General features: G+C 42.9%; 1 protein-coding gene across 1 annotated transcript; it reads left to right on the top strand.

Annotated features, from left to right (window-relative positions):
* Positions 1 to 37,308: 37,308 nt before the first annotated feature.
* Positions 37,309 to 121,862, top strand: LOC126293465 (uncharacterized). Its single transcript, XM_049986707.1, has 5 exons — positions 37,309 to 37,431; positions 78,362 to 78,497; positions 81,095 to 81,250; positions 94,702 to 94,862; positions 121,446 to 121,862. Exons 1-5 carry the CDS (start codon positions 37,364 to 37,366, stop codon positions 121,654 to 121,656), a joined length of 732 nt encoding a protein of 243 aa, XP_049842664.1. The 5' UTR covers positions 37,309 to 37,363; the 3' UTR covers positions 121,657 to 121,862.
* Positions 121,863 to 144,179: the final 22,317 nt, after the last annotated feature.

Genomic DNA, 144,179 nt, shown 5'->3' with positions numbered 1-144,179 from the left:
ACCAGGTATTATTCTCTTAAGGACAATCTCGTTCTCATTTACGTGATCCAAAAGCTCTTCACAGACTGTGAGCCGAAGGTCTTTCTGATCCTGACACATGAGCCGTGGCACTAACGTGGCGGCAACACGATGAATTCCAAGACGCTGTCTCAGGATTTCATGACATGACCCAACAGAAATGTCACATTTTCTGCAGTCTCTCGGAGAGTCAGTCAACAATTTTGTTGATGTTCCTGACACGAGCATCGTAGGTAGACATCGAAGGGGGTCCGGCCATTTTTAAACCCTTTGAACCATTCGTAACACAGAATACAGCTTAACACGTTCGCGGCAAGTGTAATTGGTCTCGCGTTGCCACGTAACCAACTATTTTTTTTATTAGAGTTTCATACAGTATTGCTAAAGGTAATATAAGATGTATTGATTTTATAACTAAAAGATAAAATTTACTGTGGTGAGTGAAATTTTTTTGGGGGGCTCACTAAGACGTCAGTGGCATATCAGGCCGCATTCTGTAGCGATTGGCCATGAACACGCTAGCCCCTCTCGTTTATTTTTCCTGAAAATTGTGACAGTTTAGAGTAATACATTTTTGTTTTATATTCAAAAATAAAACATAACGTCCTACTGACAAACGACATATTTATTGAACAAAAAATATAGTAGAGGCAGCATTAAAAAACAAACACGAGATCTTGAAGGAACGTCTGAAATTCATAGTACGTCAAATCTCAGAAATGATACAATCAAGAACTTTACAGACTACACTCGAACAAATGAAATAAATACAAAGTTCAAGAATAGACTTACACATAACTGTCGAAAAATGAGAGAACAACGGAAAGTGCTATCTGCCTTTAGAGGTGGTGAATAACACAACCATTGAGACAATTCCCTGCGTTATTTGGGCAATGTGTGGACTCGTAAATCGTGTCTGTTCGTTGTCCTCGGCTGGCGCATGATCTCCATTTTTTTCCCGGTGTTTTTGATTTTCCAGTTGATTCTCGTTTTACCACAACATGTTGGGGATTTTTGATTGGTCGTCCTGCCTGCTTTTGTAGCTATAGTGCTGTTATAATACTGAGTCTGAATGCTTGGAGGGGCATTTTTGTGGCAGAATATTTATTTTGTGGGCCATGAGCGTTTGTTTGCATCATTTCCATAACGTGGATTAAAGGTTTCTTGTACCAGGGTATGGTTTTTCGTTCTGAGAGGTAATATGATAACATCTGATAGTGCCGATCAACTCTCGACAAAAATTTATTCTAGTTTACAGTGGCCAAGGGCTTTGATTTCTTCTCCTTTCTTTTGTTTTCAACCTCAACCATTTGCTTTGTAGATGCATTAGAAATGTAGCAAACCTCCCTCTTGTCACGCCACTTATCTATCAAAATCTGGCAACGGCTTCACCTTTTCGTAATTTTGCCTCCTGTATTTCCTTGGGTGTATCCTTCCGATTCGCCCTCAGAGTTCCCGTGCAGTGAGTCTTCTTGTCCGGGAGCAACACAGCCAATGCGAAGGTATTACAGTAATTGTCCATTTACACGTAATGACCAGAATTCAACTTTTCATAAAGTAAATGAAGAACTTTTTTTTTTTTTTTTTTTTTTTTTTGTGCGCTGTCTCTTCCTCCTAAATCGTCCAGCATGCCAGTGTATATCGAGAATTGTACGACCATTCCAGTGCGAGTTGTCAAAGTACACTCCTGGAAACTGAAATAAGAACACCGTGAGTTCATTGTCCCAGGAAGGGGAAACTTTATTGACACATTCCTGGGGTCAGATACATCACATGATCACACTGACAGAACCACAGGCACAAAGACACAGGCAACAGAGCATGCACAATGTCGGCACTAGTACAGTGTATACCCACCTTTCGCAGCTATGCAGGCTGCTATTCTCCCATGGAGACGATCGTTGAGATGCTGGATGTAGTCCTGTGGAAAGGCTTGCCATGCCATTTCCACCTGGCGCCTCAGTTGGACCAGCGTTCGTGCTGGACGTGCAGACCGCGTGAGACGACGCTTCATCCAGTCCCAAACATGCTCAATGGGGGACAGATCCGGAGATCTTGGTGGCCAGGGTAGTTGACTTACACCTTCTAGAGCACATTGGGTGGCATGGGATACATGCTGACGTGCATTGTCCTGTTGGAACAGCAAGTTCCCTTGCCGGTCTAGGAATGGTAGAACGATGGGTTCGATGACGGTTTGGATGTACCGTGCACTATTCAGTGTCCCCTCGACGATCACCAGAGGTGTACGGCCAGTGTAGGAGATCGCTCCCCACACCATGATGCCGGGTGTTGGCCCTGTGTGCCTAGGTCGTATGCAGTCCTGATTGCGGCGCTCACCTGCACGGCGCCAAACACGCATACGACCATCATTGGCACCAAAGCAGAAGCGACTCTCATCGCTGAAGACGACACGTCTCCATTCGTCCCTCCATTCACGCCTGTCGCGACACCACTGGAGGCGGGCTGCACGATGTTGGGGCGTGAGCGGAAGACGGCCTAACGGTGTGCGGGACCGTAGCCCAGCTTCATGGAGACGGTTGCGAATGGTCCTCGCCGATACCCCAGGAGCAACAGTGTCCCTAATTTACTGGGAAGTGGCGGTGCGGTCCCCTACGGCACTGCGCCGGATCCTACGATCTTGGCGTGCATCCGTGCGTCGCTGCGGTCCGGTCCCAGGTCGACGGGCACGTGCACCTTCCGCCGACCACTGGCGACAACATCGATGTACTGTGGAGACCTCACGCCCCACGTGTTGAGCAATTCGGCGGTACGTCCACCCGGCCTCGCGCATGCCCACTATACGCCCTCGCTCAAAGTCCGTCAACTGCACTTACGGTTTACGTCCACGCTGTCGCGGCATGCTACCAGTGTTACAGACTGCGATGGAGCTCCGTATGCCACGGCAAACTGGCTGACACTGACGGCGGCGGTGCACAAATGCTGCGCAGCTAGCGCCATTCGACGGCCAACACCGCGGTTCCTGGTGTGTCCGCTGTGCCGTGAGTGTGATCATTGCTTGTACAGCCCTCTCGCAGTGTCCGGAGCAAGTATGGTGGGTCTGACACACCGGTGTCAATGTGTTCTTTTTTCCATTTCCAGGAGTGTATATAGCCTTAGCTATATTTGTGCTTTTTATTTTTGATGTATTGGCTGAAAAGTAATCTTCCACGCCAAACTATTATTGATTCGTCTAGTGCCAGTTCGCGTCCCGGGTAGTACACTTGGCACATCCTTTCACTGAAAAAATTGATAAGTGGACGTATTTTATACAACCTGTCGAATGGTTTTGTTTCGCACTGTTTCGGATTTTCAGAAAAATCAATGCACGTAATATTACAAGACGACGATTTCGTGAAATACTATCGGCAGTTCCTTTCGCGTGATATAAAGGGTCTTCTTTCCAATAATCCTGCAACTTCGGCATCTTCACATTTTCTATGTGCTGGAAAACTCCCAAGAACACTAACAATTCGCCAACCGCCACATCCTTCCACAATTTATCCGTGATTGTTCTTTGGTTCCCACAGAAGGGAAAAATTCAATTGCGTTTCGATTTGTTCCTTCAACAACTTTCAATAGAAATTCGCCCGTCAGCAAAAGACGAAAATAATCTAAGGGTGTCTTTCTCGTTGGTTGAATTAGCACTCCCTCATTTTTTTTATAAACGGGCAATTTACCACTGCAACTGGCTCGCTTTCCCATGCAACACTTGTATCAGCTACGTTACCACTTGTTACCACTCCTTCTGCCCTTCCCCTATCACTTGGCTCCACAGCCATTTCTACAGTCTCATCTAAAGCAAACTCGGCTCCGTCGGACTCTTTACTGGATTCCCACCCGTCCTCCCCACTGGCCAATTCCATTTCCGTATCGCTTTCTTCTAATACTCGTAATAATTCCGCGTCCGTTAGTTTTTGTACGTTTATTGTGTCCCGCATTTCACGCTTCTTGGGTTCTGAAGGGCCCGGCGTGTCACGATTGTTTTCCATCTTCTGTCCCACAACAGAGAAAAACTGTAGGGAACAAACGCGAACCGCACCCGTAAAAATTGGAAACAATACGTTCTTTGAGCGCCTGCGCGATAAACCACAACGAATGTCTGTGCCCGACTAAACCGCGGTGCCTCGCAACAGCTGAGTCTCTCGCCGCCGCGGCGAACGTGTTAAGCAGCCATGACCTAGGCTTCCTGCATCATATAGTGTCTCTGTAAAGGTTTTCTTGAGTTTCACCGAACATTTAATACAGACGCGTTGCCCCTCTGTCTCTGCCATCTCGAAATTGGCATAACGTTCTACTCAATACAGCACTGAACAATAACTGGCAGAATGGCTCTGAGCACTATGGGACTTAACATCTGAGGTCAAGAGTCCCCTAGGCTTAGAACTACTTAAACCTAGCTAACCTAAGGATACCACACACAGCCATGCCCGAGGCAGGATTCGAACCTGCGACTGTAGCAGCAGTGCGGTTCCGGACTGAAGCGCCTTCAAGCGCTCTGCCACAGCGGCCGGTAGAACAATAAAACCTCCAGCATTACACACTAAACGCAGGTGTGTGCAGTGATGCCAACCAAATTTCTCTCCAACATACCATTGGCGCGAAATTACGACTGTTCCGCAATTTTTTCAACGGACCTCGTAATTGTGATTGTACGGACCAGAAGAGTGCGAGATGTACTCATACATGTCAGTGTTTTTTACCTGACTGAATCGAATGCCATACATTTGCCACGCCGGGTAATTTGCCACACTTGCCCATTCGCCAGGTAGCGATCCCTCACGTAAGGGACGCCCTTCCTCGTACTTCTTCTGTCCGCTTTCAAACCGCCGTCTCCACATCTTACTCGATACAACCAGTAGGTAAGGGACCTTCTTCTTCGACATCTTGGCCAAATACAGAGCTTCTTTTCCAAAATCTAAATATTTATAACTTCTGGGAAACGAAAGAAATACCGACGATTATGTAAGTATGTAAATAGTTCTGCCAAGTATAAATATAGATCCTTCTGTCTGTACAGTAGCTTCCTTTCACGGTTACTGATTGCTATACAAACAGTCCATCGTCATGGGAACAACAAGAATGGAACGATGTAAAGAGAATGCGGATGTACGCTAATCATTTGTTTTTGATCACCGGATTTGTTCCTACCTCAATTATTACAACCGCATGCCCAAAAGACAATAAGGAATGAAGAAATGAGTATGTTAATGTTTGAAAAGAAGAACGACATGCTCCATATTAATTTAATCACTAAAATGCGATATCCCTTGCGATGAAACATTAGTTAATAAAGTGTAGCGGGACAATATTCAAAACATGACTGAAAAAACGTCCACTAAATAGAGATAAGAACATCTACGATTGACATGTCATCTAACGTCGACGTACAATTTTAAAATGTTAGAAATAAGGAAATGAAGTAATACAAAATGCTATGCTTGTGATGTACGTTGTTGTTCTACATTGCTTAGCTCTGCAATTTACAGGGTCACAGTGAAAGCATCCTAGGTTTTAGAGGGAAAAGCCGTAATTGTGATGATCTGCACTACAACAGAAACAAGAAGCACAACTTAAGGAAAAATAATGTAAGCTCATAAGCGACATTGAAGAAGGTAATTCCTGTGACTTAGTTTGGGCAGAGGTTATATTCGACAACCAGTATAAATTAATAACTGGCTCCATTTACCGACCCCCGGTCTCATATGAGAAGTTGCTGGACAGTTCAAAGAAAACCTGAGTCTCATCACAAGTAGGTACCCTACTCATTCAAGTACAGGTGGCAGTGACTACAACATACTTTCCGTATTTTGACAAAAATTGATTTTCAGAACCTATTGTAGATATAAAACAACTTCTGTAATTGTTCTAATTGCTTCTTTAAAAATATTCTGAAGAATTAGTTCATGAGGCCATTCAAGTTGTAAACAGTTACGAAAACCTTTGTCTACATAGTTCCGCGTAGTCAGAGCGTACACAACTTTCCCACTAGAGCGCGCCCCGCTAAGCACAACAGCGCAGGCGCAGCGCTCGTCCAGCCCTGCACTACGAGATGGCGCTGCCTTAGAGACAGACCAAATTCTGCTTCCGCCGATCCGCATATTAATATGTAACGCAGCCAATGAGATTGCTGCTAACATAGAACCTTTTCTCCTCGCGGATCACACTCGCGCAGTGATACCTGAACACTCAAGGTATTATAACGAGTATACAGACCTCCGATTAGCCAGTCTGCATTAGTCTGTACCAGTCTATAGTCAAGTTTCAGTCTGCGCTAATAAGATTACCATATTTTTGTACATAGCAATGATGATAAATGAATAGACACTTTTTTAAGTGTCAGAGATATGTGAGAATAAGATTAACATACCAAGACCAATGGAACTTCACATTGTCAATTGTAAATAGCATCCAGAACCAAGTTACATAATGTTCATGCTTGTTATCATTTTAATAAATGTGTGTGAAAATTAATCAAGTTCGGTTTAAACTTGGTCACCGACAATCTGCTACTCTAAGCATGCACGAGGCATTTCTATCGTCTGCCTAACGGCAGAAGATAAACACGCCGCGATAAGACCACGAGACATTTGCTGCCACTCGCCTACTTCGTTAGAGGGACAAGTCAAATAATCTGGTGGTGTGTGTACCGAAGATCTTACAGTACACTCACCATAAAAGCGCACTTGACCTCTTAGCCACAAATAATCCTGAGCATCACGATGGACACAGGGATTAGTGAACACACATTCGTGGCGAGGCTAAATTCTGTAACAAAGAACTTCACCAAAACTAAACACGAGATATATCTATTTATAAAAGCAACTTAAAATTCTGTTGAGGTCTTTCTCCAATGCTTACAAACTATGTAAGTGAAGACCATATGTGGCTTAAGTTCAAAGAAATAGTATCGACAGGACTCGAGAGATACCATATAAATTAATAAGAGACGGAACTGATCACCCATGGTACACAAAAAACGACAGAAAGTTGCTGCAGGAGTACCGAAAAAGGCAAGTATAATTTAGACGAACGTAAAATCTCCAAGATTGGCGATATTTTACTGAGGCTCGAAATCTGGTGCGGATTTCAATGTGAGGTGCATTTAATAGTTTCCGCAATGAAACTCTCTCTAGAAATGTGGCGGAAAATCCAAAGAGATTCAGGTTCTGTGTTAAGTAAAGCAGCGGAAAGGCTCAGTAAGCGATGAGGAGGAGTGGGAGGAGGAGAAGGTGGGGGGGGGGGGAGGGGGTAGACAAGTGACCCAACCCTTCGGAGCAGGCAAAATCGTGGCAAATGTCCGGCGTGGCAAATGTCCGCACACCACTGAAGTCAGCAGTCACGTGGCAGTTATCGGGAATCCTTCTTCGTGGGAAATTTGCATCGAAATTAACAGAACGACATTCAGGAGAAACCAAGGTCGCTAACATTCCCGCAAACAACTAACTTGAACGTGTTGTTGTCGAGCTAGGAAGCGATAAACGCACCGACACGGAGATAAGCGCCCCTGATTGTGATCTTATAATACAACATTCGTGTTGATAACAAGAGTTTCCCAAGTGGGCACTATCTGTCGTTCCAAGGGAAACAACTTGATTATAAGCTACAGAAATTTCATTTGCTTGGATGCCAGCTGAAAATGTGGTCCTGGATTCTCCGTAGCTACGGTCGCAGGTTCGAATCCTGCCTCGAGCATGGATGTGTGTGATGTCTTTAGGTTAGTTAGGTTTAAGTAGTTCTAACGTCTAGGGGATTGATGATCTCAGAAGTTAAGTCCCATAGTGCTCAGAGCCATTTGAGCCATTTTCCGCAGCTCCTGTGTTTACGTAGTAGCTTTACCAGCTTTCTGGACAATGGAGCGATGCAATGCCTTAAAAACTAGCTTTAAGAATCAGTCCTTTGTTAACGTGCTTACTCTTTAGAAACTGTTAATAGGAACGACAGGTCTATTAGGCCTTAATGGAGCAGAGACACAAGGGTGAAGCCTAACGAAACACAATGCGTGAACAGTTATCATTTAAAGACGACGCGAGCTCCCGTTTGCTTAGTGTAGAGATAATAGCAGCCAGTTTCGTAATTACAGTATTAGTCCGTCAACTCGCAAACGAAGTATAGAGTTGTGCTTCAACTAAGACTCTGCGCATTATTAAGTAACAGCCAAAATCGAAAAGAAAACAAAAAAGAATAATGGCAATTTTGATGAACGTTTATGTTTACTTTCACATGGCTATTGTATAGATACATAAGGAAAAGCCCCAACGAGCTACGACAAAAATTTAAAACCAATGATAATAACCATTAGCGCTGCCACCGTAAGCGCCGATAAAGATATGTTTTGCAACGCCGGAAGGCAGATTACAAATGATAAAATATTCCAGTCAAATTTTTTTTTTGTTAATAGTCTTTAGTGCTGGGAAGGAGAGGACGTATTTTTGTAAGATGTGTGTGGTAACTATTTGTGTTGTTTGAATAGTTATTATTATTTGTGCAAAACAACGGAAATTTTCTTTTCTTCCGTGCATCATCTCAATGTCAACTGACCAAGCGGCCTGCATTCGGAAGAAGAAGTCCGATTAAGAACGGTCACCACATATATGGCGGAAGAAGATTAATATAACTATGGACATCAGATGTAAGTTCACGTTAAACGGTCTCATAGGAAAGAACGATACAAATTCAAAATTTGGGCTTTAACTGGAATTAATTGATTTCTATTAATCACTTTATTTATGTACCCTTTCTTATTATTGTTATATATTAATATGTACACACATACTATGCCTAAGGAAAGAATACATATACACTCCTGGAAATTGAAATAAGAACACCGTGAATTCATTGTCCCAGGAAGGGGAAACTTAATTGACACATTCCTGGGGTCAGATACATCACATGATCACACTGACAGAACCACAAGCACATAGACACAGGCAAAAGAACATGCACAATGTCGGCACTAGTACAGTGTATATCCACCTTTCGCAGCAATGCAGGCTGCTGTTCTCCCATGGAGACGATCGTAGAGATGCTGGATGTAGTCCTGTGGAACGGCTTGCCATGCCATTTCCACCTGGCGCCTCAGTTGGACCAGCGTTCGTGTTGGACGTGCAGACCACGCGAGACTACGCTTCATCCAGTCCCAAACATGCTCAATGGGGGACAGATCCGGAGATCTTGCTGGCCAGGATAGTTGACTTACACCTTCTAGAGCACGTTGGGTGGCATGGGATACATGCGGACGTGCATTGTCCTGTTGGAACAGCAAGTTCCCTTGCCGGTCTAGGAATGGTAGAACGATGGGTTCTATGACGGTTTGGATGTACCGTGCACTATTCAGTGTCCCCTCGACGATCACCAGAGGTGTACGGCCAGTGTAGGAGATCGTCCCCCACACCATGATGCCGGGTGTTGGCCCTGTGTGCCTCGGTCGTATGCAGTCCTGATTGTGGCGCTCACCTGCACGGCGCCAAACACGCATACGACCATCATTGGCACCAAGGCAGAAGCGACTCTCATCGCTGAAGACGACACGTCTCCATTCGTCCCTCCATTCACGCCTGTCGCGACACCACTGGAGGCGGGCTGCACAATGTTGGGGCGTGAGCGGAAGACGGCGTAACGGTGTGCGGGACCGTAGCCCAGCTTCATGGAGACGGTTGCGAATGGTCCTCGCCGATACCCCAGGAGCAACAGTGTCCATAATTTGCTGGGAAGTGGCGGTGCGGTCCCCTACGGCACTACGTAGGATCCTACGGTCTTGGCGTGTATCCGTGGGTCGCTGCGGTCCTGTCCCAGGTCGACGGGCACGTGCACCTTCCGCCGACCACTGGCGACAACATCGATGTACTGTGGAGACCTCACGCCCCACGTGTTGAGCAATTCGGCGGTACGTCCACCCGGCCTCCCTCATGCCCACTATACGCCCTCGCTCAAAGTCCGTCAACTGCACATACGGTTCACGTCCACCTTGTCGCGGCATGCTACCAGTGTTACAGACTGCGATGGAGCTCCGTATGCCACGGCAAACTGGCTGACACTGACGGCGGCGGTGCACAAAAGCTGCGCAGCTAGCGCCATTCGACGGCCAACACCACGGTTCCTGGTGTGTCCGCTGTGCCGTGCGTGTGATCATTGCTTGTAGAGCCCTCTCGCAGTGTCCGGAGCAACTATGGTGGGTCTGACACACCGGTGTCAATGTGTTCTTTTTTCCATTTCCAGGAGTGTATATGTGTGTGTGTTTGTGTGTGAATTCCTAAGGGACCAAACTGCAGAGGTAATCGGTCCCTATACTTACACACTACTTAAACTAACTTATGCTAAGAACAACACACACACACACACGCCCGAGGTAGGAATCGAACCTCCGGCGGGAGGGACAGCGTGTTCCGTGACATGGCGGCTCAAACCACGCTGTTAAGTAAAGGCAATTCTACGTTTGTAATCCCGGCGGAAGCTTTTGACGGTGTTAGCTGGAATATTCTCCTTCAAATTCTGGAGATGACAGGAGTCAAATACATGGAGTGTAAGGCTATTTACAACAGAAACCAGATGGCAGTTATAACACTCGAGGGGCATGAAAGGGAAGCTGAGGTTGGGAATGGAGTGAGACAGGGTTGTAGCAAACCCCTGATGTTATTTGGTCTGTATACTGAGTAAGCAGTAAAGGAAACAAAAGAAAAATTTGGAGTAGGAATTAAAATCCATGGAGAAGAAATGAAAACCTTGAGGTTCGCCGATGACACTGTAATTCTGTCAGAGACAACAAAGGACTTGGAAGAGCAGTTTGGCATAAAGGACAGCGTCTTGAAAGGAGGATATAAGAGGAATATCAACAAAAGCAAAACGAGGATAATGGAATGTATTCGAACTACACTACTGGTCATTAAAATTGCTACATCAATAAGAAGTGCAGACAATAAATGGGTATTCATTGGACAAATATATTCTACTAGAACTGACATGTGATTACAATTTCGCTCAGTTTGAGTGCATAGATCCTGAGAAATCAGTACCCAGAACAACCACCGTAAAAACACCCTCGATACGCCTGGGCATTGAGTCAACCAGATCTTGGATGCAGTGTGCAGGTACAGCTGCCGAAGCAGCTTCAACACGATACCACATTTCATCAAGAGTAGTGACTGGCGTATTGTGACGAGCCAGTTGCTTGGCCACCATTGACTAGGGGGTTCCAATTGGTGAGAGATCTGGAGAGTGTGCTGGTCAGGGCAGCAGTCGAACGTTTGCTTTATCCAGAAGGGCCCATACAGGACCTGCAACATGTGGTCGTGCATTATCCTGCTGAAATGTAGGATTACGCAGGGATCGAATGAAGGCTAGAGCCACGGGTCGAAACATATTTGAAATGTAACGAGCTCTGTTCAAAGTGCCAGTATGGAGATGACGAATACACACTTCTAATATACGTTCACAGCGATGTCCACCATCATGATTCATCGGAAGAAAAGACGTTTTCCCATTCGTGCACCCAGGTTCGTCGTCGGGTACACCTTCGCAGGCGCTCCCGTCTGTGAAGCAGCGTCAAGGGTAACCGCAGCCACGGTCTCCGAGCTAATAGTCCGTGCTGCTGCATACGTCGTCGAACAGCGCATTCTCCAGATCCCTCACCAATTGAAAACGTCTGGTCAATGGTGGCCAAGCAACTGGCTCGTCACAATACGCCAGTCACTACTCTTGATGAACTGTGGTATCGTGTTGAAGCTGCTTCGGCAGCTGTACCTGCACACTTCCGCAAGTTGCTGTACATTCAGTGCTGGCCCGAAAACAAGTAAGGTGCGAACCGTTCAACGGAACATCAAAGATATGGGCTTTCGAAACCAAAGGCCCTGATGACTGCATGACAGAAAAGCCTTAGACCTCGCCTTGGCCTGTCAATACCGACATTGGGCCGGCCGGGTTGGCCGAGTGGTTCTAGGCGCTACAGTCTGGAACCGCACGACCGCTACGGTCGCAGGTTCGAATCCTGCCTCGTGATGGCTGGGTGTTGTGTGTTGTTGTTAGGTTAGTTAGGTTTAAGTAGTTCTAAGTTCTAGGGGACTGATGACCTCAGAACTTGAGTCCCATAGTGCTCAGAGCCATTTGAACCATTTTGAACCGACAGTGGACTGTTGATGACTGGAACTATGTTGCCTGGTCGGACGAATCTCGGTTCAAATTTGTATCCAACGGATGGACGTGTGCGGGGATGGAGACAGCCTCATGAATCTGTGGAGCCTGCTTGTGAGCAGGGGACTTCAAGCTGATGGAGGCTCTGTCACGGCGTTGGGCGTGTGTGGTTGGAGTTATATAGGTCCCCAGACACGCCTAGATACGAGTCTGACAGGTGACACGTACGTTAGCATCGTGTCTGATCACCCGCATCCATTCACGCCCATTGTGCATTCCGACGGACTTGGGAAATTCCAATAGGACAATGCGACACCCCACACGTCCAGAATTGCTACATAGTGGGTCCAGGAACACCGTTCTGAATTTAAGCACTTCCGCTGGCCACCAAACTCCTCAGACGTCAACATTATTGAGCATATCTGGGATGGCTTGCAACGTGCTGTTCAGAAGAGATCTCCACCCCTTCTTACTCTTATGGATTTGTGGACAGCCCTGCAGGATTCACGGTGTCGTGTTGCGGCACCTCTGCTTCGTTGCGGGAACCATACAAGATATTAGGCAGGTGCACCAGTTTCTTTAGCTCTTCAGTGTATATGATTTATACCCTGTACAGTGAACTTTAATCGCCCCAAACATCTACTCTGGAAGTAGTTCCGAAATTACTTTATCATTTGCCGGCTTCACTCGGCCAAGAACGACTTCTTGTTATCTATCCCATAGGAAGCCCTGAATCCAGTCAGACAGGTGTTTCGTTACCAGAGAGTGCTTATACAGTCCACAAAAACTACAGTTCTGTAACCGTAGCAGAATAGGCGTGGCAGAACACGAATAAAATTTCATCACAGAGAAAGAACTCGAGTAAGAAGCGAGGAAAGTTAAAATTATTCCACAATATTTGAAATAGTTTACGTGTGTTATTGAAAAAAATAACTGATGGGAGATATCGTCAACTACTGATGTAGCATTGCGTCAGCTCAGTGTCAGATTATTGCTACTAGGCTAACATTTATTTACCTTGAAACGTATTTACTGACAGATATATGGCAGGTAGTGGGGATATTTTATCTGAAAAACGACAACGATCACAGGCATGATAACATTAAAAAAAAGCAGTACTATCTCGGTATCTGTTAACTAAGAGTAATAATCAAGACAATCAAAGAGTGGCATTGAAATATGAATCTGGGTAAAAACTGTGGCGTGGAAATTTAAAGTACTCTTGAATTAACAAGGAAGAAGGTTCATTTGTTGTTGTTGTCTTCAGTCCTGAGACTAGTTTGATGCAGCTCTCCATGCTACTCTATCCTGTGCAAGCTGCTTCATCTCCCAGTACCTACTGCAACCTACATCCTTCTGAATCTGCTTAGTGTACTCATCTCTCGGTCTCCCTCTACGATTTTTACCCTCCACGCTGCCCTCCAATGCTAAATTTGTGATCCCTTGATGCCTCAGAACATGTCCTACCAACCGATCCCTTCTTCTAGTCAAGTTGTGCCACAAACTTCTCTTCTCCCTAATCCTATTCAATACCTCCTCATTAGTTACGTGATCTATCCACCTTATCTTCAGTATTCTTCTGTAACACCACATTTCGAAAGGTTCTATTCTCTTCTTGTCCAAACTAGTTATCGTCCATGTTTCACTTCCATACATGGCTACACTCCAAACAAATACTTTCAGAAACGACTTCCTGATACATAAATCTATATTCGATGTTAACAAATTTCTCTTCTTCAGAAACGCTTTCCTTGCCATTGCCAGTCTACATTTTATATCCTCTCTACTTCGACCATCATCAGTTATTTTACTTCCTAAATAGCAAAACTCCTTTACTACTTTAAGCGTCTCATTTCCTAATCTAATTCCCTCAGCATCACCCGATTTAATTTGACTACATTCCATTATCCTCGTTTTGCTTTTGTTAATGTTCATCTTATATCCTCCTTTCAAGACACTGTCCATTCCGTTCAACTGCTCTTCCAAGTCCTTTGCCGTCTCTGACAGAATTACAATGTCATCGGCGAACCTCAAAGTTTTTACTTCGTCTCCATGAATTTTAATACCTACTCCAAATTTTTCTTTTCTTTCCTTTACTGCTTGCTCAATATACAGATTGAATAACATCGGGGAGAGGCTACAACCCTGTCTCACTCCTTTCCCAACCACTGCTTCCCTTTCATGCCCCTCGACTCTTATTACTGCCATCTGGTTTCTGTACAAATTATAAATAGCCTTTCGCTCCCTGTATTTTATCCCTGCCACCTTTAGAATTTGAAAAAGAGTATTCCAGTCAACATTGTCAAAAGCTTTCTCTAAGTCTACAAATGCTAGAAACGTAGGTTTGCCTTTTCTTAATCTTCCTTCTAAGATAAGTCGTAGGGTCAGTATTGCCTCACGTGTTCCAACATTTCGACGGAATACAAACTGATCCTCCCCGAGGTCTGCATCTACCAGTTTTTCCATTCGTCTGTAAAGAATTCGCGTTAGTATTTTGCAGCCGTGGCTTATTAAACTGATAGTTCGGTAATTTTCACATCTGTCAGCACCTGGTTTCTTTGGGATTGGAATTATTATATTCTTCTTGAAGTCTGAGGGTATTTCGCCTGTCTCATACATCTTGCTCACCAGCTGGTAGAGTTTTGTCATGACTGGCTCTCCCAAGGCCGTCAGTAGTTCTAATGGAATGTTGTCTACTCCGGGGGCCTTGTTTCGACTCAGGTCTTTCAGTGCTCTGTCAAACTCTTCACGCAGTATCGTATCTCCCATTTCGTCTTCATCTACACCCTCTTCTATTTCCATAATATTGTCCTCAAGTACATAGAAGGTTCATAGCCACATTCATTTAATTCACTGAAACCACAAATTGGAATCGTAATATATCTCTTAGAGTAATCTGTTCCTTCATAGTAACCAGAAACCCACAGAAGGGCAAGAGACTGTTACACAAGCATTTCTGAGAACATCTGATCCAGCACATTGAAAGAAAAAAACATAAAAAGTCTCCATACATAAATTCTGAAGTAACACTATTACCAGAGGTGACCCTGTCGTGAAATAATCAACAATAATCTTATTTACTCAACATAATTTTCATTACAAGCGTAAAACTTTTTTTTGCGGTACCCTTCGCTTCCTCTGTTTTTCTTGAATTCCTCTCCCAACTGCCTTGTTACATGGTGAGATCATCTTTCTTCACTCATTCTCTCCAGATGTTCATTCCATTTCTTCTATTTTCTTGCATTTTTGAGGATGTTCTATAAGTTCAGCTCTTCCCTAATTTCCGGATTTATAAACCAGTCTGTTCTTGTGCAACCCTTTACTGCTCTTAGATATCCCAGCCCTATTGCTACGCCACGCCTTTCTTGACGTCCACTTATATGACGGTAATCCCAAAAGCAAGATCTCTTATTTTTTTTATAAATACATAGACCTGTTTACATCTGCAATGGTTAACATCAGATTACAGCTTGAACATTTAGCTATTTTTCGACATAATCGCCATTTCTGTCGATGCATTTTTGTAGTCGCTCTGTCAGTTTTTATATGCCCATGTCATACCAGCTCGCCACCATACTGTTCCATAAAGTTATGAACCTCTTCTTTCACCTCGTCGTCGGAGCTGAATCGCTTTCCGGCCAAATGTTCTTTTAATCAACAACAGGTGATAGTCAGTAGGCGCCAAGTCAGGACTATTGGATGGGTGGGTGATTATGTTACAGTGAAACTGTTGCAGGAGAGCAACGGTTTGCCGAGCGCTGTGTGGGCAAGCTCTGTCATGGAGAATGTGTACACCCTTGCTCAACATTCCTTTTGTCCGTTTTCTGAATTGTCCGTTTGAGATTTTTCAGTCTCACAGTATCTGTCAGTGTTAATTGTGGTCCCAGCGAGGTGAAAGAAGAGGTTCATAACTTTCTGAACATCATGGAAGCTAGCTGCTACGACGTGAGCATACAAAAACTGCCACAGCGTCTGCAAGAATGCATCGACATAAATGCTGATTATGTCGAAAAATAGCTAAATGTTAAAGCTGTAAACTGATGTAAACAATTTTAGAAATAAACAGGTCTATGTTCTTATGAAATTGTAATCCACGACCCACTTTCACGAACAAAGACTGGAACTGCCATCGACTTAGTTGATTTCAGTCTCATTTCTCTCCCCATTTTATTTTTTGGACATCTCTTTATTGTTCCGCATATACCTCAAAGTTTGCTAACCTCTTTTCAATGTCTTCGTCCTATTCGTATGTGACGTCACGATCTAAATAATTAAAATGTTTAATCTGTTCTACTGTTGCTCATAAATTTTGTCCTCACAGAATATATTGCTCTTGATAGCCTGTGATTATGTCTTGCTTTGTGACATTGTCAAATAATACTCTTCACAAACCTTACCCGGTGAATGTATTCCTCTTTGCAGCTCATTATCATTATCCTCCAACAATGCTGCGCCGTCTGAATATAAAAGACATTTCAACCGGGGATTACTGTTAATCTCAGTTCCCCCGTTAAAAATCTCTTTCCACTTCCGAACTGCATCATCTAAATAAATGTTAAAAACTATGGGTGAAATGTTACACCCTTGTATCACTTCTTTGTATGTGGCTATAGTCTGTGTTAGAAAGCCATTTAGCCGGGCTCTGTGACCGAGCGATTCTAGGCGCTTCAGTCCGGAACTGCGCTGCTGCTACGGTCGCCGGTTCGAATCCCGGCTCAGGTATGGATGTGCGTGATGTCGTCAGGTTAGTTAGGTTTAAGTAGTTCTAAGTCTAGGGGACTGACGACCTCGGATGTTAAGTCCCATAGTGCTCAGAGCCATTTGAACTGAAACTATTATCGGAATAAATAAATAAAACACGAAAGTGTTTCCCATCAAGATGGAACAACTGTTGTTTTTATGCAAACTCGGACACACGTAAGAGTTTCAAAATAAAATGACGTTACTCGAAATGCTGGGCTACTGAAGATGAAAATACACCTACTATACTGCGCAAAGTCTCGCCACTTCAACCATTTGAGAGAGCCATTTATATATAAGGTTACAGAGTGTGTTGGTGCAGATCTTTCTAAAACGATTATTAGGTGTGTTGAATACCCTCTGTTCCTCATAATTCTACACAGTTTCCCTCTATGAATATTATCGATTGCCTTACTTCTTATTACTGAAACATAGACGGTGTCAGGAAGTCGATTCTGAAAGTATTTGCATGGTGTGTAAACATGTATGGAAGTGAAACGTGGACTATAAAGATTTTGGACAAGAAGCGAATTGCAGATTTCGAAATGTGGTGCTACAGAAGAATGCTGAAGATTAGATGGGTAGATCACATAACTAATGAGGAGGTTTTTTTTTTCCATGAGTCTACTGACTGGTTTGAGGAGGCCCGCCACGAATTCCTTTCCGCAACCTACGTCCTCAATTATTTGCTTGACGTATTCCAATGTCTGTCTTCCTCTACAGTTTTTGCCCTCTACAGCTACCTCTAGTACCTTGGAAGTCATTCCCTCATGTCTTAGCAGATGTCCTCTCATCCTGTCCCTTCTCCTTATCAGTGTTTTCCACACATTCCTTTCCTCTCCGATTCTGCGTAGAATCTCCTCATTCCTTACCTTATCAGTCCACCTAATTTTCAACATTCGTCTATAGCACCACATCTCAAATGCTTCGATTCTCTTCTGTTCCGGTTTTCCCACAGTCCATGTTTCACTACCATACAATGCTGTACTCCAGACGTACATCCTCAGAAATTTCTTCCTCAAATTAAGGCCGGTATTTGATATCAGTAGACTTCTCTTGGCCAGAAATGCCTTTTTTGCCATAGCGAGTCTGCTTTTTATGTCCTCCTTGCTCTGTCCGTCATTGGTTATTTTACTGCCTAGGTAGCAGAATTCCTTAACTTCATTGACTTCGTGACCATCAATCCTGATGTTGTTTCTCGCTGTTCTCATTTCTACTACTTCTCATTACCTTCGTATTTCTCCGATTTACTCTCAAACCATACTGTGTTCTCATTAGACTGTTCATTCCGTTCAGCAGATCATTTAATTCTTCTTCACTTTCACTCAGGATAGCAATGTCATCAGCGAATCGTATCATTGATATCCTATCACCTTGTATTTTAATTCCACTCCTGGACCTTTCTTTTATTTCCATCATTGCTTCCTCGATGTACAGATTGGAGAGTAGGGGTGAAAGCCTACAGCCTTGTCTTACACCCTTCTTAATACGAGCACTTCGTTCTTGATCGCCCACTCTTATTATTCCGTCTTGGTTGTTGTACATATTGTATATGACCCGTCTCTCCCTATAGCTTACCCCTACTTTTTTCAGAATCTCGAACAGCTTGCACCGTTTTATATTGACGAGCGCTTTTTCCAGGTCTACAAATCCTATGAACGTGTCTTGATTTTTCTTTAGCCTTGCTTCCATTATTAGCCGTAATGTCAGAATTGCCTCTCTCGTGCCTTTACTTTTCCTAAAGCCAAACTGATCATTACTTAGCGCATTCTCAATTTTCTTTTCCATTCTTCTGTATATTATTCTTGTAAGCAGCTTCGATGCATGAGCTCTTAAGTTGATTGTGCGATAATTCTCGCACTTGTCAGCTCTTGCCGTCTTCGGAATAATGTGGATGATGCTTTTCCGATAGTCAGATGGTATGTCGCCAGACTCATATGTTCTACACACCAACGTGAATACTCGTTTTGTTGCCACTTCCCCTAATGATTTTAGAAATTCTGATGGAATGTTATCTATCCCTTCTGCCTTATTTGACCGTAAGCCCTCCAAAGCTCTTTTAAATTCAGATTCTAATACTGGAGCCCCTATCTCTTCTAAATCGACTCCTGTTTCTTCTTCTATCACATCAGACAAATATTCACCCTCATAGATGCTTTCAATGTATTCTTTCCACCTATCTGCTCTCTCCTCTGCATTTAACAGTGGAATTCCCGTTGCACTCCTAATGTTACCACCGTTGCTTTTAATGTCACCAAATGTTGTTTTGACTTTCCTGTATGCTGAGTCTGTCCTTCCGACAGTCATATCTTTTTCGATGCCTTCAAATTTTTCCTGCAGCCATTTCGTCTTAGCTTCCGTGCACTTCCTATTTATTTCATTCCTCAGCGACTTGTATTTCTGTATTCGTGATTTTCCCGGAACATGTTTGTACTTCCTCCTTTCATCAATCAACTGGAGTGTTTCTTCTGTTACCCATCGTTTCTTTGCAGCTAACTTCTTTGTACCTATGTTTTCCTTCCCAAATTCTGTGATGGCGCTTTTTAGAGATGTCCATTCCTCTTCAACTGTGCTGCCTACTGCGCTATTCCTTATTGCTGTATCTATAGCGGTAGAGATCTTCAAACGTATCTCTTCATTCCTTAGAACTTCCGTATCCCACTTCTTAGCGTATTGATTCTTCCTGACTAATGTCTTGAACTTCAGCCTACTCTTCATCACTACTATATTGTGGTCTGGGTCTATATCTGCTCCTGGGTACGCCTTACAATCTAGTATCTGATTTCGGAATCTCTGTCTGATGTAATCTAATTCAAATCTTCCCTTATCTCCCGGCTTTTTCCAGGTATACCACCTCCTCTTGTGATTCTTGAACAGGTTATTCGCTATTACTATCTGAAACTCGTTACAGAACTCAATTAGCCTTTCTCCTCTTTCATTCCTTGTTCCAAGTCCATATTCTCCAGTAACCTTTTCTTCTACTCCTTCCCCTACAACTGCATTCCAGTCGGCAATGACTATTAGATTTTCGTCCCCCTTTACATACTGCATTACCCTTTCAATATCCTCATACACTTTCTCTATCTGTTCATCTTCAGCTTGCGACGTCGGCATGTATACCTGAACTATCGTTGTCGGTGTTGGTCTGCTGTCGATTCTGATTAGAACAACCCGGTCACTGAACTGTCCACAGTAACACATCCTCTGCCCTACCTTCCTATTCATAACGAATCCTACACCTGTTATACCATTTTCTGCTACTGCTGATATTACCCGATACTCATCTGACCAGAAATCCTTGTTTTCCTTCCCCCTCACTTCACTGACCCCTACTATATCTAGATTGAGCCTTTGCATTTCCCTTTTCAGATTTTCTAGTTTCCCTACCACGTTCAAGCTTCTGACATTCCACGCCCCGACTCGTAGAACATTATCCTTTCGTTGATTATTCAATCTTTTTCTCATGGTAACCTCCCCCTTGGCAGTCGCCTCCCGGAGATCCGAATGGGGGACTATTCCGGAAAGTTTTGCCAATGGAGAGATCATCACGACACTTTCTTCAACTAAAGGCCACATGTCCTGTGGATACACTTTACGTGTCTTTAATGCAGTGGTTTCCATTGGCATCTGCATCCTCATGTCGTTGATCATTGCTGATTCTTCCGCCTTTAGGGGCTATTTCTCACCCCTAGGACAAGAGAGTGCCCTGAACCTCTATTGAATAGTATTAGCGAGAAGCGAAATTTGTGGCACAACTTGACTAGAAGAAGGGATCGGTTTGTAGGACATGTTCTGAGGCATCAAGGGATCACCAATTTAGTATTGGAGGGCAGCGTGGAGGGTAAAAATCGTAGAGGGAAACCTAGAGATGAATACTCTAAACAGAATCAGAAGGATGTAGGTTGTAGGAGGTACTGGGAGATGGAGAAGCTTGCACGGGATAGAGTAGCATGGAGAGCTGCATCAAACAAGTCTCTGGACTGAAGACCACAACAACAACAGAGGGTTTCAGTAAGAGCGTGGAAAAATTTTACAGGAGATGCTCAAATGAACAATTTGAAGTAGAGAACCTGTGGTCGGAAAAGCCAGTTTAAGTAGATATTAGGAATAGAAACACATTACTGTATACTTTTTTGTTTACGTTAGTTACAATTAACTGCAAATACCATAGGTGACGCAATGAACGCACCATTTGTACTGTGTCTTTCAAATTGTACTGAAGCTGACGACCAATAACCTCAATAGAAGTAAGACATCAATGAACACAAGTCTGTCACGCCCTTACAAATATCCCTCGTGTGTTTCGAATCATTCACAGACCGCTAGAATTCTGCCAACTAATTCCATCTGTGTATCTCTCATACACAAATGACTTTAACAGATGGTAGTTATAAGAGTCGAGCGACATGAAAGGGAAGCAGTGGTTGGGAAGGGAGTAAGACAGGGTTTTAGACACTCCCCGATGCTAATCAATCTGTATATTGAGCAAACAGTAAAGGAAACAAAAGAAAAGTTCGGTGTAGGTATTAAAATCCATGGAGAAGAAGCAAAAACTTTGAGGTTCGCCGATGACATTGTAATTCTGTCAGAGACAGCAAAGGACTTGGAGAGAGCACTTGAACGGAATGGTCAGTGTCTTGAAAGGAGGATATAAGATGAACATCAACAAAAGTAAAACGATGATAATGGAATGTAGTAGAATTAAGTCGGGTGGTGCTGAGGGAATTAGATTAGGAAATGAGACACTTAAAGTTGTAAAGGAGTTTTGCTATTTCGGAAGCAATATAACTGATGATGGTCGAAGTAGAGTGGATATAAAATGTAGACTGGCAATGGCAAGGAAGGCGTTTCTGAAGAAGAGAAATTTGTTAACATCGAGTATAGATTTAAGTGTCAGTAAGTCGTTTCTGAAAGTATTTGTATGGAGTGTAGCCATGTATGGAAGTGAAACATGGACGATAAGTAGTTTAGACAAGAGGAGAATAGAAGCTTTCGAAATGTGGTGCTGCAGAAGAATGCTGAAGATTAGATGGGCAGATCACATAACTAATGAGGAAGTATTGGATAGACTGTTGAGACTCGGCGATTCCTTTCCGAACGACCACACCGTCTCGCCGCTTCGTCGCTGAGGAAAATGACGTTAGACGTCAGTCTATAGCAACACCCCAGTCCATCCGTATAATCTTTCCAACCGGCACAGAACTTAGTATTGAACAAAAAATTCTTGCATGGATGAAGTAGTTAACATCTTGAATGAGATTTTCACTCTGCAGCGGAGTGTGCGCTGATATGAAACCTCCTGGGCGGATTAAAACTGTGCGCTTGACCGAGACTCTAACTCGGGACATTTGCCAGGTATGCAGGAGAGCTTTTCCAAGAAGTCGTTGTTTCCGCCTTGCCAATCATACCCACAGCAAACTGTTGGCGGTAACGATTCTCCATAGGCTTTACTTTCGGAAGCAACTGCACCTTGTAGGTATATAGCCGCAACCTCTCACGCCAGACCCTATGCACTGTTGATCGCCTCGTTTCCAACTGTCTGGCCCCTTAATCAGTGATTTTGTCGTGCCTGCCTTACCTTGTCGACTTTGGCGTCTGGAAGAGTTGGGTGACCCGCCCCCCTTTTAGGGAAAATACTAAATGTTTCCATAAGAGGCGTAAGCCAAACTCTAGTACACTACTGGCATTTAATATTGCTACACCAAGAATAAATTCAGATGATAAACTGGTATTCATTGGACTAATATATTATACTAGAACTGACATGTGATTAAATTTTCTCGCTATTTGGGTTCATAGATCGTGAGAAATCAGTACACACAACAAACACACCTGGCCGTAATAACGGACATGATACCTGTACGCCTGGGCATTGAGCCAAACAGAGCTTGGATGGCGTGTACAGGTACAGCTGCCCATGCAGCTTCAACACGATACCACAGCTCATCAAGAGTAGTGACTGGCGAATTGTGACGAGCCAGTTGCTCGGCCACCATTGACCAGACAATTTCAGTTGGTGAGAGACCTGGAGAATGTGTTGGCCAGGGCAGCAGTCGAACGTTCTTTGTATCCAGAAAGGCCCGTACAGGACCTGCAACATGTGGTCGTGCATTATCCTGCTGAAATTTAGGGTTTTGAGAGGATCGAATGAAGCGTAGAGAGACTGGTCCTAACACATCTGCAATATATTGTCCACAGTTCAAAGAGCCGTCAATGCGAACAAGAGGTGACCAAGACGTGTAACCAATGGGACCCCATACCATCACGTCGGGTGATGTGGCACTATGTCGATGACGAATACACGCTTCCAATGTGCGTTCACCGCGAAGTCGCCAAACATGGATGCGACTATTGTGTTGCTGTAAACAGAACCTGGATTCATCCGAAAAAAAATGACGTTTTCCCATTCGTGCACCCAGTTTCGTCGTTGAGTAACCATCACAGACGCTCCTGTCTGTGATGTAGCGTCAAGGGTAACCGCAGCCATAGCCTCCGAGCGGACAGTCCATGCTGCTACAAACGTCGTAGAACTGTTCGTGCAAATGGTTGTTTCCTTGCAAACTTCCCCATCTGTTGACTCAGGGATCGAAACGTGGCTGCACGGTCCGTTAAAGCCATGCGGATAAGATGCCTGTCATCTCGACTGCTAGTGATACGAGATCGTTGGGATCCAACACGGCGTTCCGTATTACCCTCCTCATCCCACCGATTCTATATTCTGCTAAACAGTCATCGGATCTCGACCGACGCGAGCAGCATTGTCGCGATACGATAAACCGCAATCGCGATAGGCTACAAGCCGACCTTTATCAAAGTGGGAAACGTGGTGGTACGCATTTCTCCTCCTCACATGAGGCATCACAACAACGTTTCACCAGTCAACGCCGGTCAACTGGTGTTTGAGAAATCGGTTGGAAACTTTCCTCCTGTCAGGACGTTGGAGGTGTCTCCACCGGCGCCAACCTTGAGTGAATGCTCTGAAAAGCTAATCATTTGCGTATCACAGCATACTATTCCTGTGGGTTAAATTTCGCGTCTGTAGCACGTCATCTTCGTGGTGCAGCAATTTCAATGGCCACTTGTGTAGTTGATTGTGACTGTGGTTGCATTCCACACGGTGTTCCAAAATTTCGTTTCACTTGGGTTTTGGACGTCGTCTGTGTGAAAAGGACAGCACACTGAACTATCTCCTGCGGCGTCGATATTTTATGAGGGTTTTCAAGTTCAACTAGCAGCTCAGGGGCCGCGCGGTTTTAGGCGCCATGTCACAGATTGCGCAGCCCCTCCTGCCGGGGATTCGGATCCTCCCTCGGCCATGTGTGTGTGTGTGTGTGTGTGTGTGTGTGGGGGGGGGGGGGGGGAGGGGAGGTGGGTGGGTGTTTGTGTGTATGTGTGTATGTGTGTGTGTGTGTGTGTGTGTGAGAGTGTCTGTGTGTGTGTGTTCTTCTTAGCTTAAGTTCGTTTACGTAGTGTGTAAATGTAGGGACTGATGACCTCAACAGTTTTGTCGCTCAGATCCACATCTGAGAATCTGAACAAGTTTAATCATGCGTCAAAACTGCATCTCCTGGAAGGTAAAAGAAACCTTATGAGCTACCGTATCACACGTTGAAAACTATTTATTAATACCTAGCGTAGTTTTAAACTTAGTGTTTAACGTGTAAATATAATTTGTGGACAGTCTGTACAAACGGGGAAGACGAAAAATGGGTGTCATTATTGTGATATGAGTGATGGGGAAATTCACTGACATTAAAGATCCTACTAAGATGCACCTCTCGTTTCATCTTTGGCAAGTGGTTGTCAGGCGATGAAACCGCAAGTAGGCAAGCAATTGGCTGGAGATAGACACCTCTTCACACGACGTAGAGATGAGACGCCTGCTTTGTAAAGCGGGATAGGTGGCGGTCTGTGGCAGATCTGTTGACGCAGTTCAGTGCTGGTGCAGCGACAGGTGTTTCGGAGCCAACCTTGTTGAACATAGGGCCCTGCAGCAGACCACCCCCACGAGCTCCAGTGATGTAGACAGTAGCACAGAATAATTGAGAGTGGACTACAGATCAGGGTTAAGCTGTGCACCGATCAGATGAATTACATTCGCTTGTTACAGCAGGTCGACGGTCGTATTGTAAGGTGTCAGGCAAATCCAACACCTTCCATAAAAACCCTGACAGATAAGCAAATCCAGTAGTATGTCACATAGTTCCAAATGAATCCTGACACTAAATTAACCAAAGTAATACCATCAACGAGTGAGCAAATGGAATACCACAGACTAACACAAGAATGCCGAAATGCATGTCATGTCATGAGACAGACGCAGTTCCGAGGGGAGAAACGAGATCAGAAGCCGAGAGCAGAACCGTGCTAAGCTAGAAGGCCCTACGATAAGGGACGGATTGGACACCCACGTCGCCAGCCTACCGCTAAGACCACACCACCCGCACGTTTTAGCTTGAGACTTTATCGCGTCTCTGTTACGTTGCAAACGTTAAAAACATTGCCCCACCACGAAAAGTATAACGTTTCTCATTGGATAGACAGAATTTTGGTAGGCGGAGCTTAAGGTTAACATTGAGACTATGTTTGGTCAGTTGAAAACACAGCCAGAAAGCTTTTCTAAAACCAACTTCGGTAAATTGTAGTTAGGAGAAGTTAGGAGAGAGTTGCTTCCGAGACGGCGAGATGAGAGAAGCTGTGCTGCCCGCCGCCCCCTGACGAACACCGACAAGGTAATGAACGCACATTTTGAGCGCATAAGGCTTCACTCAGAACTGCAGAAGTCTCATTTGTTACACCCCCTTTTTGCGTAATACTAGTGTCGATCGTCAATTTAAGCTCATGGTGTTCACATTTGCTACTTGAAGTAAAAATCTGAAACGCGATGATTTTTCTGTTATATAATTATTGAGAAGCCACATCATCCACTGTAATTTACGACAAGTTAGATAAGTAATTAAAGATAATTGAGGGTCACTGCAGACCATTTTGATAGTTTTCTCTTTTATGAAACTTAACTTAAATCTAGATTGTAGATGTAATATGGCATAGGTCATCCTTCGATCCATTGTAGAACTTGGAAACCCATTCATGGAATATTCGTTCACATTTTTGTTGAACGCAGTTGGCTTTTATCATCCTGTATTAAAACATTTCCTTTATCAATAGTGCAATTTATATACAATGTTTTGTGAGTAGAATAAAATTTCCAATGGTAAACTTAACTGCTTTTTCGACGTTATTTTACCAGCTAATTAAAAATAGGAAAGCCTTGAACCCCTTCCACTAAATTTAGTTAGTATGAAGATTCTTTTACAGGGAGTGCAGTGGAGCTGACGCTGAAATCATCAAGTATTTGGGTATATCATCGCTAGTCTCACTGAACTCTTCTGAACACTACATGTCATGTGTGGTCTGGCGTCTCCTTACCAGCAACAGGTCCCAGTTTCAAACTAGTCAGTTCCCTAAAAACACGCTCAGAGCGTCGTTGCGCGAAAGTGGTAGGGAGACACGACTTAGAACAAACAGACACCACGCAGAGTGCCCAGATATGTTGAAATTCAGGTGAGTGACTGCTTGAAACACGCAGTGCAATACTGGCACAGGATGGCGGGGCAGTCTCATCGTATGGGGAACATTCACCTGCACATCGATGGGACCTTTGGTAGTTATGGAGAAAACCACGACAGCAATAGATTACGTGAACATTATTGCAGACTAACGGCATTCCTTCATACTTGATGTCTTCACTTGAGTGACAGCATCTTCTAATAGTTAAACTGCCGGTGACATAAGGCCAAAATCGCTTCACCGTAGTTTCATAACTATGGTGTTCAGGTCAAGTTTACGTTCTGATTATGTACTGGATCTCCTTTGACCCCAATGGAACATACCGTAAACATTATCCATTGCCAACCCCGCAGTAAAACCTAACATTACACAATGGTTCATCTATTGATTTCAGCATATTGCTGAACTTACGCTATGGATCAAAAGTATCCGCACACCTGGTTGAAAATGACTTGCAAGTTCGTCGCGCGCTCCATCGGCAGCACTGGAATTGAATATGGTGGGCCCAACCTTAGACCTCATAACAACTTCCACTCTCGCAGGCATACGTTCAACCAGGTACTAGATGGTTTCTTGGGGAGTACCAGCCCATTCTTCATGGAGTGCTGAGGAGAATTATTGATAATGGTCGGTGAGGTCTGGCACGACGTCGGCGTTCCGGACCATACCAAAGGTGTTCTGTAGGATTCAGGTCAGGCCTTTGTGCAGGCCAGTCCATTACAGGGATGTTACTGTCGTGTTAGCTGTCCGCCACATGCCGTGAATTGTGAACAGGTGCTCGATCATGCTGAAAGATGCAAACGGCGTCCCCGAATTGCTCTTGAAATGTGGGAACCAAGAAGGTCCGTAAAGGATGCTGTGCTGTGAGAGTACCACGCAAAACAACAAGGGGTGCACCCCCTTCATGAAATGATACCATAACACCACCGCCTCCGAATTTTACTGTTGGCATTACACACGCTGGCAGATGACGTTCAGCAGGCATTTGCCATACCCATACCCTGTCATCGGATCGCCAGATTGTCTACCGTGACTCTACACACAACGATTTTACACTGTTCAATCATCCATTGTATAGGCTCCTTACACCAAGCGAGACGTCGCTTGGCATTTACTGGCGTGGTGTGTGGCCTATGAGCAGCCGCTCCACCATGAAACCCAAGTTTCCTCACCTCCCGCCCAACTGTCATAGTACTTGCAGTTGATCCTGATGTAGTTTGGAATTGCTGTGTGATGGTCTGATTACGTGTCTGCGTATTACGCATTACGACCCTCTTCAATTGTCGGTGGTGTCTGTCAGTCAACAGACGAGGTCGGCCTGTGCGCTTTTGTGCTGTACGTGTTCCTTCAAGTTTCCACTTCACTATCACGTCAGAAACAGTGGACCAAGGGATGTATGGGAGTGTGGAAATGTCGCATACAGACGTATGACACCAGTGACACCCAATCACCTGACCACGTTCCAAGTCCGTGAATTCCGCGGAGCGCCCCATCTGCTCCCTCACCATGACGTAGTCCCAGACTCCAAGAGGAGTCGTCGAGCAGATGCGCAAAACTATAGACCTATATCTCTGACGTTGATCTGTTGTAGAAATTTAGAACATGTTTTTGGCTCGCGTATCATGTCGTTTTTGGAAACTCAGAATCTATTCTGTAGGAATCAACATGGATTCCGGAAACAGCGATCGTGTGAGACCCAACTCGCTTTATTTGTTCATGAGACCCAGAAAAATTAGATACAGGCTCCCAGGTAGATGCCATTCTCCTTGACTTCCGGAAGGCATTCGGTACAGTTCCGCAATGTCGCCTGATATACAAAGCAAGAGCCTACGGAATATCAGACCAGCTGTGTGGCTGGATTGCAGAGTTTTTAGCAAACAGAACAAAGCATGTTGTTCTCAACGGAGAGGCGTCTACAGACGTTGAAGTAACCTCTAGTGTGCCACAGGGGAGTGTTTTGGGACCATTGCTTTTCACAATATATATAAATGACCTAGTAGATAGTGTCCAAAGTTCCATGCGGCTTTTCGTGGATGATGCTGTAGTATACAGAGAAGTTGCAGCATTAGAAAATTGCAGCGGAATGAAGGAAGATCTGCAGCGGATAGGCACTTGGTGCAGGGAGTGCCAACTGACCTTGAACATATAAAAATGTAATGTATTGCGAATACATAGAAAGAAGGATCCTTTATTGTATGATTATATGATAGCGGAACAAACACTGGTAGCAGTTACTTCTGTAAAATATCTGGGAGTATGCGTGCGGAACGATTTGAAGTGGAATGATCATATAAAATTAATTGTTGGTAAGGCGGGTACCAGGTTGTGATTTATTGGGAGAGTCCTTAGAAAATGTAGTCCATCAACAGAGGAGGTGGCTTACGAAACACTCATTCGACCTTTACTTGAGTATTGCTCATCAGTGTGGGATCTGTACCAGATCGGGTTGATGGAGGAGATAGAGAAGATCCAAAGAAGAGCATCGCGTTTCGTCACAGGGTCATTTGGTAACCGTGATTGCGTTACGGAGATGTTTAGAAAACTCAAGTGGCAGATTCTGCAAGAGAGGCGCTCTGCATCGCGGTGTAGCTTGCTCGCTAGGTTTCGAGAGGGTGCGTTTCTGGATGAGGTATGAAATATATTGGTTCCCCCTACTTATATCTCCCGAATGTAAAATTAGAGAGATTCGAGCGCGCGCGGAGGCTTTCAGACAGTCGTTCTTCACGCGAACCATACGCGACTGGTACAGAAAAGGGAGGTACTGATTGTGGCACATAAAGTGCCCTCCGCCACACACCGTTGGGTGGCTTGCGGAGTATAAATGTAGACGTAGATGTAGATGACAAATGACTATTGAAGTCGCTGGTATGGAGTACACGGCAGTTGATGGCAGCACAAATCACCTAATATGAGAAACATATGTTTTTCGGTGTGCCCGGATACTTCTGCTCAAAAAAATGTCTCTGAGCACTATGGGACTTAACATCTGAGGTCATCAGTCCCCTAGAACTTAGAATTACTTAAACCTAACTAACCTAAGGACATCACACTGCCGGCCGCGGTGGTCTCGCGGTTCTAGGTGCGCAGTCCGGAACCGTGCGACTGCTACGGTCGCAGGTTCGAATCCTGCCTCGGGCATGGATGTGTGTGATGTCCTTAGGTTAGTGAGGTTTAAGTAGTTCTAAGTTCTAGGGGACTGATGACCACAGCAGTTTAGTCCCATAGTGCTCAGAGCCATTTTTGACATCACACACATCCATGCCCAGGGCAGCATTCAAACCTGCTACCGTAGCGGTCTCGCGGTTCCAGACTGAAGCGCCTAGAACCGGCATACTTTTGGTCACATAATGTATGTTGGTCACTATAGAGGCCCCACTTCGCCAATCTGATTTTTTTTCTATCTGGGTAGTAATGTTTAACTAGGTGCAGACAGAGCAAAGGCACCTTACATTTTAGCAGGACCTTGAAAGGACGACATGCGCTCTTGCATTCAGCAGTCATCTGTAGTTCAGGCGCCATAATAATAGGGGTATATATGAGACCCAGATTCCCCTAAGTGTCGCAGTTGGCTGGCACCAGTGTTGCATGAGTGGAGGACTGCATAAAAGGTCTACACGTCCACAGTTAGAGTTGAGTCGAGAATGCTTATTCAACAACATCAATGTTTAATATGCAACGACTACGTACAGGAGATCAATGACTGTGGCTCAGGGTTCGTCTCTTTTGGATGGTAGCAATGGGTGAGTACACTGATGTAACTATATACCACTGCAGCTTAAGAGTGGGCGTCATCGATGGCATCCTTTCTGTAATGGTCAGGAGTCAGCTCCACAGCAAGATCTTGCTACTGGGTTGGAGTATAATGCACACAGCCCAAAGAGGTTGGCATGGCGTGCAGGTGCCTCTAATCGAATTCTGGGACGTTGGACACTGGCTGGGCAGCATTTTCTCGGCAGGCCCAACCCAAAAGCTGCTAACCATCAGGGCTAGCTGATGGCTGCTTAACCAGTTGCTTCATCTAGCTGATGGCGCTGTTCGACGAGGCTGTACCAGCTTGGACACACAGTGAAATGTCGACTGGTGCAGAGACTCCGCTGGTTGAATGCACACCATGCTATGGCTGAGATGGAAGCATATTTACTCACTGCTGTTGAGGGTGTTATGACAGGACAATCTGCTGAGGAAATGGTGCTCGGTGCCATGGGATGTAGCAATTATGTGCACCACTAATGGTAGAATGCTCCATTGCTGAATGTTACATCAGTACTGTTGCTGCAGAACTATATCAGTGGCTCTCCCACATACCCCTCGGCTAGATCTGATAGTCTACGTAATGCTGACGCCACAACATAAAAATAGGGAATGGATGTAATTCGTTGAGCAACTATGTCATATAAGTTATTATCCATGACTCGTGGCACTACATGTACTATCTTAACACTGTCAGTACAGAGAGATGATCATCACTGACCATCAAGAATGACTCACAACCACTCAAGTAACCACAACAAAATGTTTGATTGCCACTTGAGCACGGCTACTCAATCTCTATCTGTCTCTCACTCTCACTTGCTCCTTCTGTTTCTTGTTTCTTGTAGCCAGTGAATTCGTTTTTTTTCGGTCATAAGTCTTCTGACTGGTTTGATTCGTCCCGCCACAAATTCCTCTCCTGTGCCAACCTCTTCATCCCAGAGTATCACTTGAAACCTACGTCCTCTATTATTTGCTGGATGTATTTCAATCTCTACCTTCCTCTACAGTTTTTGTCTTCTAAGCTCACTCTAGTACCATGGAAGTCATTCCCTCATGTCTTAACACATGTCCTATCGTCCCTTCTTCTTTTCAGTGTGTTCCACACATTCCTTTACTCTCCAATTCTGCATAGAACCTAGTCATTTCTTACCTTATCAGACCACGTAAGTTTCAACGTCCGTCTAAAATGCTTCGATTCTCTTCTGTTCTGGTTTTCCCACAGTCCATGTTTCACTACCATACAATGCTGTATTCTGGTTTTCCCACAGTCCATGTTTCACTACCATACAATGCTGTATTCCAGACGTCCATTCTCAGAAATTAAGTCTGATATTAGACTTCTCTTGACCAGGAATACACATTTTGCCACTGCTAGTTTACTTTTGGTGTCCTCCTTGCTCCATCCGTCATTCGTTATTTTACTGCCTAGGTTGTAGAATTACTTAACTTCATCTACTTCGTGACTATCGATCCTGGTATAAGTTTCTCGCTCTTCTCAATTCTACTACTTCTCATTACCTTCGTCTTTCTTCGATTTTCTCTCACTCCATACTCGGTACTCATTAGACTGTTCATTCCATTCAGCAGATCATGTAATTTTTCTTCACTTTCACTCATAATACTAATTTCATCAGCAAATCGTATCATCGATATCCTTTCACCTTGAATTTTAATTGGTCTCGTGAAATCTTCTTTTATTTCCATCATTGCTTCCTCGATGGAAAGATTGAACAGAAGAGTTAAAAGGCTACATCCTTGTCTGACACCCTTGTTAATACGAGCACTTCGTTCTTGATCGTCCACTCTTATTATCCCCTCTTGGTTGTTGTACATATTGTATATGACCCGTCTCTCCCTGTAGCTTACCCCTACTTTTTTCAGAATCTCGAACAGCTTGCACCATTTTATATTGTCGAACGCTTTTTCCAGGTCGACAAATCCTATGAACGTGTCTTGATTTTTCTTTAGCCTTGCTTCCATTATTAGCCGTAACGTCAGAATTGCCTCTCTCGTGCCTTTACTTTTCATAAAGCCAAACTGATCGTCACCTAGCGTATCCTCAATTTTCTCTACCATTCTTCTGTATATTATTCTCGTCAGCAACTTAGATGCTTGAGCTGTTAAGCTGATTGTGAGATAATTATCGCACTTTCAGTTCTTGGGGTCTTCGGAACTGTGTGGATGATGTTTTTCCGAAAGTAAGATGGTATGTCGCCAGACTCATACATTCTACACACCAACGTGAATACTCGTTTTGTTGCCCCTTTCTCCAACGATTGTAGAGATTCTGATGGAATGTCATCTATCCCTTGTGCCTGATTTGATCTTAAGTCCTCCGAAGATCTTTTAAATTATGACACTGGGTCTCCTATCTCTTCTAAATAGCCTCTTCTTTCTTCTTTTATCACATCAAACAAATTTACCTAATCATAGAGGCTGTCAATATATTATTTCCACCTATCTACTCTCGTTTGCATTTCACAGTGGATTTCCCGTTGCGCTCTTAATGTTATCTCCCTTGCTTTTAATGTCACCGAAGGTATTCCTGAGCCTCCCGGAACATTTTTGTACTTACTCCTTTCATCGATCAATTGAAGTATTTCTTCTGTTACCTGTGTTTTCTTCACATTTACGCCCTTTGTACCTATGTTTTCCTTCGCAACTTCTGTTATCGCCCTTTTTAAGGATGTCCGTCCCTCTTCAACTGTACTGCCTACTGAGGTATTCCTTATTTCTGTATCTAAAGCCTTAGAGAACTTCAAGAGTATCCCATCATTCCTTACTACTTCCGTATCCCAATTCTTTGTGTATTCATTATCCTTGACTAATCTTTTAAACTTCAGCCTACTCTTCATCACTACAATGTTGTGATCTGAGTGTATACCTGCTCCTGGGTACACCTTACAATCCAGTATCTGATATGGGAATCTCTATCTGACGATGATGTAATCTAACTCAAATCGTCCCATATCACCCGGCCTTTTCCAAACTCATCCACTTGTGACTCCTGAATAGAGTATTCACCGTTGCTAGCTGAAATTTATTACAGAACTCAATTAATCTTTCTCCTCTGTTAGTCCTTGTCTCAAGCCCATATTCTCCTGTAACCTTTTCTTCTAATCCTTCCCATACAACTGCATTCCAGTCCCCCATGACTATCACATTTTCATCTCCCTCTACTTACTGTATTACCTTTTCAGTATCGTCACACACTTTCTCTGTCTCTTCATCTTCAGCTTGCGACATCGGCATGTATACCTGAACTATCGTTGTCGAATTCGTACTCTCGATTTATTACTGGAGTGGTGTCTGCTGAAATTATTCCAGAGTTCTTGCTGGTCAATTTACACACGTGGGGAGAGTGTTGGACTGGTGGGCACAGAAAAAACACTGTTCACAGATATAAATGACTTTTTAACTCCAGTACATGATGTAGCGAGTCAAACAAGCCACTCATGTCCCTGGCCAGTGCCCATGTATGGGCAGCGGCTGTTGAGCCAATACCCCGAAAAAAAAAAAAAAAATGTTCAAATGGATCTGAGCATTGTGGGACTTAACTTCTGACGTTATCAGTCCCCTAGAACGTAGAACTACTTAAACTTAAATAGCCTAAGGACATCAGACACATCCATGCCCGAGGCAGGATTCGAACGTGCGACCGTAGCGGCCACGCGGTTCCAGACTGAAGCGCCTAGAACCGCACGACCACACTGACCAGTCAACGCCCCACATTGAGGGAAAGTCTGAGGTAGACTTTGAGGTTTTGAAGGCCACAGTCACTGATAGAAGTGGTGGGGTGCTGTCCTTGGCATTGTGGAGCCCTCGCATCACTGTGGCAGCACATGCAGACCACTGTGTGTGGGGTGCAGCTAACTGCCCCCTGGCAGCAATCAGTTGGCAGCTCGCGCTGCAGCGTCAACAACTCAACAACTAACAGGACACCAGCATCAGCCACATAGGGCACCTGATGCCACATGGGCGGGGGGGGGGGGGGGGAGGTGGCACCGACATTCGTAAAGGACTTTATTCTGTCGGAAGGGACAGTCTGGAACCCACAGCTGCTGCAGACGGTGTCCAGTCGAGAAACGTGCACTTGTGTGGCGACATTTCCCCGCTCGCTACAATGTTACCACCAGTGCAGTGCAGTAATCTGCAATCCTTGCCTCACAATCCTATTTTGACCCACATGTCACCACACTGACAGCTACCGACTCGTGGTAACTAGCACAGTGCTCTACGATGGCCTTGTAGCTACTTCTCGTTGTGTCGAAGCGGACGTAATTAGTTTGATACTTAACTTTAATCCATTAATGATGAACGACGCTCTTGATGGTACATGATTCACAATATTATCTGTGCAGGACACATAGTAACTGGATATGGTGCCTTGCTAGGTCGTAGCAAATGACGTAACTGAAGGCTATGCTAAACTGTCGTCTCTGCAAATGAGAACGTACGTAGACAGTGAACCATCGCTAGCAAAGTCGGCTGTACAACTGGGGCGAGTGCTAGGGAGTCTCTCTAGACTAGACCTGCCATGTGGCCCGCGCTCGGTCTGCAATCACTGATAGTGGCGACACGAGGGTCCGACGTTTACTACCGGATCGCGGCCGATTTAAAGGCTACCACCTAGCAAGTATGGTGTCTGGCGATGACACCACACTTCTTATTACTTTAGCTAAAGACAGAGCTTTTGCTCCAAGAGTGGGTAGAAGAACTACACACTGTTTGCCATCTTATCAGAATAACATCCTCTTTCGATTTTTTTTTATGTTTACAGAAAGTATTGGTAAGTACCTGTACATCAGTTTTCTAAATTGGAAAATAAGTTATAAAAAGCCTATATAGCTTTGTATTGCCAGTAGCTGAGGGCATTTTGTAAAATGCACTAAAATTGCTAGAGGTGTCTTTTTCCTTACTTCTACTTGAATTCTGTGTTTATTATTTTAATTAAAGTAACGTTTTGTTATTTTTGTTAATGTTCAGGTGAAAACGCAAGTAATCACAAAACACTCTGGTACAGGAATGCGAAACATGAAACGAAGATTAACTTTTTTAATTCTGTTAATTGAACAGTACTGTTGTTGCAAACAATTTATTTCAATTTGCACACATCTATAAAATTTGATTTATTGTTCTACAACCTGTAATTAAGAATAAAATAATTTTGCATTCATTAATCGTTATAATTGATTTTCAAAACAGGTGAAAGTGTTGAAACATTAAAGAAGATCATTTAATTTGCAAGTATCACCAGTTCTCAGATGAAAGACATCCTTCTGTTTCAAGGTATAAGATGGTGCGTCACTGATGAAGTACGACTTAACAGTTGACACATATTAATAGTTACAAAATATAATCAATTTTACTCACCATAAAATTCTGTACCTTGACAATTGACACTATATTACAAATAGGTTTAATATATTATACCATTTATATGCATAGAGTGTGAAATATTTACCAATGCTGCCCACAACACAGCATTGTGTCTAACAACAATGAACACAGTAGAAAATGGCCCAATGTACTTTTTGCAACCTCCAGTGTGCACCCTTTGTGTGATTCTAAAATCAGTAATTGGACTGAAATACTGATCATCACCATCGTGTGTTCCTAGGTACAATATGCTCCAGGCACAACATGCTCCTGTACACTACATACTACAATCATAAAATTCAATGTCATAACAGTACACATGTAAAATTTTCTAATATTTTTCCATCGTTTGTATTTTGGTTGCTCTAATTTATGAAGGGCTGTACTGGAGACGAATTTTAAACGTGTTAAACAGCAAATTAAGTACAAGTTACACATATATGTACTAAATATCCATGTTGGGACAACATTGACACAAATGAGCAAAACTTCACAGTAAAGCCATTAAATTAATGTTTTGAACAGAATGTACCTAAATAAAATGTTGCTTTAACTTAAGTGAAACTAAAATGACACGCTGTGTATAACAAAGATTGGTCATCTGTATAATGGCAAAATTCCCATCTGCCCAACCCATACAAGTGTAGCATTGAATCCTGTTTTTTATGGGGGGGGGGGTTTATGGGGATTTCTTGATGAGCACTGAAAGTTATCGAAAAAAAATTGTTATTTCCGAAAACCAATTTCATGATCATTTTTGTTTCCTTGTGGGGTTTTATACTTATCACCTAATGTACTTCTTGCGACTTAGTATTTCTCACTTCTTTCCCTGATGGTCATTTCAAGGAATATGATTCAATCTATGGCTTCCTTCGTGTTATTTAAGTCGCATTTATTTCGATAGTTCTCCATATTAGCCTGTGAATGAAATGAAACAGCAAACATTTCAGCTTTTATGGTATCTCTTTTGTACAGTGCAACCCCAAATTTGCATTGTCCGATAAGGTCCAAAAATACTGCTGAGATAGTTTAACAATTAATTTGTTATTAGTTGAGCTAGACATTGTCACAACTTACAGTACAGAGAGTAGCATCAATTGTATATAAAGGTACAACAAAAATACTATATTACTTACTCCCAAATAAAACATAACACGCCACAGTTATGTTCACGCACTAAAAAACAGACTAGGAGAATATAACTTGTTGCTACTCTGGAAAGTACTGTTGTTTTGATTCACAATACAGTGAGCGACCTTATTTGTCTATAGCTGACACAGCTGTGGAGTGACAGGCGTTGCCAACGGCGCTTGATTTCCACTGTCGAATACTGCCCGACCTATATTTATTTGTGTGGCCTAAGTGGTGTTATGAACGAGCTTTTCCTGTACCCTGCATCGTTTCACTCTTTCGAAACCTGTGCTGTAATTGATAAATGTAATAGAAGATATGTTAATGCTGTTAACAGGCAGCTGTTGTACCAGAATGTCTGTGAGTGCATCATGGACACCAGATAACATGATTGACAACCCCCACACAATACCCTGGACAGATATAGGCTTCACGTGGTGAAATTAGCTGAGATCGAACACAGAGATATGTCACTAACATTTCAAACAGGTGGTCTACGGCAGCACTTAGAGATAATGCATTTCCAAGCTGGGCACTCCACGTGTCCTTAGATAAACCAGCGTCCCTGTATATAACACTCTGCCAGGTGTCTGGGGAGCTGGCCTTTCCTCAGTACAGTTATCTCCACTCCGGTCAACGCAGTAGCAAGATGCGAGCCCTGCTGTTGGTAACACTGCTAGTCGCAGGGGCCCTTGCCACTGCTCCACAAAAGCCCAGGTGAGTCCCGTCACTGACTCTGGACCGACAACTGAGGTCTCGATGAGCAGCAAACGTTGATTCCCCACTGGAAACACTTGTTTGTAGACAACCGATAATTGCTATTCTGACAAGTTCTGTACTTAAACAAAAATCGTCCAAGAAAAGATAGATGAGAAGAATTTTTTTTTGAATCAAAATTACAGTGAAATTTCGAATAATGTCAAATATTGTATATTGCTCTCTACTTCAATTTAACTTACTTTGCCTTCTTCATTTATTTCCACATTTTGTCAAGGAATTCTTCCCAGTTCTACACTTCCTCTGCATCTCCCTGTTTTCTTTTCTACCTACAGTTCTCGCAGATCTGTTCTACTTCTCCTGTCCTCGTTTCATTTCTCCTATACCAGTATTAACTTCAAGACCTCTAGTCTTTCTCTCTTCCTCGTTTTCGACATTACTTCTAGCTCTCCATCTACTTCTAATTCTGCTTACTCTTCTTCTAATTCCCATTTATGCTGCTTCGGTTTCTAGTAATCCAGTTTTCATCCCTCTCTTCCCACACCCCAATACTTTTCAATTTTCATTCTACTTCTATCTTTCCATGTTTCATTCTACTCTAATTATTTTATATCATCACATCTTGAATGATCCAGAAAAGGTATAAAAAGTACAGTCAGAAAACCATATTACCATTTCATGTTGGTTATATCTGTCGACTCGAAAATGATCTTAGGTAAAAATTAAGACTAAATGAGAAAACTTCAGAATTTAACATTTTTAGTTGGTTTTAATATGTCTTTTCCGATACTTAAATTTTTTTTCAACCCCCTTCATTCATCTTCTATTCTCTCCCCTTATTTCGTCCTCTGTGCTCCTCTCATTTTCCTTCCAGTTCTACACCCATATCTACTGCTCATTCACATTTTCAGCTTCCCTAGTTTTTGTAGTTGACGACAGGAATTTTGGACTTTTGCTGCAATGTGGCCCTGAAATAACTCCATGATGACAGATAAAATTTGTGTTGGACTGGGATTCGTATTTTTCTTCTACTTTCTCTACTGCTTCTCCTTCTGCTTCTACTGCTCATTCTTTCCTTCCCTTTCATACTTCGTCTTTACTTTTGTCTCTCTCTATTTTCCCCACCTTCTCATATTCTGAATTAACATTCTCTACAATTTTCCTCTTTCTGCACTTGCTGTCTCTAATGACTCTTCTGAACAATAAAAACACAGCTATCCTGAAAATTTGCTTGAATGGTCAACATTATACTTAAAGTTATGAGCAGACTTCTTAAGTAATAGAAGCAAGTACGTTGTCCTCGATGGTGAGTGTTCATCGGAGGTGAGGGTATCATCTGGAGTGCCACAGGGAAGTGTGGTAGGTTCGCTGTTGTCTTCATCCATGTAAATAATCTTTTGGATAGGGTGGATAGCAATGTGCGGCTGTTAGCTGATGATAGGATTTGTGATTGGTGAAAAGAATGGCAGCTAACTCTAAATATTTATAAATGTAAATTAATGCAGATGAATAGGAAAAAGAATACCCTAATCTTTGACTACTCCATTACTAGCGCAGCGCTTGACACAGTCACTTCGATTAAATATTTGGGCGTAACACTGCAGGGCGATATGAAGTGGGACAAGCATGTAATGGCAGTTGTGGGGAAGGCGGATAGTCGTCTTCGGTTCATTGGTAGAATTTTGGTTTATCTGTAAAGGAGACCAGTTACAAAACACTAATACAACCTATTCTTGAGTACTGCTCGGTCGTTTGGAATCCCTATCAGGTGGGATTGAGGGACGACATACAAGCATTTCAGAGGCGGTCTGCTAGATTTGTTACTGGTAGGTTTGATCATCACACAAGTGTTACGGAAATGCTTCAGGAACTCGGGTGGGAGTCTCTGGAGAAAAGGAGACGTTCTTTTCGTGAGTCGCTACTGAGGAAATTTATAGCACCAGCATTTGAGGCTGACTGCAGTACAATTTTACCGCCACCAACTTATATTTCGCGGAAAGACCACAAAAATAAGAGAGATTAGGGCCCGTACAGAGGCATATAGCCAGTCATTTTTCCCTCGTTCTGTTTGGGAGTGGAACAGGGAGAGAAGATGCTAGTTGTGGTACGAGGTACCCTCCGCCACGCACCGTATGGTGGATTTCGGAGTATGTATGTGGATGTATATTTATATAAATACTTTATTGTAATGATGATATTTGCTATGTTGCCTGAGACTCATAGCATGATTTTCCTGTTTTGTGAAAGGCTGGAACATCACAGCACTGGTACTCTATGACAAATCAACGCTAACAAAGCACACCAGTCTCTGAAGAACAACATTAAGTAAATTGTGAACATTTTAATAACATCAGGGTGATGCTCTGGAATATGATGCAGAAATTTTATTCTCTCATAATTCTGCTTACAGTAATAGTCTGTCAAATACTGCTTCTTCCTTATTTCATACTTTTTGTATCTGCATCACCTAAACATTTTGACAAATACTGCTTCATAACAGTGCCACATTTAAAGCAAGTATTGGTTCCTTAGCTTTCGAAATTTGCGTCATTACTCTTGATCAATTTTGGATGCTTCCTCATCAAATTTTGGGTAATTACATTGTTCTATACTATACAGTGTACTGAATAATCAAGCTGCTGAGTACCGTGATCATGTTGAAACTTTTTTCATCAACATACTTGTGGAGGTGTATTTATAATACATAACATGCACACTTTATTTGCCTGTCATTTAGGTAAGACAACTGTAAAACTGAAAGCTTTAATTTTTTTTCCCTTCAACCACATGCATCATACATTGTATTGGATAGCATTCATACTTATAATACCTCTGCCATTCACTGAAGCAATGCATGTCACACACACACACACACACACACACACACACACACACACACACACACACACATATATATATATATATATATATATATATATATATATATATATATATATATATATATTATCGAGCGAGATTCGCAGTGGTTAGCACACTGGATTCACATTTGGGAGGACGAAGGTCCGATCTCGCGTTCTATGATTCTGATTTAGATTTTCTGTGATTTCGTGAAATCGCTTAAGGCAAATGCTGGGATGGACCCTTTGAAAGGGCTTAGCTGAATACCTTCCACAGCCTTCCCTAATCCGTTGCTATCGATGGCCTCACTGTTTGGTTCCCTCCCACGAATCAACCAAACATATATCTCTTCTTGTAAAGCACACTGTTGATTTTAAAAGATACACAATGTAAACGCTGTTGCTGGTGTTTTGTGAGAAGCAGCACACATGGGCAGGTCTCACTCACCACATAATGCTATGGGCCGTTCCCAAGACTGTGGTAGGTGGTGTGTTGGTTTATACAGGGTAAGCAAAATGAAACTGGCACGGAAAAATATTTAAAGTACCATAAGATAGACATCCCAATCTGCATCGTCTAACCTGCGAGGGGTGATGTAAGATGGGTTGCCTACCTTATGCTGTTTGAAATCTTATCTGTGCTGGTTTTCTTTTGCTCTCCTTGTACAATCTATTCGATGTACAACTGGCCTTGCAAGGAAGTTTGAGAAAGAGACAGGTGTAGCCATAATGTATGCTCATGAACTCAAACGTTCCATGACAATGCGAAGACTTACCAGTGCAGATGTCGATACTCAACACTAGTACCGTAATTGACTATTGTAGTCTATACACTACAGAGAGGTGGATCTTAAACACTCTTTCTCTCTACCGATTATGCACAGCTTCATTAATTTGGCTATGAGGACCCACAGAACCACTGATGTAAGATGCACAATACGAAGAGTGCGGTTTCCAATTAGTACAGTGTGAAGATACATCATTTTACATCAAACTGTTTGTTCTGCTGTGCCTGGGAGCAATATAGTGCAACCTATTTTGATGCAACTGACAAGTAACTAAATGAATCAGAAGTTGATCTGCTGGTAGCAACTGTACCCTTCACGTAACTGATAATTTTCGGAACAATAAGATCGATTCTTCCGAAAGTTTATATACCACAATATATATAGTCATGCTTCAGCAGAGAAGAGAACATTTCAGGATCATCCTTTACTGAATGTAATAGGCAGCTGCAGTATTGACACGACGTTGTTCTTTTATTTGGGTGGTTTTGGTTTGATTATGCTACTAACACACAAAGTTGGAAGCGGTAAACAGCGTAATTTCTTTCTTGACCTACTTCCAACACCACAAATCACAAGAAACTGCTGCACTTTGGCAGATAATTTATGCGAAATCAAAGAGCTATGTTGGGACATTTCTCACCATATATTTTTTTCTAATCCTTTACAAATATTATCCAACAACGAGAGATATTAATTTCTTGTAAAAATAATAATTATATCTCATATGTGTGTAGTTCTCAGGGTATCTTAAAAATGAATGAGTTGATTCAATTTAGAGCTGCTGGCTGTATGAATATGCAAGTAAATTCCAGTTTCTTAAATCTGATTAATCTTTTATGATGGAAATTTGTAGTACATTCCACTGCTTGCCTACATATGTAACTATGTGTTTTACCTGGACTAAGCTGTTAGCCAGGGATAACCAGTGTTAATTCTGTAGTCGTAATGTAATAGCTTTCACCTTTCTTCTTGTGCCTATTTCATTTTGCTACATTAAGAGCAGAACTGTAATTGCAAGTTTAAAAAAAAAGATGCCTGTCTCTGAGTTCGAAGGTCAGCCTTGGGTCATTCCAGTGACTGGCAGAGACGATTGATGAGACCAGCCTTGCATGTGGAGTTCCAACGAAACTCACAATTTTCTATCTGAACACCTAGAAATTTGAACCGTTCTGTTTCACTAATCATATGCCTGTTCCGTGAAATTAAAACGTCAGGTTTTGTTGAATTGTGTGTTAGAAACTGTGAAAACTGAGTCTTACTGTGATTTAACATTAGTTTATTTTCTACAAGCCATGAACTGTGGTCATGTACTGTACTATTTGTAACTGAGCCAATATTGCACACAACATCCTTTACTACGAAGCTAGCGTCATCAGCAAACAGAACTGTTTTAGAGTTACCTGTAATTCTAGAGGGCATATCATTTATATATATAAGGAACAGGAGTGGCCCCAAAACTCATCCCTGGGGCACCCCCCCAGCCTCCCAATTGATAGAACCCCACTCAGACTCCACATCACAGCCGTTATCAACACTGTGAATAATGACCTTTTGCTGCCTGTTGCTAAAGTAAGAGGTGAACCAATTTTGAGCCACTCCCCTTATTCTATAATGGCCCAACTTCCGGAGCAATATTTGTGATCAACACAATCAATTGCCTTAGTTAAATTTAAAAAATACGCCAAGTGTTCGAAACTTTTTGTTTAGCCCATCCAATCCCTCACAGATAAAAGAGAATGATATAGCGTTTTCAGTTGTTAAACGACTTCTAAAGCCAAACTGTATATCTGATAGCAAATGCCTTCAATGATTGCATAATAGGTGTAAAACTAAGCATGGGACTATAGATAGAGAGATGCTGAATGAAAAGCATTTAATTGTCAAGAGTACTGTGTCTTCAGTGACCTTTCTCAGAACACAAAGAAATTCTGGTCATATGTAAAAGCTGTTAGTGGCACCAAAGTTAGTGTCCAGTCCCTGGCGAAGGAGATAGGAACTGAAATAGAGGATATCAAAACAAAAGCTGAAGTGCTTAACTCTGTTTTGAAATGTGCCTTTACAAAGGTAAACCCAGGAGAACTGCCCCAATTTAATCCTGATACCACTGAAAAGGTGAATGAAATAAGTATTAGTGTCAATGGTGTTGAGAAACAGCTGAAATTGTTAAAATTGTACAAAGCTCCAGGCCGCAATGGAATCCGTGTGAGATTATATACTGAATTAGTGGCTGAGTTAGCCCCTTCGGTCTATCGTAGGTCCCTTCAACAAAAAACTTTGCCTAGTCCTTGGGAAACAGTGCAGGCCACACCCGTCTATGACAGGGGTAGTAGAAGTGGTCCAAAAAACTGCAGCCCAGTACCCTTCGCATAGATTTGTTGTAGAATCTTAGAACATATTCTGAGCTCAAACGCAATGAGATGTCTTGAATAGAATGACCACCTCAACGCCAACCAGCTTGGATTTCAAAAACATCGATCATGTGAAACCTAGCTCACATTTTTCTCATATGACATACTGAAAGCTCTGGTTCAAGGCAGCCAGGCAGATGCAGTCTTTCTTTATTTCCGAAAAGCATTTGACTCTGTACTGCACCTACACTTATTCTCAAAAGTACGATCGTATGCGGTATCAAGTGAAATTTGTGATTCGATTGAGGTCCTTTTGGTGGGGAGAACACAGCATGCTATCTTGGATGGAGAGAATCATCGTCAGATGTAGAAGTAACTTCTAGTGTTCCCCGGGGATGTGGATTGGGACCACTGCTGTTCGTGTTGTGTATTAATGACTTTGTAGACAATATTAATAGTAAAGCCAGTCTTATTGCAGATGATGTAGTTATCTGTAATGAGGTACTATCTAAGGAAAGCTGCATGAATATTCAGTCGGATCTTGACAAGATTTGAAAGTGGAGGACAGATTGGCAACTTGTTCTAAATGTTCAGAAATGTAAAATTTTCACTTCGCAAAACAAAGAGACATAGTATCCTATGACTATAAAATCAATGAGACACTGCAGGAATCGGCCAACTCATACAAGTACCTGAGTGTAACGTTTTGTAGGGATATGAAAGGCAATGATGACACAGGTTTAGTTGGGGATAAAGCTCATAGTAACCTTCGATTTATCGGGCGAATACTGGGGAAGTGCAAACAGTCTATGAAACAGATTGCTTAGAATTCAGTCGTGAGAGCACTTCTAGTGTGTGTGACCTGTATCAAACAGGACTAAGAGGGAACACGTTATACAGAGAAGAGCAGCACGAATGGTCACAGGTTTCTTTAATCCGTGGAAAAGTGTTACAGATATACTGAAGGAACTGAACTGGGAGACTCTTGAAGACAGAAGTCTATTAACGAAGTTTCAAGAACCGGCCTTGAATAACTACTTTAGGGACACACTGCGGCCCATTACGTATCACTCACATAGGTATCGTGAGGATAAGATTTGAATAATTTCTGCATGAGCAGAGGCATTCAAACAATAATTCTTCCCACATATCGTATGCGAATGAAACAAGAAGAACCCCCAGTAACTGGTACAATGGGATGTACCCTCTGCCATGAAGCCCCCTGTGATTTTCAGAGTGTAGATGTAGATGTACATGTACAGTTAACACAAAGCAACATTTTTGTGTTAAGCAGATATTCAGTATCATAGTTTGTAAACAGATAAATCAATTTTATAAAATGAAATGAATATTTCCAACATTTTATTTATATATTATGATAAAAATATTGATGGCCAGTTGTTGATTTATCATTATTTGCACCACCTTTACTTCAAGTGTAAATTTATAAAGATTTTTCTGAATTTTATATATCTACATGACAAATTGAATCTACCTATTCATGCCACAGCATAAAATGAGGAGACCAACATTTGAGGTAACAAACTCCCACAAATGTATTACACTCATCATCTATGTCTGTTATCTAATGCACTCTTCCCAAGTTTCAATATTCGCCTCATATTTCAATGTCCCGTTTTAGTTCTACTTTGCTTGTCGCATAGAGTTTCTTCCTGCACAGTTTAATCTTAATTAAGTGCTTTTAGACCTGATCCCTGTTACAGAATATTGTGAGATCTGGATGAAACTGTCATTTATCTGGTAGTAAAAACTGCAAAAGATTTTAAAACTGTTAAAATTTTCATACTGTCAAGTGGCCATATAGGTGTACAAAGATATAGTTTCTACTTTAGGACTATAGAGAGAATCACTTCTGTGTCATCTAATGAAAGATCGCCAACCATTCAGAAGAGAGAGTTATGTTTGCTTTTGTCTGTAGATCACGTGTGTAACGTGTGTGACCTCATGCAAAGAAGGCTGCTGCTCAGATTGAAATCTGTTTAGTATTCAGCGCATGTCTGGAGAGAACATAATTGTGAAAGCGAGTTAGAGGTCGTTGGCGACCACGGAAAGTGGGGGCGGAATGTGATGTGGTGTGCATACAGCGCGAGCTACTGAGGGAGCAGAGAGAAAGAGAGAGATGTGGAGAGAGAGAAAGGAGGGAAATTCAATTTCAGTTGGCTGCACTGCCCCGGGTCGCTGCGCCTCATCTGCGACACAGACTGCGTGACTTGAACAGCCAATGAGGGCCGAGTGGGGGCCGTGGTGGGGGGTTAGCCGGTGGGAGGATGGAGCGGGGTGGCGGGGGGAGAAAGCAAAGCCCGGCCAGCGACGGCCGCTTGCCGGCCACACTCATTTGTTCGGAGGTCAAGCGCCGGCAGCGAGTTGCAGTAGGGCCAACTGCTGCTTGGAGCCAGCAGTGCCTCTGCGGCAAGTTTCTCCAGGTCTCGTTCGCCTTCAGCGGCGTGTCTCAGCTGGATGAAACCGTTCACCTACTCCGGCTGGCAGCCTTCAGGAGAGGGAAGTTATTGCGAAAGCCGAGGCAGAGAGTTGGGGTTTCGGAGGAGAGAGAGAGCCGGTGTTTGGGCAGAACTGGAGGTCTGTAGAGTGGCCGCTTGCTGATGCAGGTCACGTCGCAGCTAATATGAAGCCGGACTGCTGCAGCACGTATCACACGGCCTGAGGGGCGAATAAAACGCTACGTACTGCTGCTTTCCAGCCTGGCCCAAAAGTTGTGGCTTCGAGTTCTTTGCGTATCTGCAGTTCCGTCTCGGACTACTGTGGAACTGGACACTTTACAGCTGAATAAACTTCGAATCAATGTGACAGAAACAATTCGCCATCCCATTTAGGCATGTGTGAGACAGGTGATATTTTTACTATTCGTTTTTCCTTTTGCGATTGTACAGCCACCTCCATTCCATGAACAGTTCTGATGTTTACTCGGCCATTAATCCTGTTGTATATTCAACCTCTCTTATACATTATTATCTTCAATAATTCACATGGTATGTTCACCATGAAGAACCCATACAACATTGACTTCATTTATAATACATATTTTACAAAACTTTTAGCATGTAGAAAGCAAGGCAACATTCTCTGGAGAGGGAAAGCTTTATCACTAGCTGCTTCATCCTCACGAGGAGTATTTTGTGCCCACCTTTTGAGAAAATTGTCATCTAGACAGTTGGTTTATATTTGTAAATATTGAAAAAATGTAAATTTTTTTTATGAATTCTTCAAACAGATTTCATCTATGTTTTAAATTTTTCATTAAACATAATGCAAAAGTTAATATTTCGAGAATGAGGGACGCACCAGTACCACTTTATGTTGAAAGTAAAAGTCAACAAAAGTGAAGGAAATGTAATTTTCCTAAAAGTTTTTTTGGGTCTTATGAGGTCATAAGAACACTTTGCTTGATATGCGCTGATATTGTAAAGAGAATGAAAAACGTATTTTCGGATCGTATATCCTTCTTACACAATAGCACCTGTTTCAATAGTGTGTTGTTAATATGATTCAACAACAATTAACGATTTTTTATTTGGGTGGACACAAAGTAACACTCAACCCCTTTGATGCCACAGAAAGTACATTGGTATTGCTATGGTTAATAGTATCTTGGTCTGCATTGGGAGGCAATAAAGCAGCGAGTGTACATGGCAGGGGTTCTATATAGCTTTGACACGGGTTCTGAGCACATGTGACACTAGACCTTTAAACACAGTTCACGTAACTACCATACATTATGATGCTGGCGCCAGACAGCTTTCCAACTGAATGCTACTGGGTTCAGATTAGGCGAATTTGGTGAATTTGAGCTCCGTGTAATCCCCCCAAACCAATGGAGCACGAGTCCGGTCTTGTGACACGAACAGTTATCCTGTTGGAATACGCCATCACCGACAGGGAAGACATCAAAAATGAAGGGATGCAGGTGATCATTAATATTGCCCGTGCAGTCCATTACTGCCATGATGCTTTCAGTTACTACTACTACTATAGGCCTGAAGGAAGTGCAGGTGAATGTCTAACATGGGATGATTCTTTCTACATTAGCTTGCATCCAGTACACGTTTCGAACCGTCTGAATGGTGGTGTATCCAGACACAACTATTGACGTGGTGTAGCACCGAGCACATGGCACTGTGATAACCACACTGGACTCGGGAAGACGACAGTGATTCAGGTTTTCAGTGATTGCACTAAATTGCTTCGGGAAAATGCTGGGTGATTCCTTTAAAAAGGGTATGTCCGAACCGCTTTTCAATGCTTCCCTTATCCAATGGGACTAATAACCTTGCTGTTTGGTACCCTCCGCCCAAACCAATTAACTTACTGATCTGGTGTAACAAAAAAATCTCGATCCGTCTGATGAGACGACACTGTTCCTATTGATCCACAGTTCACCCTCGATGATAACTTGCTCAGCGCAATGGTAACTGACTGTGACGTTGGGTCAGCACGGGAATGCGTAAGTGTCACATGACACAGAGCCCCATGTTCAAAAGTGCACGCTTAATGGCGTGCTCTGAAGTACTTGTGCCTGCAGAGAATGGCACCTATCTTGCTATACAGAGTGGACCAGCTTCTAACCTCTGATTCTGTACTAAAGTGTCTATGTCCAACATCTGGACGCCTATTTTTGGTTCCCAAGTCCTTGAATCACTTTCTATCACAGCTCACATCAATAGGACAGTAGCAGTAGATCAGGTTTGACTCTTCCAAGGTTGTCTTCTCCAGTTGTCGGCCGATAACAATCTGCCCTTTGTCAATGTCTCTAGCGTCAGTAGATTTCCCAATATGCGGCTCTCATCGCTGACAGGCCCACTTCATAACCGAGTGACATTCAGTGTCCTGCGGGTGGAGTCCATATTGTATTGGCTTGTTAAGGTGCATAGCCATATTTACAGGATCCTACACTGTCCAGTCACCACCTATCAGAAGCCCAAATAACCACCACTAGCAGTGCATACTACTGCCTGACGTGGAGGAAGAGAGCCGTCGAGCTTCTGCAAGGTACCGGCAGGAATGTGAAGCCGTTCTGACTCCAGAGCTGTGGCCAGCTGCGCCAGGTCCCTCGGCTGAGAATCCATGATGGGTATAGCCCAATTAAGGTGATCCTACAAATTCTAGATTGCGTTTAATCACAGAGTCTGGTGGATAGGACAGTACTGTAAACTTGTCCTGTTGCTCTTTCAGCCTCGCACTTACAATGCGAGCTACTTGAGAAACTGCATTGTCCTGCTGGAAGATGACATCGTGGAGAGATGTACCATGTAGCATTTTCCTGCGGGTAGATGACATCGTGCCGAAAGGATACAAACTGCATACAGGGAGGGATATGGTAGATGACATCGTGCCGAAAGGATACAAACTGCATACAGGGAGGGATATGGTCCCCAAGGATAGATATGCATCTACTACACTTGTGTTGATCCATTGTGCCATCCAGAACGACGAGATCTGCATCTACATCTACACTTACATCCATACTCCGCAAGCCAGCTCACGGCGTGTGGCGGATGGTACCTTGAGTACCTCTATCGGTTCTCCCTTCTATTGCAGTCTCGTATTGTTCTTGGAAAGAAGCATTGTCGGTATGCCTCTGTGTGGGCTCTAATCTCTCATAGTCTCTTCGCAAGATATACGTAGGAAGGAGCATTATACTGCTTGAGTCTTCGGTGAAGGTATGTTCTCGAAACTTCAACAAAAGCCCGTACTGAGCTTCTGAACGTCTCTCCTGCAGAGTCTTCCACTGGAGATTATCTATCATCTCCGTAACGCTTTCGCGATTACTAAATGAACCCGTAACGAAGAGCGCTGCTCTCCGTTGGATCTTCTCTATCTCTTCTATCAACCCTATCTGGTACGGATCCCACACTGGTGAGCAGTATTCAAGCAGCTGGCGAACAAGTGTACAGTAACTTACTTCCTTTGTTTTCGGACTCCGTTTCCTTAGGGTTCTTCCAATGAATCTGTCCGTGATCTGCTTTACCTACGATCGACTTTATATGATCATTCCATTTTAAATCACTCCTAATGCCTACTCCCAGATAATTTATGGAATTAACTGTTTCCATTTGCTGACCTGCTATATCGTAGCTAAATGATAAACGATCTTTCTTTCTATGTATTCGCAGCACATTACACTTGTCTACATTGAGGTTCAATTGCCATTCCGTGCACCATGCGTCAATTCGTAGCAGATCCTCCTGCATTTCAGTACAATTTTCCATTGTTACAATCTCTCGATATACTACAGCATGATCCGCAAAAAGCCTCAGTGAACTTCCGATGTTATCCACAAGGTCATTTATGTATATTGTGAATACCAACGGTCCTACGACACTCCCCTGCGGCACACCTGAAATCACTCCTTCTTCGGAAGACTTCTCTCCATTGAGAATGACATGCTGCTTTCTGTTAACTAATAACTCTTCAATCCAATCACACAATTAGTCGGATAGTCCACATGCTCTTACTTTGTTCATTAAACGACTGTGGGGAACTGTATCGAACGCATTGCGGAAGTCAAGAAACACGGCATCTACCTGGGAACCCGTGTCCATGGCCCTCTGAGTCTCGTGGACGAATAGAGCGAGCTGGGTTCCACGCGGTCGTCTTTTTCGAAACCCATGCTGATTCGTACAGAGTAGATTTCTAGTTTCCACAGAAGTCATTATATTCGAACATAATACGCGTTCCCAAATTCTACAACTGATCGACGTTATAAATATAGGTCTGTAGTTCTGCACATCTGTTCGACGTCCCTTCTTGAAAACGGAGATGACCTGTGCCCTTTTCCAATCTTTTGGAACGCTACACTCTTCTAGAGACCTACGGTACACAGCTGCAAGAAGGGGGGCAAGTTCCTTCGCGTACTCTGTGTAAAATCGAACTGGTATCCCATCAGGTCCAGCGGCCTTTCCTCTTTCGAGCGATTTTGTTTTCCAATCCCTCTGTCATCTATTTCGATATCTACCATTCTGTAATCTATGCGACAATCTGGAGAAGGAATTACAGTGCAATCTTCCTCTGTGAAACAGCTTTGGAAAAAAAATTAGTGTTTCGGCCTTTAGTCTGTCATCCTCTGTTTCAGTACCAATTTGGTCCCAGAGTGTCTGGACATTTTGTTTTGATCCACCTACCACTTTGACATAAGACCAAAATTTCTTAGGATTCCCGAGACCATACTGCTCCCCACTATGATCTGGTTCCTTCCAGTGACGGTTGCAGGCTATTCGCTTTCAGGTGTTCAACGACATACACACCTACAGTCATTGTTCCGATGGAGCACGAAACGTGATTCATCTTAAGACCTCACGTATGTCAACTCAGTGCGGTATTGGAGAGCAAAATCCAGTCTTCATCGCCGATGAACAATACTTAACATTCGTATATGAACCAGACGCTGTGGAGGCCCATACGCAGCAACGTTTGCTGAGCGATCGTTGAAGGAACAGAGTTTGTTCTTCCCCTGTGTACTCTGATTTGTGTTTGTACACTATTTCCATCGCTGTCAGCAAGATGTTCCTTCTCTAAAGCAATCATCCTATGTACCATGTTGAAACCTTTCTTCATTCCCGAATTTAGAAATACTTTGCACCTTACAATACTGCCACAATTAAAAGAAGCAACAGCATCAACCACACCAGTGTGAAGTGTTTCTATTGCAACCAACACAGTGTTGGAGATTATTGGCCATGTAACACCATTTTCACTTTCATTGGGGGTTTTGAGTTTTTCCATGAACACACTTTATAAACATTTCAGATGCTCCTAAGTCTCTGGATATACATTTTATCACTTCCATTACCGCATCAGGCAGATTATGTTCAAGAGTGTACACTTCACCAGTTAGCAATCCCTTGTTGTACTTATAGCAACTATTTACCCCTTTGGGACAGAAGTAGTGATGGGGACTTTCATCGGTTGAAACAGTATGAAACAATCTGAGCAGCCGTCTTCGGTTGTCTGCAGATGACGCTGTCGTTTATCGACTAATAAAGTCATGAGAAGATCAAAACAAACTGCAAAACGATTTAGAAAAGAAATCCGAATGGTGCGAAAAGTGGCAGTTGACCCTAAATAACGAAAAGTGTGAGGTCATCCACATGAGTGCTAAAAGGAACTCGTTAAGGGCGGTAGGACGTCAAACGGGCCGATTTGGAGCAGGAGAAGCACCACAGGACATTTTAATTTCCGCTGTCTATACTTTTAAAAATAAATTCATAAAACCACAACAGCATGACCAGGAAGAATTCAGGATTCATACTCATAGCAGTGGAAGCTCAAAAACGTAACAAAACACCTTTTTTTTACATGTGAAATTTCATCATTTTTTCACTTACTACTGGCTGCATTTGTTGCTATATGTATACTTTTCTTCCTAAGAGAGATTCTTCAATAACTTTTGCACAGCATACAAACCATAGTTACAGGTGTATGAAACTCTAGAAGTTATTTCATTTATGAAGAAATGAATACTGTTACATTTTAAACTTCATGTTTAGAACAAAATCAAGTTTTATCGTTAATGATCTAAATTTTTTCCACAGTTTTTTAATAGATTTGGAAAATTCTAGAGCAAGTCAAAAAATGATGAAATTTCACGCGTAAAAAAGAGGTATTTTGCTACGTTTTTGAACTTCCAGTGAGATGAGTGTGAGTCCTCTATCCTTCCTGGTGATGGTGACAAAGTTTTATGAATTTATTTGTAAAAGTATAGACAGTAGAAATTAAAATTGACTCTTCTGCTCGAAGTCGGTCCGTTTGACGTCCTACCCCCCCTTAATCTTCGGTTGCACGATAAATCAGTCTAATCGTAAATTCAACTAAATACCTAAGTATTGCAATTACGAAGAACTTAAATCGGAAAGAACACATAGAAAATGTTGTGGGGAAGGCTAACCAAAGACTGCGGAATATTGGCAGGAGACAGATAATGTAACAGACCTGTTAAGGAGACTGCCTACACTACGCTTTTCCGTTCTCTATTAGAGTACTGCTGCGTGGTGTGGGATCCACACCAGATAGGACTGTCGGAGTACATCGAAAAAGTTCAAAGAAAGGCAGCACGTTTTGTATTATTGCGAAATGTGGGAGAGAGTGTCACAGAAATGATACAGGATTTGTTATGGACATCATTAAAGAAAAAGGCGTGTTTCGTTGCGTCGGAATCTTCTCACGAAATTCAAGTACCCAACCTTCTCCTCCGAATGTGAAAATATTTTGTTGACACCGACTTACATAGGGAGGAACTATCACCAAGATAAAATAAAGGAAATCAGAGCTCTTACGGGAAGAAATATGTGTTCATTCTTTCCGCGCGCTAGACGAGATTGGAATAATACAGAATTGTGAAGGTGGGTCAATGAACCCTCTGCCAGGCACTTAAATGTGATTAGCAGAGTATTGATGTAGATGTAGAAAAAAAAGAGCTGAGCAGCTTTCTTCATTTCATCAACACATTTTTGTGTTTTGGCTTATAACCATTCCGTAATAGTTCTGTATTTTTTCAGTTATACGCTCATTTAACCATCTCTTCTCATCCAGCCCTTTACCGTCACTGAGTTTTTGATTTTTGTATGAAGCTTTTAGTAGCCGAAGTCTTGAACCCTTTCATTTCTGTGAATCTCCAATACACTCAAATTTCTGCACTATAACATCAATTCCATATGCCTTCAGTTCTTGAATATGTTTGAAAGTTTTAGAACCACCGTCACCAAAGTAATTAACACAACGTACTTTATCAGACGCAACAGAACGTTGAAACGTATTAACAACGCCAGGCACTTCCATTCCACCACTATTGCCACTATAGTTAGTTGTTCAATTATTTTAATACGCACCTTTATCTTTTTCCGGACACCTACAATGTTTAAATATTACGGATACATCTAAAACTTTATTCATATTGGTGGCAGATACTACACCATGAAGAGATGTGTGTGTGTGTCTGTTTATGCCAGGCACCATCGAATGCTGCAGTCGGGTCTTCTTTTACCACTGTTTTCTATTACTGCCTCTTCCACAGCTTTCTTCATAGATTCTGTATAGATATCTTCTACTTTATACCCCGTAAATCTAGTATAGTTCGTAAACTTCGTTGAGGGATTTGGAAGATCCATCATGCCACAGAAATCTGCACCTGCAGTAGAACCCTTATCAGTTGTACCCAAGGCATAAAAAAATCTGATGTTGTGTTCTTAGATTTTGTTACCACTTTCTTCATTCCGAAAGATGGTCATGTTTGAAGTCTTATCACACTTCACTTCCATTTTAATGGCAAGTCCTACGTGATTTTTTATTAAGTGTTCCAGACCGACTTCACTACACTGAATACATCATACGCGTTTTGCTTAAAAAATCCATTGATTACTGACATATCAAATATTTCATTTACATCCAACTCGTCCATAAAACATTCAAACTTTTCGCTTAATGAGCCAAGATCCTCTGCGAAGTTCTGCACGTTTACCAGCAAGGTTAGGTTCCCACACTTGGTTATCGTCTTTATTGTTTACGGTAATAACACCTACCTTTGGCTTTCCAACATTTCGCCTTTTGACGAAAGCCTTCAGAGGATTTCTAGTCTCTTTGCGCTTACCCATAATGATCCTTCAATGAAACGGAGACTTTAATGGACAAAATTCGCTACGAATATTTTCAATATTACAAAAGATTAAATAAAAATGGAACAAATGACAATCTAGCGAGCCATATATTATTCGACCTATTACAAGTTACCCACAACACTTATTTCTTAACACTTATTTTCTCTCACGTCACTAAAATGTACATGATGAACATGTAGATTCATGAGCACAACATTTGACAGCTCATTAACAGTGCCACAGTTCGTCACATCCATGCAGAACATATTTCAAAAATATTTTCAAAATATTTGTAGTCTTTTGAAATGAATAAATTATATCTGCAGAGTTTTAAAATGCAAAAAAGTAAAATTGGACATTTCATGATTTTGAATATTTCCAGAGGCCCTCAAAGTAATGTATTAAAGGATCAGCTTACCCTACGTTCGCCAGATGTATTCTGGAGTAGTAAATAGAACTGACGGAGAACAAAATGGTTCAAATGATTCTGAGCACTATGGGACTTAACATCTGAGGTCATCAGTCCCTTAGAACTTACAACTACTTAAACCTAACCAACCTAAGGACATCACACACATCCATGCCCGAGGCAGGATTCGTACCTGCGACCGTAGCGGTATCGCGGTTCCGGACTGAAGCGCCTAGAACCGCTCGGCCACAAGGACCGGCGATGGAGAACACCGAAGGAGTTTAAGGAAGGGCAGGTCATTTTGCATTATCACGAAATGACGAAAATAGCCTAACGAGCAAGTCACATATTTGAAACTTCGTGGCAGATAAAAACTGTGTGTCGGAACGAGAATCGAACTCGGGACTTTGCCTTTCGCGGGCAAGTTCTCTACCAACTTTTTTTTCTCCTTTTTTTCTCTTTTGTTCGTTGAATCTGCAGGGGCGGACGTCGTAAGACATGCGTTTGTTGTTGCTAGATTAACTTAGTTTTTTTATATCCAACAGTTCTACCCAAGGACGATTCACGGCCCGTCCTCACAGCTTTAATTCCTACAGTACTTCTTCTCCTACCTTCCAAACCTCGCAGAAGCTCTCCGTTGCAGAGCGAAAATTTCATTCTGGAATCATCCCCAAGGCTGTGGCTAAGCCATGTCTCCGCAATATTCTTTCTTCCAGGAGTGCTAACTTTGCAATGTTCGCAGGAGAGCTTCTGTAAAGTTTGGAAGGTAGGAGACGGGGTACAGGCGAAATTAAAGCTGTGAGGAGGGGGCGTGAGTCGTGCTTGGGTAGCTCAGTTGGTAAAGCACTTGCCCAAGAAACACAGAGGTCCCGAGTTTGAGTTTCGGTCCGGCACACTGTTTTCATCCGCAAGGAAATTTCATACCAGCGCACACTCCGCTGCAGAGTGTAAATTTCGTTCCAGTCACATATTTGCTTCGTTGCGGCAGTATCTTTTTCACAGTTGCAATCATCGACTTTCTCCTCCGATTGACAGGATCTTTCAGAGAAATAACTACCGCATTTTACCGACATGACGTATTAGGTTGTTGGTACCGTAATTTTCCCAAACCCGCCAGGGTAGCCGCGAGCGGTAACGCGCTGCTTCCTGGACACGGGTAGGTGCGGCAGCCCCATCTCGAATCCGCCCGGCGGATTAACGACGCGGGCCGATGTGCCGGCCAGCCTGGATGTGGATTTCAGGTGGTTTTCCACATCCCGCTAGGTGAATACCAGGCTGGTCCCCATGATCCGCCTCAGTTACACGGCTCGCAGACATCTGAACACTTCCGCACTATTCCATGGATTACACTCGACGCATGCTGTTGGGGTGCACTAATTCTGTCCCGCAGGGTACGGGATGGCGGCAGGAGGTGCATCAGCCACCCCTTATAACATTAACATGCCAAATCCGATTATCGATGGCTGACCCTGCGAAACTGCGGGACAAGGCTCCAGTGATAGAATAGTACCATCCTTTTCCTCCCTCCCTTCGTTGGAAAAAAAATTATTTGGGTAATGTGCACATACTGTATTTCGGGTGGTTGGCTCATTCTGGTTAGCTGAATACCTCCCTCACTTGGCGCTGGACACCGAAGCTCACTGTGACAATCAGTGACGAGAGACATTCTAAATTTAGGGCTGTTTGAAAAATTTCGATATATCGACATTTTTACTAGTTATGTCGATATACGTCGTCGTATCTTTTTGCGTCGGTATATCGATATTGAAATGACAATAACGAGTGCAGATATTTTTATTTTTCATTATACCTTTGTTGCGACTTTCGATAAATACTTGAAGATGTTCTTTTGACATTGTACACTAGCACTCCGTCTTCAGGCCACAAGTGGCCTACCGGGACCATCCGACCGCCGTGTCATCCTCAACTGAGGATGCAGATACGAGGGGCGTGGGGCCAGCACACCGCTCTCCCAGTCGGTATGATGGTTTTTTTGACCGGAGCCGCTACTATTCGGTCGAACAGCTCCTCAGTTGGCATCACGAGGCTGAGTGCACCCCGAAAAATGGCAACAGCACATGGCGGCCGGATGGTCACCCATCCAAGTGCCGGCCACTCCCGAGAGTGCTTAACTTCGGTGGACTGACGGGAACCGGTGTACCCACTGCGGCAAAGCCGTTGACCTTTTGACATTGTAGTAGAACAAAATTTTACTTTCACTGTCTCAAAGAGCCATACCACTTTTTGAGCTTCAGCCACGCCCAGATTTTCTCTTTGACTGTGTGAAGCAAGTATAGATGGCACAAAGCAGGTGTCCGTTTGCAACGTTTAACTTCACCACTCAAATTTGACACTACAACTGCTAGGTCTCTGGCTTCTGCAGAAATGAAAAAAACAGGAAGTCTACAAGAAGTGTTCCAGACAAATCCGATATGTGACGAAACCGAAGCACGGACCCATCGGACACATTTTATTGTGCCACTTACCTGCAGTTACCGTTGGTAGTAAAGTGGTTATCGCCAAGCGTGAATGTGTATCGTTTCCTAAGGGGTATGAACTGGCTGCTAACTTGTTCATAAACAGGATATATAATAGTAAATCAATATTTAAAGATACAGCACTAAAACAGTCAATATGTTTACAGTGTGCAGCCGATATATATGTAGCCGGTACGACGGAATTTTCCTTCGATATATCGATAATTTTATTTCGATGAACTGATAGCTGATAAAGACATTCTTTTTAAATATCCATATATCGGATACCCTATATGTTTTAAAATATCAACAGTCTTAATTCTGACAACCAGTTTCCGTGAGATCAGCGAAGTTAAGCACTTTCGGACGAGGCCGGCACTTGGATGGGTGACCATCCAGGCCGCCATGCGCTGTTGCCATTTTTTGGAGTGCACTCAGCCCCGTGATGCCACTTGAGGAGCTACTCGACCGAATAGTAGCGGCTCCGTCAAAGAAAACCATCATAACGACCGGGAGAGCGGTGTGCTGACCACACGACCCTCGTATCTTCATCCTTAACTGAGGATGACATGACGGTCGGATGGTCCCGATGGGCCACTTGTGGCCTGAAGACGGAGTGCGTTAATTGTGACACGTCGTGGTGAATCTGGCGCCGGTGCAGATAAAGTTTCTTCCTCCACAGCTATTTTTGTATTGTGATCAAGATAAACATTTCCTACAGAGTTCGGTTGGGACTCCTTACTCAAGATAGGTAAGACGTACTTACAAAGCATTTCGTATGAGGTTATAGTTTGAAGCGTGCTCTTTCTTATATAATTCATAAATCATATCGTCCAAAGTTCATTTAAGGGTTAGGTTGTGCCTAAATCGAAGTAAGGGATGGAGCCTAATAAAGGGTACGAATAGCTAGCACAATTTAGGGTACACGAAATTTTGGGGGTTAATTTACACAAACAGATGTTCCGAATTTGGTTTCAGATGCCACCTTTCCAGTGTCTGAGAGACAAAGACATTGGGCCACTGATGGGTTGGAAGTGGATGCAAACAGTTTCAAAAAATGTCTACTTTATCCTTGTAATCCCTTGGTTTCTCAATCTGTGGATTTTGCTTCAGAACAACCTGCAGCAAATGCGGATAAGGCCTCAGAAGTCACAGCAGGGACATTGTCGAATGCACTCCATCGAATGTCAGGAACGGTTTCTACTTTTGAAAGTAGCCCACCTCCTCTACTTTCAGCATTAAAACTAACAGCAACAGCAGATAAATCAGCAGTTTTGACATCATATCCCTTTAAAAAATACTGGCTAAAGCGAGAAAGAAAGCAATTACCGAGACTTCAGGAAAGAGACGATCTTCAATAAAACCTACTGCAGGAGCTTTATCTGATCCATGTGACAAACCTTCAATATATGGGACTACCAAAGAGTAGCTGTAGAAGTAACCAGAGTAGTATCACGTTGAAGAAGGCTCCGACTCAAGCGTGGATGAAACCACCTATAAAGACTCATCAACTGAATATGAAAAGGGTAACGAGTTCATTTACTGTGAGCAACAATGGTCAACTAACACACTTAAATAGACCTGTGCATCGTGTGCTTCCGCTTGTATTATGGTTTTTATGTACATGCTAAGCGTGATATTTGGAAAGATTTTGTATCTAACGTCTGTATCACAAAACACAAAGAAAGAGCGTTTCTCTTGTTATGGTTGAAACATCAGTAGACTATCCAACATTTGTACAACAGTCTTTACTTTCGGTAACAAAAGAAAACATTTGGTTCGAATAAAGGCTGTGTTATTAATTCCTCAAATTTTAGTGTTTATTTACAACCTGTAACTGGGAAACTTGAAAACTCGAAATTAGGAACCATATATACTGTATTTTGGAGGTAAAAATTACACGTTTTAATTCATTGTTCAGCTATTACGTAATGAGAAAGTATTCCTGACATTTTTTACAATGGAAATATGTAAATATTCCATAGTAATAGTATATCACATTTTCCACGATTAAACAATAAAAATATGACTGACATACTCTGCTTTGAAGAATAAGAGCTGTGCAGAGGTAATAACAAATCGTAACGCAAAACTAAACTGTTGGAATGAGATGGCAAGCCTTTTATACTGGTAGAGCGATTAATTTGCAAGTATTTTGAACAGTGTAGATTGCTTGAATAATGAACTTTGACATAAAACCTATGATAATTAGTTTTGCAAAACTGATCACACATCCCAGAACTAAAATTATACGCAACACAGAAAAACGAGACTGTCTGGAATGACATAAGTTGGCCCTGACTGAACAAAAACGACCTCAAAATATTTAGTCCGTACCTTTATTCTGAGCATTAATGTAGGAAAACCCCCAGTTGGGAAACTGAGCTAAAATTCGTTGGTTACTGTCGAGTTGCAATTTACAATTTCTTCATTGATACTTCAACCATTAAAAGTCATTTTTTAGTCACTTGACCCGGAACAGATCCAAAAAAGCTAGTAGGCATGAGTGCCTATTGACAAAAATTTACTTTGCTGTTAACGGCCAAGCCATTTTACTTAAAACCGACTTTGATAAAACATTTGGTAACAAATCAAAATTTTCCAAGTAATGAAATTAAAAACTTTACTTTACCTCTAACAGCCAATCCATTTTACTTAAAACAGGCTTTCATAAAGCATTTAATAACAAAATTAAAACTTTCCACCAATTTGCATACAATTTCGCTACCGAACATGTAGGAAGCCAACTTCTTTTAAACTTTGGTACAACAAGATATTAAATTACAAGGGCTTGCCAGCAGGGAGGCAGTACTAGCCATTTCAAAGAATGCCAAGTAGATTAAAACAATCAAAGTAAAGATGCAGTCATTCACCTTTAACTAACAATTTAAAGCCATGTAATTTTAAAAAACCACGAATAAAAGGTAAAGGTAGACCTTTTAAACAGTGGTAAAAAAAATCAGAGTAAAATACAACCATTTAACATTTTACAACTTTAATACCATGTCCTGCCACCAAAATGTCTTGGGATAGAAATAAATAACCGATTGGGTGTAAGGGCGGCCACAATTGTCTTCCGAAGGCTGGTCAGGCTAGAAGCGGAATAACAGACCCACAACGCCTGACATTCAGCAATCACATCGACCTCACCCGAGGCCAGGGGAGGAGGAGGAATCAAATCAGGAACCATAAACCCTGCCCAAAAATACACTTCCTCCCAGGCAGTCAAAAGATCACTGTCTATAATTACACCGGCGACAGGGAGATGATATCCGAACGCTGGAGGCCACAAAGCAGGAAAAATGTAATCTAAAACAATAATCACTGCCCAAAACTACACTTCCTACAGGGCAGTACTAACAAGCGGAAAAGATCACTGGCTATAAATAGACCGGCGACAGGGACAGGAAACCCGAAAGCAGGAGGCCACAAGGAAGAAAAGACGCTGGTTGCACAAACAAAAATTCTTCAGTTAACATCTAAACCTTCAACCAACTTAACTTGCAGTTTATCAGGGAAACAGCAGGAGAACTCCGATGAAAAGGTTCCTCACACCCGACCGTGTCCACGTCGCCAGCGTACCCAACTGGGCACAGTCACGCAGCCACGCGCTCTGTCACCGCAGCCCTCGTCTTCTCTGCACCCACGGCGGCGAAATACCACTCCTCAGGTTAGGCGAGTTACTAGTCCATCATTCCCGCCTCCAGACGGACAATTCAAAGACGTCCGTTGTCGCTCCCACCGAGTAGTGACTCGGAACCACAGCCGTGGCCCCCGGGTGTTCACAGCAAGAGCTTACAGCCTTGTCCCGTCAACTCCTCCCACACGTCCCGCACCGCCAGGATAGACCACGCGGCTTCTCGGAGCAACAGCCAACTCTCCACCGCCACGCCACGCCGCGGTCTCAACTACGACATTCTCTAATTCCCGATTTTAAAAACCGACCGACCGACTCGTCACCGCTAGGCTACCAAACGGCCATTCCCCCAAAGATCTTATTCCCTCCACAAGGCTAACAGGAAGCAACGACTCGAAGATCGATAAGACCAGGCACGCCGCCAAAAGGGAATCTCAACAGAATCGTACCCAGCATAACAATAAATATGGAAGAATCAATTAACGATGGATTGGAAGGACTCAGGACAATCTCTACAGCGCGATATATGTTGAGAGTCGTCACAGAGCTCACACTTGGTTTCTTTCCTACTTTTGAAAAAGCATCGTGAATTAAGTAATTGTAAGAGGGAGGTAGGTGAAAAGTGGCGCTACAATAATAAGACAGTGACTTCAAAAAAAATCACCTTATAATTCCTCTTCACGTATGTAAAAGATTCCATTACACTTTCTCCTGTCCTGTTCAGTTACCACTACATAATCAACTTAATTAAAGAATTCGATAAACTGAGACCTTACATTTGAAACATAGCATTACAACTGCTTCCTCACTTTAATACAACTAACCATTATCCACTCATGTACCTACTCGTACACCAAAGATGATGACCTAACTCTGTAATACAACTTACAATTTGACTGCTCACTCACATGCAACAGCTCGATAACAATTACTGTACAATCGATTAATACTCAAATGTCAGCTATCACTGGTAATTCTACACTTCTGGCCATTAAAATTGCTACACTGAGCAGAAATGCAGATGATAAACGGGTATTCATTGGACTAATATATTATACTAGAACTCACATGTGATTACATTTTCATGCAATTTCGGTGCATTCTCATAAATCAGTACCCAGAACAACCACCTCCGGCCGTAATAAGGTTTTTGATACGCCTGGGTATTGAGTCAAACAGCTTGGATGGCGTGTACAGGTACAGCTGCCCTTGCAGCTTCAAGTAGATACCACAGTTGATCGAGGATAGTGACTGGCGTATTGTGACGAGCCAGTTGCTCGGCCACCATTGACCAGACGTTTTCAATTGCTGAGAGATCTGTAGAATGTGCTGGCCAAGGGAACAGTCGAACATTTTCTGTATCCAGAAAGGCCCGTACAGGACCTGCAATATGCGGTCGTGAATTATCCTGCTGAAATGTATGGTTTCACAGGGATCAAATGAAGGATAGAGCCATGCGTCGTAACACATCTGAAATGTAACGTACACTGTTCAAAGTCCCGTCAATGCGGTGACCGAGACGTGTAACCAATGGAACCTCAAACCATCACGCCTGGTGATACGCCAGTATCAATGAGTGTTCCGTGCGATGTCGCCAAAACGGATGCGACCATCATGATGCTGTAAACAGAACCTGGATTCATCCGAAAAACGATGATTTGCCATTCGTGCACCCAGGTTCGTCGTTGAGTACACCATCGCAGGCGCTCCTGTCTGTGATGCAGCGTCAAGGGTAACTGCAGCCACGGTCTCCGAGCTGATAGTCCATGCTGCTGCAAACGCCGTCGAACTGTTCGTGCAGATGGTTGTTGCCTTTCAAACGTCCCCATCTGTTGACGCAGGGATCGAGACGTGGCTGCACGATCCGTTACAGCCATGTGGATGAGATGCCTGTCATCTCGACTGCTAGTGATACGAAGCCGTTTGGATCCAGCGCGGCGTTTCGTATTACCCCCCTAAACCCACCGATTCCATTTTCTGCTAACGGTCATTGGAACTCGACCACCGCGAGCAGCAATGACGCGATACGATAAACCATAATCGCGATAGGCTACAATCCGACCTTTATCTAAGTCTGAATCGTGATGGTACACATTTCTCCTCCTTACACTAGACCTTTATCAAAGTCGGAATCGTGATGGTACACATTTCTCCTCCTTACACTAGACTTCACAACAACGTTTCACCAGGCAACGCCGGTCACCTCCTGTTTGTGTATGAGAAATCTGTTGGAAACTTTCCTCATGTGAGAACGTTGTAGGTGTCGCTACTGGCGCAACCTTGTGTGAATGCTCTGAAAAGCTAATCATTTGCATATCACAGCATCTTCTTCCTGTCGGTTAAATTTCGCGTCTGTAGCACGTCATATTCGTGGTGTAGCAATTTTAATGGCCAATAGTGTAAAGTTAAAATGTTACCCGATAACTGGACACTTTCCGCTACACTCTTGGTCTGAGGATACATCGCTATCGATGTGTTAGGTAGTGACGAGTCCAATAACCAAATGGCTATGTCTCATATGCCAGCAGTGGGTCTGACGAATTAAATCAAATTATACCTGCAGTACCGAATCGACTGAAACAGGCGGATGCGAGCAAAATCAAAGCTGTGCGATGCAGGTGAGATCGACTGTGAAGAGCGGGATAATTAAGTAACGAGGGATCCCCAGCATTCAAAGGGTCCAGAGTCGCCGTGGTGTGGAAGGAGGGAGGGGTGGGGGATGGGGAGAGAGACCGCAAGCAGAGCAGGCGGCTGCCGTGGCTTAGCGCCGCAGTTGGCAGCCCTGGCGGCAGGTGTTTTAGGGGGATCCCCGCTGCGCGCTGCCGGCCCCGAATTACGCGTCCCTAATTGGCTGCGTGCCTCGCGGCCAATCAGCTTAACGCCCTCCCTTCCCCTACCCCAGCCACCCTCGCCATCAGGGCTTCTGTGCAAATACCGCCGAATCCAATGTCCGCACCGATCCGCGTGCAAGGGGACACGGCACGCATGTAGGCTCAGTAGATAATTCAGAGCCCTCGCGTGTGCCTGCAGAGCACTGAACGTCCACGTTCAACAGTAATGCCAACTCTGACAGTGTCCAGGTGAACTGTGACTAGTAAACTCGTATACAGGGTGGTCCATTGATAGTGACAGGGCCAAATATCTCACGAATTAACCATCAAACGAAAAATCTACAAAGAATGAAACGCTGTAATAGTGACAAAGTACGTGGTATCACGTAACATTTCGCCAGTGGGGACGGTATTTGCTTCGTGATACATTACCCGTGTTAAAGTGGACCGTTCACCAATTGCGGAAAAGGTCGACATCGTGTTGATATATGGATACTGTGATCAAAATGCCCAACGGGCGTGTGCTAGTTACGTTATTTAGGGAAACAGAAAGTGTTTAGCCATATCTGAAACGTCAACCACGACCTGCAACAAATGCTGATGCCCAAGTAGGTGTTTTAGCTGCTGTCGCAGCTAATCTGCACATCAGTGGCAGACAAATTGCGTGAGAATCGGGAATTTAAAAAACGTCGGTGTTGAGAGGAATGTCGTTATACGTATTGCCAAATGCATTGAGTCGGATGGATATAATGTTGAGCATTTATTGCATTAATGTGAGATTTACAGATAATCGCGCTGTAACAGCATGCGTTCTCACAAATGATAAGTTACAATGATACATGTATCGCATTGGAACAACCAAAATAAAATGTTCAAACGTACATACGCTCTGTATCTTAATTTAAAAAACCTGCCTGTTACCAACCGCTCGTCTAAAATTGTGTGCCATATGTTTGTGACTATTACAGCGCCAGCTATGACAAGGCGAAATAGCTGGTCTAACTAAAACATTCATATTTCTTTATGTGCTACATGAATATGTAATAAAAATTTGGGGTTCCTATTTAAAAAGAAAACGCAGTTGATATCCGTTTGACCTATAGCAGCGCTATCTAGCGTGCCAACCATAGCGTCATCTGGTTTCTCCCTTCAAGCTAGACAAGTTTCGTTCTTTGTAGTTTTTTTTTACGCTTATTTCATGAGATATTTGACCCAGTCACGATCAATGGACACCCTCTACCACTGGCTTTTAATATTAGGCTAAGTCCTCAGTGAATTCAATCGTTGTCTATAGAATGAGCAGCAGTTATCACATTGGATACTTACTTGAGGTGACAAGATTTCACAACCTTTCCAATCATACGGTTATAGATCACATATCTAAATCCACAACGCAGATAAGTAGATGGTTCATTTGGAAATAACTCAACAGTTCTACTTCTCAACTTGACATGAGAAGGTTAAAACAATGGGCCTACAAAGATATGGACTAATATCCTTTTCCTCTGTTTACTGCAGAATTCCTGAGCAGTTTCTAAGGTCGAATGTGACACGTATGCTTCAGAAACAAAAGCTTGTGTTTTAGAAAGTTACCACTCGCGCGGAAATAACCTTTCCATGTCATATCCTGCGAACTATGAATAAAAGGAAACACGGAAATTCCATATTCCTAGATTTCAGGAATGCGTTTTACACTGCGCCAAACTGTAGACCGTTGATAAAGGTCCGAGTGTCCGCTATACGTTCTCACATATGTGAGTGTCTCGAAGACTTTTTAAGTAATAGGACCTGGTACAATATCTTAAACGGAGAGTGTTCGTCAGAGACAAAGGTATTGACAGGATTGCAGCAGGAAAGTGTTATAGGACAGACGGTGTTGTCTGTATGTATATATTATCTGGTGCGCAGGGTGAGCAGCAATCTACGGCTGTTTGCTGGAGACACTCTGGTGTATTACAAAGGAGGATACAGGAGACGTTCATGAAATATCTGTTTTGTGTGATGAACAGCAGCTTCTTGCAAATATGGGAAATGTAATCCAGATGAGTAAGAAAAACAATCCTTTGATGTTCGAATACAGTATTAGTGCTGTGGTGCTTGACACAGTAACGTCGATTAAATATGTAGGCGTAACGTTGTAAACCTATGCGAGATGGAGCAAGTAGATATGGTCATTAGCGAGGAACGTGAATATGCGTGGTGTCGGGGCTAGCAGTGTACTGAACACTAAATTGGTCTAGAATCTTCATACGGAAATTATTCTGTAACACCCCCCCTCCCCTCCCCCCTTTTTTAAATCCGACTTTTGTGCTGTTGCACGTGGATTAAGAAGAAACACGAACTGACTGTAATCGTCTCAGCAAGTGGAGTAGAAAAAAGTTTGGCACCTGCAACAATTTAATTTGATAGAAATTAATTTGATAAAGAAAAGTTTCATTAACGTGGTGAGAAAGGAGAGGGTTTCTCTACCGATCTAAAGGATGAAAGTTCTGTCCAAAATAACAATTTGATTTATTATAGCTGAACTCAAAATAATAAACAAAACACATGAAACATTTACAATATGTCAAATTTGGTACTCAAATAAAAACCTGTGAAGGTGAAGTTGTCCATGAACTAGCTTGTGTATTGAACACTAAATTGGTCTAGAATCTTCATACGGAAATTATTCTGTAACACCCCCCTCCCCCCCCTTTTTTAAATCCGACTTTTGTGCTGTTTCACGTGGATTAAGAAGAAACACGAACTGACTGTAATCGTCTCAGCAAGTGGAGTAGAAAAAAGTTTGGCACCTGCAACAATTTAATTTGATAGAAATTAATTTGATAAAGAAAAGTTTCATTAACGTGGTGAGAAAGGAGAGGGTTTCTCTACCGATCTAAAGGATGAAAGTTCTGTCCAAAATAACAATTTGATTTATTATAGCTGAACTCAAAATAATAAACAAAACACATGAAACATTTACAATATGTCAAATTGGGTACTCAAATAAAAACCTTTGAAGGTGAAGTTGTCCATGAACTAGCTTGTGTATTGAACACTAAATTGGTCTAGAATCTTCATACGGAAATTATTCTGTAACATCCCCCCTCCCCTCCCCCCTTTTTTAAATCCGACTTTTGTGCTGTTTCACGTGGATTAAGAAGAAACACGAACTGACTGTAATCGTCTCAGCAAGTGGAGTAGAAAAAAGTTTGGCACCTGCAACAATTTAATTTGATAGAAATTAATTTGATAAAGAAAAGTTTCATTAACGTGGTGAGAAAGGAGAGGGTTTCTCTACCGATCTACAGGATGAAAGTTCTGTCCAAAATAACAATTTGTTTTGTTATAGCTGAACTCAAAATAATAAACAAAACACATGAAACATTTACAATATGTCAAATTGGGTACTCAAATAAAAACCTGTGAAGGTGAAGTTGTCCATGAACTAGCTTGTGTATTGAACACTAAATTGGTCTAGAATCTTCATACGGAAATTATTCTGTAACACCCCACCTCCCCTCCCCCCTTTTTTAAATCCGACTTTTGTGCTGTTGCACGTGGATTAAGAAGAAACACGAACTGACTATAATCGTCTCAGCAAGTGGAGTAGAAAAAAGTTTGGCACCTGCAACAATTTAATTTGATAGAAATTAATTTGATAAAGAAAAGTTTCATTAACGTGGTGAGAAAGGAGAGGGTTTCTCTACCGATCTACAGGATGAAAGTTCTGTCCAAAATAACAATTTGATTTATTATAGCTGAACTCAAAATAATAAACAAAACACATGAAACATTTACAATATGTCAAATTGGGTACTCAAATAAAAACCTGTGAAGGTGAAGTTGTCCATGAACTAGCTTGTGTATTGAACACTAAATTGGTCTAGAATCTTCATACGGAAATTATTCTGTAACACCCCCCCTCCCCTCCCCCCTTTTTTAAATCCGACTTTTGTGCTGTTTCACGTGGATTAAGAAGAAACACGAACTGACTGTAATCGTCTCAGCAAGTGGAGTAGAAAAAAGTTTGGCACCTGCAACAATTTAATTTGATAGAAATTAATTTGATAAAGAAAAGTTTCATTAACGTGGTGAGAAAGGAGAGGGTTTCTCTACCGATCTACAGGATGAAAGTTCTGTCCAAAATAACAATTTGATTTATTATAGCTGAACTCAAAATAATAAACAAAACACATGAAACATTTACAATATGTCAAATTGGGTACTCAAATAAAAACCTGTGAAGGTGAAGTTGTCCATGAACTAGCTTGTGTATTGAACACTAAATTGGTCTAGAATCTTCATACGGAAATTATTCTGTAACACCCCCCCTCCCCTCCCCCCTTTTTTAAATCCGACTTTTGTGCTGTTGCACGTGGATTAAGAAGAAACACGAACTGACTATAATCGTCTCAGCAAGTGGAGTAGAAAAAAGTTTGGCACCTGCAACAATTTAATTTGATAGAAATTAATTTGATAAAGAAAAGTTTCATTAACGTGGTGAGAAAGGAGAGGGTTTCTCTACCGATCTACAGGATGAAAGTTCTGTCCAAAATAACAATTTGATTTATTATAGCTGAACTCAAAATAATAAACAAAACACATGAAACATTTACAATATGTCAAATTGGGTACTCAAATAAAAACCTGTGAAGGTGAAGTTGTCCATGAACTAGCTTGTGTATTGAACACTAAATTGGTCTAGAATCTTCATACGGAAATTATTCTGTAACACCCCCCCTCCCCTCCCCCCTATTTTAAATCCGACTTTTGTGCTGTTTCACGTGGATTAAGAAGAAACACGAACTGACTGTAATCGTCTCAGCAAGTGGAGTAGAAAAAAGTTTGGCACCTGCAACAATTTAATTTGATAGAAATTAATTTGATAAAGAAAAGTTTCATTAACGTGGTGAGAAAGGAGAGGGTTTCTCTACCGATCTACAGGATGAAAGTTCTGTCCAAAATAACAATTTGATTTATTATAGCTGAACTCAAAATAATAAACAAAACACATGAAACATTTACAATATGTCAAATTGGGTACTCAAATAAAAACCAGTGAAGGTGAAGTTGTCCATGAACTAGCTTGTGTATTGAACACTAAATTGGTCTAGAATCTTCATACGGAAATTATTCTGTAACACCCCCCCTCCCCTCCCCCCTTTTTTAAATCCGACTTTTGTGCTGTTTCACGTGGATTAAGAAGAAACACGAACTGACTGTAATCGTCTCAGCAAGTGGAGTAGAAAAAAGTTTGGCACCTGCAACAATTTAATTTGATAGAAATTAATTTGATAAAGAAAAGTTTCATTAACGTGGTGAGAAAGGAGAGGGTTTCTCTACCGATCTACAGGATGAAAGTTCTGTCCAAAATAACAATTTGATTTATTATAGCTGAACTCAAAATAATAAACAAAACACATGAAACATTTACAATATGTCAAATTGGGTACTCAAATAAAAACCTGTGAAGGTGAAGTTGTCCATGAACTAGCTTGTGACATTTATGACAATGTGGTATGTGGAGCCAATTCCAAGCAACTCAAATCTCAAGAGAAACACCCAGCTAACCCGACATTAATTGCTGCTTCAGCAGTGAGAAGACTGTGAACACCCAAGACAGAACCACGTTATAAAAGACGGAACAGGCGCGCTCTGCTGAGATCTGATTATCGCAGAGCAAAATTCCCTGATTTGCCAGTGCTGCGGACATACATTACCAACTGTCTTCTTAGCTGCAAGGACACGATCTGGCGTACCTGAGGCGCTGGCTGGTTGCTTCCACGTCTCGTCGTAGTGATGATAATAGCCCGAAAGAAATTATCCTGGTCTGGTTGTCCCAGACTAAAGACTTCCTAGCAATACAAACGCGCCTCTGATGGAGACGAAGAAGGCTCGCCATACAATCACTGACGGTACAGTGACTCATTTTAATAAGCGAAATCACACAGTAAATCCGATACAGTAAACTTTAGCCAAAACTGCTCAAGACGGACAACATAGGCCGCTTGTAAGCAGAACGCTCAATTGCCAACTGTTCTCGGAAAGTTACGTTGAATTCGCAACTTCAGCAACTTCGTCAACAGTTACAATTAAATGAAAGTATATTAGACAGCCAACGGAAGGCAGGCTGTCCAGAGCAGCGAGAGATCAGTCTTTTAATCTACTGCGACCGAAAGGCGAGAGCCGACTCTACCAAGAGCACCGGGCGGAAATGTCTCAAACTTTGCGTTGGGCACACCCCTCCAAATGGTTCAAATCGTTCTGAGCGCTGAGTTACTTAACATCTGAGGTCATCAGTCCCCTAGACTTAGAACTACTTAAAGCTAATTAACCTCTTACCATCACCCACAGCCATGCCGGGGGCAGGGTTCGAATCTTCGACCGTAGCAGCATCGGGGTTCCAAGCTGAAGCACCTAGAACCGCTCGGTCACACCGGCCGGCCACACTTGTCCCCTCTCCTAGAATTTCTTCCGCGCGGTGGATTGGAACCAATCGCATGGAGGCTTCCAAATTTGTGGTGTAACACATTCCAAAAGTGGACAAATACAGGTACACTGTTAAGAAGACAGTCGCAACTTTCGTCTCACCAGCGTCGTCATAGATACCAGTACCCAAATGTACAGTGTAGTGTTGGCAGAAGAGCCAACACCGTGTTACGAATGGAGGCCGAAATGCACGCGTTTTAGCTCACGCAGGCTGGCGTGATGAGGGAAGAACTATACTGACGTGAGGTCTGGAACATGACAAGGCATGAGAATTCAGAAAACGGACGTAATTAGTTTGATACTTAACTTTAATCCATTAATGATGAACGTTGCTCTTGACGGCACATGAGTCACAATAATATCTGTTCAGAACATATTCTTGAAGGTAGTACTTATACTAACTGAATATGGCGCCTTGCTAGGTCGTAGCAAATGACGTAGCTGAAGGCTATGCTAAACTAACGTCTCGGCAAATGAGAGCGTATTTTGTCACTGAACCATCACTAGCAAAGTCGGCTGTACAACTACGGCGAGTGCTAGGGAGTCGCTCTAGACTAGACCAGCAGTGTGGCGGCGCTCGGTCTGCAATCACTGATAGTGGCGACACGCGGGTCCGACGTATACTACCGGACCGCGGTTGATTTAAAGGCTACCACCTAGCAAGTGTGGTGTCTGGCGGTGACACCACATACAGTGTGTATCAAAAAGAATCACCCGATCGGTCATGTCTATATTTCTCAAAGTTGGTCGACCGAAGCGTCCGATCCCACTCGTCGGCTTTGGCCCGTGACGTAAGGCTGTTCTAGTGTGCGACGTCACGACGGCGCGGAATTTAGTTTGTGAGAGTGGCGTGTTTGTAGGTGTCGTTTTAATGTGATCGGTGGTGCTCTCTGGTGGTGTGTTAAGTGATGTTTTTGGTTTAGTCTGCGTGTATGGCGTGTTTATAGGTGGCGTACTGTTGCGGTCGGTGGTTCTCTCTGGTGGTGTGTTTATGGGTAGCGTGTTACGTGCCGTATGTGGTTCATTTGCGTGATAGCATTGCACATGTATGGTATCGGGACTGTGCTTTCAGCGGTGCATTTTTCTATGAGTTAACGATTTTAGTTTTGTTATTTCGACGTTATTGTAGTTATTTTCTGTTCGACGTGTGAGAATTTTGGTAAATAGATATTTTTATGTCTTTGGTAGGAATGGATATGACTGACGAAGTCAACAGTTTTCGGTTGTCGGCGATGATGGGGGACAGTGCGGTGACTGTAACAAAATTTCTTCCTATTCCGATTTTTGGGTGTCTCGGACCAGGGACGGCTATATGTGGAGATGCCGTAAGGATGATACCAGGTCAAGGGAGGTGTTCGATTCCAATTTTGTTGGTTTGTTGTGTTTTTTGAGGTAGTAATGATTGTGGACGTGATTGTAATTTTCGGTTTTATGGTTTGGTATCGGCAGTTTCTGTTGATCTATATAGGTCAGAGGAAGTGTCAAATTTCAATGTGTGGTTGTAGCTGTGGGTGTTCCGGTATCGGGAGTTGCTGTTGAGCTATATAGGTCAAGGGAAGTGTACGATACCAATTTGTGGGATCGGAAGCTGTTATTGAGCTATATAGATCAAGGGAAGTGTTATTTGTGGGATCGGGAGTTGCTGTTGAACTATATAGGTCAAGGGAAGTGTCCAATTCCAGAGGATATTATGTTTAGTGAAATTTGGGGAGTTATGTAGTGTCGGTTTGTTTCGTCGTTATGTGTGGTTTGGTATGGTGGTGTGTGTCTAAATTTGTTTATATTTACTTTGTCCCCACCCAAAAAACCCCAAATCCCACGCTCGTCCCGTTAGTTTCATTAGGTTTTTTGTGGAACGTGTGTGTGTTGGTTTTTCAATGTATTTTCGAGTTTGTGGTCATGTGTACGTAATGACGTCATAGGCGCCATACTGGAGTCGTAGTGTATGGTATTTTCCGCCATATTTGTGACGTCATAGGTCAAAGCAGGGGGGTGGAATCGGACGCTTGTGTATTTCCCTGAAACTAATAGACATATGCAATGAATTTTGTTTTGTGGTGAACAGGAAACTCAAAAAAATTTTTTTCATAACTTCTCGTAGGTGATCAATATGTCCCCCTCGAGATTCACGGCATACGTCATTGAGGTATTCAAATTGTTGCCACATTGCAGCGAGCATGTCCTGAGTTACAGCTTCTACAGCTGCTGTTACGCGATGTGTCAGTTCATTCATTGTTGTTGGTAATGGAGGCACACGAACAGAATCTTTTATAAACCCCCAGGAGAAATAATCACATACAGTCAATTCTGGTGGTCTTGGAGGACAGTAATGTAAGGCCGAATCATTTGGTCCAGAGCGACCGATCCATCGTTCAGTAATCCTTCGATTTAAAAATCCCCGCAATCCAGTTGCCAGTGTGGCGCTGTCCCACCCTGTAAATGAAGTCGTTGGAATCAGTCTCCAACTGTGGGAAAAGAAAGTTCTCAAGCATATCGAATTATGTGCTTCCTGTAATAATGTTCTCGGCTAAGAAATAGGGACCTTACACCTTTTTTCCGTGAAACTGCTCAATTCATAATAAATTTTGGAGAGTGCCTCTCATGCTGGACTACTTCTGTGGTTGTTACCTACGCCCATATTCTCATATTATGACAGTCCACCTTTCTATTTAAATGGAAAGTTGACTCGTCACTAAACACTAAGCGTGGAAGAAAACTGTGATCCTCCATCTTGCCAAGAACGAAATTACAGAACTCCCCACGTCGTTGTTTGTCACCTTCACAACCACGTTGCAGTAGCTGAACTTTGTACGGTTTCATTTGTAAACGTCGACGCAGCACACACCAGACGGACATCGGGGGCATGCTGAGCTGTCGAGCTGCTCGGCGAACTTGTTTCTGCGGACTCCTCTTGAAACTATAGCGGATTTGTTCGACGTCAGTGTCAGACACTCGGGCACGGCCCGGCGATTTGCCTTTACACAAACAACCTGTTTCTCGGAATTGTTCAATGCCATCATCTAATGCTCTGTGCTGTAGGAGGACCCACACCATACCTAGTACGAAAGTCACGCTGAACAGTTACTACTGACCTGCACTGCGCAAAACGTAGAACACAAAACCCTTTCTGTTGTCCTGACACCATTTTACTAAAACAAAAGTGGGCGCACACTGATGCTACCTAGCGGGAAGCCGGTAAAACTCGAGAGTTTGCCCTTTCCGACAGTACTTTGCTCACGCACATATGTCAAATAACATAATAGTTACGACCTTTTTTTTTTAAATCGGATGATTCTTTTTGATATAGACCATATCTTTTGACCCAATAAATAAAATGATCTAATTTCGTATCCCTTCGACTTCTCGACAGCAATACTGGAATTCTTTATTCCAATTTCAGGACAAGTTAGTAGTTTATTCACTAAGGAATGTATCACTTTTCACATAACTGTCCATATACTACAACCAGACGATCGTATTAAATTATTCGCCGTTTTCGATAGTGCGTCACAGGTATTTTGGTGAAAAACAAAACTTTGCGCAATATCTTAGGTGTATTTTCTTCTTCATTAGCACAGTATTACGAGTGCCATCATTTTATCTTGAAGCTCTTATGTGAGCGTTTGCATTAAAACAACAGTTGGTCCATCTTGATGCAAAACACTTTCATTAGTTATTTATTTATTCGCAAAATAGTTTCAGTGACAAAAGCATCCTGATGAGTGCGTTCTTTAAGTCTAAAACATGAGAAGATGGCATACTTATAAACATTGTAAAACGTTATTAAGTGTTTACTGTCATGTTACAAACACAGTTTTCTATGAATAGTCTCATAATATCTTATTTACTTTACGTCACAGCATGGTTTCTATGTTTGTTTTCGCTTTTTTCCGGCATATTTTCTACGTCTTTCTTGCCGCTTCTTCGGCACACAGCGTGTCATCTGCCAGTGTATGAGTGGCTGTTAGTAAACAAATATGAAAAAGTGAACTAATGCATGTCAGCATTGTGTTGTTGGGATTGCAGTACTGTGTTGTGCGTACTGTAACACCTTCGGTACACATACCATCAGATTATTTGACTTGTCACTCTAACGAAGTAGGCGAGTGTCAGCAATATGTTTCGTGGTCTTATTGTGGCGTGTTTATTTTCTGCCGTTAGCTCAGACGATAGAAATGCCACTTGCACACTTACAGTAGCAGACACAGTGACCAACTTTAAACAGAACTTGATTAATTTTAACACATATTTATTAAAATAAGAGAAATCATAGAAATTACTTAACTTGATTCTGGATACTGTTTACAATTGATAGTCTGAAGTTCCTTTGCTCTTGGTACGTTAATCTTATTCTCACATATCTCTGATACTTGACAAAGTGTGTATACATTTATCTTCATGGCTATGTACAGGAATATGGTAATTTCATTAAGCGCACACTGAAACTTGACTGTGGACTGGTACAGACAAATGCAGACTGACTAATCAGAGGTCTGTACACTCGTTATAATACCTCGCACGTTCATGTATCATTGCGCGAGTGTAATCCGTGAGGAGAAAAGGTTCTACGTTAGCAGCAGTCTCATTGGCTCCGTTACATATTAATACGCGGATCGGCGGAAGCAGAATTTGGGCCGTCTCTAAGGCAGCGCCATCTCGTAGTGCAGAGATGGACGAGCGCTGCGCCTGCGCTGTTGTGCTTAGCGGGGCGCGCTCTAGTGGGAAAGTTGTGTACGCGCTGACTACGCAGAACTACAGGGTGTTTCAAAAATGACCGGTATATTTGAAACGGCAATACAAACTAAACGAGCAGCGATAGAAATAAACCGTTTGTTGCAATATGCTTGGGACGACATTACATATTCAGGCGGACAAACTTTCGAAATTACAGTAGTTACAATTTGCAACAACAGATGGCGCTGCAAGTGATGTGAAAGATATAGAAGACAACGCAGTCTGTGGATGCACCATTCTGTACGTTGTCTTTCTGCTGTAGGCGTGTGGTGTACACAACGTGCAAGTGTGCTGTGGACAACATCGTTTATTCCTTAGAACAGAGGATTTTTCTGGTGTTGGAATTCCACCGCCCAGAACACAGTGTTGTTGCAACAAGACGAAGTTTTCAATGGAGGTTTAATGTAACCAAAGGACCGAAAAGCGATACAATCAAGGATCTGCTCGAAAAATTTCAACAGATTGGGAACGTGACGGATGAATGTGCTGGAAAGGTAGGGCGACCGGGTACAGCAACCACAGAGGCCAACGCGCAGCTAGTGCAGCAGGTGATCCGACAGCGGCCTCGGGTTTCCGTTCGCCGTGTTGCAGCTGCGATCCAAATAACGCCAACGTCCACGTATCGTCTCATGCGCCAGAGTTTACACCTCTATCCGTACAAAATTAAAACGCAACCCCTCAGCGCCATTACCATTGCTGCACGAGAGACATCAGCTAACGATATAGTGCACAGGATTGCTGATGGTGATATGCATGTGGGCAGCATTTGGTTTACTGACGAAGCTTATTTTTACCAGGACGGCTTCGTCAATAAACAGAACTGGCGCATATGGGGAACCGAATAGCCCCATGTTGCAGTGGCATCGTCCCTGCATCCTCAAAAAGTACTGGTCTGGGCCGCCATTTCTTCCAAAGGAATCATTGGCTCATTTTTCAGATCCGAAACGATTACTGCATCACGCTATCTGGACATTCTTTGTGAATTTGTGGCGGTACAAACTGCCTTAGACGACACTGCGAACACCTCGTGGTTTATGCAAGATGTTGCCCCGCCACATCGCACGGCCGACGTCTTTAATTTCCTGAATGAATATTTCGATGATCGTGTGATTGCTTTGGGATATCCGAAACATACAGGAGGCGGCTTGGATTGGCCTCCCTATTCGCCAGACATGAACCCCTGTGACTTCTTTCTGTGGGGACACTTGAAAGACTAGGTGTACCGCCAGAATCCAGAAACAATTGAACAGCTGAAGCAGTACATGTCATCTGCATGTGAAGCCATTCCGCCAGACACGTTGTCAAAGGTTTCGGGTAACTTCATTCAGAGACTACGCCATATTATTGCTACGCATGGTGGATATGTGGAAAATATCGTACTATAGAGTTTCCCAGACCGCAGCGCCATCTGTTGTTGACAATTGTAACTACTGTAATTTCGAAAGTTTGTCCGCCTGAAAATGTACTGTTGTCCCAAGCATATTGCAACAAACGGTGTATTTCTATCGCTGCTCGTTTAGTTTGTATTGCCGTTTCAAATATACCGGTCATTTTTGAAACACCCTGTATATACACAACAGGTACTGTTGTAGATACAGTTTGGGTGTATGTTACGTTGTTACGTAGTTTATCATGTAATCAAGTTCGCTGGACGGCTTGAAGCTGCTTGTAAACACGGAGAAGGATAACTTTGTACCTTGTTCGTAATCCAGAACTTGCTGCTTGCATGTATTACATCGCAAGAATATATTTCATATTGGAGAAGGTTTTGGAAAATTCTAGCGGATGTTCTGTTCTGACGACTTATGTTCCTTACTAATCGCACTCTCTCTCTCTCTCTCTCTCTCTCTCTCTCTCTCTCTCTGTGTGTGTGTGTGTGTGTGTGTGTGTGTGTGTGTGTGTGTGTGTGTGTGTGTGTTTCAGTTGGAGTTATGCCCTTAGTCTGTCATGATATAAGGCCTATTAATTTTGTGTACACAGCCATATAAAAATGCCTGAAATTTTTCGTATTATATTTCTCCGTTTTCGAATCACGATTTATAAACATCCTTCCTCGAGCTCATTTGTGCTAATCGGACATTCTTATAACAACATGAGTTTGTGTCCTCTTTCGAGTCTTCAGAGTTTCTGTGTGGCTAATGCCTGACTCCCGCCAGTACAGCTTTGGTCACACCGACCACATTCAAATTTACGCAATACTTTTCTTCTGAAAGAATATGTTCGTCAAGGTGTAAGAAGGCTGTTTAGGTTTTCTTATTGGTAACGCCACGTAGCGCTCTGTATGAAAAGTCTCTGCCTGTGCCGTGTGCAGTCTGTGGCTGGTTTGCATTGTTGTCTGCCATTGTAGTGTTGGGCAGCAGGATGTGAATAGCGGTTAGCGTTGCGCAGTTGGAGGTGAGCCGCCAGCAGTGGTAGATATGGGGAGAGAGATGGCGGAGTTTTGAATTTTGTAAGGCTGGATGTCATGAACTGCTATATATATTATGACTATTAAGGTAAATACATTGTTTATTCTCTATTAAAATCTGTCGTTTGATAACTATGCCTATCAGTAGTTAGTGCCTTCCGTAGTGTGAATCTTATTTAGCTGGCAGTAGTGGCGCTCACTGTATTGCAGTAGTTCGAGTAACGAAGATTTTTGTGAGGTAAGTGATTTGTGAAAGGTACAGGTTAATGTTAGTTAGGGCCATTCTTGTTTAGGGGTTATTGAAAGTCAGATTGCATTGCGCCAAAAAAATTTTGTGTGTCAGTTTAAGCACAGTCGTGTATAATTTTTCTAAGGGGACGTTTCAAAGGTATACGGGCGAGCTTCTGCGTTGTAGGGAGACCAGCTGATGGCGGATGTGTAAAATGTCCTAACTTAGTCGGTAAGCGAGTTGCCTTCGAAGTGCGAGGCTACGCTTACATCTACATCCACATCTAAATCTACATGGATATTCTGCAAATCGCCTGGCAGAGGGTTCACCGACCCACCTTCACAATTCTCTATTATTCCAATCTCGTCTAGCGCGCGGTAAGAATGAACACATATTTCTTCCCGTAAGAGCTCTGATTTCCCTTATTTTGTCTTGGTGATCGTTCCTCCCTGTGTAAGTCGGTCTCAACAAAATAATTTCACACTCGGAGGAGAAAGTTGGTGAATGGAATTTCGTGAGAAGATTCCTTCGCAACGAAAACCCGCCTTTCTTTTAATGATGTCCAGCACAAATCCTGAATCATTTCTGTGGCACTCTTTCCCATATTTCGCGACAATACAAAACGTGATGCCTTTCCTTGAACTTTTTCTATGTACTCCGTCAGTCCTATCTGGTAAGGATCCCACACCGAGCAGAAGAATTCTAAAAGAGGTCTGACAAGCGTAGTGTAGGCCGTCTCCTTAGTAGATCTGTTACATTTTCTAAATGTCCTGCCAATAAAACGCAGCATTTGGTTAGCCATCCCCACAACATTTATATGTGTTCTTTCCAATTTAAACTGTTCGTAATTGTAATACCTAGGTACTTAGATGAACTTACGACTTTTAGATTAGATTGATTTATCGTGTAACCGAAGTTTAACGAGTTCCTTTTAGCACTCATGTGGATGACCTCACTCTTTTCGTTATATAAGGCAACTGCCACTCTTCGCACCATTCAGATATTTCTTCTTAATCGTTTTGCATTACAGCCCCAGTTCCACTCACTGGTCTTACCTGTCAGAATGTTTAAACCCTCGCTGTGTTGCTGACGCGACAAATCACTTTTGTTCAGGAGGCACTTCGGCACGCTGAACGCTGCCAACATCAACGACTACATCGACCAAGTGCTGCCCAACATCGCACAGTTCCTGGCGGATCATGGGCTGGACCCCATCGCATTGCCGGATGACGTCCAGAGCTTCTCAGAGGTAAAGACAGACACCGTAACACAAAGTGGTCTAATGTCCACTACCAAAAACGTAGTAGTTACATTATATTAAGTTTGATTGTTAATAACCACTCTCCTCCCACTTTTCATGTTTTAAGGAATCCAACTCACATTTGTAAAAGAACATCCGACATCCGATCGCTTTACAAACGAGTAAAAGTGGTTAATATTTTCATTTGATATTGTTAACATTTGCATTCTCTGTGGCTGCTTCAGTTATTCTTTATCGTACAGACGAGAAAAATTCCGTCGTTCGCAGCTAAATTAATTTGTGTATGCCAAACAAGTTTCGGTTATACATGCTAAGCATCTTCAGTGGTTTATAGTACAAAGAAAATTACTTAATTGTACACATTTTAATACGACGATCTGTAGTGATTCTTAGCATCTCATTTAAATCTAGCTATTTCCTTTAGAGATGTATGGCTGTGTCTTTTACCTATAATCATTTGATATCCCATTCATGCCCCCTTTGTTGGTATGTACTGAATGCATATATCACAGCTTTCTTTTCAAAGTGGCAAGGGCTGGTGTCTCTTTATTTTTCCAAGTGCATCAGTCATTGACTATAAAAAATACTTTGTTTTTCTGAATCCTATAGAATGTACAGAAATTGACGGACTGATACCCCTCTAATTTCAAGTTGTGCTGTTATGCAGGGTGTTTCAAAAAGGACTTAATAATTTTGAAAATTAATACCGATCATTTCATAGAACCTACAGAGGTGACTGTTATGTCAATTTGTAGGGAAATACGTAAAGTTTTGTGCGTGTTGTTCGCTAGTACCGAATCGCACTGCTCTAGCGGCAGTTGCGTTAAAGATGGCTGCCTTCACTGGACCCGAGCAAGAACAAAGTGGATGGCCTCTTTCTTTTCCGTGAGAGAACCATCAACGGGATAGTGTGCCTGGATACGTTATAATTTTTGATATCACAGATCGATGAGGATGACAAAGAACGAAATGTTTACTTCATGAAAAATGGTGCACCACCCCACTAGCTGGCTATCGTCTGGGATTTTCTCAGTGACCGCTTTCCAGGTAAATGGATTGGCCTTGATACGCTAATTGCATGTCTCCCACATTCCCCAGACGTGACACCACTCGATTTTTTTATGGGGACTCAACAAGGATATCGTGTTTGTACCTCCTGTGCCGGCTTCCCAACCTGATTGTTAGAGCAAGAATTAACGCCACTAGTGAGAAAGTTACACCCACAGTGCTACAGCGAGATTGGGGTGGGTTGGGCTGTTTTTGGGGTAGAAGACCAAAAACTAAAAAGAAATGTACGTGAAATCATATGGGACTTAACTGCTAAGGTCATCAGTCCCTAAGCTTACACACTACTTAACCTAAATTATCCTAAGGACGTACACACACACCCATGCCCAAGGGAGGACTCGAACCTCCGCCGGGACCAGCCACACAGTCCATGACTGCAGCGCCTAAGACCGCTCGGCTTATCCCACGCGGCCACCAAAAACTGAGGTCATCGGTCTCATCAGATTAGGTAAGGATGGGGAAGGAAGTCGGCTGTGCCCCTTGAAAGAAACCATCCCGGCATTAGCCTGGAACGATTTAGGGAAATCATGGAAAACCTAAATCAGGATGGCCGACAGTTTGGGATGAAATTGACTTACGATGGGACCGAGCGAGATGGCGCAGTGGCTAGCACATTGGACTCGCATTCGGGAGGACAACGGTTCAATCCCGCGTCTGGCCATCCTGATTTAGGTTTTCCTTGATTTCCCTAAATCGCTCCAGGCATATGCTGGGATGGTTCCTTTGAAAGGGCACAGCCGACTTCCTTCCCCGTCCTTCCCTAATCTGATGAGACCGATGACCTCGCTGTCTAGTCTCCTTCCTCAAACAACCCAACTTCCGATGGGAAGTATGCAGGATAACCAGTGGATGCCACATACATCCTTAGTTTAAGATATATATGTTTCGCTAGAATAATTTTTAAAGTAGTAAAGTCCTTTTTTAAACACTCCAGATATGAAGTATCTCATCACTCACTCTGTCTTCAGACCACAAGTGGCCCATCGGGACCATCCGACCGCCGTGTCATCCTTAGTTGAGGATGCGAATAGGAGGGGCGTGTGGTCAGCACACCACTCTCCGGGCCGTTACGATGGTTTTCTTTGACTGGAGCCACTACTATTCGGTACAGTAGCTCCTCAATTGGCATCACAAGGCTGAGTGCACCCCGAAAAATTGCAACAGCGCATGACTGCCTGGATGGTCACCCATCCGACTGCCGGCCACACACGACAGCGCTTGACTTCGGTGATCTCACGGGAACCGGTGTATCCACTGCGGCAAGGCCGTTGCCCATGAAGCATCTGAGTTACTAGTAAATTCAAAATCGCCAAATTACGGACTGATAGGCTTTTTAAAATATGGGATTAGAATGGTAATAAGCCCTGATGATAAATGTACCGATTGTGTTGCTACGAATTTCTGGACTTATTGATAATCTGTTGTTTGACTCTTCACTCATCTCAAATGACGGGTTCTACAGAACACTGTAAATGAACAAGTGAGTGTAACATGCTGTTCTCATTGTTTTCTTCCAGGAAGGCCCGCTGGGGACGGTGTGGCACGGAGAGGTGGGGCTGTTCGACGGCTCTTTGTCCGGGCTGTCGCAGGTGGTCAGGGCCGGGGATGCCTTTCTCGACTACTCCGACCTCCACTTCAAGGTCAACATGACGCTCGGCTTCACTGCAGTCGACGTGAGTTCCGATATTTCTCAAGCATTCAACGTATCGGGCATATAAACACGTGGAACCTGACATCAACTACTTCTCAACAGCGAATACTGGCGGTTTTTGGCAGAATCGTGAATCATGCCGGGGGAAAGTTTCTTTATCTTGCATAAAATTTTCTTGGTTTTCTTTAGCGTCAGATAGATTAGAATCTCCAGCTCTTCATGGGTACCCCCACTGTCTTCCTCAGAGGAAGTGACTACAGTGACTCACTCATTTCGTTCGCCATTTCATCAGGTCCATGAGAGCGATGTTCTTTCAGTAGCCATTCTGCTAATCTTTTACCATATAGTATTAAACACACGGAAGAGCCAAAGAAACTGGCACACTTGCCTAATATGGTGTAGGGCCACAGCGAGTACGCAGAATTGCCGCAACACGGCGTGGCATGGACTCGACCAATGCCTGAAGTGGTGCTGGAGGCAATCATCACCATGAAACCTGAAGGGCTGTCCATAAAACCGTAAGACTACATCTACATCGACATCCATATTCCGCAAGCCACCTGGCGGTGTGTGGCGGAGGGTGGCAAGTGGGTGGAGATCTCTTCTGAACAGCATGTTGCGAGGCATCCCTTATGTTCTCAGCAATGTTCATGTCTGAGTAGTTTAGTGGGCAGCAGAACTGTTCGAATTCACAAGAAAGGTCCTGGAGCCACTCTGTAGCAACTCGGGACGTGTGGGACGTCGCATTGTCCTGCTGGGATTTCCCAAGCCCGTCGGAATGCACAGTGGTCAAGAATGTATGCAGGTGATAAGATAGGATGCATACTCTGAAAGGGACCTAATTGGTGTACAGTCTGGACCTGAAAACTTGCTTTAATTGTGTGAATTTAGTTGTTTCACTACTCCGAGCATATTTACTCGCGATGGCAACTGTTCTTGATTCGAATTCTGGAATATTTACTTCGTCCTGTTTTCTGAAGGCATTTCGGAAGGCAGTGTTTTGTAACTTAGCTTTGGCAGCACTGCCTTCGATAGTGTCTCCATTGCTATGGTGCAGACATGTCATTGATTGTGTCTTGACGCTAACATACTTGACATACGACCATAGTCTCTTTGGAGACACCAAGTAGAGGTTCTTGGTTCAGAATATGCCGGTTGTCCTGTGACACGTGCCCGCAATTCTTGGAATTAACATAACGTGACAAATGAATCGTGACGTCTTCTGACATGACGTTAAGCGAAGATTCAAATTAGCAGTTAGCAATACTTGTTAACAGCCACTTGCAATAATGAACTCTTTTTTGCTGATCCTCAAATTACAACTTCTGCACCATACTCACACGAGAGGCTTCTAATTTCATATCTTTTTGCACGCGACGAAGGGATGTACGAGATACAGTGAACTGCTGCGAAAACCTCGTTACCGAATTACTGTAACTTCTCGAAATGTCTGTTCGAAATTTGTGTGTAGTTTCAGGGATCCCCACCGTCGATCGCATATTCCTCCGCACACTCAGAACAGATCCTACAGCTCTCCATTTCCCGTACATAGGCCGTTGCGAGTTTCCTATCACAATATTTCCTTTCCGACATTTCCTTACATTGCTTGATGGAGCCTGTCTTTATCCAACACACCACAATATCAATTCGCTGTTCTAATGCAGAGAGCCCCATTTCAGTAACAGCTCAACAGTACGACATTCTCACAACAACTGACGCAAATAAACAGCTGCACTCAACCTTCCGATAAAATGCAGTGTAGACAACTTACAAACAGTTTGCCATTTTACAGGCAAATCCACTGGAAACGATAAACCCGTACGTGAGGCGTATTGGTTTTATGCGGGACATGCTGTTGTTATATTATTTTATTTGTTGTGGTGTTGTATGGTGTGTTGGAAAATTGCTTGGACGAGATTTTGGTTTGTAGTGTTGGCTTCCCAGTGATTTACTATTTACTAAGTCGAAATACCCTCAGACTTCAGGAAGAATATAATAATTCCAATCCCAAAGAAAGCAGGTGTTGACAGATGTGAAAATTACCGAACTATCAGTTTAATAAGTCACAGCTGCAAAATACTAACGCGAATTCTTTACAGACGAATGGAAAAACTGGTAGAAGCGGACCTCGGGGAAGATCAGTTTGGATTCCGTAGATATGTTGGAAGACGTGAAGCAATACTAACCTTACGATTTATCTTAGAAGAAAGATTAAGAAAAGGCAAACCTACGTTTCTAGCATTTGTAGAGTTAGAGAAAGCTTTGCACAATGTTAACTGGAATACTCTCTTTCAAATTCTGAAGGTAGCAGGGGTAAAATACAGGGAGCGTAAGGCTATTTACAGTTTGTACAGAAACCAGATGGCAGTTATAAGAGTCGAGTGGTATGAAAGGGAAGCAGTGATTGGGAAGGGAGTGAGACAGGGTTGTAGCCTCTCCCCGATGTTATTCAATCTGTATGTTGAACAAGCAGTAAAGGAAACAAAACAAAAATTCGAAGTAGGTATTAAAATTCATGGAGAAGAAATAAAAACTTTGAGGTTCGCCCATGACATTGTATTTCTGTCAGAGACAGCAAAGGACTTGGAATAGCAGTTGAACGGAATGGACAGTGTCTTGAAAGGAGGATATAAGATGAACATCAACAAAAGCAGAAAGAGGATAATGGAATGCAGTCAAATTAAATCGGGTGATGCTGAGGGAATTATATTAGGAAATGAGACACTTAAAGTAGTAAAGGAGTTTTGCTATTTAGGGAGTAAAATAACTGATGATGGTCGAAGTAGAGAGGATATAAAATGTAGACTGGTAATGGCAAGGAAATCGTTTCTGAAGAAGAGAAATTTGTTAACATGGAGTATACATTTAAGTGTCAGGAAGTCGTTTCTGAAAGTATTTGTATGGAGTGTAGCCTTGTATGGAAGTGAAACATGGACGATAACTAGCTTGGACAAGAAGAGAATAGAAGCTTTCGAAGTGTGGTGCTACAGAAGATTGCTGAAGATTAGATGGGTAGATCACATAACTAATGAGGAGGTATTGAATAGAATTGGGGAGAAGAGGAGTTTGTGGCACAACTTGACTAGAAGAAGGGATCGGTTGGTAGGACATGTTCTGAGGCATCACGGGATCAGTAAATTAGTATTGGAAGGCAGCGTGGAGGGTAAAAATCGTAGAGGGAGACCAAGAGATGACTACACTAAACAGATTCAGAAGGATGTAGGTTGCAGTAGGTACTGGGAGATGAAGAAGCTTGCATAGGATGGAGTAGCATGGAGAGCTGCATCAAACCAGTCTCAGGACTGAATACCACAACAGCAACGACAAGTCGTTTGGGTAATACGTGGAGTAACGAAGTCTTGATAATGCGCTGTTAACGCTAATTGAGAATTCTTGATCCTGTAAGCAATCGCCCGTGTGGTCTCAGGTTCGTTCGCCATGCCCCCAGCGTCGCTGCATATGAACGTTATCGTAGATATCTGGAGCTCTCTAGATATTTATGAGTGTGTAGTTGCAAAAGAATAATTAATTTCGTGTCTCACCTATTAATCAGTTGCGATGAGCTCCTTTATTTATTCGAATAGAACACAATGTATCTATAGAGCTGCCGTAGTTTCGAGGTAATTTGAATGACAACACTAGTCCCAAGAACAACAGTCAACATAATTAACATTCCAGATAAAAACAAAAATTATATTGTTGCAGCAGGCGCTGACTAGTACCGTGGTGTGGTGGTTATGATACGTAACTATAGAATGGAGGCTCGTGAGTTCAAAACTCACGTTGACTGTACCATTTTGATTTCTATATTCTGTTCGAGTACATTCTAGACGTATCCACAAGTGTCAAGTATCGTTGCACTGGAATGTTCTGTAGCTGTATATATACTGTGCGTGTTCTGGCTGGAGGCAGTTCACTCCGCGCTCTTGTATGTGCAAGTGTTCAATAAACCTTCGTTAAGTGAAGTTAGTGCTAGTCATTCATCTAAGTATACCTTCTTCTACGTGATAATACAGGGTGAAAAGTATTTAAAGCGGCAAACTCTGGGAGGTTATAGGGGACATCAAAACAAATATTTTTCCCTAATGTCATTTTTTCCTATGACGATTATTTAAATCGGTAGAGGCCGTATTACGCTCTTCAGTTGTTAGAGGCCGCATTACGATCTCCAGTTGAGAGAGGGCGTATTACGCTCTTCAGTTGTAGGCAACTGCTGTCCACCAGTGTAGTAGTGCTTTGTCTCTGTTTACTAATGGAGCGATACACCGGGAGTGAGTACACTGATATGGTTGGTGCGTACTACGTAGCGCACCATAACAGATGAGCTGCACATCGGGTTTATCAACAAGAATATTCTAATAGCCGTATCCTGCATCATACAACTTTTGCTGCTGTGTACCAACGTCTGCGTGAGACCGGATCATTTAGCAGGTTACCTGGACAGGGACGCCATTGCACGGTAAGAACGCTGCAATTTGAGGAAGCTGTCTTGCAGCATGTGGAGTGGGATCCTTCAATCAGCACTCGTGCAATTGCACGTAACATGGGGACGAATCAGACGAATGTAAGAACAGTCCTTCGAAAGCAATTGTTACGTCCATTTCAGTTACAGCGTGTCCACAACCTGGAACCAGTTGAATATCCACCCAGAGCATTGCCAGAGTTGCTGGAAGACGTTCCGCTCCCTACATGACAACGCATGTGGTTCCAACATGACGGGGCGCCGGCACATTTCAGTCGTCGTGTGCGTCGATTCCTGGACCGACGGTTCCCAGAAAAGTGGGTTAGCAGAGGTAGTCCTGTACCATGGCCTGTTCGATACCCAGACATGTGGGGAGAGATGCGCAACCTTGTTTGGTGAAGGCTGCCGGTCTTGCTTACGAGATGAAGGCAGAGCTCACCATCTGCAGCATCGTTGACAGAACCGACTGCGGACCTTTGGTGCAGAGCCGGGTGGAGGGTCTGAATCAGAGGCTCAGACGGTTTTGCGACCGTATTGGCTGCAGATTCCTTGACTTGCGCCATAGGGTGGTGGGGTTTCGGGTTCCGCTGAATAGGTCAGGAGTTCACTACACTCAGCTGGCGGCTACACGGGTAGCGGAGGCTGTGTGGCATGGACTGGGCGGTTTTTTAGGTTAGAAGGCCTCGGGAAAGTGCGGGATGGGCTGCAATGTCAAAGGGTGCTTGGCAATTACAGGACGTGCTTGGATCAAGGAACAGTCGGAATTATAGTTGTAAACTGTTGTAGTTGCGCTGGAAAAGTCCCTGAGCTTCAAGCGCTAATAGAAAGCACAGAAGCTGATATCGTTATAGGTACAGAAAGCTGGCTAAAGCCTGAAATAAGTTCTGCAGAAATTTTTACGAAGTCTCAGACGGTGTTCAGGAAAGATAGATTAGGCAGAATTGGTGGTGGAGTGTTGGTGTCTGTCAGTAGTGGTTTATCTTGTAGTGAAGTCGAAGTAGATACTCCGTGCGAATTGGTGTGGGTGGAGGTTATACTTAACAGCCGAATTAAGTTAATAATTGGCTCCTTCTACCGACCCCCAGACTCCGATGATACAGTTGCGGAACAGTTCCGAGAAAGTTTGAGTCTCGTAACAAATAAATACCCCACTCATACGGTTATAGTTGGTGGGGACTTCAACCTACCCTCGGTATGTTGGCAAAAATACTTGTTCAAAACCGGTGGTAGGCAGAAAACGTCTTCCGAGATTGTCCTAAATGCATTCTCCGAAAATTATTTAGAGCAGTTAGTCCACGAACCCACGCGAATTGTAAATGGTTGCGAAAACACACTTGACCTCTTGGCCACAAACAATCCAGAGCTGATAGAGAGCATCATGACTGATACAGGGATTAGTGATCACAAGGTCATTGTAGCTAGGCTCAATACCATTTCTTCCAAATCCATCAGAAACAAACGCAAAATAATTTTATTTAAAAAAGCGGATAAAGTGCCACTAGAAGCCTTCCTAAAAGACAATTTCCATTCCTTCCGAACTGACTATGCGAATGTAGACGAGATGTGGCTCAAATTCAAAGATATAGTAGCAACAGCAATTGAGATATTCATACCTCATAAATTGGTAAGAGATGGAACGGATCCCCCGTGGTACACAAAAAAGGTCCGAACGCTGTTGCAGAGGCAACGGAAAAAGCATGCGAAGTTCAGAAGAACGCGAAATCCTGAAGATGGGCTAAAATTTACAGACGCGCGAAATTTGGCACGTACTTCGATGCGAGATGCCTTTAATAGGTTCCACAACGAAACATTGTCTCGAAATTTGGTAGAAAATCCGAAGAAATTCTGGTCGTATGTAAAGTACACAAGCGGCAAGACGCAGTCAATACGTTCGCTGCGCAGTGCCGATGGTACTGTTATCGACGACTGTGCCGCTAAAGCGGAGTTATTGAACGCTGTTTTCCGAAATTCCTTCACCAGGGAAGACGAATGGAATATTCCAGAATTTGAAACACGAACATCTGCTAGCATGAGTTTCTTAGAAGTAGATACCTTAGGGGTTGCGAAGCAACTCAAATCCCTTGATACGGGCAAGTCTTCAGGTCCAGATTGTATACCGATTAGGTTCCTTTCAGATTACGCTGATACTATAGCTCCCTACTTAGCACTCATATACAACTGCTCGCTCACCAATAGATCCGTACCTACAGATTGGAAAATTGCGCAGGTCGCACCAGTGTTTAAGAAGGGTAGTAGGAGTAATCCATTTAACTACAGACCTATATCATTGACGTCGGTTTGCAGTAGGGTTTTGGAGCATATACTGTATTCAAACATTATGAATCACCTCGAAGAGAACGATCTATTGACACGTAATCAGCATGGCTTCAGAAAACATCGCTCTTGTGCAACGCAGCTAGCTCTTTATTCGCACGAAGTAATGGCCGCTATCGACAGGGGATCTCAAGTTGATTCCGTATTTCTAGATTTCCGGAAAGCTTTTGACACCGTTCCTCACAAGCGACTTCTAATCAAGCTGCGGAGCTATGGGGTATCGTCTCAGTTGTGCGACTGGATTCGTGATTTCCTGTCAGGAAGGTCGCAGTTCGTAGTAATAGACGGCAAATCATCGAGTAAAACTGAAGTGATATCAGGTGTTCCCCAGGGAAGCGTCCTGGGACCTCTACTGTTCCTGATCTATATAAATGACCTGGGTGACAATCTGAGCAGTTCTCTTAGGTTGTTCGCAGATGATGCTGTAATTTACCGTCTAGTAAGGTCATCCGAAGACCAGTATCAGCTGCAAAGCGATTTAGAAAAGATTGCTGTATGGTGTGTCAGGTGGCAGTTGACGCTAAATAACGAAAAGTGTGAGATGATCCACATGAGTTCCAAAAGAAATCCGTTGGAATTCGATTACTCGATAAATAGTACAATTCTCAAGGCTGTCAATTCAACTAAGTACCTGGGTGTTAAAATTACGAACAACTTCAGTTGGAAGGACCACATAGATAATATTGTCGGGAAGGCGAGCCAAAGGTTGCGTTTCATTGGCAGGACACTTAGAAGATGCAACAAGTCCACTAAAGAGACAGCTTACACTACACTCGTTCGTCCTCTGTTAGAATATTGCTGCGCGGTGTGGGATCCTTACCAGGTGGGATTGACGGAGGACATCGAGGGGGTGCAAAGAAGGGCAGCTCGTTTTGTATTATCACGTTATAGAGGAGAGAGTGTGGCAGATATGATACACGAGTTGGGATGGAAGTCATTACAGCATAGACGTTTTTCGTCGCGGCGAGAGCTTTTTACGAAATTTCAGTCACCAACTTTCTCTTCCGAATGCGAAAATATTTTGTTGAGCCCAACCTACATAGGTAGGAATGATCATCAAAATAAAATAAGAGAAATCAGAGCTCGAACAGAAAGGTTTAGGTGTTCGTTTTTCCCGCTCGCTGTTCGGGAGTGGAATAGTAGAGAGATAGTATGATTGTGGTTCGATGAACCCTCTGCCAAGCACTTAAATGTGAATTGCAGAGTAGTCATGTAGATGTAGATGTAGACTCCTGTTGCACCAGAAGAGGATCTGGTTGCCCGGATAGTAGCAGCAGCAGGAACATTTCAGGATACTACTGCGGTTTTTGCCCGTGTCAGACAAAACATGATACGACGGAGTAACCTTTGTTTACGTGTCAATGGAGGCATTTTTGAAAATCTACTGTAATTGAAATTGGGTTGTGATAATGTGTTGTCTCTTGGTTATAAAAAAAATGGAAAAGTGTATGTTGGTTTAATTAATTTGCCGCCAAAGAAATGTTCCTCTACCGGTTTAATTATTCCTCATAGGAAAAAAAATGACATTAGGGGAAAATATTTGTTTTGATGTCCCCTACAACCTCCCAGAGTTTGTCGCTTTAAATACTTTTCACCCTGTATTTCAATGAGAGATGATAGTATTGTTCGTATCTCTCTGCAAGATTATAGCATCCTTGATTCCTACATACATCGCACAGTGTCGATCTGTCATTTCGATGGTAAAATTGTACATGTAAAATTGTGACATTACACTGTGTATCTTGGTTTGAGAACATCAGCAGCTTTTGCATCAGCTGTAAGCTTTACGCTCTTCGACATTACGCTCACAAAGTCTCGTTAACATATCGATAACACACTGAAGCGCCAAAGAAACTGGCATAGGCGTGCGTATTCAAATACAGAGATATGTGAACATGCAAAAGACGGCGTTGCGGTCGGCAACGGCTATATAAGACAACAAGTGTCTGGCACAGTTGTTAGATACACTCCTGGAAATGGAAAAAAGAACACATTGACACCGGTGTGTCAGACCCACCATACTTGCTCCGGACACTGCGAGAGGGCTGTACAAGCAATGATCACACGCACGGCACAGCGGACACACCAGGAACCGCGGTGTTGGCCGTCGAATGGCGCTAGCTGCGCAGCATTTGTGCACGGCCGCCGTCAGTGTCAGCCAGTTTGCCGTGGTATTCGGAGCTCCATCGCAGTCTTTAACACTGGTAGTATGCCGCGACAGCGTGGACGTGAACCGTATGTGCAGTTGACGGACTTTGAGCGAGGGCGTATAGTGGGCATGCGGGAGGCCGGGTGGACGTACCGCCGAATTGCTCAACACGTGGGGCGTGAGGTCTCCACAGTACATCGATGTTGTCGCCAGTGGTCGGCGGAAGGTGCACGTGCCCGTCGACCTGGGACCGGAACGCAGCGATGCACGGATGCACGCCAAGACCGTAGGATCCTACGCAGTGCCGTAGGGGACCGCACCGCCACTTCCCAGCAAATTAGGGACACTGTTGCTCCTGGGGTATCGGCGAGGACCATTCGCAACCGTCTCCATGAAGCTGGGCTACGGTCCCGCACACCGTTAGGCCGTCTTCCGCTCACGCCCCAACATCGTGCAGCCTGCCTCCAGTGGTGTTGCGACAGGCGTGAATGGAGGGACGAATGGAGACGTGTCGTCTTCAGCGATGAGAGTCGCTTCTGCCTTGGTGCCAATGATGGCCGTATGCGTGGTTGGCGCCGTGCAGGTGAGCGCCACAATCAGAACTTCATAAGACCGAGGCACACAGGGCCAACACCCGGCATCATGGTGTGGGGAGCGATCTCCTACACTGGCCGTACACCTCTGGTGATCGTCGAAGGGACACTGAATAGTGCACGGTACATCCAAACCGTCATCGAACCCATCGTTCTACCATTCCTAGACCGGCAAGGGAACTTGCTGTTCCAACAGGACAATGATCGTCCGCATGTATCCCGTGCCACCCAACGTGCTCTAGAAGGTGTAAGTCAACTACCCTGGCCAGCAAGATCTCCGGATCTGTCCCCCATTGAGCATGTTTGGGACTGGATGAAGCGTCGTCTCACGCGGTCTGCACGTCCAGCACGAACGCTGGTCCAACTGAGGCGCCAGGTGGAAATGGCATGGCAAGCCGTTCCACAGGACTACATCCAGCATCTCTACGATCGTCTGCATATGAGAATAGCAGCCTGCATTGCTGCGAAAGGTGGATATACACTGTACTAGTGCCGACATTGTGCATGCTCTGTTGCCTGTGTCTATGAGCCTGTGGTTCTGTCAGTGTGATCATGTGATGTATCTGACCCCAGGAATGTGTCAATAAAGTTTCCCCTTCCTGTGACAATGAATTCACGGTGTTCTTATTTCAGTTTCCAGGAGTGTATGTTACTACTGGTACAATGGCAAGTTATTAACATTTAACTGAGTCTTAACGTCTCGGTTCACGAGCGATGGAACACAGTATCTCCGAGGTTGCGATGAAGGGGGTGATTTTCGCGTACAACCATTTCACGAGTGTACCGTGAATATCGGGAATTCGGTGAAACACCAAATCTCTGACATCGCTGCTACCGAAGAAAGATACTGCTCAAATGGTACAAATGGCTCTGAGCACTATGCGACTTAACGTCTGAGGTCATCAGTCGCCTAGAACGTAGGACTACTTAAACCTAACTAACCTAAGGACATCACACACATCCATGCCCGAGGCAGGATTCGAACCTGCGATCGTAGCGGGCGCTCGGTTCCAGACTGTAGCGCCCATAACCGCACGGCCACTCCGGCCGGCAAAGATACTGCAACGTCGGGAGCAACGACAACCGAAAAGAATCGTTCAGCGTGAGAGAAGTGCAACCCTTCCGCAAATTGCTGCAGAATTGAATGCTCGGCCATCATAAAGTGTCAGCCTGCAAGGATTCAACGAAGTATCATCGATATGGGTTTTCTGAGCTGAAGGCCCATTCATGTACCATTGATGATTGCACAAAAAAAAAGCTTTACGCCTCGCCAGGGCCCGTCAACATCGACATTGGACTGTTGATGTCTCGAAACATGTCTGATCGTACTGGTCTCGCTTCAAATTTTATCGAGCGGATGGACGTGGACGGGTATCTACATATACATATACATGGATACTCTGCAAATCATATTTAAGTGCCTGGCAGAGGGTTTACCGAACCACCTTCACAATTCTCTATTATTCCAATCTCGTATAGCGCGCGGAAAGAACGAACACCTATATCTTTCTATACGAGCTCTTATTTCACTTATTTTATCTTCGTGATCGTTCCTTCCTATGTATGTTGGTGTCAACAAAATAGTTTCGCATTCGGAGGAGAAAGTTGGTGATTGGAATTTCGTGAGAAGATCCCGTCGCAACGAAAAACACCTTTCTTTTAATGATGTCCACCGCAAATCCTGTATCACATCTGTGACATTCTCTCCCATATTTCGCGATAATAGAAAACGTGCTGCCTTTCTTTTTAACTTTTTCGATTCACTTTGTCAGTCCTACCTGGTAAGGGTCCCACACCGCGCAGCAGTATTCTAAAAGAGGACGGACAAGCGAAGTGCAGGCAGTTTCCTTAGTAGGTCTGTTACATTTTCTAAGTGTCCTGCCAATGAAACCGCAGACTTTGGTTAGCCTTCCCCACAACATTTTCTATGTGCTCCTTCCAATTTAAGTTGTTCGTTATTGTAATACGTATTCATTTAGTTGAATTTACGGCTTTCAGATTAGTCTGATTTATCGTGTAACCAAAGTTTAACGAGTTCCGGTTAGCACTCATGTGGATGAGACAACTTCCATGGACCATGCATGTTAGCAGGGGCATGTTAAAGCTGGTGGAGGCTGTATTATGGTGTGAGGCGTATGCAGTTGGAGTAAAACGGAACCCCTGATACGTCTAGATACGACTCTCGGAGGTATCACGTACGTAAGCATGCTGTCTGATCACCTTCATTGGTTCATATCCATTGTGCATTCCGACGGACTCCGGTAATTCCAGCACGACAATGCGACGCCACACGTCCAGAATTGCTTCAGGGACACTCTTCTGAGTTTAAACGCTTCCACTGGCCACCGAACTTTCCAGAAATGAACATTATTGAGCATATGTGGGCTGCCTTGCAAAGTGCTGTTTGGAAGAGGTCCCCCCCCCCCACCCCCCCACCCCCCCACCCCCTACCCCGCATTCTTACGAATTTAGGGACAGCCCTGCAGGATTCATAGTAATAGTTGCCTTCTGCACTACTTCAGACAATAGTCGAGTCCATGCGTCGTCGTGATGCGGCACTGTAATATGTTGATTATTCCTTGCTACTGTAGTGTCATCTTGAAGCTAGGAGAAAGATGGACAGGCGTTCCAAGACGCAGAAGCAGAGACGATGGTGAGGGAAGACGAAAGTACGAGAGATATTGTTACATGAAATAACCTGTAAGGGAAGAGTCTTGCCAAAATACGGAACCCCCAGACGCGGTCCCAGGCCGTTAGTTTGTCTTCAAGGACTTAACATGTAACTTCATATGTCGTCTAGACGCTGTGGTAGGTTGCCATCGCAGAACTTTGTACCCAACAGGCACGTAGTATACCAGCCCTGAGGAAAGCAACGTCAGTAGGTTCACAAGGGTTAGAATGCGAGCGAAAACTGCAAAAACTGTTGACCTAGCAGTTCCTACTCCGGGGACCCAGAGGGGTGGGGCTAAATAACGTACAACAATAATGTTGGAAGCCTTATTTGGCAGAGTAGTTACGTTTAGCTTCCAGCTGAACAATGTTGATACCAAATACGGACTTAGTACAACTGCATTAACATCCCCCACCTTAGGAACAATAGAGGGGATCTAACAAAACCATGATCGGCAGGCACCTGCAAGAGATCTACGCGATTGGCTGGGTGGCTGTAAGCGGGAAAACTAGTGCCCCCACGCGACTCTTTAAAACCCCTACATTCAGCATTTTTGGCGGAGTTCTCAGTCAGACGATCTGGGCGCCGAATCCGCGTCCGTCGACTCCAGCCTCGGTCCAGCTCTGCGTAAGTCTGCTCTCACTTGGGAGTGCCTCAGTGAACAGTGTCACATTCATTATGTAGATGCTACTAGGTTTGCTACTGTGGTTAGCATCCACTCCTGGGACTTCCGCACTGCCTTCTGTTGTAACAGTGCTATTCATGCTTTTTTCTAACCCTAGAACTAGCTTCCAGTGCATTAGTTAGCCCTGTCTGGAATAAACATCTATTTCTAAACCCTGTTTGTTCAAGTGTCTCCACGACGAGTTCCTTAAGGAAATCTCACCACCTGCATTTCCAGTAAATGCCTGCACCAGTGTTGGCTCAGATAGAAGAAAACAATCAAATGCCTTCACTGTGAATTGTCCTCCTGCCTTTAGCTATGTACCGCTCGGGAGCGCAGACTGACCAGTAACCCCTTATTCCCTCTCCCACCTATGTCAGGACATGACAGCACTTCTGTGTGCTTTCGGGGACTCTGCACGATATTCGGCAGGTGTACCAGTTTCTTTGGTCGTTCAGTGTGTTTGTTCAAGCACAGTTACGTTTGAGAGTATGTCTAATCGTTTACGGGTGTCTTCGTATTCACTCTTTTTGGTAGCTTGATAGTGCACTTACGGTGAAAAGAGCTCTGTTTGAAGGATGACTCGTGTGTTTGCTGCAGCTGACCTACGGCTTCGAGTGCCAGCTGATGGACATCGGACCCAAAGGCACGCTCTACGGAACGGTGCACGATCTGGCCGTCTTTGCGGAGCTCTCGCTGGACATGAGCAACCTCACCAGTCCAGCCGTCGCGCTCAACGACCTCTACTTCTCCAATGCGGGGTAAGCCAGACCTCAGTAGTGTACTCCTCTTCACGGTGCAGCACACTACACATTCCGGCTGCAGTGGGGCGTTCTGTTGCGGGAAAATTCAGTCTGTTCGTATAACGTAGCACAGTGCTAACAAGGGAAACTCAACATCGCATCCTCCTCTGATATAGTGGAAAGGGGCCCCAGTGGACATTCCATCGAAAACTGAGCACAGATCAAGCTCGAAAACAGGGCCTCGCGGAGTGGTTGCGCGGTTTGAGGCACCATGTCACGGATTGCCCCGCCCGCCCCCCCCATAAGTCCTTTCTCGGGCAATGGTGTGTGTTGTTCTTAGCATTTGTTATGTAAAGTCTTGGGAGTGATGACCTTCGCAATTTGATCCGTTAGGAATTCACACGAATTTGAAAATTTTTGGAAAGCAGGGACAAGTTGTAGTAAAAAAAATGGGGGGGGGAGAAAGAAAAAGAGAAAATAGAAACAGTGAACGGTCTAAGCTCAATATGTGTAACAGATTGATGTGCATGAACAATGGCGTTGTAATTGTGGATATGGCCTTAGACTGCTAAGCAGACGAACCAATAAGCGCACAACGATATTGCAGTGATATTCTGTACCCATTCATAGGAGAACTTGTGTTAAGTGAAATACTGAACGGTTATGTTCAACAACATGGTGCAACCGCGCCTACAGCTCGCGTTTCAATGTCACTGATGATGTCTTTGGTGATCGCATGATTTCACAGGGACTTTGGCCTCCACTATCACCTGACCTAACACCACCTGACTTTTTCTTCTGGGGTGCAGCGAAAGCCTATGAAAACCGTCCAAAATCCATCGATGAATGGAAAACTGCAATATCCACTTTCACTGGTTCTGTTACAGAAGAAATGTTAAAGCTTGTGTATGGAAACATGATTAGACGAATTGAATAGTGTATTCAACAACAGGGGGGGGGGGGGGTGACATTTTCGATATTTAATCTGAAAATTTGTAAGTAAAAGTGCATATTTAATAAAATAATAAGTTTTACTTAACTGAGTTTCATTTCGGTATATTCACTGCGGCATACGTCAAGCGCAGCTAAGAATCATACGGCACTGCAGAGAGACTTTTTGAACACCCCGTATAAGAAATGTGTAGTATGACCGCATGGTCTGAGGCGCCATGTCAAGGATTGCGCGGGCCCTCCCGTCAGAGGTTTGAAATAGCACTCCTGAAAGAAAGGATATTGCGGAGAAATGGCTTAGGGGTGTTTCCAGAATGAGATTTTCATTCTGCAGCGGAGTGTGTGCTGATATGAAACTTCCTGGCAGATTAAAACTGTGTGGCAGAAGTAAAGGTGTGAGGACGGGGCGTGTGTCGTGCTTGGGTAGTTCTGTTGGTAGAGCACTTGCCCGCGAAATGAAAAAGGTCCCGAATTCGAGTCTCAGTCCGACACACAGTTTTAATTTGTCAGGAAGTTTCAAAAATAAAGTAAGGTGGCCGCTGTGGCGGAGCGGTTCTAGGCGCTTCACTGCGGAACCGCTGTGCTGCTACGGTCGCAGGTTCGAGTCCTGCCTCGGGCATGGATGTATGTGATGCCCGTAGGTTAGTTAGGCTTAAATAGTTTTAAGTCTACAGGACTGATGACCTCAGATGTTAAGTCCCATAGTGCTTAGAGCCATTTGAACCAGTTTTAATAAAGTAAATGGCAAGAGGGAGTTTTGTTCAAATGTGTGTGAAATGTTATGGGACTTAACTTCTAAGTTCATCAATCCCTAAGCTTACACACTACTTAACCTAAATTATGCTAAGGACAGACACACACACACACACACACCCATGCCCGAGGGAGGACTCGAACCTCCGCCGGGACCAGCCGCTCAGTCCGTGACTCCAGCGTCTAAGACCGCTCGGCCAATCCCGCGCGGCAGAGGGAGTTTTAAACACACTCCGCTGCAGAATGAAAATCTCATTCTGGAAACATCCCTAAGCCATTTCTCCGCAATATCCTTTCTTTCAGGAGTGCTAGTTCAAACCTATAACGGGAGGGTCCGCGCAATCCTTGACATGGCGCCTCAGACCACGCGGTCATACTACCCATTTCTTATACGGGGTGTTCAAAAAGTCTCTCTGCAGTGCCGTATGATTTTTAGCTGCGTGTGCCGTATGCCGCAGTGAATATACGGAAATGAAACTCAGTTAAGTACAACTTATTTTTTTATTAAATATGCACTTTTAATTACAAATTTTCACATTTAATGTCGAAAATGTCACCCCCCCCATTTGTTGAATACACAATTCAATTCGTCTAATCATGTTTCCATACACAAGCTGTAACATTTCTTCTGTAACAGAAGCAGTGAAAGTGGATGTTGTAGTTTACAATTCATCGATGGATTTTGGACGGTTTTTATAGACAGTTGCTTTCGCTGCACCCCAGAAGCAAAAGTCTGGTGGTGTTAGGTCAGGTGATAGTGGAGGGCAAAGCCCGTGTGAAATTAGTCGATCACCAAAGACATCAGCAAGCAGTGACATTGAAACGCGAGCTGTATGCGCGGTTGCACCATCTTGTTGAAGATAATCGTACAGTATTTCACTTAACACAAGTTCTCCTATGAATGGATACAGAATATCACTGCAGTATCGATGTGCGCTTATTGGTTCCTTGAAAAAAAAAATGGGGGGAGTGACGAAAACGACACAAACGAACATCGGAGCTAAACTTGAACGTTCACGTCAACACGTAACGACACACACCAACGATGCAACTGACGCTGGCTGAGACAAACGAAACAGTAGAATGTTGGGAGAGTCCACTTGAAGGGAAGTAACCCAGGCAGGCGAACAATCATACGGCTCGGCTAACAATCATACGGCACTGCGGAACACCCCGCAGAAAGCGAGTAATGTGGTGAAGATACATTAGCATTCAAAGTAAATGCGATGAATAGTAAGAGCAGGCGAGATACCTCGTAGACGTCTCACAGAAATGAAAACAACAAATAAGCGCGTCTGGACTATTCTTGTTGTTGTTGTTGTTGTGGCCTTCAGCCCTGAGACTGGTTTGATGCTGCTCTCCATGCTACTCTATCCTGTGCAAGCTTCTTCATCTCCCAGTACCTTCTGCTGCCTACATCCTTCTGAATCTGCTGAGTGTATTCATCTCTTGGTCTCCCTCTACGATTTTTACCCTCCACACTGCCCTCCAATACTAAACTGGTGATCCCTTGATGCCTCGGAACATGTCCTACCAACCGATCCCTTCTTCTAGTCAAGTTGTGCCACAAGCTCCTCTTATCCCCAATTCTATTCAATACCTTATGTGATCTACACATCTAATCTTCAGCATTCTTCTGTAGCCCCACATTTCGAAAGCTTCTCTTCTTGTCTAAACTATTTATCGTCCACGTTTCACTTCCATACATGGCTACACTCCATAGGGGTATAAAAGGGAAGCAGTCGTTGAGAAGGGAGTGAGACAGGGTTGTAGCCTCTCCCCGATGTTATTCAATCTGCGTATTGAGCAAGCAATAAAGGAAACAAAAGAAAAGTTCGGAGTAGGTATTAAAATCCATGGAGAAGAAATAAAAACTTTGAGGTTCACCGATGGCATTGTAATTCTGTCAGAGACATCAAAGAAATTGGAAAAGCAGTTGAACGGAATGGACAGTGTCTTGAAAGGAGGGAATAAGATGAACATCAACAAAAGCAAAACGAGGATAATGGAATGTAGTCGAATTAAGTCGGGGGATGCTCAGGGAATTAGATTAGGAAATGAGACACTTAAAGTAGTAGACGAGATTTGCTATTTGGGGAGCAAAATAACTGATGATGGTGGAAGTAGGGAGGATGTAAAATGTAGACTGGCAATGGCAAGGAAAGCGTTCGTGAAGAAGAAAAATTTGTTAACATCAAGAATAGATTTAAATGTCAGGAGGTCGTTTCTGAAATTATTTGTATGGAGTGTAGCCATTATGGAAGTGAGACGTGGACGATAAATAACTTAGACAAGAAGAGAGTGTTACAACAAAGGAATTCAAGTCTCAAAACTTCCAACACGGAACACAACTTCAAAAACGTTAGAAACATACGTTCTGAAAGAGCACAGGGAAATTGTGTGATTGTGAAACTGCTGCGTTCAATTGTGGCAGCTTATATGACAAACTATTATGGTTTCGTCGGTTTCCTTGGGAATGATCACATTCTCATTCGTAGAGGACACGTAAATCTGTCAAGGAGGCGTATCTCACACACTCACCAGGCGTACGAATTAGGTGTTGCGATAAGAGACTCTCATCATACACGCACCGTCACTAACGCCGTATGTGACACAACAGACGTGCATTCCGGTGGAGGACTCGGTTGACTTGTCGCCTTGTCTTCAAACTTTGTCGTTGCCATTGAAAAGCCACTGCCTTTCGGTTGCTAATACAGTAGTTGCGGAAAATCATCTTTCACTGTAGGTCCGTTCCCCCCACCGGGCTATTGTGAACGGACGTTACACCACGACACAGACACGAATTTCAGTACGGCGAACGGCAACAAAGAAATTGGCCCAGTGAAGCTGTAAACACGGATCGCCAGTTGTGCAATCCAATACTGTGACCACTTAACCGCGACACTATTCATCTTCAGTACACCTTCTTCCTTTTTTCATGCTGTATCTGTGTCCAGTTTTCTGTGCACTGTCTACAGGGCCCTCTTACCACTAAATCTGAGAGGGGAGGGGGCTGAGTTATCGTTGTAAGGCGTGCCGCGCGGGGTAGCTGCATGGTCTCAGGCGCTTTGCCACGGTTCGCGCGGCTCCACCGATCGGAGGTTCGAGTCCTCCTTTGGGCAAGGATGTGTGTGTTGTTCTTAGCGTAACTTACTTTAAGTTAGATTAAGTAATGTGTAAGCCTATGGACCGATGACATCAGCAGTTTGGTCCCATAGGAACTTATTACAAATTTCCAATTTTAAACTTGTAAGGTCTGCAACAAACAGCAGTTTGTCTCCTACGAAATGATTCTTACTGAAAAAGTCACTTCTCACTAATATTTATTAGCAAATCATGTTCCGACAGCTTGCTGCTACCATTTGATGTTTTACAGTTACATCTGTATTAATCTGAAGCGTTATTAGCATTATTTGCAGACGTTCCAGTGAGGCTATGTACGGAAATTGCACCCTGACGGAATGACTAATTTATTTCAGTGCATACCTTACGAGAGCTGTATGTTACTCAAACGCCTCTAAGCACTATGGGACTTAACATCTGAGGTGATCAGTCACCTAGACTTAGAACTACGTAAACCTAACTAACCTAAGGACATCACACACGTCCATGCCCGAGGCAGGATTCGAACCTGCCTGTATGTTATTGTCTACATCATTTCATTGATGTCTTATTTTCTATTTTTGCTACAAGTTTTCCTGGCACACACACAGCACTGTAATAACCACACCACCACCTCAACACTTCCACAGTAAAATGTTTACATTCCACAGACACTTAGTTCCTGAGGTAAATGTCTTGTAATAATACAGACAAGGAAAATACATTATATATATGTCGTTGAATAACATGATTATTTGCTATTTTTTGTTACTCATTTATGTTAAGATGCCTATTTGTTTTTGATTACTAAAACATGCAACACAATCTGAAATTTACTGAAGAAATTTGCGCTCTTACCTTCTAGCATATTTAAGAAGACTATAGAATGCAAGCCCTGTTTATAGATGACGAATTTTTTGGAGATGGTGCTCTGATTGGTGACGGTCATCATATTTTTTTCCAAAGATTGGACAAGGTTGTCGAAAAAGGTGGCACATAATTAAGACCTTGGAATACGTTGCAATGTCATTTTTAATAAAATGATTATTTAACTCGATCACGATCGAGACAAATAACGTATCAATTGAAACTCAGGATCGCTCTTGCATATTCTTGACTGTGCCAGGCGTTATTCAATGTTATTTTGTCTGCCAAAGAGTGTATATACCTTATGTGAAAGGGCACGAAACAAATATTGTAAATCGACGATGAGAGTTTCACTCTACAGCGGTGTGCGCTGATATGAAACTTCGTGGCTGATTAAAACTGTGTGCCGGAGACTCGAACTCGGGACCTTGGCCGCCCGTTGTGGCCGAGTGGTTCTAGAGGCTTCAGTCGGTAACAGCGCGGCCGCTACGGTTGTAGGTTCGAATCCTGCCTCGGGCATGTGACGTCCTTAGGTTATTTATGTTTCAGTAGTTCTAGGTTCTAGGCTACTGATGACCTCAGATGTTAAGTCCCATAGTGCTCAGAGCCATTCGGGACCTTTGCCTTTCGCGGTCAAGTGCTCTACCAACTGAGCTACCCAAGCACGACCTAGGACCCGTCCTCACAGTTTCAATTCTACCATTACCTCGTATCCTACCTTCCAAACTTCACAGAAGCTCTTCTGCATACCTTGCACACCTAGCACTCCTGGATGAAAGGATGTTTCGGAGACAAGGCTTAGCCACAGCCTGGGGGATGTTGCCAGAATGAGATTTTCTCTCTGCAGTGGAGTGTGCGCTGATATGACAGTTTCTGGGGGATTAAAACTGTGTGCCGTAACCGAGTTCGAGTCTCGGTCCGGCACACAGTTTAAGATTGTAAATGATCAAGATTTGTCTTGAATTAATGCTTCATTAAGCTTATGAAGTATCCACTTTATAAGCTGAGAATAGTATTTGTACTTTGAAATATACGCAACACAAGTATAGGCTTATTTAGTAACTTTATCTACCTAAATGTGATAGTGGTGAATAGGTATCCACAGTCGCTCAGATAGAAAATAGTTCAGGAGTTGCAGAATCACATTTCAGTGGCTGTTCTTATTGGAAGACTATTGATCACAGTTATCCACTCTCATGCTGAAAGGTTTTTGCCATTTTCTCGTATATTTCCATGTGCGAAAGACTACTTTGTAATTATGTAAGAATACTTTGTAGTTACACGGATCATTGTCTGTGACAAGCTCTGGACTGCATAAAGTAGACTACATTTGGACGGTCATAAATTACCTAGATATCCAGTGAACATTAGTGACACGGAATAGCTAAAATAAAAAGTGGTTGGTTGTTGTCGTGTAACCCGTGTGTAACGTGGACGGAGGCAGGCAGTTTTCGAGAACCAGCTAGCTGGTGACAGGACGGGAGGCATTAATCACCGCCCTGCCAGAGAGAAGGGGTAATTAAATTAAAAACAAGGGCTTGTTACGTACACACACACACACACACACACACACACACACACACACACACACACACAGACACACACGCCCACACACACACACACACACACACACACACACACACACACACACACACGCATATACAAGACGAGACAGACAAGCAGCGAGGGAGCAAAGAGGAAAATGGGAGGCTGAGTGGAAGAGGAGATGAAAGTACAATAAGCGATGCATGGGGTTGGGTGAGTAGCTAGGCGTGGCTGTGAAAGCGGAAATGTTGGGGACACGTCAGCCTCCCACTGAAGAGTTCTGTACACGATCATTTCATCCATCATGACTCATCTTTTTAATCCCTTCCCCCTCTTGCCCTTAGGCGTTCCAGTTTTACTTCCTAACACTTCGTTGCTGTTGTGTACATAGTTCTGCCCCAGATCACGTATGAAACAGATTGACCTTGCATACTGCGGAACAGGCAACCGTAAAAATAGTTTTTCCGTCGGTTAACAGATGTCGCAGGCGACGCTAAAAAGCTAACTGACCTGTCCACGTCGCGGAATTGGCAACGCTGTATCTTCGGTGGCGTGAATGACGATGATTTGCGTTCGGGTAGAGCGCTGCGTGCGAAATGCATTCGTCACACTGCTGACTGTAGGTCATGATCGGCTGTGGTTTTTCCCGAGTTTTCAATCTAATAATGTAGATTAGCATATGTAATTCTACAAACCAAGTTTATTTCTCACAATCATATGCGAAATGAAATAAATGAAAAGTAACACACAAACATTTCTCGCGCGTTACTGTTTAAATGCAGATTATGGCAGTCGCAACGGTTTTACACTCGCCTTCCATGCCGTCTGTTTCCTCTTTGCTATACAGCTCTTCTGATACGGATTATGCTGGTAAAAAGATCTCCACGTGCAGGTTAACACTAGAAAGTTTTCAAAATCCGCACTCGGTTATGAGGCGAATTAAGGCTGGACATATTTCAGTGACAGTCATTTCAAATTTAAATTCTTTTACTTTGCATGTAACTTATATAAGAGTGGCACAAGACGATGAATTTTGGATTGTTGTTGAACGGGGACTGCAAACGCGGTAATATACAAGTGAAAGCGTGTTTTTCGAGCATATTTTCGCGATATTAACTTTGAAGAGGCACAGACGGCAAACCATAATTATGTTAAAAATTTACTTTGTACAGTTTAAAGATAACCCGCAAATATTTGCAACAGACGTGCGCTTTTGTCTGCAACACACTTATTACTTGGGATATCCGCACATGCGGTAGACCTGTTACTTACTATAAGTAGTGTTGTTTTCGAGTGAAAGCTGTGTGAGGATCATTTGCGCACAGATAAAAAAATTAAAATAGGCAGCGACTATAGTTTGCATGTTATGCTCGTTCTCTTCTATTCTCCTCCTTTCATTCCAGTATAAACGCTTGTTCACAAGTATACACAAATGGCAGTGAACATTGCCGAATTATCTATGAACTGCCTACAGCAAAATTAAAAAGACCTTTGGAGAAAAGAGAACCCCTTGTATGAATATCAAGAGCTCAGATGGAAACCCAGTTATAACCAAAGAAGGGAAAGCAGAAAGGTGGAAGGAGTATATAGAGGGTCTATACAGGGGCAATGTTCTTGAGGACAATGTTATGGAAATGGAAGAGGATGTAGATGAAGATGAAATGGGAGATACGATACTGCGTGAAGAGTTTGACACAGCACTGAAAGACCTAAGTCGAAACAATGCCCTGGGAGTAGACAACATTCCATTAAAACTACTGACGGCCTTGGGAGAGCCAGTCGTGACAAAACTCTACCATATGGTGAGCAAGATGTATGAGACAGGCGAAATACCCTCAGACTTCAAGAAGAATATAATAATCAGTTTAATAAGCCACAGCTGCAAATTACTAACATAAATTCTTTACAGACGAATGGAAAAACTAGTAGAAGCCGACCTTGGGGAAGATCAGTTTGGATTCCGTAGAAATACTGGAACACGTGAGGCAATACTCACCTTACGACATATCTTAGAAGAAAGATTAAGGAAACCTACGTTTCTAGCATTTGTAGACTTAGAGAAAGCTTTTGACAATGTTGACTGTAATACTCTCTTTCAAATTCTAAAGGTGGCAGGGGTAAAATGCAGGGAGCGAAAGGCTGTTTACAATTTGTACAGAAACCAGGTGGTAGTTATAAGAGTCGAGGGACATGAAAGAGAAGCAGTTATTGGGAAGGGAGTGAGAGAGGGTTGTAGCCGCTCCCCGATGTTATTCAATCTGTTTATTGAGCAAGCAGTAAAGGAAACAAAACAAAAATTCGGAGTAGGTATTAAGACCCATGGAGAAGAAATAATAACTTTGATGTTCGCCGATGACATTGTAATACTGTCAGAGACAGCAAAGGACTTGGAAGAGCAGTTGAATGGAATGGACAGTGTCTTGAAAGGAGGATATAAGATGAACATCAACAAAAGCAAAACGAGGATAGTGGATTGTAGTCGAATTAATTCTGGTGATGCTGAAGGAATTATATTAGGAAATGAGACACTTAAAGTAGTAAATGAGTTTTGCAATTTGGGGAGCAAAATAACTGATGATGGTCGAAATAGAGAGGATATAAAACGTAGATTGGCAATGACAAGGAAAGCGTTTCTGAAGAAGAGAAATTTGTTAACATCGAGTCTAGATTTAAGTGTCAGGAAGTCACTTCTGAAAGTACTTGTATGGAGTGTAGCCATGTATGAAAGTGAAACATGGACGATAAATAGTTTGGGCAAGAAGAGAATAGAAGCTTTCGAAATGTGGTGCTACAGAAGAATGCTGAAGATTAGATGGGTAGATCACATAACTAATGAGGAAGTATTGAATAGGATTGGGGAGAAGAGAACTTTGTGTTGCAACGTGACCAGAAGAAGGGATCGGTTGGTAGGACATGTTCTGAGGCATCAAGGCATCACCAATTTAGTATTGGAAGGCAGTGTGGAGGGTAAAAATCGTAGAGGGAGACCAAGAGATGAATACACTAATCAGATTCAGAAGGATGTAGGTTCCAGTAGGTACTGGGAGATGAAGAAGCTTGCACAGGATAGAGTAGCATGGAGAGCTGCATCAAACCAGTCTCAGGACTGAAGACCACAACAACAACAACTCGTTCGCAGCAGTGTAAACGAGGTTTTACACTCGTTCACTTCGTTTGCTCTAGTATATACCGAGATTTAGAGTGGACTGGTGACCTAGCAGTAAATGACAGCAATTATTCATTTATTTCACTGTTGTGATATCAGCTCTAGAGCCGTTTTCAAGTACCAAGAGAAAGGTCTTGTAAGGTAATGCTTCTGAAATTGTTTACCAAATGTTACCACACTATGCTTTGCATTTTGTTATCCATATCTTATATTGGTTTCAGTTTTCACATTGCACAAAAAACCGCCTCCACAGCCAAAATTACGGTAATGAAGTGAATAAACAGTTCAAAAAAGTCCAAATCGCAGAAAAGATTTTATTTAAAAATTGTGTAATATATAAGATAGACAAAATTTAGATAGGATCGAATTCTTAGGGCTCTTTATTAATTCTTACTCGTAACTAATTTATTGATTTACCTTAGTTTAAAATCCACTGCCGTAACTTTTCTTTATCTTTGACGGGAAATCTGAACATTTTTAGTTCAGGATTTTTCCGTCTACTCCTTCCACAGTTGATATACTCGCAGGCCCTCTGCATGACGACTCAATCCACTACCACCGGTATGTCAGACACAGCTGTACTTCACAGACGCCAAATGGTGGAAAGCTGCATGTGGTCGAACGATGTTGCCACATATTTCACAGAACGGAGTGCCATCTAGTGGTTGATTCCAGAAGTACGGGTGTGACGCTGTTGCCGCCTGGTGGCCTTTCCCTGACAAGGCTTGCCTGATAGACCAAGCGATCGGACAATCTGTTTCTTACGTGATGTGGGGTTTCGCGTGGTCAGCGCGTTCACAACTTTCCTTACTAGAGCACGCTCCGCTAAGCACAACAGCGCAGGCGCAGCGCTCGTCCGTCTCCACACTGTGAGATGGCACTGCCTTAGAGACAGACTAAATTCCACGTATTAATATGTAACGCAGCCAATGAGATTGCTGCTAACGTAGAACCTTTTCTCCTCGTGGATGACACTCGCGCAGTGATACATGAACTTGCGAGGTATTATAACGAGTGTACAGATTTCCGATTAGTCAGTCTGTACTGGTCTGCATTAGTCTGTACCAGACGGTACGAGTTCTACGTTTGTCTGTACCAATGTATATTCAAGTTTCAGTCTGCGCCTAATAAGATTACCATATTCCTCTACATAGCCATGAAGATAAATGTATACACACTTTTGTCAAGTATCAGAAATATATGTGAGAATAAGATTAATGTACCAATACCAAAGGAACTTCAGATTTTCAATAGTAAATAGCATCCAGAATAATGTCACATAGTGTCTATGCTTTTTATTATTTTAATAAATGTGTGTGAAAATTAATCAAGTTCTGTTTAAAGTTGGTCACCATCAATCTGTTACTCTAAGGGTGCAAGTGGCATTTCTATCGTCTGACCGCACGGCAGAAGATAAACACGCCACGATAAGACCACGAGACATATTGCTGACACTAGCCTACTTCGTTAGAGCGAGAGGTCAAATAATCTGATGGTGTGTGTACTTAAGGTCTTACATTACGCGCACCACAGTTCCTCTTTCCTTTTCTTCTAGTATTCCTTCACTGTCTCACTATTTTTTTCTCTCTTCAGACAATTTTGTACCAATTTTCTTTTTGCATCTGCCCTTGAACCGTACGAATTTTAAAAATTGTATTAAAAATCTCTCTTTCCTATACTTGTTTGTCGGCTGTGTCATTCCTTTCTTAATATTTCCTAACCTCTTAACTCTTGGTGGTTGTTAATTTCTTTTTCTTTAACGTATTTAGTGAATATTTGTTGTTGTTGTTGGTGTCTGTTTGCAACCTGTAACCGCGCAAGTAACGAGCAGCCCTTGGTGGCTCGCCATTACATTTCCATTATTTTAAATATCTTTGTGACTAATGCTCTTTTGGCATATTTATTATTTTATAAACGGCATGTAAGTACTGCCAGTCTTCCACGATGATTCTGTACTTATACTCTGCATCATACGTTTTTAATCATAATCCTGTGACCATGGCCGGCCGGTGTGGCTGAGCGGTTGTAGGCGCTACAGTCTGGAACCGGGCGACGGCTACGGTCGCAGGTTCAAATCCTGCCTCGGGCATGGAGGTGTGTGATGTCCTTAGGTTAGTTAGGTTTAATTAGTTCTAAGTTCTAGGCGACTGATGACCTCAGAACTCACGTCCCATAGTGCTCAGAGCCATTTGAACCATTTTTTTGTTACCATGTTATAGACCATTCTTTCATTTATATTCTGAGAAAGACACTCCTAGCTCTGTTGAAACCAGGTTAATTCGTTAACATTAGTACCCGAGGGTTGTTTTCTTTCAATTATGTTGTATTAAGTGAATTTACTGTCATTCATTCGGGGGATATGTGAAAAATGTAGAAATCTCTTCGACATTGTTCAGCATGCGTTTTCTATGTTCTGATAAATTGCTTCTTAATATTCAAACTCCCGATTATGGAATGTTCCTAGTTGGGGATCAGCGGTTTTTGATCTGAGGAGATGAATAAATTCAGTTGCTGTACATATTTTGACTTCAATGTTATGATAACTTATGTGATGGCCACTAATATAACAAAGGGCTCCAGCGCAGATAGTTATTCTTGGCTGATGACCAGATCAAAATAGGCAGCTTAAAAAGAGACTTCTGTGCGCTTTCTACTAAATTATAGAAAGCTTTTGCTGCTAGAAAGGTAAGTGGGCATTTTAAGAAAATTTAAAGGAATTTATCGGTTGTTGTTTACTATATGACTACGTCTACATTTTGGATGAAGTGAGTGTCAAAATGGTTCAAATGGCTCTGAGCACTATAGGACTCAACTTCTGAGGTCATTAGTCCCCTAGAACTTAGAGCGAGTTAAACGTAACCAACCAAAGGACATCACACACATCAATGCCCGAGGCAGGACTCGAACCTGCGACCGCAGCGATCTCGCGGTTCCAGACTGCAGCGCCTAGAACCTCACAGCCAGAAGTGAGTATCATTTTACATGACACATCCCTGTAGCTGTAGGACGAGACTCAACATTAATTACCGGTGAATATGATGGAAAATACGGTTGTGTTCTGTTTCATTCCCTAGGTTAGCAGCATACAGCAGTTCAATAAATCAGTACTTTATTCTTGAAAGTTATCGAGGGTTCGCATAACCACGTTTTATGAAAATTCACCTACATATACATCAACATGGCTACTCTGCAAATCACACTGAAGTGTCTGGCGGAGGGTTCATCGAACCACCCTCACAATGATTCTCTATTATTCCAATATCGAACGGAGCGCGGAAGAAAACGAACAGCTCTATCTTTCCGTGCGAGCTCTGATTTCCCTTACTTTGTTCTGATGATTGTTTCTGCCTACGCGCCGGCAAGATTGCCCGAGCGGTTCAAGGCGCCACAGTCTGGAACCGCGCGACCGCCACGGTCGCAGGTTCGAATCCTTAGGTTAGTTAGGTTTAAGTAGTTCTAAGTTCTAGACCTCAGAAGTTAAGTTCCATAGTTCTCAGAGCCATTTGAGCCATCTCCCTACCTAAGTCGGCGTAAACAATATATTTTCGCATTCGGAAGAGAAACTTGGTTATTGGAATTTCGCGATAAGATTCCGCCTCAACGAAAAACGCCTACAAACGTCCCCCGCCCCCCCCCCCCCCCAGTTCGTGACTCTCTCTCCCCTATTTCGCGATAATACAAGATACGCTACTCTTCTTTAAACTTTCTCGATGCATTCTTCTAACGATGTATTCTCCTGTCTGGTGACGATCCCAGACCGTACTCCAACACACGATAGACAAGCGTAGTGCAGACAGTCTCTTTATCAGACCTGTTACATTTCCTTTCTGCCAATGAAACGCAGTCTTCCGTTCTCCTTCCCCACAACATTTTCTACGTGTTCTTTCCAATGTAAGTTGTTCGTTAATGTAGTACCTAGGTCTCTAGTTTCATTTAGGGCCTTGAGGTTTGAGTGATTTATCTTGCAACCAACGTTTAACGAATTCCTTTTGGCGGTCATGTGCATGAGCTCTCACTTTTCGTTATTTAGCTTCAAATGCCAATTTTCGTGTCATACGGATATTTTTTCTAAATCGTTTTGCAATTTGTTTTTATCTTCTGATGACTTTACTAGACGATAAACGACAGCATCATCTGTTAACAACCGAAGTCGGCTGGTCACATTGTCTCTCATATCGTTTATATAGATACGGAACAGCAAAGGGCCTGTAACACTACCTTGGGAAACACCAGAAATCACTTCTGCTTTAGCCGATGACTTTCCGTCAATTACTACGAACAGTGACGTCTCTGATAAGAAACCACTAATCGAGTTACATAACTGAGGCGATATTCCATAAGCATGCGATTTCACTACAAGCCTCTTGTGTGGTACAGTGTCAAAAGCCTTGGGGAAATCCAGAAATACGGAATCAATTTGAAGTCCCTTGTCAATAGCACGCAACCCTTCATGCGTATAATGAGCTTGTTGTGTTTCACAAGAACCATGTTTCCTATATCCATGTTGACTTTGTGTCAATAGATCGTTTTCTTTGAGGTAACTCTTAATGTTCCAACACAATGAGAGCTGTCCTGGTACATCCTGCAGCAATTCCTATAAGGGGGGTAGGACGTCAAACGGGCCGTCTTGGAGCAGGAGAGACACCACAGGACTTTTATTTTCTCCTGTTATACTTTTACAAATAAATTCATAAAACTTTTTCACCATGACCTGGAAAGATTCAGGCTTCACACTCATAGCAGTGGAAGTCGAAAAACGTTTTTTTAGATATGAAATATGATCTTTTTTTCAATTACTGTTGGCTGCGTTTGTTGCTATAGGTACATCTTTCTTCACAAGTAAGAGAGATTCTATGATGAATTTTGCACAGCATACAAACCATACCTACACGTGTATGAAACTCTAGAATTTTCCAAATCCATTAAAAACTGTGGTAAAAATTGAAATAATTAACTCCAAAATTTGATTTCTTTCTAAACATGAAGTTTAAAACGTAACAGTTCGTTCATTTTTTCAAAAATTATATAGATTCTAGAATGTCAGACACCTGTAAGTATGGTTTGTATGCTGTGCAAAATACATCGATCAGTCTCTCTTGCTTATGAAGAAAAGTGTACGTATAGCTACCAATGCAGCCAATTGTAAGTGAAAAAATGATGAAATCTGACATCTAAAAAAATTATTTTCGTATGTTTTTGAAATTCCTCTGCTACGAGTGTGAATCCTGAATCCTTCCTGGTCATGTTGAGAAAGTGTTGTGAATTTACTTGGAAAAGTATAGACAGTGGGAATTAAAATGTCCTGTGGTGCCTCTCGGCCCGTTTAATGCTCTACCACCCTTAAGTAAGTGATACAAGCAGGAAGAAAGAAACATTATATCACAACATCACTTAAATTATGGAACACTCTATAGCTGATTTCTGATAGCTGAGCTGGATAGGACAGCAAGCCGACGAGGTTCGAGGGTTTCCAATCAGCAGGGATAGGAGACGGAAACCACATTGCACGAAGGCGGAGAGGCTTCATCTGTGTTGTTTTCCTGCTGAAGGTGCCAGAAGTCCGAGCTCCGATCAGCAGCATTGCCAAGCATTTCCCAGGGAAGAGGTTGCGCCACTGATAACATTGAGAGCTAGCCGACTGCCGTCTGCGCCCGGAACAGTCCCCGCTCGAAATGGCCGAGTTGCAGATAACATCTGAACGTCGCGCCGCGACGCAACAAAGACGACGCCATTGTCGCCGGCGCCCGCCAGTGCTGCTATCTGGCGGCGCGATGCTGCTGCCATCTCGCGGCGCTCGGCCGCCTTTTTCTGTCTCCCCTCCCTCACTTTCAGCCGATACATTCCTTTATGACGTCACGTCCGCTACGGAGGGCTCCGCCGTAAAAGGAGCGGCCGTCCGAGAGAGCTAACTGAAGCTCTTTGTGTCTCTTCTCTTCCTCCTAGCAGTTTCTGCACCGTGCTTTCTTTCTACAAGAGCACCAACCGGATTGCTTATTTCGCAGAACTCGTTCCCGATTTCGAGATTTCCATCGTGTTCTCTGTGTGCAAGCGGTATTTCATTTCATTTACAGTAGCCTGCCCTTTGATGGGCCAGACAAAATGGCGCATCCCTTCTTCTGCTTTATAAGAGTCACACGCTGTATTGTTTTGGCCGATACAACGGCATTTTGTAGGATTAGGATGCGGCGACTGCAGAACTGTTCCTGTAAACAAACGAAAAATTAATTACATATGTTTACATTTCTTAGCTGATAACTGAGTATGCAGTAAAGGAAACAAAACGAAAATTGGGAGTAGGTATTAAAATCCATGAAGAAGAAATAAAAACTTTGAGGTTCGCCGATGACATTGTAATTCTGTCAGAGACAGCAAAGGACTTGGAAGAGCAGTTGAACAGAATGCACAGTGTCTTGAAGGGAGGATGTAAGATGAACATCAACAAAAGCGAAACAGCGATAATGGAATGTAGTCGAATTAAGTCGGATGATGCTGAGCGAATTAGATTAGGAAATGAGATACTTAAAGCAGTAAAGGAGTTTTGCTATTTGGGGAGCAAAATAACTGATGATGGTCGCAGTAGAGACGATATAAAATGTAGACTGGCAATCGCTAGGAAAGCGTTTCTGAAGAAATTTAACTCCGAGTATAGATTTAAGTGTCAGGAAGTCGTTTCTGAAAGTATTTGTATGGAGTGTAGCCATCTATGGAAGTGAAACGGACGGTAAACAGTTTGGACAAGAAGATAATAGAAGCTTTCGAAGAAGAATGCTACAGAAGAATGCTGAAGATTAGATTGGTAGGTCTCACAACTAATGAGGAGGTATTGAATAGGATTGGGGAGAAGAGGAGTTTGTGGCATAACTTGACCAGAAGATGGAATCGGTTGGTAGGACTCATTCTGAGGCCTCAAAGAATCAACAGTTTAGTATTGCAGGACAGCGTGGAGGGTAAAAATCGTAGAGCGAGGCCAAGATATGAATACACTAAGCCGATTCAGAAGGATGTGGGTTGCAGTACATACTGAGAGATGAAGAAGCTTGCACAGGATAGAGTAGCATGGAGAGCTGCATCAAACCAGTCTCAGGACTGAAGGCCACAACAACAACAACGGAAACACCAAACTTATAATCCAGTGGTCCTGAAATGTACAAGATACTTCCTCGATATATTATGTAATAAAGTCCATATTTCCGCTCTTGCATTTTAATGATCTATTGTCATGGATCCATTTCGCCTAGAATTTCGTCTTCTGGTTATCTGTAAAACTGAAATATATATTTTTTTAATTTATCATGACGTTGGTTGATCAGTATAAGATATCGAGGGCGTACTAGAATGAGCGAACGGAACTTCCAAGACATTTTTTGTTTTATCATACGATGCTTAATCAGTATAAGATATCGAGAGCACACGGAAATTAGCGAAAACAGGCCATCTACATTATTCACCCGCCAAAGAAAGTATAACCGTTCCCAGAACGAATTGAGTTAGCAATTAAAATGTTTACACGTATCACCTAAAGATTTAGCAGTCAACATACTCGAATAGACAGAAATTTACACAGACCCAATACCACGCTCATATGACGTTTTAAGTAAACAAACGGATTTAAAACCTAAACATTTCATACGCATCATAGTAGGTGTAAGCACACAGCATCTTTGACTAATTGTCAAATCTGGCAACAGGAGCTAACCACAGAAAAGCTTATAGAAAAAGACTCCTAACTCTACAACACATTGTAATACACTACAGGGAGACGGCAACCACTGATGATATATGGACCATATACCTGAAAATATGATTAACCAACATTATAATAAAATACAGACTGTTGAGTAACTTCCGCAGATGATTTGAAGATGGCATTCTACGCGACATTTGTCCATCGTAATAAATACATCATTAAACATATGTAGCAGCAAGCTTCATTTTATTACATATTATGACAAAAATGCTCGGATTCCAAAAACACTGCTTCAGTACTAATAATGTCTCTATTTTCCTTGTTAAAGAAAGCTATACACACAAAAATCACAGAAATTGTGTACTTTACAGAGCTTCTGTAAAGTTTGGAAGGTAGGAGACGAGGTACTGCCGGAAGTAAAGCTGTGAGGACGGGACGTGAGTAGTGCTTGGGTAGCTGAGTTGCTAGAGCACTTGCCCACGAAAGGCAAAGGTCTCGAATTCGAGTCTCGGTCGGGCACACAGTTTTGATCCGCCAGGAAGTTTCATATCAGTGCACACTCCGCTGCAGAGTGAAAATCTAATTCTAGAAACATAACCCAGCCTGTGGCTAAGCCATCTCTCCGCAATATCCTCTCTTTCAGGAGTGCTAGTCCTGTAATGTTCCGTCCCGTCAGTAAATTTTGGAAGGTAGGAGACGAGGTACTGGTGGAAGTAAAGTCGTGCTTGAGTAGCTGAGTTGAACGGTAGCTCAGCGTGTTCGGTCAGATAGTTAGCAGCCCTCTGTAGTAAAAAAAAAAGAGTTAATCGATCAACAACGAACTTAAACGAATGTCTTACGATGTCCGCCCCGAGCAGATGCAACGTACGAAAGCAAACAAAAATGAGAGAAAAAAAGAAGTTGGCTGAACAGTTGACCACGAAAGGCAAAGGTCCCGAGTTCAAGTCACGGTCTGGCACACAGTTTTAATCTGCCAGGAAGTTTCATATCAGCGCACACTCCGCTGCAGAGTGAAAATATCATTCTATGAATCATTTTGTTTATGTGCCTCTGTTATCAATAACAATGAATGAACTAAGACATCGCATAACAGCAGCAATGGTAGCTGTAGCTCAAGACACTCTCGCTGCAACCTGGGAACAATTTGAATACTGCATTGACATATGCAGTGCATCTCAAGGGGGCCTTTTTGAATTCCATGTGAAAAGATAAGAAAAAAAAAAAACAGTTTAAGTTTCTCGTTCATCAAAAAACAAAATTCATTGTATATGCTTATAAGTTTCAGAAATATAGGGTTCCCACATCGGATGATTCTTTTTTACACACCAAATATTAAGGCTGTGGTTGTAGTAGAGGATACATCACACAGTTGAAACTTCAAAATGAATGTCTATGAAAGGAGCATGAACGAGTTGCTGCTTGTAACTATGACCCTACCCGTGGTAGGTTACGTGTTTACCTGAGATGGTAGATGGTAGATGGTAGAGGGGGAACATCAAAAAAGTAATTAACAGAAGGTACTCAGATGTTAAGTGAAATGATGAAAATCGCTGGGGTCGCCGAAGATGGCGGTAGTTAGAGAGAAGGAAAATTAATTTTCATATTTCTCACTTTACGATCGGACCGGCGCCAGCGAAAGAGAACCGTGCGACGTAATTTCTCGGGCGTTACCGAGATAGGGTTGTGTCGTAACACGGCAGTCGTAATGCGAGAAGGTGGGAGGAAGAGAGAGGTGGGCGTGACACCGCTTTTTCTCAGAGTGGTGGTGAGGGTGGGAGATGGGGAAGGAGCGAGAGATGAAGGAGAGAGAGAGAGAGAGAGAGAGAGAGAGAGAGAGACAGACAGACAGAGAGAGAGGGTGGGCGAGAGGGAGCAGGTAAACATAGCTGATGCCGCCTGGCCTTGCGGTTTCTGTGTGTTCGCCCAGTTTTCGGCGCCAGCATTGGGGCCGTACAGAGCTCGTTACGTCAGCTGCATTGTCCCAGTCTGCGATTGCTTCGAGAGGAGGATTCGCCAGCGTGAGACCTTTCTCTCGGTACGCTAAGCTTTCCTATTACAGACGCAATTACAGGGGCCTTAAGAGACACACCCTCAGACAAAAGTTCAAATATAAAGAGAAGCGAAAAGAAAATTTTCTTTTTTTTAAATTGCGTATTCCAACACGTAGTACGAAAGCCATTCAAGTTTTAACAAATGATGGCAAGGGATGGGAAAAGTCGACCGATTAAAATCGATATCTCTACTTTAGTTCTGAATAACCGGTATTTTTCGATATTTGTTTGGTCGCAGTTGTGCAAGGTTTCTTTTCATTTTCGTTCTAAGAAAAGGGTAACAAAAGGAGTGCTAAAATTTTTGGTTTTTAAATAAAATTTTACTTGCAAAATTAATAAAAAAATGTTATTCCTTAAAGTTGTAATGCTGTGGAACTGTCAGTTGTATTGCACAACCTGCCTTTGAGGTTAGCCAATGACATTATACACTCCTGGAAATTGAAATAAGAACACCGTAAATTCATTGTCCCAGGAAGGGGAAACTTTAGTGACACATTCCTGGGGTCAGATACATCACATGATCACACTGACAAAACCACAGGCACATAGACACATGCAAAAGAGCATGCAACAATGTCGGCACTAGTACAGTGTATATCCACCTTTCGCAGCAATGCAGGCTGCTGTTCTCCCATGGAGACGATCGTAGAGATGCTGGATGTAGTCCTGTGGAACGGCTTGCCATGCCATTTCCACCTGGCGACTCAGTTGGACCAGCGTTCGTGCTGGACGTGCAGACCGCATGAGACGACGCTTCATCCAGTCCCAAACATGCTCAATGGGGGACACATCCGGAGATCTTGCTGGCCAGGATAGTTGACTTACACCTTCTAGAGCACGTTGGGTGGCACGGGATACATGTGGACTTGCATTGTCCTGTTGGAACAGCAAGTTCCCTTCCCGGTCTAGGAATGGTAGAACGATGGGTTCGATGACGGTTTGGATGTACCGTGCACTATTCAGTGTCCCCTCGATGATCACCAGAGGTGTACGGCCAGTGTAGGACATCGCTCCCCACACCATGATGCAGGGTGTTGGCCCTGTGTGCCTCGGTCGTATGCAGTCCTGAGTGTGGCGTTCACCTGCACGGCGCCAAACACGCATACGACCATCATTGGCACCAAGGCAGAAGCGACTCTCATCGCTGAAGACGACAAGTCTCCATTCGTCCCTCCATTCACGCCTGTCGCGACACCACTGGAGGCGGGCTGCGCGATGTTGGGTCGTGAGCGGAAGATGGCCTAACGGTGTGCGGGACCGTAGCCCAGCTTCGTGGAGACGGTTGCGAATGGTCCTCGCCGATACCCCAGGAGCAACAGTGTCCCTAATTTGCTGGGAAGTGGTGGTGCGGTCCCCTACGGCACTGTGTAGGATCCTACGGTCTTGGCGTGCATCCGTGCGTCGCCGCGGTCCGGTCCCAAGTCGACGGGCACGTGCACATTCCGCCGACCACTGGCGACAACATCGATGTTCTGTGGAGACCTCACGCCCCACGTGTTGAGCAATTCGGCGGTACGTCCACCCGGCTTCCCGCATGCCCACTATACGCCCTTGCTCAAAGTCCGTCAACTGCACATACGGTTCACGTCCACGCTGTCGCGGCATGTTACCAGTGTTAAAGACTGCGATGGAGTTCCGTATGCCACGACCAACTGGCTGACACTGACGGCGGCGGTGCACAAATGCTGCGCAGCTAGCGCCATTCGACGGCCAACACCGCGGTTCCTGGTGTGTCCGCTGTGCCGTGCGTGTGATCATTGCTTGTACAGCTCTCTCGCAGTGTCCGGAGCAAGTATGGTAGGTCTGACACACCGGTGTCAATGTGTTCTTTTTTCCATTTCCAGGAGTGTAGAACTAGCATGTGATTACATTTTCATACAGTTTAGGTGCACAGATCCTGAGAAATCAGTACCCAGAACAACCACCTCTGGCCGTAATAACGTCCTTGATACGCCTGGGCATCGAGTCAAACAGAGCTTGGATGGCGTGTACAGGTACAGCTGCCCATGCAGCTTCAACACGATACCAACCGCAGACTAAACGGGGTAAACCTCTCTGACCAGGTACTGGGATCCTAAGTTGGTCATCCTGTGCTATCCTCCAAACGAGAAGCAAACATCACCTGCTCCTATCAGACGACAATCAACTCAGCTTCCCTCACAAAGGAAACCCGAAACCACTCGTAAAAACTCATTCAGTCACATACACGCACACATATGGTACGGTAGAGGGGAAAACGTAATAAATACAGGACATGATTTCCTATGGAACACAAAAAAATCAAACATAATATCATTTAATAAGCCTTAGTTTGACTGCTCAGTCTTTCTGGGAGAGTTAATAAATTAAACCGCAATCAGGCCGTGGACAGAATAGCATGCACAGAATCCAGTGAGACAAGATTCTTATGAAGCGACTCCACAAACACGTTTCACCGGTAAGAAATCTAGCAGCGTCGGTAGCGGAAGCCTACCCCTCTGATAGCTTCCGTTGCACCAGTAGTTAGGCGAAGCTCGGATGAGAAAGGACACTCTGCAGCTAGCGGTTGGTGAGTGCAGTCTGTAGCTGCCAAAGAGGGTTTCTGCTGACACGAAGTAGCTCGAATTACACCTTCCCTATGTTAAATTCATGGCATGTTCAAGTACTCCAGCTTAACTGAAGCATATGTACTTATGTATTTTTCGGAATGTGGTATAATCATTTTGTTAAAAATTGGGGGTGATGGTGGTTGAAATTAACAGTGTGGGAGTTGCTTTGTTCCTTTGGGACAGTCGTGGGTACGTAGATGGAATGATTGAATTATTGCATTCCACTTACCTTTTGTGTGTTTTCCCTTTTTAATTGCGCGATTCTACATTTTTTCCGAATTATTTAGTTAAACTATTTTATTCAGGCACCAGTCATGTGTATTCATACGATGTGCATCAAATTCAGTAATGAAATAAATGTGCTCCCGTAAAAGATAAACTCTGCGTCCTTTATCTTTCTCATTGATGCCAGTTTTTAAATTAATTCTTTATTTCCTGATTTTTTTAAAGTTAATCTCCTTGCTTATGATGAACAAAAATGGAAAAAAAAATCAAAGTGAACGGTGTACTGTGTCAAAATTAAGAAATTGTCACATTTAGTTAAGGTAATTGATATGTGACGTAGAACGCAATTCATCTTGTTAGTTTCACCAAAATATTTGCATTCTTATAATTAAATTCTTAATTTAATGAAACTGGTAATTTCGTGTTTGGTCTTTTCTTAAATGGTTAATAACGGCTTGGGCTGTTGGCGACCCAGTCATTTTTAATTTATAATTGTCCTTGTGAGTGGCTTGACCAGGAATTGCGCACAAGGGTTACATCTCCATTATTCTTGGTAGTCAACGTATGTCGAGCCTTGGATAGGATCCGTTTACAATTTTACATACATACTTTACATACCGGTAGGTTCGACCAACATGAAAATCTCCCAGAGATGCGTGAATGGATAGAAGGCGTCGTTGTTATCGAGAAACACTACTGAGAAAATTTAGAGAACCGTAATTTGAAGCTGAACTCACGACCATTCTAGTGCCAACAACATACGTTGCACGTAACGACCGCGCAGATAAGGTCCGAGAAATTAGGGCTCATATGGAGGAATGAAAGAGGAGAAAGACTAATTGAGTTCTGTAACAAGTTTCAGCTAGTAAAAGCGAATACCTTGTTTAAGAATCACAAGAGGAGGAGGTATACTTGGAAAAGGCCGGGAGATACGGGAAGATTTCAATTAGATTACATCATGGTCGGACAGAGATTCCGAAATCAGATACTGGATTGTAAGGCGTACCCAGGAGCAGATATAGACTCAGATCACAATATAGTAGTGATGAAGAGTAGGCTGAAGTTCAAGACATTAGTCAGGAAGAATCAGTACGCTAAGAAGTGGGATACGGAAGTTCTAAGGAATGACGAGATACGTTTGAAGTTCTCTAACGCTATAGATACAGCAATAAGGAATAGCGCAGGAGGCAGCACAGTTGAAGATGAATGGACGTCTCTAAAAAGGGCCATCACAGAAGTTGGGAAGGAAAACATAGGTACAAAGAAGGTAGCTGCGAAGAAACCATGGGTAAGAGAAGAAATACTTCAGTTGATTGATGAAAGGAGGAAGTACAAACATGTTCCGGGAAAATCACGAATACAGAAATACAAGTCGCTGAGGAATGAAATAAATCGGAAATGCAGGGAAGCTAAGACGAAATAGCTGCAGGAAAAATGTGAAGACATCGAAAAAGATATGATTGTCGGAAGGACAGACTCAGCATACAGGAAAGTCAAAACAACCTTTTGTGAAATTAAAAGCAACGGTGGTAACATTAAGAATGCAACGGGAATTCCACTGTTAAATGCAGAGGAGAGAGCAGATAGGTGGAAAGAATACATTGAAAGCCTCTATGAGGGTGGAGATTTGTCTGATGTGATAGCAGAAGAAACAGGAGTCGATTTAGAAGAGATAGAGGATCCAGTATTAGAATCTGAATTTAAAAGAGCTTTGGAGGACTTACGGTCAAATAAGGAAGAAGGGATAGATAACATTCCATCAGAATTTCTAAAAATCATTAGGGGAAGTGGCAACAAAACGACTATTCACGTTGGTGTGTAGAATCTATGAGTATGGCGACATACCATCTGACTTCGGAAAAGCATCATCCACACAATTCCGAAGACGGCAAGAGCTGACAAGTGCGAGAATTATCCCACAATCAGCTTAAGAGCTCATGCATCGAAGCTGCTTACAAGAATAATATACAGAAGAATGGAAAAGAAAATTGAGAATGCGCTAGGTAACGATCAGTTTGGCTTTATGAAAAGTAAAGGCACGAGAGAGGCAATTCTGACGCTACGGCTAATAATGGATGCAAGGCTAAAGAAAAATCAAGACACGTTCATAGGATTTGTCGACCTGGAAAAAGCGTTCGACAATATAAAATGGTGCAAGCTGTTCAAGATTCTGAAAAAAAGTAGGGGTAAGCTATAGGGAGAGACGGGTCATATACAATATGTACAACAGCCAAGAGGGAATAATAAGAGTGGACGATCAAGAACGAAGTGCTCGTATTAAGAAGCGAGTAAGACAAGGCTGTAGCCTTTCGCCACTACTCTTCGATCTGTACATCGAGGAAGCAATGATGGAAATAAAAGAAAGGTTCAGGAGTGGAATTAGAATACAAGGTGAAAGGATATCAATGATACGGTTCGCTGATGACATTCCTATCCTGAGTGAAAGTGAAGAAGAATTAAATGATCTGCTGAACGGAATGATCATACTAATGAGTACACAGTATGGTTTGAGAGTAAATCGGTGAATGACGAAGGTAATGAGAAGTAGTAGAAATGAGAACAGCGAGAAACTTCACATCAGGATTGATGGTCACGAAGTCAATGAAGTTAAGGAATTCTGCTACCTAGGCAGTAAAATAACCAATAACGGACAGAGCAAGGAGGACATCAAAAGCAGACTCGCTATGGCAAAAAAGGCATTTCTGGCCAAGAGAAGTCTACTAATATCAAATACCGGCCTTAATTTGAGGAAGAAATTTCTGAGGATGTACGTCTGGAGTACTGCATTGTATGGCGGTGAAACATGGACTGTGGAAAACCGGAACCGAAGAGAATCGAAGCATTTGAGATGTGGTGCTATAGACGAATGTTGAAAATTAGGTTGACTGATAAGGTAAGGAATAAGGAGGTTCTATGCAGAATCGGAGAGGAAAGGAATATGTGGAAAACACTGATAAGGAGAAGGTACAGGATGATAGAACATCTGCTAAGACATGAGGGAATGACTTCCATGGTACTAGAGGGAGCTGTGGAGGGCAAAAACTGTAGAGGAAGACAGAGATTGGAATACGTCAAGCAAATAATTGAGGACGTAGTTTGCAAGTGCTAACCTGAGATGAAGTGGTTAGTACAGGAAAGGAATTCGTGGCGGGCTGCATCAAACCAGTCAGTAGACTGATGACCAAAAAAAAAAAAATGGAGGTCTATTGACAGTCGTTTTTCCCTCACTTTATGTGCAAGTCTAACTGGAGAGGAAGCTACTAGCTGTACTACAGGGTACCGTCCACCAGGCAGTGTATGCTGGCTTGTAGAATATATGTGTAGACTTAGATATATGTTACTGTGCTCAAATTTTCCTTCCTTTTGTGTGTCCCTCATTTACCTCTCTTTCTATTGCCATTGTGTGCACTGTTTTTTGTCAATTTTTTATATAATTTCTCTGTCGCGGCTGCATGACACGTATTTTTCACAAAACGTGATCTGATCAGGCTCTTACATTTTCGTCAGTAATGTCAAGGTGCTTTGTTCTAGTGCTGTTCAATCGTTCATCATTTGGCTTACCAGACAACTGAATCTACTACTGTACTGCCTTGAAGTGTGGACAGCTCTCACTGCCAAGTTCTTCTTGAAACAAATAGTTCACTATGGCCTTCCTTTTTCCGGCAGGACGCTCGACATTCACATAGAGGGCATCGGGCTGGACCTGCTCGACAACATCCTCGCTGACATCGTAACGGGGCTCTTCCATGGCGTCATCCTCGACGCCATCGAGGACAAAGCTCGTGAGGTCATTGAGAATGCGTTGGATGGACTGAGTATGAAGACGCTGTTGCCTTTCGTGAGCCGACTCATCATCAACCACCGCTCTCACCTGTAGACGCCAACAACAGACAGCAACAGAGACGCCTGGCATCTAGCCTTCCCTGCTGTGCACCACCTAACCCTGGCTGCGTCACTACTACATATCTCTACTGTTGTGTTGTAGTCTGTATTACACCAGCCTCTCTACTCTGTCAACATTCTCTTCACTATTCTACACTGTGTGCAAACTTCAAAAGGAAAATAAACTTCATTTAAAATAGATTTGTGTATTACTTTTTATTTCAAAACATCCATGAATTATTCCTTTTCTGGTCTTAAATGGGATCATATAAAATGTAATGCAAAGCACAGACATAGTTTTCCTACACGATTTATTCCTTGTAAAAGGTAGACTAAAAACATCTATATTGTTTTCTTTAGGTACTCTTTAATAAGAATGATGGCTGGTCTGGCTCATTAAACTTTCAGTCACATCTCTCAACATCCAGCTGAGCTTACAAACTCTTTGTATGTACCTGTACAAGCACCATAAACAACTGGATCTCAAGACATTTAGGATATCTTACCTGATTCAGAGCCTTTAAGCAGGGCAGGATGTCAAATGGGCCGATCTCGAGCAGGAAATTTTAGTTTCCACTGCCTTTACTTTTATAAGTAAATTCGTACAACTTTGTCAGCATGACCAGGAAGAATTCAGGATTCACACTCATAGCAGTGGAAGTTCAGACACATAAGAAATCTTTTTTTTTTTACATGTGAAATTTCTTTATTTGTTCACATACTATTGACTGCATTTGAGGCTATAAGTACACTTTTCTTCAAAAGCAAGAGAGATTCTTTGATGAATTTTGTATACTTTCAGGCATATGAAACTCTAGAACTTTCCAAATCTATCAAAAACTGGGTAAAATTGTTTTTTTTTCTAAACATGACGCTTAAAATGTAACAGCTCATTCATTTCTTCATAAGTTAAATAAATTCTATAGTTTCATACACCTGTAAGTATGGTTTGCATGTTGTGAAAAGTTCATCGAAGTATCTCTCTTACTTATGAAGAAAAGTGTACATATAGAAACAAATACAGCCAGTAGTAAGTGAAAAAATGATGAAATTTCACATGTAAAATATTTGGTTTTCTTATGTTTTTGAACTTCCACTGCTATCGGTGTGAATCCTGAAACCTTCCTGGTCATGCAGACAGTCTTATGAATTTATTTGTAAATGTATAGACAGTGGAAATCATAAAGTCCTATGGTGCCTCTCCTGCTCCAGGTCGGCCTGTTTGATGTCCTACCCCTCTTAAATGTAATATTTCAGGATTAGTTTCTGCAGAATTTGCAGTGACTAAATATAACCTCATAACATTTTACAAATTTACATACATAAGAGGCACATGTATCTGGTGGAGGCACAGCACAAGAAGTAGTACAAATTCAGAAACGAGTACAGCAAAGATATACCCTGTCAGTAATCTACATAGAGAAGTTACTTGTAACAGTTGGGGAAAGCCAGAAGTAGGTGTAGTAATATATGGATAAGGAATAGATATCCCGATGATGTATCTGTTCTAATATGAAATTCGTTTGTCATGATCACACTTTTATATTTATCAGACTTGACCATGTCATAGCTTCTATAAGAAAAGGGGTTACAGCCAAAAGTGGAGATTCCAAGCAATGTTACTGAAAATGTATGAAGTGATGGGGAAGGAATATAACGTGAACATCAACGAGTGTAAGACATGAGTGATATTTTGTGTCATCAACAAAAAGAGCACAACAGTTATCTCAAAAATAAGGACTAGGTTTCTGAAACTTTACATACGAAGTGTAGTATCATATGGCCATGGGACCTTAACTCTGGGGAATGAGGAAAGCAAACAAATTCTTTAGAGATATGATATTACAAGACCATTCTTAAAATCGATAAGATCAAGAATGAAGACATTCTTGAGACAACTCAGGAGAAGAGATGTTTATGGAACACTATTGTAAAAAGAAAATTTCGAATTGTTATGCATCTGTTGACACATGATGGATTCCTCAGACCAAAAGTACACGCATATGTTAATGGAACTAGACGAAAACCGCGATTAAAGTACGAGTACATACATCAAATTAAAAAAGCTGTCAGATGCAACTCCTACAGGGAAGTGAAGGTAACAGCACAAACACATGAAGGTTGGAGAAATGATGTTACTTGCTCTAGCGCCAACCACTCCTCAAACTGGGTACTAAAGGAATAAGATGATATTTTATGAATATTATAGTTTATTATGACTTGTTCTAGTTTTATTCCGTTTTCAGTGAGTTTACTTGTACTAAAACAACAATTTCGGATAGGAATAACCAACGTACACAGCAATATCTGATGCTTTTCATGCACCGACGACAATTGTTATATGAGATGGGTTTAATATTGATACAAGGGTTGATGGCTCTAGGGCATCAAGACATATTTTGTACTATGACCCTGGTGGTACAATGTATTTCCCAGATGATGGTCTACCAGTAAAACCAGTCATGGAATGCAGTCTGGGCGTGTTTTATTAACAGTTTCCTGAAACATATTTGCAACGGTAACATTTCGTTGATGGTGTATGATCACTTTCCAACAGGGTAAATTCCTTTGTTTTATAATTTCATGTCTGCCAATCTACTCACACGGCACAAAGGAGGTTACAGTTTAGCAATATGCATTATAGGGTAAGTTATCACGTTTTCAAACTCAGAATAAATATAACTTCTGCATCAGAACATCAATCTGCCACCTTCCGTTTCTGGAGCACTGTTTTTACAACTGAACTAGCCATGAAGGACTCATGAAATGCCCTCACTGGCTCAATTATTCCACATTCCAAACTTCACTCCACTATTTTCTGAGAGTGAGGATTCACAAATTTCCATTGACTTCGTGAAACTGTTGCTGGAATTGATTGAGAACTCTTAGTGCTAGATGGTTCCAACAAGGACCCACGAACAAATTCATTAAGGTGATTGTTACATCTACCATTACTGAATCAGAATAAATTGGAACAAAAAGTGAATGCTGCTTGCTTGCAAGATAGATAGCTAAGGATTCGATCGGTTTATACAAATTTGAGACGTAGAAGGGATAATAATTAATATATTAGGTCTTAAATTGAAAGCTTCATTTGAGATCAGAGAAGTCAGCTTATGTTTAATGACTAGCGTTTAACTTGAGAATTTCTAGGTAATGTTTCATCGTCGTTATTCAATGAAGCTGTAATTATTCTGAACGTAGAGTCGTATTAAGAAATATATAAAAATATATCTGGATAAAATTTACACCCAAACCACTGAAAAACGTAAATGCTGTTGGCATATACAATATGCACATTTTAATTGTAGAGAAATATTCTTACAGTGATTTACTTTTGTACGTTGCAAGTATCTGATTCATAGGACGTTCGACACACGTGAAATGATTTTGTTAATACGATGTAATTAGTAATTGAAATGTGCATAAACAGGAGAGTATTGCTTAACAATAAATTGTAAGAATTAAATTGCTGAACATAGAAGACACAACAGCTTTTTGGAAAGAGCACGTTAGAGGCGTTTATGAGTGCACGAATTATCTGATGACTTATTAGAAGAAGAAATGAGAATATACAGGGTGGCCATTGATCGTGACCGGGCCAAATATCTCACGAAATAAGCGTGAAACGAAAAAAAAATACAAGTAACGAAACTTGTCTAGCTTGAAAGGGGAAACCAGACGGCGCTATGGTTGGCCTGCTAGATGGCGCTGTTATACGTCAAACGGATATCAACAGTTTTTTTTTAAATAGGAATCCTCATTTTTATTACATATTCCCGTAGTACGTAAAGAAATGTGAATGTTTTAGTTGGACCGGCGAACGGTCCGGACACTTGGAAGATGTCGTCCAGGATACCGAGCAGCATACATAGCACACGCCCATTGGGCACTTTGGTCACAATAGCCATACATCAACACGATATCGACCTTATCCGCAATTGGTGAACGGTCCATTTTAACACGGTTAATGTATCACGAAGCAAATACCGTCCGCACTGGCGGAATGTTACGTGATGCCACGTACTTATACGTTTGTGACTATTACTGCGCCATCTATCACAAAGCGAAAAAAGTGGTCCAGCTAAAACATTCATATTTCTTTACATACTACATGAAGATGTAATAAAAATGGGGGTTCGTATTTTAAAAGACGCAGTTGATATCCATTTGACCTATGGCAGCGCCATCCAGCGGGACAACCATAGCGCCATCTGGTTACCGTATTCCAGCTAGACGAGTTTCGTTTTTAGTAATTTTTTTCGTTTGATGCTTATTTCGTGGGATATGTGGCCCAGGCACTATCAATGCACCACCCTGTGTATAGATGAAGAGAGTAACTGTTCGCGAAAGAACATATACCATTGATGAGCGTGCAGCTTCTCTAGAATATATGATAATTACTTGAAACCTTCAGCTGCCGACAGGTGTCGTTGATATACCTCGACGGGGACAGCTGAAAATGAGTGTCCCGACCGGGGCTCAAACCCGGGATCTCCTGCTTACATGGCAGATGCTCTATCCGTCTGCGCCACCGAGGACACAGATCGATACGGCGACTGCCGGTACTTATTCCTTGCACGCTTCCCGTGAGACCCACGTTCCCAGCTGCTCACAATCTACGTAATGTTATGTACCAAATACAGGGTGTTTCAAAAATGACCGGTATATTTGAAACGGCAATAAAAAATAAACGAGCAGCGATAGAAATACACCGTTTGTTGCAATATTCTTGGGACAACAGTACATTTCCAGGCGGACATACTTTCGAAATTACAGTAATTACAATTTTCAACAACAGATGGCGCTGCAAGTGATGTAAAAGATATAGAAGACAACGCAGTCTGTGGGTGCGCCATTCTGTACGACGTCTTTCTGCTGTAAGCGTGTGCTGTTCACAACGTGCAAGTGTGCTGTGGACAACATGGTTTATTCCTTAGAACAGAGGAGTTTTCTGGTGTTGGAATTCCACCGAATAGAACACAGTGTTGTTGCAACAAGACGAAGTTTTCAACGGAGGTTTAATGTAACCAAACGACCGAAAAGCGATATAATAAAGTATCTGTTTGAAAAATTTTAACGGACTGGGAACGTGACGGATGAACGTGCTGGAAAGGTAGGGGGACCGCGTGAGGCAACCACAGAGGGCAACGCGCAGCTAGTGCAGCAGGTGATCCAACAGCGGCCTCGGGTTTCCATTCGCCATGTTGCAGCTGCGGTCCAAATGACGCCAACGTCCACGTATCGTCTCATGCGCCAGAGTTTACACCTGTATCCATACAAAATTCAAACACGGCAACCCCTCATCGCCACTACCATTGCTGCACGAGAGACATTCGCTAACTCTATAGTGCACAGGATTGATGACGGCGATATGCATGTGGGCAGCATTTGGTTTACTGACGAAGCTTATTTTTACCTGGACAGCTTCGTCAATAAACAGAACTGGCACATATGGGGAACCGAAAAGCCCCATGTTGCAGTCCCATCGTTCCTGCATCCTCAAAAAGTACTGGTCTGGGCCGGCATTTCTTCCAAGGGAATCATTGGCCCATTTTTCAGATCTGAAACGATTACTGCATCACGCTATCTGGACATTCTTTGTGAATTTGTGGCGGTACAAACTGCCTTAGACGACACTGCGAACACCTCGTGGTTTATGCAAGAGGGTGCCCGGCCACATCGCACGGCCAACGTCTTTAATTTCCTGAATGAATATTTCGATGATCGTGTGATTGCTTTGGGATATCCGAAACATACAGGAGGCGGCGTGGATTGGCTTCCCTATTCGCCAGACATGAACCCCTGTGACTTCTTTCTGTGGAGACACTTGAAAGACCAGGTGTGCCGCCAGAATCCAGAAACAATTGAACAGGTGAAGCAGTACATCTCATCTGCATGTGAAGCCATTCCGCCAGACAAGTTGTCAAAGGTTTCGGGTAATTTCATTCAGAGACTACGCCATATTATTGCTACGCATCGTGGATATGTGGAAAATATCGTACTATAGAGTTTCCCAGACCGCAGCGTCATCTGTTGTTGACAATTGTAACTACTGTAATTTTGAAAGTTTGTCTGCCTGAAAATGTACTGTTGTCCCAAGCATATTGCAACAAACGGTGTATTTCTATCGCTGCTCGTTTAGTTTGTATTGCCGTTTCAAATATACCGGTCATTTTTGAAACACCATATATATATATATATATATCCCACGGCAGCGTGCACGGGCTAAGTTCCTGTAGTCGTGCGTCCTCGGTGACTCGGTGACTCAGATGGATACAGCGTCTGCAGGAGATTGCGGATTCGAGTCCCAGTCGGGGCACACATTTTCAGCTGTCCCCATCGAGGTATATCAACAACACCTGTCGGCAGCTGAGGGTTTCAACCAATTATCAGAAATGAGAATACACGTGGAAGGCATCAGGGAGACAGTATTAACACAGCTTCTAAAAGACAAGGGGTCTAATGAACCGGCAGAAATACACTCCTGGAATTTGAAATAAGAACACCGTGAATTCATTGTCCCAGGAAGGGGAAACTTTATTGACACATTCCTGGGGTCAGATACATCACATGATCCCACTGACAGAACCACAGGCACATAGACACAGGCAACAGATCATGCACAATGTCGGCACTAGTACAGTGTATATCCACCTTTCGCAGCAATGCAGGCTGCTATTCTCCCATGGAGACGATCGTAGAGATGCTGGATGTAGTTCTGTGGAACGGCTTGCCATGCCATTTCCACCTGGCGCCTCACTTGGACCAGCGTTCGTGCTGGACGTGCAGACCGCGTGAGACGACGCTTCATCCAGTCCCAAACATGCTCAATGGGGGACACATCCGGAGATCTTGCTGGCCAGGGTAGTTGACTTACACCTTCTAGAGCACGTTGGGTGGCACGGGATACATGTGGACTTGCATTGTCCTGTTGGAACAGCAAGTTCCCTTCCCAGTCTAATAATGGTAGAACGATGGGTTCGATGACGGTTTGGATGTACCGTGCACTATTCAGTGTCCCCTCGATGATCACCAGAGGTGTACGGCCAGTGTAGCAGATCGCTCCCCACACCATGATGCTGGGTGTGGGCCCTGGGTGCCTCGGTCGTGTGCAGTCCTGATTGTGGCGCTCACCTGCACGGCGCCAAACATGCATACGACCATCATTGGCACCAAGGCAGAAGCAACTCTCATCGCTGAAGACGACATGTCTCCATTCGTCCCTCCATTCACGCCTGTCACGACGCTACTGGAGGTGGGCTTCACGATGTTGGGGCGTGAGCGGAAGACGGCCTAACGGTGTGCGGGACTGTAGCCCAGCTTCATGGAGACGGTTGCGAATGGTCCTCGGCGATACCCCAGGAGCAACAGTGTCCCTAATTTGCCAGGAAGTGGTGGTGCGGTCCCCTACGGCACTGTGTAGGATCCTACGGTCTTGGCGTGCATCCGTACGGCGCTGCGGTCCGGTCCCAGGTCGACGGGCACGTGCACCTTCCGCCGACCACTGGCGACAACATCGATGTACTGTGGAGACCTCACGCCCCACGTGTTGAGCAATTCGGCGGTACGTCCACCCGGCCTCCCGCATGCCCACTATACGCCCTCGCTCAAAGTCCATCAACTGCACATACAGTTCACGTCCATGCTGTCGCGGCATGCTACCAGTGTTAAAGACTGCGATGGAGCTCCGTATGCCACGGCAAACTGGCTGACACTGACGGCGGCGGTGCACATATGCTGCGCAGCTAGCGCCATTCGACGGCCAACACCGCGGTTCCTGGTGTGTCCGCTGTGCCGTGCGTGTGATCATTGCTTGTACAGCCCTCTCGCAGTGTCCGGAGCAAGTATGGTGGGTCTGACACACCAGTGTCAATGTGTTCTTTTTTCCATTTCCAGGAGTGTAGATAACATCGCTTGGAAATTTTTAAAATTATTCGGAAAAGTGGCAAGCAAAGGACCGTTCCAATATGATTTGTAGAATCTATGAATCTGTAAACATAACATCAACTTATGGAAAAATATCATCCTGACAACCCCGAAAATAGCAACTGCAGATAAGTGGGAGAACTATCTCACAGTCAGAAAAATGTTCATATGTTTGTGAAATCTTATGGGACTTAACAGCTAAGGTCATCAGTCCCTAAGCTTACACACTATGTCACCTAAATTATCCTAAGGACAAACTGACACACTCATGGCATAAGGAGGACTCGAACCTCCGCCGGGACCAGCCGCACAGTCCATGACTGCAGCGCCCAAGACCTCTCGGCTAATCCCGCGCGGCAACCCATGAATCAAAGCCACTGACCGGAATCATGTACAGAAGATTGATAAAGGGAAGTGAAGATCAGTGTGGTTTTGGTATGGTAAAGGCGCTGGATAGGCACTTCATACGTTCCGAGTGGTAATACCTCGGAGAGAGGTGGCGCAGTGGTTAGCACACTAGACTCGCATTCGGAAGGACGACGGTTTAATTCTGTCTCCAGCCATCCTGATTTAGGTTTTCCGTGATTTCCCTAAATTGTTTCAGGCGAATGCCGGGATGGTTCCTTTGAAAGGGCGCGGCCGATTTCCTTTCCAATCCTTCCCTAACCCGAGCTTGCGCTCCGTCTCTAATGACCTCGTAGTCGACGGGACGTTAAACACTAACCAGCACCCCCACCACTGGTAATACCACAATATCAACAAGCAATAATGCAAATCTCGGCTGAACATGCAAAGGCGGAAAACGGGAACCACAATATTATGAGGACTTTAATGAACAGAAGTAGTCACTTACTAAGGAGCCGTTAGTCAACAGTTCAAAGGCGTCAAGATCTTCATAACGCATCAGGTCATAATTTTTCGAGTGAAGCTGTAACAATCATGATCAGCTACATATCTCAACAAAGAAACAGTTCTATTACTTTTCGACGAAGAACAGTAAATATGATGACCTGGAGGAAAACTACCCTCAGACAAAGTCGAAAGCTTTACGCATTAGAAGAAATGGTTATGAAAGATGTAACAGGTGAGCTGACAGTTTGTTTGGTACATCTGTCAGTTTATTGGAAATCTTTGTCGCTATGAAAAAAATTGGCACAAGCCGACCCCGGGGAAGATCAGTTAGGATTCCGTAGAAATGTTGGAACATGGGAGGCAATATTGACGCTGCGACATATCTTACAAAATAGATTAACGAAAGGCAAACATACTTTTGTAGCATTTGTAGGCTTAGAGAAAGCTTTTGACAATGTTGGTTGGAATACTCTCTTTCTAAATCTAAATGTGGCAGGGGAAAATACAGGGAGCGAAAGGCAATTTCTAATTTGTACAGAAACCAGATGGCAGTTGTTACAGTCGAGGGAAATCAAAGGGAAGCAGTGGTTGGGAAGGGAGTGAGACAGGGTTGTAGCGTCTCCTCGATGCTACTCAATCTGTATATTGAGCTAGCAGGAAGGAAACAAAAGAAAAATTCCCAGTAGGTATTAAAATCCATGAAGAAGAAATAAAAAAAATTTGAGGTTCGCCGATGACATTGTAATTCTGTTAGAGACAGCAAAGGAGCTGGAAGAACAGCTGAACGGAATGGACAGTGTCTTGAAAGTAGTATATAAGATGAACATCAACAAAAGCAAAACGAGTGTAATGGAAACTACTCGAATTAAATCGGGTGATGCTGTGGGAATTAGATTAGGAAATGAGACACTTAAAGTAGTAAAAGAGTTTTGCTATTTGGGGAGCAAAATAACTGATGATAGTCGAAGTAGAGAGGATATAAAATGTAGACTGGCAAAGGCAAGGAAGACGTTTCTGAAGAATAGAAATTTGTTAACATCGATTAGAGATTTAAGTGTCAGGAAGTCATTTCTCAAGGGATTTGTATGGAGTGTAGCCATGTACGGAACTGAAATATGGAATACGAATAGTTTGGACAAGAAGCGAATAGAAGCTTTCGAAACGTGGTGCTACAGAAGAATGCTGAAGATTACATGGGTAGATTACATAAGTAATGACGAGATATTGAATAGGATTGAGGAGAAGAGGAGTTTGTTTCACAACTTCACTAGAAAAAGGGATCGGTTGGTAGGACATGTTCTGAGGCATCAAGGGATCACCGATTTAGTATTGGAGGGCAGCGTGGAGGGTAAAAATCGTGGAGGGAGACCAAGCGATGAATACACTAAGCAGATTCAGAAGGACGTAGGTTGCAGTAGACTGGGAGACGAAGAGGGTTGCACAGGACAGAGTAGCATGGAGAGCTGCATCAAACCAGTCTCAGGACTGAAGACCACAACAACAACAAACAGCATCTTTGCACGTCTCAAGACAGGAGTGATACATATTACTTTGCTACCAGAGGCCGTAATATAGTTGAGTAAACCCCTAAGCCAGCGACCGGTTGGTAGCATTTGTTCGCCAGAGAGGGGGACAGAATTGTGTTATGCAGGGTGAGAAGCTTGGATGGCGGACGAATTGCTCACAGAATAAATTTTTGTCGCAGATGCTCCCTAATGTGTAGTTGAGGGTAGATACTTAGAGTGACGATACTTGTGGAAAAAAGTAACATCCAGTTAGTGTTATTTGTTGGAAGCGTTAATTGCAATGTATTGTAGCGTAAAGATTTCGTTGAGTCTGGAAATACCTGCGTGTTGGTGTCGAGGGTGAATTATTAGTAGCATGTTCAGTATTCTAATTAGCTTCCTGCCACCATAATTAGCGAATAGCATTTCATTAAAAAAAGGAAAGAGTAAATACTACATAAATTAAATATTGTGTGTAAAAGTAATTTTTAAGGAACATGAAAATGTTGAGAGGAAGTTAAACTTCATGCTAGTTCGAGTTTGCTAGTTGTCTCACTGAAGGATCCAGTATAATTGCAGAATACTTTATTTCTGTCGTTTATAAATATTTCATGAAGCTTAACCTCACGCATTTAGTGAAGGACAGATTCAGTAAAACCTCCGACAGTCACGGCCTGTGCCATTGAGATCTCAGTGAACCGTACTTTTTTAAAGTACATAAATTTATTTTGCGAGAGTAAAATAAGATAGAGCATTCGGCGTTGCAGTGATTTTTTACAGGCTATGAAGCGAACCAGTTTACATACCTGGGATGTGCGAACGGAGAGAAGGTGAGTTATCTGACCCGAGGTAAGAGACAATTGTGGGGCCTAAATGAACTTTTCTGAGGAAAGTGGAAGCAGTATTCGCTAGAAAAACTTCTTATAAATTTAGTAGATGTGTTTTTTTCTAATATGTCATACGATATGTCACAACTATTTTGTGTGACTGTTTCATGGGAAATCCATTCTGAGCGTTATTGATAACCACTCTTTGCTATCAGTCTCACTTGCAGATAATCAGATACGTGTAGATTAACTGAAACCACGTACATCGAAGGTTATTTGCACAAATATGTTGTGTACAAAGGTACATCTACATACGTACTCCGCAGGTTGCCATATGGTACGTGGTGAAGTGTACCCCGTCTTCACGCCTAGACATTTCTTCTCATGTTCGTGGCCAAGCGGTTCTAGGCTCTTCAATCCGAAACCGCGCTGATGCTACGGTCGCAGGTTCGAATCCTGCCACGGACATGGATGTGTGTGATGCCCTTATGTTAGGTTTAAGTAGTTTTAGGTCTAGGGGGCTGATGACATCAGACGGTAAGTCCCATAATGCTTAGAACTATTTGACCCATTTTTTGATCTCTTTTTCGATTCGCAAATAGAGCGAGGGAAAAAAAAACTATATGTCGCCGTTTGAGCCGTAATTTCTCTTATCTTCGTGGACTTCAAGTGAAATATATGTGCCGGTAGTAGAATCGTCCTGCAGTCAGCTTCAACCACTTGTTCTTTAACTTTTCTCAATACTGTTCCTCGAAAAGAAAGTCGTCTTCACGCCATGGAATCCCATTTGAGTTCACGAAGCATCTCCGCAAATCCTTCCTTCTTCATCGACCCTGCTTCTAAACAATTTAGCGGACCGCCCTTGAATTGCTTGGATATCTTCCTTTAATACGATCTGCTGAGGATTCAAAACAGTCTAGCAGTACTCAAGAGCGGGTCGCACCAGCGTCCTATATGCGGTCTCCTTTACAGGTAAACCATGCTTTTCTAAAATTCTCACAATTAGCCTAGTTCGACCATTCATCTTCTCTACTACAATCCTCAAATGCTTGTTCGATTTCCCATCGTTTTGCAACGAGACGTCTACATACGTAACCACTGTGACTGTGTTATACAGAACAACACTAATGCTATATTCGAACATTAGGGGATCGTTTCTACTAATTACCTGCATTTACTTGCATTTAGAGCAAGCTGACATTCATCACACAGACTAGAAATTTTATCCAAGCCATCTTGCATCCTTGTACAACTATTCAACTTCGACAGCTTTCTGTACATCACAGCATCATCAGCAAACAGCTGCAGATCGCTACTCACCCAGTCCGGAAAATCATACGTGTTGTTGTTGTTATTGTCTTCAGTCCTGAGACTGTGTTGACGCATTTCTCCAAGCTACTCTATCCTGTGGAAGGTTCTTGATCTCCTAGTAAATACTGCAGCCTACATCATTCTGAATCTTCTTAGTGTATTCATCTCTTCGTCTCCCTCTACGGTTTTTACCCACCACGCTACGCTCAAATACTGAAATGGTGATCCCTTGATGCCTCAGAACATGTCCTACCAACGGATCCCTTTTTGTAGTCAAGTCGTGCCACAAACTTCTCTTCTCTACAATTTTATTCAATACCTCCTCATTAGTTATGTGATCTACCCATCTAATCTTCAGCATTCTTCTGTAGCACCACATTTCGAAAGCCTCTACTCTCTTTTTGTCCAAACAATTTATCGTCCATGTTTCACTTCCATACATGGCTACACTCCATACAAATACTGTCAGAAACGACTTCCTGGCAGTTAAATCTATACTTGATGTTAACCAATTTCTCTTTTTCAGAGAGGCTTTCCTTACCATTATCAGTCAACATTTTTTATCCTCTCTACTTCGACCATCATCAGTTACTTTGCTCCCCAAATAGCAAAACTCATTTACTACTATAAGTGTCTCATTTCCTAATGTAATTCCCTCAGCATCACCGTATTTAATTCGACTACATTTCATTATTCTGGTTTTGCTTTTCTTGGTGTTCATATTATATACTGCTTTCAATACACTGTCCATTCAGTTCAACTGCTATTCCAAGTCCTTTGCTGTCTCTGACAGAATTACAATGTCATCGGTGAACCTCAATGTTCTTATTTCTTCTCCATGGATTTTAATTCCTACTCCAAATATTTTTCTTTTGTTTTCTTTACTGCTTGTTCAATATACAGATTGAATAACATCGGGGAGAGGCTACAACCCTGTCTCACTCCCTTCCCGACCACTGCCATCTGGTTTTTGTACAAATTCGAAATAGCCTTTCGCTCCCTGTACTGTACCCCTGCAACCTTCAAAATCTGAAAGAGAGTTTTCCAGTCAACATTGTCAAAAGCTTTCTCTAAGTCTACAGATGCTTGAAATGTAGGTTTGCCTTTTCTTAATCTGGCTTCTAAGATAAGACGTAGGGTCAGCAATGCCTCACGTGTTCCATTATTCCAACGCAATCCAAACTGATCTTCCCCGAGGTCGGCTTCTACCAGTTTTTCCATTCCATTGTAATAAATTCCTTTTAGTATTTTGCAGCCGTGATTTGTTAAACTGATAGTTCGGTGTGAGACTATGAACCGACAGTATATCCGTGGACCGTTCGAGTGACAATTAGGTATTTTTCAATCCTGTCAACGCCTGCTTTATCAGGTATTGGAATTATAATACTCTTCTTGAAGTCTGAGGGTATTTGGCCTGTCTCTTACATCTTGATCACCAGATGGTATAGTCTTGTTATGCCTGGCTCTACCAAGGCCGGCAGTAGTTCTAATGGAATGTTGTCTACTCCCGGGGCCTTGTTTCGATATAGGTCTTTCATTGTTCTGTCAAACTCTTCACGCAGTGTCATAGATATATATGTAGAGAATAATAGGGGACCTATCCCAGTTGTTTGGGACACTCCAGACGATAATCTCGAATCCTCGCTGTCGAGGGTTCTAGTACTTGAGAAGTCTTCTAGCAGCTCTCATATCTGGGATCCAGTTCCCTATGTTAGTAACGTATCTTCGTTGTCACAATGCAACAAGACACAGTGTCAAACGCTTCACGGAAATCTAGGGATATGAATTGGTTGGTTTGGGGGTGGGAACCAAAGAGCGAGCGAGGTAATCGGTCCAATTGGATTAGGGCAGGATGGGGAAGGAGGTCGGCCGTGCCCTTTTAAAGGGGCCATCCAGATATTTGCCAGAAGCGATTTTGGAAAGTCACGGGAAACGGATTGCGGGTTTGAATGCGAGTCCAGAATGCTAACCATTGCACCACCTCGCTCGGTAGAGATATGGTATCTGTCGGTTGCCCTTGATCCATGGTTCGCAGAAGAAAAGGCATGCTGAGTTTGCGACGAGAGATTATTTTTAAATCCATTCTGATCTGTCCAAAGAAGCTTTCCTTCTCAAGGAAATTTATTACACTAGAAATCATAAAATTTTAAATAATTTTGCAGGGAACCGATGTTAAGGGTATTGCTCTGTAATTTTGCGTGTCCGATCTCTTACTCCCTTTATATACAGGGCTCACCTTAGCTACATTCTAGATAGTACCAAAAATTTAAGTGTCTAGCGGTTCTAGGCACTCAGTCCTGGATCGCGCGACTGCTACGGTCGCAGGTTCGAATCCTGCCTCGGGCATGGATGTGTGTGATGTCCTTAGGTTAGTTACGTATAAGTAGTTCTAAATTCTAGGTGATTGATGACCACAGTTGTTAAGTCCGATAGTACTCAGATCCATTTGAACCATATGCTCGATGCGCAGTACCATATGCAAAACAACAGCCACTATCATTTGTTATTCCATTCCAGTCCGTCCATGAATGCATTAATTTTTCTTCTGTTGGGGCTCCTGCTGTAAGGAAAATAACTGTTTTCTTCACACAGTAGACACTTGGCATTTTTTGACTACTACAGTGAATAAAGAGGGAAAGATTTCATAGCCATCGAATTATACATTAATGAAAAATTATAATAAGAACTGTGCTGCAGGAATTGTTATAAAATACTTTAATAACAAACGAAAGTTTGTTGAATTGTTATAAAATACTTTATTAACAAATGAAAGTTGTGTAGCCGAGCGGTCTAGGGCGCTGCAGTCATGGACTGTGCGGCTGATCCCGGCGGAGGTTCGAGTCCTCCCTCGGGCATGGGTGTGTGTGTTTGTCCTAACGATAATTTAGGTTATGTAGTGTGTAAGCTTAGGGACTGATGACCTTAGCAGCTACGTCCCACAAGATTTCACACACAAGTAGTGACTTACTGAAGTCGTCTGCGATATAATACCGTAAACTGCCCCGGTTTTGTATCCTCTGCCAGTTACTTGTGTAACAGTTACATCTGCAAGGGTTTAGCCGTCTGTATGACCTGCAAGTAATTCAAACGATTAATCATTTGTCACATTGGACGTCGTGCTACGATGCGCTGCGTCACGGCTGTGTGTGCTTATTGGCCGATTCGAAGGCTAGGCAGGAAGGGCCGTACTAACTGCAGTTATAAACGGTTCTCCGTGCTGCAAAGACGAGTAACTTTTTCACACTTTTTTTTCAAAACGCTTGCGGGTCGCATTACCAGCTAAAATTTTGACAGTGTTGGTGTACTCATCCTGCGTGAGAAACTTCAAAATGGCTCTGAGCACTATGGGACTCTACTGCTGTGGTCATTAGTCCCCTAGAACTTAGAACTACTTAAACCTAACTAACCTATGGACATCACACACATCCATGCCCGAGGCAGGATTCGAACCTGCGACCGTAGCAGTCGCACGGTTCCGGACTGCGCGCCTAGAACCGCGAGACCACCGCGGCCGGCTGAGAAACTTCAGGGTAGGGTTCCACAAGTGGAATTTGACCATTCCCTGAGTGTGAAGATACCGTTTCCGCTTTGCTTGCTATAAAACGAGGTGAGGCCTCGATTTGGTGATCCATTCACACTTGCCATAGAGACGTCTTTGGCAACATTGTGGAAGCTTGTGTAAGTAGGTTGTTTAGGTTGTTTTATTGGTAACGCCACATAGCGCTCTGTGTGAAAAATCACTGGCTGTGCTGTGTGAAGTCAGTGGCTGGTTGGCATTGTTGTAATACTCGCCATTGTAGTGTTGTGCAGATGGATGTTAACAGCGCGCAGCGTTGCGCAGTTGGAGGTGAGCCGCCAGCAGTGGTGGATGTGGGGAGAGAGATGGCGGAATTTTGAAATTTGTAAGACTGGATGTCATGAACTGCTATAGATGTTATGACTATTAAGGTAAATACATTGTTTGTTCTCTATTAAAATCTTTCATTTGCTAACTATGACTGTCAGTAGTTAGTGCCTTCCGTAGTTTGAATCTTTTATTTAGCTGGCAGTAGTGGCGCTCGCTGTATTGCAGTAGTTCGAGTAACGAAGATTTTTGGTGAGGTAAGTGATTTGTGAAAGGTATAGGGCCATTCTTTTGTAGGGATTTTTGAAAATCAGATTGAGTTGCACTAAAAATATTGTGTGTCGGTTTAAGCACAGTCATGTATAATTTTCCTAAGGGGACGTTTCATATGTCGACCCTTAGCCGAGGATACCTCACTGGAATCTTCTGATTTTTTATTGTCGTTTGTGTAATTAGTGTAGATATTGTTTATTGCTAGCGCGTAATTGTAGAGATAATCTCCTTTGTAGTTGCAGTCTTTCATTGTTGTACTGTAAAACAGTTGTGGCATGCATGTAGATTTGCACCAAGTATTTCGCAGCTGCGCTTGCAATTAACTAGATATTATTTTCAGTGCTATGTTAATGTGTTCTCTTATTTTTGATCTTCAAATTGTGCTTTTATGTGTTATCGTGTGAAATATTGTGACAATAATGGGGTGCGAAAAACGTAATAGTAGGCTCCAAAGTAAAATGAGAAATGACAGTGAACACGAAAGCAGTGTGTTAGCGCCACCATGTAATGAATTAACTAATGTTCAAAGTAGTAATTTGGTAATTGTGCATAGGGAAATGGAGCGGGCTGCAAATAATGGTGTAGGCAGTGAAACAATTAGTGAACAGGGAAGCATTATCGATCGATCGGTCGGCAACAGCTCACCTCAGGATTCTGAAATGACAGGACACAATCTTGCAAATACTGTAGATTCAGGTTTTGCGTCCTCACCGTTTCCTCAAATAAATCAAGACACATTTTCTGTTTTTCAAAATGCGAATATTGTCGGTTCAAATGCACTGCCAAATAGCACTGAGGAACATGTTTCAGACACAAGTGCACTGTTATTACAGTTAATGCAACAAATGGGACAAAGGCTACAACAGTTAGACACAACACTTGAACAAAATCACAAACAAATGGGACAAAATCTTCAAAAGTTAGAGACACTGGAACAAAATCTTAAAAAGTTAGACACAATGGAACAAAATCTTCAGAAGTTAGACACAATGGAACAAAAGCTTCAAAAGTTCGACTCAGTGGAACATACGCTTGAACAAACACGTGAAGGTTTTACTACTGAGTTGCATAAAATCGAATCGAAATGTCAAAAAGTCTGTAATGACGTAAAAACACAAATTTGTGAGCATTTCCAACCTATTTTTTCGCGGCATGAAAATACATTACAGAACCACGAGTCAGCCATAAAAGAACTCCAGACTATTGTTCAAGTAATAACGAGACCTCGCAAGCTAAACTTGACTCAGTGGCATCTACCGATTCGGTTACGCAACTTGCAAAAACTCAGCAAAACTTAAAGGACAAAGTAGATACGATTTCAACACAAATGGACACTGAAATTTGGTTCAGAAAAACACACTGAGGAAATAAGTACACTATCGGAGAAAGTAGCCGAACTTTCGGATCAGTTCATTAACTTATCTGCAAAGGTGGATGATGATCTGAATGACACAGAAGAGTGCGAACAAATTAGGAAATTCAAACAAAATCAGAATCAAAATAATACGCAACACCAAAGAGAAATCCAGGAAGTACAAGATGAGCTGACACGGGTAATACAAGAATTAAGTATTTCAGAGGACACTCGCACTCCATCACGGGAAGAGGGACTTAGAAATACGGAAAAGCTACAAAATAATAACAAAGGGCATTTCGGAAACTATGAAAGAAATTGGCAAGGTGCACCGAATTTTGAGATGGAACCGCCGATACGACGTAACAATGACCGATATGCTACCCGCCGACACGATGATTTTGACCATAAGCTGTTCATTACTACACGTAAATTCAAACATTTAAGAATTATGGCAACGACATTCATCCACAAGCGTGGCTTCATCAATTCTCTCATTGTCTCTCCCCCAACTGGTCATTAGAGCACAGATTAGAATTTATGTGTGTATACTTGGAAAATAAAGCAGCTGCAAGAATGCGATCGGTCATTCACGATTGTCACAGTGAAGGAGAATTTTATCATGCCTTCCTCTCAGCATATTGGTCTCAAGCCACACAAGACCGAGTGAAACATAGCATTATAATGATGAAACATTTCGAACAATCTGAATTTTCAAGTCTTGTCAAATATTTCGAAGACATGTTGCATAAGTATCAGTATCTTTCAAACCCGTACAGCCCCTCAGAACTCATCCGCATTTGCTTAATCAAATTGCCTGAACATTTACGACAGATTACTTAGCAGGACGATGCAAAGACGACAGTGAAGCTTTTCAGGGACTCTTACAAGAACTGGAAATTGACACTGACAATCGCGGAACGCGAAAACAGGAGCACAACAATTACAGGTCACACTTGTCACAACTCCGCGATGACAGAAATAATACACGACAAGGCTATTCGTACAACGTAAATCGTGACCAAAACAGACACCAACCGTATGACAACCGTTGTCAGAGTAGTAATAATTACAGGTAAAGATCACCTCTCCGCGGTAATGACTATCACAGAGACAATCAGAGAAACAGACAATATGGAAACCAAAATAGTTATTATCAAGGGAGACAGAATAACTTAAGACGCAACGGTCCAGCGCGCAGTTACGATTCAGGGAGAAATTCTCCACCACGTGACTGACAAGAAAGAAACTATGGAATCTACCAACATGACGACCTGAATTGCAGCAGAACTGGCGGGATTCAAACAGAGCAGGGCCCTCTCGACAAGGTGAATTTGTAGAAGTTAGGTCTCCAAATCCCAATAACGACGCGCGCCAACAAAGAGACGTTAGGCAATGACTCATACCGCTGGCAGCCTCAAAACGTACTTATGAAACGGACGACGCAGCTACCGTAGCTAGTAATTACGTAAAAATGGAAGACATTAGGGACATCTTACTCCAGGAACACGACGTAAAACAGGACAATATTGCATATCCTGTAATTCACTTTACAGTAAATGACGTAAAATTTGCGGCAGTACTTGACTCTGCCAGTCCCATTTCAGTAATTAGTGAAACAGCTTTTAGCAAATGCAACAAATCCAACGATTGTCCCACAATTCCGTTACGCAAGATTAAATTACAAGGTGCAGTCACTGGAAAAAGGTATAGATGTACGCCAACAAACCAACTTAGAATTATTTTGCAAAGCCAGAGCTTCTCTATGAACTTTCTTATTGTTCCATTATTGTCGACGGAAATTATACTGGGAGTAGACTTTCTGAATGAATACAAAGCAATCTTAAACTTTCACGATGCTGAAATAAGTTTAGCGAAAGAAGGTAAGTCAATAGCTTTGAAATTTGAAGATTGGCTCTCAAATCACGACGAGGAAATAAATCGGCTTTACCTTCTGTTAGACAACAGTTCGGAATTTACTACGGAACTAGACACTAACAGTCGCTCTGCAAGTACTGACAGGGATGATATCGATGGCACAATTGAAACTAATGAGTTAATTCAGAATAAAATTCAAACAATTGAGAATTGTAATGACACTGATAGGCAGGACCTTTTAGAGATTTTACAAGCACATTCCACAGTTTTTACTCACAAAACAGGAACAATCAAGGGATTTCAATACCAATTTCGTGTTCGTGAGCATACTAAATTTTGTGTTAGACCATATGTAACTCCAGCACATTATAGGGACCGTGTTAGAATAGAAATACAATCTATGCTTGACGAGGGATTATTGAGGCAGCAGTAAGTTCATACAAAAATCCATTACATGTTGTTGAGAAGAAAAATTGGTCGATCAGGCTTGTCTTAGATTCGAGACAAATCAATACTATCATTATTTCTGAAACAGACAGGCCACAAACGTTGGAAGAACTTCTTCAAAATTTTAATGGTGTAAAAGTGTTGGCTTCCATTGATCTCAGATCCAGCATTTATCAGATCGAACTTCATCCAGAATGTAGAAAATACACAGCTTTCCTTTGTTTCAGCGTTTGTTATCAGTTTCGGAAACTTCCTTTTGGTTTGAACATTTCTTCGGCAGCATTCACTCGCGGGCTAAATTCCATATTACCTGAGCTCTTAAAACGTCACATCACCTTATATGTGGACGATATTCTGATAGCAGAAGCCTCATGGGAACAACATAATCGCATCCTCAACAGCGTGTTACATATTTTTGTAGAATCTGGAATTACAGATAACTTGTAAAAGTCTGAATTCGGTAGGACAAAGGTGAAGTTTTTGGGACATATTATTTCTTCTGAAGGCATTCCGTCGGATCCTGAAAAGTTAGCAGCAATCAGAGACATTCCAGTCCCATCCACAAAAAAACAAGTCCGCAGTTTTCTAGGTCTCGTAAATTTTTACCGTCGTTTTCTCAATATGCAAATTCTAGTTACACCAAAACTTTGTTCTCTCACTGGAAAATATACTATTTGGAACTGGGACGAACAAGCGTAGTTGGAATTAAATTCTTTGAAAGAATCACTACTTAATGCGCCAATACTAGCTCATCCAGATCTGTCACAAGATTTCTGCCTTAGCACGGATTCTTCTAAAATCAGTCTTGGTGCCCATTTATTTCAAGAAGCCATAGAAAATGACACCACCGTTCAGAAAACCATTGCTTTTGCTAGCCGAGTGCTAGCAAAATCTGAAAAAAATTATTCCGTTACTGAATTAGAAGCTTTAGCTATCGTTTGGGCATTTAACAAATTCTGTTTCTTTCTTTATGGTAAGCACGTAAAAGTATACAGTGATCATCGTGCATTAAAATTTCTTATGTCTTCAAAATTGAATCATGACAGGTTCAAACGTTGGGCATTGTTTCTGCAATAATTCCACTTCACAATAGTCTACATTCCCGGCAAGGAGAACATTGTCGCGGACGCACTGTCACGCGCACCGGCTGGGCTTGAGAAAAGTAACACAGAAGGCAACCTCGAGAAAAATTTCAATATTCTTTACATTCAGAAAGTCGCCTTTGAAAACTTCATCACCACATCTTTAAAGGACATTGCTCATGAACAAGATAAAGATCCGATCTGGAAAGACATCAAAAGTAAATGGCATGAAAAGACACACACAGATTCGGTATTATTATCTGGTTAGAAACAACATACTGTTCAAACGCTGCACCGTTGATGACAAGCTATGGGTACTTTGCATTCCAGACGATTTCTTTAATAAGCTCATTTGGTACATTCATTTCAGCTATGCACATTTTGGTCCACGAAAATGTTATCGTATTCTTCGAACGACTTGTTGTTTTAACAATATGGAAAAGAGAATTCGAAGAGTCTTGGCAATTTGTAAACTTTGTCAAAAGATGAAACCATCTACTGTCTCGCATCGTGCTCCATTGTTTCCTATCATTCATTCCAAATTAAAAGATTTTGCTGCTGTTGATCTCTTGGGACCGCTTGTCACAACATCTAATGGATTTTCCTACGTTCTAGTCGCTGTTGAACTTACTTCAAAATTTGTTTCTTTCACTCCGTTACGTAAAGACATTAGTCAGGAAGAATCAATACGCAAAGAAGTGGGATAAGGAAGTTCTAAGGAATGACGAGATACGTTTGAAGTTCTCTAACGCTATAGATAAAGCAATAAGGAATAGCGCAGTAGGCAGCACAGTTGAAGAGAAATGGGCATCTCTAAGAAGCGCCATCACAGAAGTTGGGAAGGAAAACGTAGGTACAAAGAAGGTAGCTGCAAAGAAACCATGGGTAAGAGAAGAAATACTTCAGTTGATTGATGAAAGGAGGAAGTACAAACATGTTCCGGGAAAATCACGAATACAGAAATACAAGTCGCTGAGGAATGAAATATATAGGAAAAGCAGGGAACCTAAGACGAAATGGCTGCAGGAAAAATTTGAAGACATCGAAAAAGATATGCTTGTCGGAAGGATAGACTCCGCATACAGGAAAGACAAAACAACCTTTGGTGACATTAAAAGCAACGGTGGTAACATTAAGAGTGCAACGGGAATTCCACTGTTAAATGCAGAGGAGAGAGCAGATAGGTGGAAAGAATACATTGAAAGCCTCTATGAGG

The sequence above is a fragment of the Schistocerca gregaria genome, chromosome 10, assembly GCF_023897955.1.
Source record: "Schistocerca gregaria isolate iqSchGreg1 chromosome 10, iqSchGreg1.2, whole genome shotgun sequence".
NCBI classification, from domain to species: Eukaryota; Metazoa; Arthropoda; class Insecta; order Orthoptera; family Acrididae; genus Schistocerca; species Schistocerca gregaria.
Note: the sequence above shows the minus strand (reverse complement) of the source record. Positions and strands in the feature narration are given on the sequence as shown.

What these genes read in the sequence shown, in the direction of transcription:
- LOC126293465 (XM_049986707.1), top strand. Translation starts at nt 37,364, where the DNA reads ATGCGAGCCCTGCTGTTGGTAACACTGCTAGTCGCAGGGGCCCTTGCC. An exon ending in ACGTCCAGAGCTTCTCAGAG is followed by an intron (nt 78,498 to 81,094) that starts GTAAAGACAGAC and finishes GTTTTCTTCCAG; the next exon opens with GAAGGCCCGCTGGGGACGGT. An exon ending in CTCTACTTCTCCAATGCGGG is followed by an intron (nt 94,863 to 121,445) that starts GTAAGCCAGACC and finishes TTTTTCCGGCAG; the next exon opens with GACGCTCGACATTCACATAG.